This window comes from Saccopteryx bilineata, chromosome 1, assembly GCF_036850765.1.
Source record: "Saccopteryx bilineata isolate mSacBil1 chromosome 1, mSacBil1_pri_phased_curated, whole genome shotgun sequence".
NCBI lineage: Eukaryota > Metazoa > Chordata > Mammalia > Chiroptera > Emballonuridae > Saccopteryx > Saccopteryx bilineata.
The window spans coordinates 122,270,683-122,414,861 of record NC_089490.1 but is presented as its reverse complement, the minus strand read 5'-3'; the positions used below and the strand labels follow the sequence as shown (position 1 = coordinate 122,414,861).

The 144,179-nt window shown below is 37.9% G+C and overlaps 1 protein-coding gene, 1 long non-coding RNA gene and 1 other non-coding gene across 3 annotated transcripts; 2 read left to right on the top strand and 1 right to left on the bottom strand.

Annotated features, from left to right (window-relative positions):
* Positions 1–81,355: 81,355 nt before the first annotated feature.
* On the bottom strand, positions 81,356–142,127 carry ETNK1 (ethanolamine kinase 1). The gene is made up of 8 exons (XM_066264748.1): positions 141,832–142,127; positions 122,154–122,413; positions 110,049–110,189; positions 108,290–108,432; positions 98,577–98,660; positions 97,713–97,873; positions 87,231–87,304; positions 81,356–86,913 (listed from the first exon to the last, which is right to left on the bottom strand). The coding sequence occupies exons 1-8, from the start codon at positions 141,985–141,987 to the stop codon at positions 86,841–86,843; spliced, it is 1,092 nt and encodes a 363-aa protein (XP_066120845.1). The 5' UTR covers positions 141,988–142,127; the 3' UTR covers positions 81,356–86,840.
* Positions 135,921–136,024, top strand: LOC136321653 (U6 spliceosomal RNA). Its single transcript, XR_010728797.1, has one exon. It is a non-coding gene; the product is annotated as a U6 spliceosomal RNA (small nuclear RNA).
* Positions 141,478–143,608, top strand: LOC136328681 (uncharacterized). Its single transcript, XR_010730088.1, has 2 exons — positions 141,478–141,656; positions 142,798–143,608. It is a non-coding gene; the product is annotated as an uncharacterized lncRNA (long non-coding RNA).
* Positions 143,609–144,179: the final 571 nt, after the last annotated feature.

Genomic DNA, 144,179 nt, shown 5'->3' with positions numbered 1-144,179 from the left:
GTCTGTTCATGTCTTCTTCCCATTTTTTTATTGGATTGCTTGTTTGTTTGTTGTTGAGTTTTATGAGTTCTTTGTAAATTTTGGATATTAGGCCCTTATCTGAGCTGTCGTTTGAAAATATCAGTTCCCATATAGTTGGCTGTCTGTTTATTTTGATATCAGTTTCTCTTGCTGAGCAAAAACTTTTAACTCTGATGTAGTCCCATTCATTTATCTTTGCCTTCACTTCTCTTGCCATTGGAGTCAAGTTCATAAAATGTTCTTTAAAACCCAGGTCCATGATTTTAGTACCTATGTCTTCTTCTACGTACTTTATTGTTTCAGGTCTTATATTTAGGTCTTTGATCCATTTTGAATTAATTTTAGTACACAGGGACAGGCTGTAGTCGAATTTCAATCTTTTGCATGTGGCTTTCCAGTTTTCCCAACACCATTTGTTGAAGAGGCTTTCTTTTCTCCATTGTGTGTTGTTGGCCTCTTTATCAAAGATTATTTGACCATATATATGTGGTTTTATTTCTGGGCTTTCTATTCTGTTCCATTGGTCTGAGTGTCTATTTTTCTGCCAATACCATGCTGTTTTGATTATCGTGGCCCTATAATATAGTTTAAAGTCAGGTATTGTAATGCCCCCAGCTTCATTCTTTTTCCTTAGGATTGTTTTGGCTATTCGGGGTTTTTTATAGTTCCATATAAATCTGATGATTTTTTGTTCCATTTCTTTAAAAAATCTCATAGGGATTTTGATGGGAATTGCATTAAATTTGTATATTGCTTTGGGTAATGTGGCCATTTTGATTATATTTATTCTTCCTATCCAAGAACAAGGAATATTTTTCCATCTCATTGTATCTTTTTCGATTTCCCTTAACAATGCTTTGTAATTTTCATTATATAGGTCCTTTACGTTCTTTGTTATGTTTATTCCTAGGTATTTTATTTTTTTTGTTGCAATCGTGAAGGGGATTATTTTTTTGAGTTCGTTTTCTAATATTTCATTGTTGGCATATAGAAAGGCTATGGACTTTTGTATGTTAATTTTGTATCCTGCGACCTTACTGTATTGGTTTATTGTTTCTAATAATCTTTTTGTGGAGTCCTTCGGGTTTTCGATGTATAGGATCATATCATCAGCAAAAAGTGATAGCTTTACTTCTTCTTTTCCGATATGGATGCCTTTTATTTCTTTGTCTTGTCTGATTGCTCTGGCCAGAACTTCTAGCACCACGTTGAATAAGAGTGGAGAGAGTGGACAACCCTGTCTTGTTCCTGATTTAAGGTAGAAAGTCCTCAGTTTTATGCCGTTTAATAGGATGTTGGCTGATGGTTTATCATATATGGCCTTTATCATGTTGAGATATTTTCCTTCTATACCCATTTTGTTGAGAGTCTTAAACATAAAATTGTGTTGTATTTTATCAAAAGCCTTTTCTGCATCTATTGATAAGATCATTTGGTTTTTGTTCTTTGTTTTGTTGATATGGTGTATTACGTTAACCGTTTTGCGTATGTTGAACCATCCTTGAGATTCTGGGATGAATCCCACTTGATCATGATGTATTATTTTTTTAATATGTTGTTGTATTTGGTTTGCCAGTATTTTGTTTAGTATTTTAGCATCTGTATTCATTAGAGATATTGGTCTGTAGTTTTCTTTCTTTGTGCCATCCTTGCCAGGTTTTGGTATGAGGGTTATGTTGGCCTCATAAAATGTGTTTGGAAGTATTGCTTCTTCTTCAATTTTTTGGAAGACTTTGAGTAGAATAGGAACCAAGTCTTCTTTGAATGTTTGATAGAATTCACTAGTATAACCGTCTGGGCCTGGACTTTTATTTTTGGGGAGATTTTTAATAGTTTTTTCTATTTCCTCCCTGCTGATTGGTCTGTTTAGGCTTTCTGCTTATTCATGACTCAGTCTAGGAAGGTTGTATTGTTCTAGGAATTTATCCATTTCTTCTAGATTGTTGTATTTGGTGGCATATAATTTTTCATAGTATTCTACAATAATTCTTTGTATTTCTATGATGTCTGTGGTGATCTCTCCTCTTTCATTTTGGATTTTATTTATTTGAGTCCTGTGTCTTTTTTCCTTGGTGAGTCTTGCCAAGGGTTTGTCAATTTTGTTGATCTTTTCAAAGAACCAGCTCCTTGTTTTATTGATTTTTTCTATAGTTTTTCTGTTCTCTATTTCATTTATTTCTGCTCTGATTTTTATTATCTCCTTTCTTCGGCTGGTTTTGGGTTGTCTTTGTTCTTCTTTTTCTAGTTCCTTAAGGTGTGAAGTTAAGTGGTTTACTTCGGCTCTCTCTTGTTTGTTCATATAGGCCTGAAGTGATATGAACTTTCCTCTTATTACTGCTTTTGCTGCATCCCAGAGATTCTGATATGTCATATTTTCATTTTCATTTGTCTGTATATATCTTTTGATTTCTGCGCTTATTTCTTCTTTGACCCATTCATTTTTTAGAAGTATGTTGTTTAGTTTCCACATTTTTGTGGGTTTTTCCCCCTCTTTTTTGCAGTTGAATTCTAGTTTCAAGGCTTTATGATCAGAAAATATGCTTGGTACAATTTCAATTTTTCTAAATTTGCTGATATTGTCTTTGTGGCCCAACATATGGTCAATTCTTGAGAATGTTCCATGTACACTAGAGAAAAATGTATACTCTGTCGCTTTGGGATGAAGTGTCCTGTAGATGTCTATCATATCCAGGTGTTCTAGTATTTCGTTTAAGGCCACTATATCTTTATTGATTCTCTGTTTGGATGACCGATCTAGAGCCGTCAGCAGTGTATTGAGGTCTCCAAGTATGATTGTATTTTTGTTAGTTTTTGTTTTAAGGTCAATAAGTAGCTGTCTTATATATTTTGGTGCTCCTTGGTTTGGTGCATATATATTAAGGATTGTTATGTCTTCTTGATTCAACTTCCCCTTAATCATTATGAAATGACCATTTTTGTCTCTGAGTACTTTTTCTGTCTTGTAGTCAGCATTATTAGATATGAGTATTGCTACGCCTGCTTTTTTTTGGGTGTTGTTTGCTTGGAGTATTGTTTTCCAGCCTTTCACTTTGAATTTGTTTTTATCCTTGTTGCTTAGATGTGTTTCTTGTAGGCAGCATATAGTTGGATTTTCTTTTTTAATCCATTCTGCTACTCTGTGTCTTTTTATTGGTAAGTTTAATCCATTTACATTTAGTGTAATTATTGACACTTGTGGGTTCCCTACTGCCATTTTATAAATTGCTTTCTGTTAGTTTTGTATCTAGTTTGATTCTTCTCTTTTGTTTTTCTATCATTTGTTTTTGTTTGTTTGTGTTCCATACTTCTTTCCTCTGTTGCTACCTTTTTTAAGTCAAGTGTTTTTGTGGTGGTTTTTTTAAGGGTGGTTACCATTAAGTAATGAAAAGGGTACCTACCATATTCATTGTAGTACCCTATCTTATAAGTATTTCTGCACTTCATCATCCTTTGCTACTGTTAATCTCCATCCTCTCCCCCCTTTTTTTCCTTTGTTGTCACAGTTTAAGTTTGGTTTTATTGTGTTCTTGGTGGAGCTGTTACTTGTGGTGTTGTTTTCTTTTGTTCTTTGAATCTGGTTGGAAAACCCCCCTTAGTATTTCCTGGAGTGGGGGCTTTCTGTTGATAAATTCTCTCATCTTTTCTGTATTTGTGAATGTTTTTGTATCTCCTTCATACTTGAAGGATAGATTTGATGGGTATAGTATTCTTGGCTGAAAGTTCCTCTCTTTCAGGGCTTTAAATATTGGGGTCCACTCTCTTCTAGCTTGTAGAGTTTCTGCTGAGAAATCTGATGATAATCTAATAGGCCTTCCTTTATATGTTGTACTCTTCTTTTCCCTGGCTGCCTTGAGAATTTTTTCTTTGTCATTGGTTTGTGTCATCTTTATTATGATGTGCCTTGGAGTGGGTTTGTTGGGGTTAAGAAAACTTGGTGTTCTGTTTGCTTCTTGAATTTGAGGCTTTAGTTCCTTCCACAGGCTTGGGAAGTTCTCGTCTATTATTTGTTTGAGTATATTCTCCATTCCATTTTCTTTCTCTTCTCCCTCTGATATACCTATTATTCTTATGTTATTCTTTCTGATGGAGTCAGACACTTCCTGTAGGGCTTTCTCATTTTTTATTATTTTTGAATCTCTTTCTTCTTCTCTCTGTTGTGCCTCAAGTTGTTTGTCTTCTATTTCACTAATCCTCTCTTCAATCTGGGCTGTTCTGTTAGCTAAGCTTGTTACCTCGTTTTTCAGCTCGTGAATTGAGTTTTTCATTTCTGTTTGATTTGTTTTTATAGTTTCAATTTCCTTGGTAATATATTCTTTGTGTTCATTGAGTTGTTTTCTGATCTCCCTATATTGCCTTTCTGTGTTTTCTTGTATATCTCTGAGTATTTTTAAGATTTCTATTTTAAATTCTCTGTCATTTAGCTCCAAGGCTTCCAATATGTTAAGTCTTTTCTCCATAGATTTTTCCACATCTATTTGTGTTACCTCTCTTTCTTTTGTATCCATAATATTCTATTTCCTCTTTCTTATCAGCATCTGAGGGTGGTCTTATTGATAGCACTAATTAGAATTAATAAAGAGTAAAAAGAAAAAAAAAAGGGTAAAACACTCCACAAAAAAAAACAGTAATAATTTATTATTTCCCCCTTTTTTTCTCTCTTCTCTTTCCCTCCTCTCCCCTCCTCAGGGAAATATCGTGCCTATAATGGAGGGCCTGATTTGGGGTGAAGAGTTCAAGGGGAAAAGAAAGGGAGTAGGGACCTACTAAATGCAAAAAAAAAAAAAAAGGAAGAAAATCTTAGACAAGCATAAGATGATTTGCTTGTAAGTGATGGTCAACTAAGAGATATAATGAGAGGGATAAGAGGGAATCAGAAAAAAGGACCAAAAAAGAATAATAAAGAAGAAAAAATAAAAATAATAAGTAAAAATCTGTTGTATTAAGTGGAGCGAAGACTAAATACAATGGAGACCTTGGGTTGGGAGGACCCAAAATGCCACAAAAATAAACAAACAAGAGAAAAAAAAATAAAAACAAAAGCAAAAAAGAGAAATAAAGCCAAAAAAAAGCCTTGAGTCCCAAATTAACTAATTTGTTCGTGATTGAGGATTATATGGGAGGAAAGTAAAATGAGAAAAGAAAAAATGAATAGAAAGGAAAAAATAAGAAAAAGAAAAAAACGAAGGAAGAAATAAAATAGGAGGAGAAAAAAACAAAATAAAGCAAGACAAAAAAAAAAAAAGAGGAGAGAGTGAGAGTTAAGTGTTTTGGAGTATAACCTTAAAGGAGGGTGAGGATGAAGAAGAAAAATAAAATGCAACACTCATGGGTAGTGTAGTTCAAGAAAGGGGAAGCATAAGATGGGCAGAGAATAGAAGGACCGAGGTGGAGGAAATAAAGGCAAAAAGATAGAAGAAACAAACAACAACAACAAAAAAAAAAAAATTAGTGGATCAAGTTGTAAAGTCTGTGGGTTTTTCTTGATTTTGAGAGGTTAACTTGTTCCTTTTTCTTTTCTCTCCCTCTTCCTAGTCGGTGACTCTGTACCCCAGGCTCTGCCCCTGTGTCACTCTTAGGTAGGGATTTGCAGTTGATGGGATTCTATGGCAATGTCATATAATTGGCTTTAGTCTTGCTGGAAGTAAAGGCTTGTTGGCGTTTGCAGGGTCCAACGATGAGAGAGTTTGCTTTCCTGGATTCTCTCTCCTAGTCCCCCCTTTCTGAATTAGCAGCCTGGTGATCCAGCTATAAGGCTGCAACTGCTTCTGCCTGGGGAGTAAGAGGCTCAAAGAGCTGGGAAATCCCCACTCTATCCCCACTCAGTGCAAGGCTTTGGGAAAGGCTCTGACAGTCAGGGCCTCCAGTGTAATCAGGCGGGGGTGGGAGTCAATTGTTGTCAAGGTGACTGTTCAGCGCCTATCATTTAGTTGGACCTCTCAACCCAGGCTTTCCACACTTTGTAGCCTGTTTTTGCAGGGAAGAAGAGGCACTAGTCTCTGCTTACAACTAGTGTAGTATAGACCTTATTATCTGCCAAGTCCTTCTTGTTAGCATTTATCCCTGAATATGGAGGCTCTATCAATCAGAAGTTGCCCCCGCCCCTTTAGCGAGAGGCACTAAAAAATATCACGCCTCTTGTCTTGGATCGCTGAACTGAGAGAGATCTTATCAATTAGAACCGAGGGTGCGCAGATTTTATGGGTTAAGCTAATTTCAGTGATTGGGTCGCAGCTGTGTTTCCGAAGGTATTTTAGGCTGCCTGCGTGCGCCCCTCCCCCAACGCTTGATTGTTAGCTTGAATGGCTGGGTGAGGTGCCCCGCCCATGGAGAGAATCTCCCAATCCTCTCCCGCTCGCCCTGCCGCCGGCGGCTGGACCGCACCAGGCGCAGGATAATGGAGCCCCCTGGGTGTGCGGGCCAGTAGGGCGCCCTGGGCGTGTGGAATGCCCAAGGCACGTGCACGAATGGGGCGCTCCGGGCACCGGTGGCCGGCGACCCCCACTCGCAGTGTGAGGGCCGCTGGGAACGTCAGCGGTGCTCAACCGGACCGGGCGCGCGCGCGCGGCGGCTCGTGGCGGCCACTCACGGTGGCGGTTCGCGGCGGCCGCTCGTGGCGGCGGCTCGCGGGGGCTCGCGGTGGCTCGTGGTGGCGGCTCGCGTCAGCCGCTCGCGGTGGCTCGCGGTTCCCAAGTATATGGGCTGACTCACCGCAGGCGCACTCCCTCGCGGCTTGAATGAGCGTCGCTGCTGAGGTAGCTTCCTCCACACCCTCGTCTCTCAGATTCAAGTGATAACAGTCCTTTTGCTTTCAGTTTGTGTGGAACTCCGGAATGCTCGGAGGATAAATTTTTCTGTTTCTAGTTGATAAATTTGTTGTGATTTAGGGGAGAGCTGTTGGACGCGCTTCTCACGGCGCCATTTCCGTGACGTCTGTATCATATGTTTTTTATTTTGTTATTCCCCTTCCTCTGGCCGGTGAGTTATAGGACAGTGTACTAGGGCAGTTCTTCTTCAAGGGCAGACCCCTGACCAACAGCATTGGCATCTCCTGGGGACTTGTTAAGAAAACAAAATCTTGGTCCTCACCCCAAAACTATTGAATCAGAAAGCCTGGAGTTAGAGGCCAGCACTCCAGGTCTTAAAAAGCCCTCCTGGTGTTTCTGATGCATGCTAACAGTTGAAGACAGCTGCCCTTGGGACCACAAAGCCTCACTTAGGAAATGGTTAGCTGATATCCTAATTGAGCAGAGTTACTCACTCTTCCGGACTGCCAGCCTATCTCCACCCTCTTATAAAATGGAGAAATAAACTTCTTTTGCTTGACACTTTTGTAATTTTTATCTCTTTGTTATGCCAGCTTAACCTATCCTTAATTATACCTTCTGCCTGCTTCTATGTGATATTATCTTGTCCTTGTGTCAGGAAAGATAGTCTTTTAGGATGCACTGTTCGTTTCTTAACAATAGTATCAAAGCTTCACTTTATGTGAAGAACTATATCTGCAATGATTGTACCCTGACAGGTACATCCTAACAATAGGTAGTATTTTTCCTATATAAAGTTTTGACATTTTAAAAGTTGGATAGGATGGAAATGGGGAAGCAGTCAAGCAGACTCCCGCATGCACCTGACTGGGATCCACCTGGCATGCCTACCAGGGGGAATGCTCTGCCCATCTGGGGTGTTGCTCTGTTACAACCAGAGACATTCTGGCGACTGGGGTAGAGGCCATGGGGCCATCCTTAGTACCCGGGGTGGCTTTGATCCAGTGGAGCCTTGGCTGCAGGAGGGGAGGTTAGAGGCGGAGAGGAGGGAGAGGGGGAGGGGTGGAGAGGTAGATGGGCGCTTCTCCTGTGTGCTCTGGCCAGGAATCAAACCCGGGAAACCTGCACACCAGGCCAATGACTCCTACGGGTCTACCATATCATGCTTTTTACTTAAAAAAAAAATTACATTTCTTTTGAAGGCTGATGAACAGGAGACACCAAATCTTTTTCGCCTGCACTGCAAACTACTACCTTCTTTAGTAGATCCAGCTAATAACACTGGGTGTTTTTTTGGGGGGAGGGGGGTTGTTTTGTTTTGTTTTGTTTTTTTGTGGGGTATTTTTGTGAATGGATTTTTGTTTGAATGGGGTGACATCAATAGATTGGGGTACATATATTCAAAGAAAAAATAATAACATTGTTTTGTCTTTTTCCAAATAGCTCCAGATATATGGAAAAGATTTATATAGGCGGATGGGGATCCTCAAACCCCTCAGCGAGATCTTTTGAACATGGCTTTTAAGATACCTAGAGGCAGAAAAAGCCCAATAGAGATGAGGGGAACTACCAGCTTTTAGGATACACCCTTAAAGGCTCCAACGCCCCAAAGGGGTCTCATAGGATGCCATCTGGGTCCGGCTTCAACAGTGGAAAGGAAGGTCATTGAGCTAAAGCCTGCCAGGCTTACATGCCTCTGCTGTGAGGAAACAGGGACACTGGAAGGTAGGCTTCCCCCTCACTCCTCTAAGGGAGAGTTCAGTCTATTCCAGCCCTGCTCCAGCTACCTATGACCTAACCTTGCCAGAAAGCTGGGGTTTGCCACTGAAGGCTGAAGGTGCCCAGGGCCGTCGGCCCCATCTATGACACTGTGGACGAGCCTAGGGTATTTCTTCCAAGAAGCAGGTTGACTGATCTCATTTGCACAAGGGCCACTTAACTATGTTTTGCCTGAATAGTCAGGTTTTTTATTCTCCCCTCAAAGATCTCTGTTGTGGGTGTTGATAGTCCTATTTCCTGCTGCTTTGCTTAATATATAGTGTTTCCTTTATCCCTCCTACCTCAATGTCCCACTCATATTTCAGGCTGGGACCTACTCCTAATTTAGAGCTCTCTTTCCCCCTTTTGCCAACTTGTATTATGAATTTACCTCTGCCATCCAACTTAGTGTATCCCAAGGTTCTCTTTACCATGCCACAGTGGCAGAGCTCCAGGGAAAAGCAACCTGGTTTCAACTCTCCAGGCAGAGAACAGAAGCTCCATATCCACGCATGCTGCAAATGGCTTTTCCAGTCTACCTGAATCATTACCAGCTAGAAGCAGCGATCATTGGGACTTGGACATGAGCTGCAAAGTATAGAATGGTGACAACAACTCCAGTGCCAGGTGGACTTTTCCTTTGTGGACTTTTCCTGGACTCCTGCCCCCTATGACAGCTCCTAACAGACTGAACTGTGGTTGGGTTGCATTTTTCAGGGATTTGGCATGGTGATGGGGCCAACTTGGACTTGGTGAACATGTTAAGGACCCTACTCTTTTATGGATTCTTGCTGTATTGGCCAAAAGTTTGCTTAAAGGCTTTAAATCACTAAAAAAAATAGGGGACTGGATAAAGAAGATGGGGCACATATACACCATGGTATACTATTCAGCTAGAAGAAATGATGACATCGGATCACTTACAGCAGAATGGTGGAATCTTGATAACATTATGTGGAGTGAAATAGGCGAATCAGAAAAAGACAAGAACTGCGGGATTCCATACATCAGTGGGACATGGAAGCGAGACTAAGAGACATGGACAGGAGTGTGGTGGTTACGGGGGGTGGGGGAGGGAAGGAGGGAGAGGAGGAAGGGGAGGGGAAGGGGTACAGAGAAAACTGGATAGAGGGTGACGGAGGGTGATCTCTCTTTAGGAGATGGGTATGCAACAGAACTAAAGGACAAGATAACCTGGAGATGTTTTCTTTGAGTGTGTGTACCCTGATTTGTTGATGTCACCCCATTGGAATAGAGATTTATTTATTTTTTAAAAAGGAAAGAAAAAAAAACAAATAAACAACCATCATTCATCAAAAAAAAAGAGAGAAAAAGAAAAACAATAAATAAAAACAAAATCAAAAAAAAAAAAAGAAAGTTGGATAAGTAATAAAGTTACATAATGCCATATTAAAAGAGATAACTTTGAGAGTGACATCAGGGAAATAGCACTGTGAGGAGTGCTCCCAATACCTCTCCCTGAAACTTCAACAAATTCAACAACTAGAGACAGAAAAACAATCTCAGGAGCATCCGAAATACAATACATCAAACAAAGGTACGATTGGGCATAAAGGTGGCTGAATATATAACCCACTCTGAAGGAAATAAGACGGAGAATGGAGTATTCTGCTTTCCTCACTGACCTGAGCAAGGGCTGCCTTCACTTGGAACTGAGAGAAAGCGAGGGCTGGGGGCACGGAAAAAGCTGGGCTAGGGCTGAGACATTCAAGCCGAGAAGAGAGTGTGCCCGTGGCTCAGCCCATGCAGAGCTAACGCGAGCAGCAGACCCTGACAGAGGTGGGTGAGCAGTTGCCTTGTTTACTCCCAGTATCCCGGTTGGCAAGCGTAGGCAGTGTGCGAGTGGAACCACCTGGCACTTCCAGCATAGGTGCCCATGTTCCTGGACGGAGGGGCTGGGTCAGAGACTGTCACTAGTGGCCCTCTGTGTGGGCTGTGACCAGAGTTTCTGAATAATCCTGGCTTCCCAAACAACAGCGTGAGGGAAGTGCACGAAGTCCTGGACCTGTCTAGGCGCAGCACCTCCACTAGCCATACAAGCTAACAAAGCACACTCCTGGGAAAGAGAACTGTGGAAGTGATTGGGAAAAGAGCATGCAGGCAGCTTTCAGACAGCCTCTGAAGAGCAGACCTGTGGAGTGCTGGGCATACTAGGCATGCCTGGAGACCCACAAAAAGACACCACAAAGACAATCGGCTCCCAGCGCTGCCTGGTTACACTGGCGGCTGTGGTTGGCAAAGCTTTATCCAGAACCCTGCATTGACTGGGGATAGAAGGGGGATTTGGCAGCTCTTAGAGCCTCTTGCTCTCCAGGCAGTGGCTGGGGCAACTTCACAGCTGGGTCTGAGGCTGCTGGTTCAGGAATGAGAGATTTGGGGAGAGGATCCAGGAAAACAGACTCTCCCATTGTTGGAGCCTGCAAACGCTAACAAGCCACATCTACTACTGGGACTGAGGTCTAGTTTATGTCATCACCATAGCGACATAACAGCAAATCTTTGCCTAAAAGTGCCACAGGGTCAGAACTTGGGGTATAGCACCACCAGCAAAAAAGAGAGAGAAGAAAGAAAAAGGAAGAAGATAACTTCTCAACCAGGAAAAATCCACAGTCTTTATAACTTTTGCCATTTGTTTTCTTGGGTTTTTTTTTTTATCTTTTTCTTTTCTATCCACCTTGGTCATTTTATCCTCTTTCCATTTTATTCTTTTCCTTTCATTTTGAACATTACTCATAGGCATTACATTTTTTATTCTTTTCTTTTTCCATGAGCGTTACATTCCAAAAAACTTAACTCAATTTTTTGTCTCTCTCTCTTTTTGTTTCTTCTTTCCTCTTTCACTTTTTCTCTCATTCAAATCTCACCCACAAACAAATTATTTTATTCTGGATTCAGGTTTTTTTCTTTGTGGCATTTTGTGTGCTTTTTACTTCACTTTTATCTCTAGCATTTCCCCCAACTGCAGCTCTCCATTCTATAGTTTTTGTGCCACTTAATACAATAGAACAGAGGTAGTCAACCTTTTTATACCTACCGCCCACTTTTGTATCTCTGTTAGTAGTAAAATGTAACTGCCCACCAGTTCCACAGTAATGGTGATTTATAAAGTAGGGAAGTAACTTTACTTTATAAAATTTATAAAGCAGAGTTACAGCAAGTTAAAGCATATAACAATAATTACTTACCAAGTACTTTATGTCGGATATTTGCTAAGTTTGGCAGAATAGATCTTTATAAAACAACTTACTATAGTTAAATCTATCTTTTTATTTATACTTTGGATGCTCTGCTACCACCCACCATAAAAACTGGAATACTCACTAGTGGGCAGTAGGGACCAGTTTGACTACCACACAATAGAATTTTTTATTTTTGACTGTATTTCTTTTCTTTTTTTCTTTTATTTCTTTTCTCTTACATGATGTCTCTCATTTGACCATCATTTAGAAACAAATTATTTTATTCTTGATCCAAATTTTCTATCCTTGTGGCATGTTGTGGGTTCTTGCCTCATTTCGTTTTTTGCCTCTTTGTCACTCCCCCTCAACCCAGGCCCTTTGTTCTATGAATTTTTGTTCCACTGAACACAACAGAATTTTCAGTTTTTCACTGCATTTTCTCAAAAAAAATTTTTATCAACTCTTATTAGTGTTATTAACAATATCACTCTCAAATGCCATTGAAGAAAAAAAAGTCAAATATCATGGATACAAAAGACAGTGATTAAGCTCAGATAGATGAGAAAAAAATTACCAAAAAAATTTCAATAGCTACGAAACTTTGGAGTTAAATGACAGAGAATTTAAAATTGAAGTCCTGAAAATATTCAGGGATATACAAGATAGCACAGAAAGGCAATTTAAAGAGCTCAAAAAACAATTCAATGAACTGAAAGAATACCTCACCAAGGAAATTGAAACTATAAAAACGAATCAAACAGAGATGAAAAACTCAATTCATGAACTGAAAAAGGAGGTAACAAGTTTAGCAAATAAAACAGGCCAGAAAGAGGAGAGAATTAGTGACATAGAAGACAGGCAACTAGAGGTACTACAGAGAAAGAGGAGAGAGACTCACTAATTTTAAAAAATGAAATATCCCCACAGGAATTGTCTGACTCCATCAGAAAGAGCAACATAGCCCTGGCCAGTTGGCTCAGCGGTAGAGCGTCGGCCTAGCGTGCGGAGGACCCGGGTTCGATTCCCAGCCAGGGCACATAGGAGAAGCGCCCATTTGCTTCTCCACCCCTCCGCCGCGCCTTCCTCTCTGTCTCTCTCTTCCCCTCCTGCAGCCAAGGCTCCATTGGAGCAAAGATGGCCCGGGCGCTGGGGATGGCTCTGTGGCCTCTGCCCCAGGCGCTAGAGTGGCTCTGGTCGCAACATGGCGACAACCAGGAGGGTCGCAACATGGCGACGCCCAGGATGGGCAGAGCATCGCCCCCTGGTGGGCAGAGCGTCGCCCCCTGGTGGGCGTGCCGGGTGGATCCCGGTCGGGCGCATGCGGGAGTCTGTCTGACTGTCTCTCCCTGTTTCCAGCTTCAGAAAAATGCAAAAAAAAAAAAAAAAAAAGAAAGAGCAACATAAGATATATCAGAAGAAGAGAGAGAAAATGGAATGGAGAATATATTCAAACAAATAATAGACAAGGACATCCCAAGCCTGTGGAAAGAACTAAAGCCTCAAATTCAAGAAGCAAACAGAACAACAAGTTATCTCAACCCAAACAAACCTACTCCAAGGCACATCATAATAAAATTGGCACAAACCAATGACAAAGAAAAAATTCTCAAAGCAGCCAGGGGAAAAAAGAATACAACATATAAAGGAAGGCCCATTACATTATCAACAGATTTCTCAGCAGAAACTCTAAAAGCTAGAAGAAAGTAGACCTCAATATTTAAAGTTCTAAAAGAGAGGAACTTCCAGCCAAGAATACTATACCCATCAAAGCTATCCTTCAAATATGAAGAAGAAATAAAAACATTCACAGATACAAAAAAGATGAGGAAATATATCACCAGAAAACACCCACTTCAGGAAATACTAAAGGGGATTTTCTGACCAGACACAAAAAACTAAACAAAACAAAACTACAAGTAAAAGCTCCATCAAGATTGCAATAAAAACAAGATTAATCTGTGACAAAGAAACAAAAAAGGGGAGAGGACAAAGATTAACAGTAGCAAAGGAGGATGAAATGCAGAAGCACTCATGAGATAATGTACTACAATAAACATAATATGTATGCTTTCCATTACTTAATGGTAACCACCCTTGAAAAAAACAACAGAGAAGTACATGGCTTGAAAAAAGAAGTAACAGAGAAAAGAATTATGGATTACAACCAAGCAAAAACAAATGATAGAAAAATAAAAGAGGAACCAAAAAAGATACAAAACTATCAGAAAGCAATATATAAAATGGCAATAGAAAACTCTCAAATGTCAATAATTACACTAAACGTAAATGAATTGAACTCACCAATAAAAAGACACAGAGTAGCAGAATGGATTAAAAAAGAAAATCCAACTGTATGCTGCCGACAAGAAACAAATCTAAGTAACAAGGATAAAAACAAATTCAAAGTAAAAGGTTGGAAAACAATACTCCAAGCAAATAACATCCAAAAGAAAGCAGGTGTAACCATACTCATATCTAACAATGCTGACTATAAGACAGCAAAGGTAATCAGAGACAAAAATGGTCATTTCATAATGACAAAGGGGACATAGAATCAAGAAGACATAACATTTTTTAATATATATGCACCAAACCAAGGAGCACCAAAATATATAAGACAGATATTGACTGATTTAAAAACAAAAACTGACAAAAATACAATCATACTTGAAGAGCTCAATACACTGCTGACGGGTCTAGAACATTCATCTGAACAGAAAATCAATAAAGAAATATTGGCTTTAAATGAAACACTAGAACAATTGGATATGATAGACATCTACAGGACATTTCATTCCAAAGTGCCAGAGTATGCATTTTTCTCTAGTGTACATGGAACATTCTCAAGACTTGACCATATGTTGGGCTACAAAAATAACATCAACAAATTCAGAAAGACTGAAATTATACCAAGCATATATTCTGATCATAAAGCCTTGAACCTAGAATTCAACTGCAAAAAAAAGGGGAAAAAAACACAAAAATATGGAAACTAAAAAACATACTTTTAAAAAATGAGTGGGTCAAAGAAGAAATAAGTGCAGAGATCAAAAGATATATACAGGCAAACGAAAATAACAATACAACATATCAGAATTTTTGGGATGCAGCAAAAGCAGTAATAAAAGGAAAGTTCATATCACTACAGGCCTATATGAACAAACAAGAGAGAGCCAAAGTAAACCACGTAACTTCACATCTTAAGAAACAAGAAAAAGAAGAACAAAGACAACCCAAAACCAGCAAAAGAAGGAAAATAATAAAAATCAGAGCAGAAATAAACAAAATAGAGAACAGAAAAACTATAGAAAAAATTAATAAAACAAGGAGCTGGTTCTTTGAAAAGATCAACAAAATTGACAAACCCTTGGCAAGACTCACCAAGAAAAAAAGAGAAAGGACTCATATAAACAAAATCCAAAATGAAAGAGGAAAAATTACCACAGATATTATAGATATACAAAAAATTATTGTAGGTAGAATACCATGAAAAACGATATGCCACCAAATTTAACAATATAGAAAAATGGGTAAATTCCTAGAACATACAACCTTCCTAGACTGAGTCATGAAGAAGCAGAAAGCCTAAACAGACCCATAAGCAGGGAGGAAATAGAAGCAACTATTTAAAACCTCCCCAAAATTAAAGTCTAGGGCCAGATGGCTATACTGGTGAATTTTACTAAACATTCAAATAAGACTTGGTTCCTATTTTACTCAAAGTCTTCCAAAAAATTGAAGAAGAAGCAATGCTTCCAAACACATTTTATGAGGCCAACATAACCTTCATACCAAAATCTGGTAAGGACAACACAAAAAAAGAAAACTACAGACCAATATCTCTAATGAATACAGATGCTAAAATACTAAACAAAATACTAGCAAATCAAATACAACAATACATCAAAAAAATAATTCACCATTATCAAGTGGGATTCATCCCAGAATCACAAGGATGGTTCAACATACATAAAATGGTTAACGTAATACACCATATCAACAAAACAAAGAACAAAAACCAAATGATCTAGTCAATAGATGCAGAAATGGCATTCGATAAAATACATCATTTTATGTTTAAAATACTTAACAAAATGGGTATAGAAGAAAAATATCTGAACATAATAGAGGCCATCTATGATAAACCATCAGCTAACATCATATTAAATAGCATAAAACTGAGAACTTTTCCCCTAAAATCAGGAACAAGACAAGGTTGTCCACTCTCTCCACTCTTAATCAATGTAGTGCTGGAAGTTCTAGCCAGAGCAATCAGACAAGAGAAAGAAATAAAAGGCATTCATATTGGGAAAGAAGAAGTAAAGGTTTCACTTTTTGCAGATGATATGATACTGTATATCAAAAACCCCAAAGATTCCACAAAAAGACTACGAGAAACAATAAACCAGTATAGTAAGGTCACAGGATACAAAATTAATATACAAAAGTCCATTGCCTTCCTATATGCCAACAATAAAACATCAGAAAATGAGCTCAAAAAACAATCTGTACTTTTCTGTGCTGTTGTTTGAAAATATCATCTCCCATTTAGTTGGCTGTCTGTACACAATTTCTTTTTCTTTCTCTAACTTTCAAGAAGAACCTATAAGGTTTTCTTCCTCCCTCCAAAGTAGTAACTTTTTCCAATCCACTTCCATCATATAGGTACTTTCATGGTTAAAAGCAGCAGGAATTACCTGGAAGACTGTTTAAAAGAACTGAGAAGGTATGAACAGTTCTAGTTGTGGAAAGAGAAGTAATACTTAAATAATATTTACATTTGATTCTCTTAATCAAATCTTCAAGCAGAAAAAAAAAAGAAAAAATTATGACCTGGAAAAAATGATTATTTTAATCAGATAGACAGATAAATAGAAGCTTTGAATACAATATATGGGGTGTGTGTGTGTCTGTGTGTGTGTGTGTGTGTCCCAAAATATAGTAACAGTACAGTCCAGTAACTCTTGGTGGACATTTTCCAATTTGTCATCATAAAACACTTCTTACGATACTTGAATGAGCCCATCAAACAACGTGAATACTTCCTAGCAACAGGAGATTCAAGTGCTCACAGCTCATTCAATATGCTACTTATTTGTTAAGCACCTACTCTGTATCAGGCAGCCTCTTCAGTTTTTGAACAGCTATAATTGTTTAAAAGTTCTGATTCATATTGAGAAGAAATCCTCTTATAAGTAGCTTCAACACAGTTCCATTGCAGAAACATACTATGCTAGGGTCTGGGGTTGTAGACACTTCAGGGAGCTCACAGTATAATGTGGGTAGGGACAAGGGATATAAAAGTGGAATTAATAAATGCCAATACACAAATGTACAAAGTGTTTTGAGAAGCTGGAGGAAGCAGCCACTAACTCTGCTAAGGGGCTGATCAGAGAAGACTTCAGAGAGAATATGCTATAAGAGAGAGTCCTAAAGGAGTAAATAAAAATCCAAAAAGAAAGAACATTATGGGAACAAGCATGGAAGGATAAAATTGCATGTCATAATTAGGAAACTTTGAGTAGTTTATTACATCCAGAATAAAATGTTGTGGTGTAGAAGAGGATAAGACTGTCAAAAATCTGCAAGACAAATTAGAAATAGACTTGCATAGCATGATAAAAAGTTTGGAATTTATTCCTCAGACAATGGGAAATCAGTAAAGAATGTTAAGTAAGGGAGTATTTCTAATTTGAACAATTACTCTGAAATAAAAAGAATGAATCAGGAGAAAGGAGAAAACATAAGAAAGAATAGAGCTGACCAGGTGGTGGTGCAGTGGATAGTGTCTACCTGGGACACTGAGGACCCAAGTTAGAAAGCCTGAGGTTGGAATCATGGGATCAGACATGACCCCATGGTTGCTGGCTTGAGCCCCAAGGTAGTTGGCTTGAATCTCAAGGTCACTGGCTTGAATCCCAAGGCTGCTAGCTTGAGCCCAAGGTCATTAACTTAAGCAAGGGGTCACTGGCTTGAATCCCAAGGCTGCTAGCTTGAGCCCAAGGTCATTAACTTAAGCAAGGGGTCACTGGCTCAGCTGGAGCCCCTCGGCCAAGACACATATAGAAAGCAATCAATGAACAACTAAGGTGCTGCAACTATGTGCTGATGCTTCTCATCTCTCTCCCTTCCTGTCTGTCCCTGTCTGCCCTTGTCTCTCTCTCACCACATCTCTCTTTCTATTGAAAGAAGAACAAAAGAAAGAAAGAAAAAGAAAGAAAGAAAGAAAGAAAGAAAGAAAGAAAGAAAGAAAGAAAGAAAGAAAATAGAGAGGAGGCCTAGAAGTAGTTTATAAGTTCTTTCCCCTTTCTTCTCCTATTCTCTCCCTCTTTCTTCCCTCTAAAACAAGAAATATGTCTAAACCAAGGTAGTAGAGGTGAGGACACAGGTAAATCAACAAATTTGGAAGATAAGGAGATAAGATCATCATCAAACTTAATAACCAATTCAATATGGGGATTGAGAGAGAGGCTCAAGAGAATCACACAATAAGCCCCTAGTGCAGAAGTTGGGAACCTTTTTGGCTGAGAGAGCCATGAATGCCACATATTTTAAAATGTAATTCCGTGAAAGCCATACAACGACCCATGTCGCATTATCCAATAAAAATTTGTTGTTGTCCCAGAGGACAGGTGCAATTGGCTCCAGCCACCCACAACAATGAACATGAGTGGTAGGAAATGAATGGATTGTAATATATGAGAATGTTTTATATTTTCAATGTTATTATTTTTTTTATTAAAGATTTGTCTGCGAGCCAGATGCAGCCATTAAAAGAGTCACATCTGGCTCATGAGCCATAGGTTCCCAACCCCTGCCCTACTGCACTATAAGATTCTTTCCTAGGATAACTTCAATCATTTGAGTATCATTACCACATTCTTTCCGTCACCACTCAAATAAACCAATCATCATCTCATCACCATAAGAATAACAAAATGTCATTCCCCAGTCCCACTGTCCTCCAGTGTTTAATTAGGTAAAATTATCTAAAAAATTTTTCACCTCAACAATATTCAAATTTCAATAAGTAGATAAATGCATTTCTCTTCAGTCTATAGGTATTTAAACCAACCAAAACATTTCCCTCACTGTTTAGTTGTCAAGAAAATATATTAATGCATCTAAATCAAGAACAAAAATAAAGTCACTCAGAAATAAAGTTTAACATTTCATGTTGCTGGCACTTAAAATAGCCTTCTATTTGCGCTATCCTAACATGAGCATCTGACATGCAAAGCAAAATAGCCATAAATCAGGCTACTGTAACACCCCTCCTCGTAGACATTTGTCAGGAAAAATAATTATATACTGGCTAAGAGAACACTAATAAAGCAGTGCAGTGCATTTTATTTGGTCCTTATTCAACACTGGCAAAGAGTGCCAAAACAAAAGACAAAGAAAATTAGAATTATCATTATCCTATACCCAGGCACACTAATGAAGCATATTTCTTGATGCTGGCAAAACTCCTAGATCTAATCTTTATTTTTTAACCTATTAATCCCTTTCCATCAGCAACAGACTTGTTCTGCCACAAGAGATGAGTTTCCAAATTGGCCTGAGGGAGGCATGTGGGTTAGAAACAATATTGTCATTGGCCTAGTTTTGGCAGGATTGGTGGAAAATCAGACAACTGTTATGTTTTGGAGCTGTGGGTTAATAGTGCTCTCTGTTTTCCATTTTTTGTTTCTATCAACATAATTACCAGATGGCCAAAAAGCCACTGGAATGGAAGTAATGTTCCAATATAATGGAAAAAGACCAATCCAGTAAACATTCTAACTTCTATCTGGTGGCTTAAAATAGCAATCTAAATGTTTAAAGATGAAGAAACAAAAAGAATACAAAGCAGAAACTCTCAAAGCCTCACTCCTATCACTAGAATACCTGATCTTTCTATATAAGAGCAGTACATTTATTGCAGAAGCCAGCATCCTTAAACTATCTCATGCATCTTCACAAATGCCAAATTGTACAGCCTGCTGGACTACATATAGATGTATATGACTCTTTTACACCTCCCAGAGAGCTGAGTCAGTGTGTCCACAATAGAGCATATGAATCTGTAATTTTAAAAAAAATTTCCAGCCTGACCTGGGGAGGAGCAGTGGGTAAAATGTCTACCTGAAACGCTGAGATCACCAATTCAAAACCATGTGCTTGCCTGGTCAAGGCACATACAGGAGGTAACTACAAATTGATGCTTCCTGCCACCGCGCGCGCGCACACACACACACACACACACTTTCTACCTTTATTTCTCTCCTCTCTTTAAAATGAATAAATAAAATCTTTTAAAAAATATAAAAATTAAAAATAAATTCCAGATTATTCTAATAGTTAAACTGTGAAACCATTTAGAGGAGTCTGAGGCCTACCTGTGGGAGAAATGTTTTAAAAAGGGTGCTACATAGGACACTCATCAATTGGGTAGCTTTTCAGTTTATACTCATCCTCTGACTCACCCCAGTCTTCTCCCATGACTCCTAGTAGGTAGAGGATATAGTACCCAGGATGAGTATGATCCCCACATGGAGAACCAACCCTCTATAAAATGAAAAATCAGGAAATTGCTTCAAGAAGATAAAAAATTCACTACATAATGATAAAGGGAGCAATCCAACAGGAAGATATAACCGTTATAAATATCTACCTACCTAATATAGGAGCACCTAAATATATAAAGCAGACTTTCATGGATTTAAAGGGTGAGATCAACAGCAATACTATAATAGTAAGGGATTTCAAAATCCCACTAACATCACTAGATAGATCCTCAAGAAAGAAAATTAACAAAGAAACAGTAGACTTAAAGGACATACTAAATCAACTCAATTTAATAGATATCTTCAGAACTTTTCACCCTAAAGCAGCAGAATATACATTCTTTTCAAGTGCTCATGGTACATTCTATAAGATAAACCACATGTTAGGGCACAAAAGTGGTCTCAACAAATTTAAAAAGATTGAAATTATATCAAGCACTTTCTCTGATCAAAATAGCATGAAAGGAGAAATCAACCACAACAGAAAAACTGAAAAATACTCAAACATTTGGAAACTAAATAGCATGTTATTAAATAACAAATGGGTGAACAATGAGATCAAAGAAGAAATTTTAAAAATCCTAGAAACGAATGATAATGAGCATACATCAACTCAAAATTTATGGGATACAGCAAAAGCAGTCCTGAGAAGAAAGTTCTAGCATTACAAGCATACCTTAAGAAGCTAGAAAAAGATCAAATAAACAACTTGACCCTGCATCTAAAAGAACTAGAAAAAGAACAGCAAGTAAAGCCCAGGAGTAGTAGAAGAAAGGAAATAATAAAGATCAAAGCAGAAATAAATGACATAGAAGCTAAAGAAACAATACAGAGGATCAATGAAACCAGGAACTGGTTCTTTGAGAAGGTAAACAAGATCAATGAACCTTTAACCAGACTCACCAAGAAAAAAAGAGAGAGGACTCAAATAAATAAAATTAGAAATGAGAGTGGAGAAATAACAACTGACACAACAGAAATACAAAATATTATAAGAAAATACTATGAAGAACTGTACACCAAAAAACTAGACAACCTAGATGAAATGGACAAATTCCTTACCATATTATCTTTCAAAAATTAATCTGGAAGAATAAGAAAACATAAACAGACCAATTACAACAAATGAGATTGAAACAGTTATCAAAAAACTCCCAACAAAGAAAAGTCCTGGGCCTGATGGCTTCACAAGTGAATTCTACCAAATATTTAAAGAAGAACTAACTCCCATCCTTCTCAAACTATTTCAAAAAATTCAAGAGAAAAGCAGATTTCCAAGCTCCTTTTATGAGGCAAGCATAATTCTGATTTCAAAACCTACAAAGACAACACAAAAAAAGAAAATTATAGGCCAATATCTCTGATAAATATAGATGCTAAAATCCTCAACAAAATATTAGCAAACTGGATCCAGCAATATATGAAAAAAACAATACACCATGATCAAGTGGGATTTATTCTTGGGAGGCAAGGCTGGTACAATATTCGCAAATCAATGTGACAGATCACATAAACAAAAGAAAAGAGAAAAAACATATGATAATTTTAATAGATGCAGAAAAACTATTTGATAAAATCCAACACCCATTCATGGTCAAAACTCTCAGCAAAGTGGAAGTACAGGAAACATACCTCAACATGATAAGGCCATCTATGACAAACCCACAGCCAACATCATAATCAATGGGCAGAAATTAAAAGCAATCCCCTTAAGATCAGGAACAAGGCATGGGTGCCCCCTTTCACCACTCTTATTCAACATAGTTCTAGAAGTCCTAGCCACAGGAATCAGACAAGAAAAAGAAATAAAAGGCATCCAAATTGGAAAAGAAGAAGTAAAACTATCATTATTTGCAGATGATATGATATTGTATATAGAAAACCCTAACATCTCAGTCAAAAAACTACTGGACCTGATAAATGAATTCAGCAAAGTGGCAGGATATAAAATTAATACTCAGAAATCAGAGGCATTTTTATACACTAACAATGAACTGTCAGAAAGAGAAATTAAGGAAGCAATCCCCTTCACCACTGCAACCAAAAAAATAAAGGGCCTAGGAATAAATTTAACCAGGAAGATTAAAGACTTGTACTAGGAAAATTATAAAACATTGATAAAAAGAAATCAGGGAAGATACAAACAAGTGGAAGCATATACCGTGCTCATGGTTAGGAAGAATAAACATCATTAAAATGTCTATATTACCCAAAACAATTTATAAATTCAATGCAATACCAATTAAAATACCAATGACTTACTTCAAAGATATAGAACACAAATTCCACAAATTTATATGGAACCAAAAGAAAACACAAATAGCCTCAGCAATCTTGAAAAGAAAGAATAAAGTGGGAGGTATTACACTTCCGGATATCAAGTTATACTACAAGGCCATTGTACTCAAAACAGCCTGGTACTGACATAAAAACAGGCATATAGATTAATGGAACAGAACTGAGAAACCAGAAATAAACCCACACTTTTATGGACAACTGATATTTAACAAAGGAGGTAAGAGCATACATTGGAGTAAAGACAGCCTCTTCAACAAATGGTGTTGGGAAAATTGGACAGCTACCTGCAAAAAAATGAAACTAGACCACCAGCTTACATCATTCAAAAAAAATAAACTCAAAATAAATAAAAGACTTAAATGTAAGCCGTAAAACCATAAGCATTTTAGAAGAAAACATAGGCAATAAGCTCTCTGACATCTCTCGCAGCAATATATTTGCCGATTTATCTCCAAGTGAAATAAAAGACAGGATAAACAAATGGTACTATATCAAACTAAAAAGCTTCTGCACAGCTAAAGACAATAAGGACAGAATAAAAAGACAAACTACACAATGGGAGAATATATTTGACAATACGTCTGATAAGGAGTTAATAACCAAAATTTATAAAGAACTTGTAAATCTCAACACCAGGAAGACAACCCAATGAAAAAAATGGGTGAAAGAAATGAATAGACACTTCTCCAAAGAGGACATACAGATGTCCAATAGGCAGATGAAAAAATGCTCAACATCACTAATCATTAGAGAAATGTAAATTAAAACCACAATGAGATATCATCTCACACCAGGCAGAATGGCGTTCATCAACAAAACAACACAGAATAAGTGCTGGTGAGGATGTGGAGAAAAGGGAACCCTCCTGCACTGCTGGTGGGAATGCACACTGGTGCAGCCACTGTGGAAAACAGTACGGAGATTTCTCAAAAAATTAAAAATCGAACTGCCTTTTGACCCAGCTATACCACTTTTAGGAATATATCCCAAGAACACCATAGCACTGTTTGAGAAGAAGAAATGCACCCCCATATTTATGGCAGCATTGTTCACAATAGCAAAGATCTGCAAACAGCCCAAGTGTCCATCAGTGGACGAGTGGATTAAAAAGCAGTGGTACATATATACTTTGGAATACTACTCAGCCATAAGAAATGATGACATCGGATCATTTACAACAACATGAATGGACCTTAATAACATTATACTGAGCAAAATAAGTAAATCAGAAAAAACTAAGAATTATATGATTCCATACATAGGTGGGACATAAAAATGAGACTCAGAGACATGGACAAGATTGTGGGGGTTATGACTAGGGTGTAGGAGAGGGAGGCGGTTGGGGGAGGGGAGGGGCACAAAGAAAACCTGTTAGAAGGTGACAGAAGACAATTGGACTTTGAGTTATGGAATGCAGCATAGTCAAATGTCAAAATAACCTAGAAGTGTATTCTCTGAACATATGTACCCTGATTTATCAATGTCACCCCATTAAAATTAATTTTAAAAAATAAGAAATCAGAGAGAAAGGTCTTGCCTGAGCCAAAATTGATGCAGTCTAACACTAGTTCCCTCTGACTGGCTGAAGTATAAAGCGGACCCTCATTCATTAAAAGTTCTTTGAAAAGTTTCTGCCCTCATTGAAACCTCTCACCTGTCAAAATAGGAGATTCATTTGCTTTGGCTCATGGCTCACGATTGCTGTCAGCCCCTGTCTTCTGCCTTACCTTTGCAGCCTTTCTCTGAAGGGCTCTCCTTGCCCTTCCTGCCCCAGGTACTCACACAGAATCCAAGGTAGGTCAAGGCCAGCTTCCTTTCTCACATGTGGCCCATGTTTGATCCATGAAAAAGACTCATGTGTCATTCCCTGTCCCCCCAACAAAGTGGAAAGATTTAGCCAGAGCATCTTGCTTTGAGGTGCATCAAGCCTATCTCACACACCAGTCAACTGTGTCCTCCAAAAATCAGAGAACCATATCACACTCGCCATATCACCATGAACCCCATGTTGCTTGACTTGAGGTCAAGAAGAAGCCTCTCATCTCTTCCATTCCTAAAAGGGAAGAGAATGAGAAGCACACTAAAAACTCTTTTTAAAAAGTCCTCTCGTTTCTCCTCTCCACTCCTCTAGATCTCTCCAATGTCTTTCATAGATTGAAGGTCAATGGTCTTCAAATCAGTTTATAGCTACCATGTTCTCAAAATATGTTTTAGATAATCTTGCACTTTCCCTAGCGTGCTTCTATTGTCTTTAGGCCTTAGATTAAACAGGGATTTCAGAGTCCCATTTTGCAACTGGATGGCTAAAATCCTAGTCCCTTAAATTGCCAAACTGAGAAGGGCAATGGATTTTCATTAGAGGATCTAAACATGCCCCACATTCAGTTGGCTCTTTGATATTTGAAGTCTGGGCAGATTGGCAGGTCCCATTTGCCAAGGAGCAATTACTTCTGTAGTAATTAGGTCTGAAATCATGTTGCCTCTTTGAATCAAAAGCAGTTATCTGCACAAGATAACATTCAGCCAGTGCAGACACAGAAGAATAAATAAACAACCAATGTTTCTTCAACCAAGCAAAACACTAAATTTCATAACAAATAAAGATTCTGAGATTATTAAACATTACAAGACTATAATCATAAGGATATCAAAAAAATTTACTCATTAAAGCCAAAATCTAGAACCATAAACTGAAGTTATTATTTATATTATTATAAATAAGAAACAGAGAGACAAGGGGCAAAAACATTAAATGGTAAACTAGAAAATAAAATCATAAAAATGTAGATATATCAAGAATTCTAAAAATCAATGAGTTTAGTCTCTGTTTTACATAAAAAAATAACAATAGCAATAGAAAACACTATTGATCATTTACTATGTTTTAAGCACTTTATATATGTTATGTCATTTAATCATCACATATGATTACTCTCCCTTTGCTGTGTAACCTTACACTGCACTCTAGTGGGCAGAGTCTATTTCTCCACCCCACTGATGTTGAATTTGGCCATGTGACTTGCTTTGATCATTGAGTTGTTAGCATATGTAACACAAGCAAGGGAACTAAGTGTGTTTGTGTCATCTGACTTGTCATCTTGCATTCTTGAGAATGTTGCTGGTCCAAATAAAATGAAAAACAAATATGGAAGAGACTTAAACTTAACCTCAAGTCTAGAGCCAAGGTCAACCAAGAAATACCCTGAAGCAGGTATATGCCAACAAACTTGCAGACCACAGGCTGGGAAAATCAATGTTGTGGTAAACCACTGAGGCAAGTTTGGAACATAGCATTATTTTGGCAACAGCAGATTAATTTGGAAAAGCATATAAATTCTTGACATTAATTGATGAGTATTTATTAAGTGCTTATCTAATATTAGCCTGAGAGCAAAGATGGCAGTTGGGAGCAGGTGATTGGGTTGTTGCTAAAAATAAAAGTATGAGAAAAAGAGATATGCCCTTTGAAAATTTTATTACAATTAAAAAGAAATTTTAGAAGTCAGAATTTATTACTTCACACCATAAAACATTCCAAACTGCAAGAAAAGTTATAATTTTCTTTGAAAATAAATTTAAAAATTGCTAATAAACCAAAGCATCTTCCCCCACCATATAAGATCTATAGGAATGACCAGACAGTGGTGCATTGGATAAAGTGTTGGACTGGACTGGAGAGTCTAGGTTTGAAACCCCGGGGTTGCCAGCTTGAGTGTGGGCTCATGTGGCTTGAGGGCAGGCTCACTAGCTTGAGCCCAAAGGTCGCTGGCTTGAAGCCTAAGGTCACTGGCTTGAGCAAGGGGTCACTGGCTCAACTGGAGCCCCTCAGTCAAGGAACATAAGAGATAGCAATCAATGAACCTCTAGCAGTGTTTTTCAACCTCCAGTCAACCAGAAATTTCATGCTGGTCTGCAAAAGAGGTAACCACCCTGATGGTGTAGGGAGTTTTTAGACCCAAAGATCTTAGTTGAATTCACTTATGTTCAGAGTGGTTTCTGCCTTATTGGTCCCCAAAATAATTTTCCTATGTTCACTGGTCCAGAAGTATAAAAAGGTTGAAAACCACTGCTAGAGTCTAAGGTGCCACAACAAAGAACTGATGCTTCTCATCTCTCTCCTTCCTATCTGTCCGTCCCTGTCTATCCCTCTTTCTGTCCTTCTGTCTCTGTCTCTCTCACAAAAAAAGAACCTATTGCAAACACCAACACACAATGGTAGAAAATTTAAATCATTAACTTTAAAATAAAAAATAAGACAAAAACAGCATATATAACAACTTTCATTCATATTATACAAGATATGTGAAACAAGAAAAATGAAATCAAAACATGAGAACTGGAAAGGAAAAATCAGCAACCATCATTATTTACAGAATATATGACTGTATATTTAGAAAACTCAAAAGATTATATAGGCAAAGTATTAATACTCTCTGAAGATTTTAACAAGGTAGCTGGATATAAGGTTATTAGTTTCAAAATCAATATTAAAAAGTCAATTGAGCTATTATATCCAGGAGCAGACATTTAGAATATATAACTTTAAAAAATACCACCTAAAAGCAATAATAAGAAAGCTTTGCAAGATCTCAAAAAAGAAAAATATAACATTTTACTGAAAGCATAAAAGATGACAAATAAATAACAGATATAAGGTATTTATGGGTTAGGCCCTGGCCGGTTGGCTCAGTGGTATAGAGTTGGCCTGGCGTGCAGGAGTCCCGGGTTTGATTCCCAGCCAGGGCACACAAAAGAAGTGCCCATCTGCTTCTCCACCCCTCCCCCTCTCCTTCCTCTCTGTCTCTCTCTTCCCCTCCTGCAGCCAAGGCTCCATTGGAGCAAATTTGGACCGGATGCTGAGGATGGCTCCATGGCCTCTGCCTCAGGCACTAAAATGGCTCTGGTTTTAGCAGAGAATCGCCCCCTGGTGGGCATGCCGGGTGGATCCCGGTTGGGCACATGCAGGAGTCTGTCTGACTGCCTCACTGTTTCCAACTTCAGAAAAATACAAAAAAAAAAGATATTTATGGGTTATATGAACATGTTTGTATTGTAACTATGTCAGTTATTACTAATATATTCTATATATTTAATGTAGTTCAAATCACAATCCAATAAGGTCTTAGAACACATTATAAGTTAATTTTTAGCGTGAGAAGATGGCAACAGAGTAGGCCAATGTTCCAACTCCTACCTCTCAGAACCAAAGTGGATTACAACTTAAGAACAATCATCTTAAAAAACCAACTTTGGACTAAACTAAGAGGAATCTATAATCAAGGATCACTAAAGAAACCGCACTGAGACTGGTAGGAAAGGCAGAGATGCGGAAAGGGCTGCCCAGCTCCCAAGAGCAAGCGGCAGCCTGGAGGGACTCTCACAGTGGAGTGGGTTTCCCAGAGAGTTGTGGGTCCTCAGCCCCAAAAACAGAGCTGCAGCCTAGAGCCCCAGAGACTAGAAGAGGCGTACGGACAGTATTTAGCTGAGAAAAGAGCCAGGTTACTGTTTGCAAGAAAGAGACAAAACTCTCAGACCCAGACTCCATCTTAAAGGGACCACACAGAAAACCTTGTTCACAGTCACTTACCAGGGTTTCTGGGGGAAGGGAGAACTGAGAGAACTAGAATTCCAAGAGGAGAGTGTACTACCAGAGGTACAAGAAGAGAAACTGCAGGGAACAGCAACCCTAACCCCTATACTGAGTCACTCCCCAAATCTAAAGTGGCCATTTTTCCTGGGAGAAGCAACACCAGCAAAGGGAACTGCCTAACAAAGGCTTTTTCACTACAGTCAGAGCAAAAATTTGCTCAGAAGCAGGGGCCATGTCAGGGACACATGTTATGAGTGCTGAAGTCTGAGCTACATTGCTCTCCCACACTGCTGAGTACTTGCCAAAGGGTGAGCAGGCCTGGCAGCGGTGGTGTCAGTGGCAGTCCAGCACCAGTGATACCCGTGCCCGAGCACCCAAGTAGACAGTGACAGCAGCGGGTCATCAGGCAAATCACACCTCAGGAACAGAGAGGCCACACCCACTGGCTAAGAGTAGATAAAAGCCAACCTAGGAGTGCAGCTGATATTTACAATACCATCTGAGCTCAGTAAAGGCAGCCACAAATTATGGATTGCCTGTAGCTCCAAGAAGGTTGCTAAGGGCCAGTCATAGGCAGTAACCCCACTGATCTGTGCCATGTTCTGGACAGGGAGGTCCAGGACTGGCATATTCAGTGGCCAGATATGGAGAGCATCAGTCCAGGACCTAACAACCCTTATTAGAGTGGTATCTTAAGGAAGGGGTCCTCACACCTGATCCAGTTAAGGCATAGAAAACGTTGACACTGATAGCAAAAAAAAACAGTAGCAGCAGACAAGTAGCACACAGTGGATTACAAACAACAGTTGATGGAAACCCAAGAAGATCTAGAAATAACACAACTGGAAGCTGGAAGCAGACAACACCAACCCTATACTCAGCTAGCTACTCAAACAGCACACCCAAAGAAGGAGTCTATACACATACAAAATGGGAAGACAGAGAAATGCAATCCAAATAAATCAACAAGAGAAATCCCCAGAAAAAGAAATGAATGATATGGAAATAGCCAAGATACCAGATACAGAGTTTAAAATAATGATTGTTAGGATGCTCAAAGATCTTAGAGCAACAATAGATGAACACAATGAGAACCTAAATAAAGAGATAGCAAGCATCAAAAGGACATTGAAATTATAAAAAAAGAATCAGTCAGAAACAACAGATACAATATCAGAAATGAAAACTATACTAGAAGGAATTAACAGCAGGCTAGATAAAGTAGAGTATCAAATAAGTGATTTAGAGGACAAGATAAATGAAAGCACAGAAGCAGAACAGCAAAAAAAAGGCTCAAAAAGTCTGAGGAAACTCTAAGAGAACTCTGTGACAACAGGAAGAGAAACAACATCTGCAATAGAAGGTTTCTTGAAGGAGAAGAGAAAGAACAAGGGATAGAGAACCTAATTAAGAAAATCATAGCTGAAAACTTACCTAAATTTATGAAGGAAAAAGTCACACAAGTTCAAGAAGCACAGAGAGTCCCATTAAAGAGAAATCCAAAGAGGCCTCCACCAAGACACATCATAATTAAAATACCAAAGCTAACAGATAAAAAAAGAATACTAAAAGCTGCAAGAGAAAAGCAGTCAATCATCTACAAAGGAGGTCCCATTAGGCTGACATCTGACTTTTCAACAGAAACACTTGAGGCCAGAAGGGAATGGCAAGAAATATCCAAAGTATGCAAAACAAGCCTACAACAAAGACTTCTTTACCCAGCAAGGCTATTGCTTAAAATTGAAGGAGAAATAAAAAGCTTCCCAGACAAAAAAAAAATCAAGGAATTCATTAAAACCAAACTAATGCTGCAAGAAATCTTAAGAAGCTTGTTGTAAACAGAACAAAGAGGGGAAAAAATTAGAAAAAGAGGAATGTAGATTGAAAGAATAAAATGGTAATAAACAAGTACATATCAATAATAGCCCTAAATGTAAATGGATTAAATGCTCCAATCAAAAGACATAGGGTAGCTTCATGAAAACAGGACTCATATATATGCTGCCTACAAGAGACACACGTCAAAACAAAAGATACACATAGACTGAAAGTAAAGAGATGAAAAAAATATTTTATGCAAATGGAAATGAAAAAAAAGCTGGGGTAGCAATACTTATATCTGACAAAATAGACTTTAAAACAAAGGAATAAAGAAGGTCACTACATAATGATAAAGGGAGCAATCCAACAGAAAGATATAACCATTATAAATATCTATGCACCTAAATATATAAAGCATATTTTGATGGACATAAAGAGCATGATCAACAGCAATACTATAATAGTAGGCAATTTTAATACCCCACTAATATCAATGTATTTATCCTCAAGAAAAAAATTAATAAACAGCGGCCTTAAAAGACACACTAGATCAACTGGATTTAATAGATATCTTCAGAACCTTTTACCCTAAAACAGTAGAATATACATTCTTTTTAAGTTCTCATGGTACATTTTCTAAGATAGGCTGTATGTTAGAACACAAAATAACTCTCAATAAATTTAAAAAGATTGAAATCATATCATCTTCTCTGATTACAATAGCATAAAACTAGAAATCAACTACAATAGAAAACCTGAAACCCATTCAAATACTTGGAGACTAAATAGCATGTTATTAAATAACAAATGGGTTAACAATGAGATCAAGAAAGAAATCAAAAATCTTCTTGAAACAAATGAATATGAACATACAAAAACTCAAAATTTATGGGACACGGCAAAAACAGTCATAGCATTACAGGCATACCTTAAAAAGCAAGAAAAAGCTCACATAAACAACTTAACCCTGCATCTAAAAGAACTAGAAAAAGAAAAAGAACACCGGCCCTGGCCAGTTGGCTCAGCGGTAGAGCATCGGCCTGGCATGCGGGGGACCCGGGTTCGATTCCCGGCCAGGGCACATAGGAGAAGTGCCCATTTGCTTTTCCACCCCCACCCCCTCCTTCCTCTCTGTCTCTCTCTTCCCCTCCCGCAGCCAAGGCTCCATTGGAGCAAAGATGGCCCGGGCGCTTGGGATGGCTCCTTGGCCTCTGCCCCAGGCGCTAGAGTGGCTCTGGTCTTGGAAGAGCGATGCCCCGGAGGGGCAGAGCATCGCCCCCTGGTGGGCAGAGTGTCGCCCCTGGTGGGCATGCCGGGTGGATCCCGGTCGGGCGCATGCGGGAGTCTGTCTGACTGTCTCTCCCCGTTTCCAGCTTCAGAAAAATACAAAAAAAAAAAAAAAAAAGAAAAAGAACACCAAGTAAAGCTCAGAGGAAGTAAAAGGAAGAAAATAATAAAGATCAGAGTGAAAATAAATGATACAGAGGCTAAAAATCAATACAGAAGAGTAATGAAACCAAGAGCTGATTCTTTGAAAAGGTAAACAAGATTGGTGAACCTTTAACCAGACTCACCAAGAAAAAAAGAGAGAGAGCTGAAATAAATAAAATTAGAAATGAGAGTGGAGAAGTAACAACTAACACTGTGGAAATACAAAGGATTGTAAGATAATACTATGAAAAAATGTATGCCAATAATTTAGACAACCTAGGTGAAATGGACAAATTTTTTGAAAGATATGTTTCAAAAATCAATCTGGAAGTATCAGAAAACCTAAACAGACTGATTGCAACAAAAGAGAATGATACAGTTATGAAAAAACTCTCAACAAACAAAAGTCCTGGGCCAAATGGCTTCACAGGTGAATTCTACCAAATTTTCAAAGAACTAACTCCTACCCTTCTCAAGCTATTTCAAAATATTGAGGGAAGACTTCTAAGCTCCTTTTATGAGGTGAGCATAATCCTCATTCCAAAACCAGGCAAAGACACTACAAAGAAAGAAAATTATAGGCCAATATCACTGATGAACATAGATAATAAAATTCTCAACAAAATATTAGCAAACTAGATCCAGCAATACATAAAAAACAAATCATACATCATAATCAAGTGGAATTTTTTCTGGGTTGGCAAGGCTGATACAATATTCACAAATCAATCAATGTGATTCATCACATAAACAAAAGGAAGAAGAAAAATCATAAATGATAATATCAATGATATATATAATATAAATGATAAGAAAATAGGACCCGTACATTTTATAATATAAAATGATAATATCAATAGATGCAGAAAAAGCATTTGATAAAAGGCAGCACCTATTTATGATCAAAACTCTCAACAAAGTGGGAATACAGAAAACATAACTCAACTTGATAAAGGCCATCTATGACAAACCCATGACCAATATCATACTCAAGGGACAAAAATTAAAAGCAATCCCCTTAAGATCAGGAACAAGGGGGGGATGTCCCTTTTCACCATTCTTGTTTATCATAGTTCTGGAAGGTCTAGCCACAGCAATCAAGAAAAAGAAATAAAAGACATCCAAATTGGAAAAGAAGTAAACCTATCATTATTTGCTGATGACTTGATACTGTACATAAAAAACCCTAAAGTCTCAGTTAGAAAACTACTGAACTTGATAAATGAACTCAGCAAGGTGGCAGAATATAAAATTAATATTCAGAAATCAGTGGCATTGTTATACACCAACAATAAACTGTCTGAAAGAGAAATTAAGGAAACAATCCCCTTCACTACTGCAACAAAATAATAAAGTACATAGGAATAAATTTAACCAAGGAGGTTAAAGACTTGTACTTAGAAAATTATAAAACATTGATAAAAGAAACCAAGAAAGATACAAACAAGTGAAAGTATACACCATGTTCATGGATAGAAAGAGTAAACATAATTAAAATGTTTATATTACCCAAAACAATCTATAAATTCAAGCAATTCTTATTAAAATACCAATGGCGTATTTCAAAGATATAGAACAAATATTCCAAAAATTTACATGGAATCAAAAAAGAACACAAACACCTTTATTAATCTTGAAAAAAAAGAATAAAGTAGGTGGTATCACACTTCATTATATCAAGTTATACTACAAGGTGATTGTACTCAAAACAGCTTGGTACTTGCATAAGAACAGGCATACAGATCAATGAAACAGAACAGAGAACCCAGAAATAAAACCACACCTATATGGATAATTGATATTTGACAAAGGAGATAAGAGTATACAATGGAGTAGAGACAGTCTCTTTAACAAATGGTGTTGGGAAAAATGAACAGGTACTTGCAATAAAATGAAATTAGACCACAAACTTATACCATTCACAAAAATAAACTCAAAATGGAAAAAAACAGGTAGTAAGCTCTCCGACATCTCTTGCAGCAATATATTTGCTGATTTATCTCCACGGTCAAGTGAAATAAATGAGACTATATCAAACTAAATAGCTTTTGCACAGCTAAAGACAATATGAACAAAATAAAAAGACAAACCACACAATGGGAGAATATATTCGACAATACATCTGATAAGGAGTTAATAACCAAAATTTATAAAGAACATGTAAAACTCAACACCAGGAAGATAAACAATCTAATCAAAAAATAGGCACAAGAAATGAATAGACACTTCTCCAAAGAGGACATACAGATGTCCAATAGGCAGATGAAAAAATGCTCAACATCACTAATCATTAGAGAAATGCAAATTAAAACCACAATGATATACCACCTTGCACCTGTCAGAATGGCACTCATTAACAAAACAACACAGAATAAGTGCTGGTGAGGATGTGGAGAAAAGGGAACCCTCCTGCACTGCTGGTGGGAATGCACACTGGTGCAGTCTCTGTGGAAAACAGTATGGAGATTCCTCAAAAAAATTAAAAATGAAACTGCCTTTTGACCCAGCCATCCTACTTTTAGGAATATATCCTAAGAATACCAAATCACTGATTCAAAAGAAGAAATGTACCCTCTTGTTTATTGCAGCATTGTTTACAATAGCCAAGATCTGGAAACAGCCCAAGTGTCCATTAGTGGACAAGTGGATTAAAAGCAGTGGTAGTCAGAGAAATGGTGCTGTAAGGAGCGATACCGATAAATCTCCCCAAAAATTCAACAAGATCTTCAACCAGAGACAAAAAATCTATCCTTAGAGCTTCCGGCAGTAACACACTAAATGCAAAGGTATGATTGAGTGAAAAATTGACTAAATATATAACCAACCCCAAAGGAAATTAAGACGGAGGAAGAAACACTCCACCTTCCTAACTAACCTAAATCAGGGCTGCTTTCACTGGGAACTGAGAGTAGAGGAACTAAGGCAGGCATAGGGTGTGAATAGTACCAGGCTGCAGCACAAACGTTCGAACCAGGTTGTGGCATGGACATCCAAGCCAAGGAAAAACTGTGCTTGTGGCAACCCAGTCAACACAAGCTAATGCTCGCACCAAATCCAGACAAAGAAAAACAAGTGGGGCAGCCATCCGCCTTGATATCCTGGTCAGCATGCGCAGATAGTGTGCAAAAGATTCCTCCTAGAGTCCTGGGAGTGGGCGCCTGTGTTACCGGACAGAGGGGCAGAGTCAGAGGCCTTTGTGTGGGCTGAAACCAGAGCCTTGGGGTTGCCCCTGTACCCTGGAAAGCAGCACATGGGGAGTGAGCGGGAGCAAAATTCTCTACACTCAAACTTTTTCATGCAGGCCGGACACCTCACCCAGAGTGAGAGGCAGCCAGCCTGATATCCTGGTCAGCGAGTGTGGATAGTGGGCGAGAAATTCCCCCGGGAGTGGTCACCCCTGTTACCGGACAGAGGGGCAGAGTCAGAGACCTTTGCGTGGGCTGTGACCGAAGTGTCAGTGTCACTGACACAGCACCCTGAAGAGCGGGGCACTAAAGTGAGATTCCCTACTCTTGAACTATCCAGACGGGTGGAGTGCCTCACCCAGCCATACAAGCTAACAGACCCATGAAGAATTAGCTTAACCCACAGTCTGCTCACCTCCCAAATGACTCATGCGACCCTAAATGACAAGATCTCTCTCAGGTCAGCAATCTAAGACAAGAGGGGAGATATTTTTTAGTACCTCTTGTTATGCTATGCACATAGGGGAGGGGGTAACCTCTGATTGGCAGAGCTTGCATACTCAGGGCTATAAGTTAAAAGGAGAGATTTGACAGCTTGTAAGTCTCCTGCTTTGCTAACAGTGACTAGGGCATCTTCTACCCAGCCAAAACAGGTTACAAAGTGCCAAAAGCCTGGGGAAAGGGGTCCCACAGAGTGCTGGGGCATTTGGGACATGCCTAGAGGAGCATAGAAAGGCACCATGAAAACAATTGGCTCCCAGCCCCACCTGATTATGCTAGTGGCTCTGACTGATTGAGCCTCACCCAGAGCCCTGTGCTGAGTGGAAATAGAGTGGGGATTTGCAAGCTCTTTGAGCCTCTTACTCTCCAGGCAGAGGCAGCAGCAACCCCATAGCTGGATCATCAGGCTGCTAATTCAGAAAGGAAAGACGAGGAGAGAGGCTCCGGGAAAAAGGACTCTCTCATTGTAGGAGCCTGCAAATGCTAATGAGCCTCGACTGCCAATGAGACTGAAGCCCAATGTATGACATCGCCATAGAGTCTTATCAACTGCAAACCTCTACCTAAATGTGCCACAGGAGCAGAACCCAGGGTACAGAGTCACTGACAAGGAAGAAGGAGAGAGAAGAAAAAGCAAGAAGATAACCTCTCAAAATCAAGAATAATCCACAGACTTTATAACCTATCCCATTTTATTATATTTGTTTGTTTGTTTCTCTTATCTTCTTGTCTTGATTATTTTCTTCCTTTTCCAATTTGGTCGTTTAATTCTCTGCCAGTCTTACTCTCTCCTCTCCTTGAACTACACTACCCATAAGTGTTACATCTCTCATTATCTTTCCTTTCCTCTTCCTTTCTCTCTATGAGGGTTACACTCCAAAACCCTTAACTCTCTCTCACTCCTTTTGTTCTTTTTTCCTTTTTCTTCCTTTTTTGTTTTTCTTTTTCTTTTTATCTCCCTCTATATTAATTTCTTCTTTTCTCCTTTACTTTTCCTCTCATTCAATCCTCAATCACGAACAAATTATTTTATTTGGGACTCAATTTTTCTTTCTGGTACTTTGAGGGTTTTTTACTTTGCTTTTTTAACTCACTAGCAGTGCTCCCAACACTGGCTCTCCATTTTATCTAGTTTTTACTCCACTAAACACAATAGTAATTTTTAATTTTTTTTTCCATTTTTCCTGTTTCCCTCTTATTCTTATTGTTATATCTCTTAGTTAACCATCACCTAAAATTAAATCATTTTATTCTTGACACAAAATTTTTCCTTTTTTGCATTTTGTAGGTCCATACCCCCTTTTTTCCCCCTTTATCACTTCTCTCCAATGCAGGCCCTGCATTATACGTAGTTTTTGTTCTATTTAGCACAATATAATTCACAGTTCACCACAAGAAAAGATTTTCTCAAGAAGGAGGGGAGAGGAGAAGAGAGAAAAAAAAGGGAAATAATAATTTTTTTATTTTTTTAACTTTTTATTCTTTATTAATTCTCATTAGTACTATCAACAAAACTACCCTCAGATGCCATTAAGGAAAAGGAAATGGAATATCAGGGATACAAAAGAGAGAGAAGTAGCACAGATAGATGAGGAAAAATCTATGAAGAAAAAATTTAATATATTGAAAACCGTGGAGCTAAATGACAGAGAAATTAAAATAGAAATCCTAAAAATACTTAGAGATATACAAGAAAACACAGAAAGGCAATTTAGGGAGCTCAGAAAACAACTCCATGAACACAAAGAATATATTAGCAAAGATATTGAAACTATAAAAACAAATCAAACAGAGATGAAAAACTCAATTCACAAGCTGAAAAACGAGGTAACAAGCTTAGCTAATAGAACAGGCCAGATATAAGGTAGGATTAGTGAAATAAAAGATAAGCAACTTGAGGCACAACAGAGAAAAGAAGAAAGAGACTCAAAAATTTTAAAAAATGAGAAAGCCCTACAGGAATTGTCTGACTCCATCAAAAAGAATAACGTAAGAAAAATAGGTATATCAGAGGGAGAAGAGAGAGAAAATAGAATGGAGAACATATTCAAACAAATATTAGATTAGAACTTCCCAAGCCTGTGGAAAAAACTAAAGCCTCAAATTCAAGAAGCAAACAGAACTCCGAGTTTTCTTAACCCCAACAAACATACTCCAAGGTACATCATAATGAAATTGGCACAAACCAACGACAAAGAAAAAATTCTCAAGGCAGCCAGGGAAAAGAAGAATACAACATATAAAGGAAGGCCCATAAGATTATCATCAGATTTCTCAACAGAAACTCTACAAGTTAGAAGAGAGTGGACCCCAATATTTAAAGTCCTGAAAGAGAGGAACTTTCAGCCAAGAATAATATACCCATCAAAGCTATCCTTCAAATATGAAGGAGAAATAAAAACATTCACAGATACAGAAAAGATGAGGGAATTTATCATCAGAAAACCCCCACTCCAGAAATTACTAAAGGGGGTTTTCCAACCAGATACAAAGAACAAGACAAAACCACAAGTAAAAGCTTCACCAAGAAAACAATAAAGCCAAATTTAAACTGTGACAACAACAAAAAGAGGGGAGGGAGAGGATAGAAATTAACAGTAGCAAATGGATGTACAGAAGTACTCACAAGATAGTGCATTACAAGGAACAGGGTAGGAACCCCTTTCATTACTTAATGGTAACCACCATCGAAAAAACCACCACAGAAGCACATGATTTAAAAAAGATAGCAACAGAGGAAAGAAGTATGGAATACAACAAAACAAAAACAAAGGATAGAAAGACAAAAAAGAAAAATCAAACAAGACACAAAACTGACAGAAAGCAATGTATAAAATGGCAATAGGGAACCCACAAGTATCAATAATTACACTAAATGTAAACAGATTAAACTCACCAATAAAAAGGGACAGAGTAGCAGAATAGATTAAAAAAGAAATTTTAACTGTATGCTGCCTACAAGAAACTCATCTAAGCAACAAGGATAAAAGCAAATTTAAAGTGAAAAGCTGGAAAACAATACTCCAAGCAAATCACATCCAAAAAAAGCCGGTGTAGCAATATTCATATCTGATAATGCTGACTACAAGACAGCAAAAGTACTCAGAGACAAAAATGGTCACTTCATATGTAAAGTAGTACAACCATTATGGAAGAAAATATGGTGGTTCTTCAAAAAACTGAAAATAGCCTGACCTGTGGTGGCGCAGTGGATAAAGCGTCGACCTGGAAATGCTGAGGTCGCTGGTTTGAAACCCTGGGCTTGCCTGGTCAAGGCACATATGGGAGTTGATACTTTCCAGCTCCTCCCCACCTTCTCTCTCTGTCTCTCCTCTCTCTCTCTCTCTCTCTCTCTCTCTCTCCCTCTCCTCTCTCTAAAAAAAAAAAAAATGAAAATAGAACTACCTTATGACCCAGCAATCGCTCTACTGGGTATATACCCGAAAAACTCAGAAACGTTGATACATAAAGACACATGCAGCCCCATGTTTATTGCAGCATTGTTCACAGTGGCCAGGACATGGAAACAACCAAAAAGCCCATCAATAGATGACTAGATAAAGAAGATATGGCAAATATACACTATGGAATACTACTCAGCCGTAAGAAATGATGACATCGGATCATTTACAGCAAAAGAGTGGGACCTTGATAACACTATACGAAGTGAAATAAGTAAATCAGAAAAAAAAACAGGAACTGCATTATTCCATACGTAGGTGGGACATAAAAGTGAGACTAAGAGACATTGATAAGAGTGTAGTGGTTACGGGGGGGAGGGAGGAGAGGGAGAGGGGAAGGGGGATGGGGAGGGGCACAAAGAAAACCAGATAGAAGGTGACAGAGAACAATCTGACTTTGGGTGATGGGTATAATTAACATAATTAAATGACAAGATTACCTGGACATGTTATCTTTGAATATATGTATCCAGATTTATTGATGTCGCCCCATTAAAAAAATAAAATTATTAAAAAAAATGATCACTTCATAATGATTAAGGGGATGCTGAATCAAGAAGACATAACAATTCTTAATATATATGCACCAAACCAAGGAGCATGAAAATATATAAGACAGCTACTTATTGACCTTAAAACAAAAACTGACAAAAATATAATCATACTTGAAGACCTCAATATACCGCTGAGAGCTCTAGATCGATCATCCAAACAGAGAATCAATAAAGATATATTAGCCTTAAACAAAACACTAGAGCACCTGGATATGATAGGTATCTACAGGACATTTCATCCCAAAGTGACAGAGTATACATTTTTCTTTAGTGTACATGGATCATTCTCAAGAATTGACCATATGTTGGGCCACAAAAATAACATTAGCAAATTCAGAAAAATTGAAGTTGTACCAAGTATATTTTCTGATCATAAAGCCTTGAAACTGTAATTCAACTGCAAAAAAGAGAAAAAAATCCCACAAAAATGTGGAAACTAAACAACATACTTTTAAAAAATGAATGGATCAAAGAAGAAATAAGTGCAGAGATTAAAAGATATATACAGACAAATGAAAATGACAATACGACATATCAGAATCTATAGGATGCAGCAAAAGCAGTGATAAGAGGGAAGTTCATATCATAAGGTGTGATATAAACAAACAAGAGAGAGCCCAAGTAAACCACTTAACTTCACACCTTAAGGAAATGGAAAAAGAAGAACAAAGACAACCCAAAACCAGCCAAAGAAAGGAGATAATAAAAATCAGAGCAGAAATAAATAAAATAGAGAACAGAAAAACTATAGAAAAAAATTAATAGAACAAGGAGCTGGTTATTTGAAAAGATCAACAAAATTGACAAACCTTTGGCAAGACTTACCAAGGAAAAAAGAGAAAGGACTCATATAAACAATATTCAAAATGAAAGAAAAGAAATCACCACGGATATCATAGATATACAAAGAATTATTGTAGAATACTATGAAAAACTTTACGCCACTAAATTCAACAATCTAGAAGAAATGGATAAATTCCTAAAACAATACAACCTTCTTTGACTGAGTCATGAAGAAGCAGAAAGCCTAAACAGACCAATTAGTAGGAAAGAAATAGAAAAATACTATTAAATAACTCTCCAAAAATAAAAGTCCAGGCCAAGACGATTATACTAGTGAATTCTATCAACCATTCAAAGAAGACTTGGTTCCTAGTCTACTCAAAGTCTTCCAAAAAATTGAAGAAGAAGCTATACTTCCAAACACATTTTATGAGGCCAACATAACCCTCATACCAAAACGGGGCAAGGACAGCACAAAAAAAGAAAACTACAGTTCAATATCTCTAATGAATGCAGATGCTAAAATACTAAACAAAATACTAGCAAATCGAATACAACAACATATTAAAAAAATAATACATGATGATCAAATGGGATTTATCCCAGAATCTCAAAGATGGTTCAACATACATAAAACAGTTAACGTAATACACCATATCAACAAAACAAAGAACAAAAACCACATGATCTTATCAATAGATGCAGAAAAGGAATTTGATAAAATACAACACAATTTTATGTTTAAGACTCTCCAAAAAATGGGTATAGAAGGAAAATATCTCAACATGATAAAGGCCATATATGATAAACTATCAGCTAACATCATATTAAATGGCACAAAACTGAAGGCTTTCCCCCTTAAATCAGGAACAAGACAGGGTTGTCCACTCTTACCACTCTTATTTAATGTGGTGTTAGAGGTTCTAGACAGAGCAATCAGACAAGGCAAAGAAATAGAAGGCATCCATATTGGAAAAGAAAAAGTAAAGGTATCACTTTTTGCAGATGACATGATCCTATACATCAAAAACCCCAAAGAATCTACAAAAAGACTACTAGAAACAATAAGCCAATACAGTAAGGTCGCAGGATACAAAATTAACATACAAAAGTCCATAGCCTTTCTATATGCCAAAAATGAAACATTTGAGAACAAACTCAAAAATAATAATCTCCTTCACAATTGCAACAAAAAAAATAAAATACCGGCCCTGGCCGGTTGGCTCAGCGGTAGAGCGTCGGTCTAGCGTGCGGAGGACCCGGGTTCGATTCCCGGCCAGGGCACACAGGAGAAGCGCCCATTTGCTTCTCCACCCCTCCGCCGCGCTTTCCTCTCTGTCTCTCTATTCCCCTCCCGCAGCCAAGGCTCCATTGGAGCAAAGATGGCCCGGGCGCTGGGGTGGCTCCTTGGCCTCTGCCCCAGGTGCTAGAGTGGCTCTGGTCGCAACATGGCGACGCCCAGGATGGGCAGAGCATCGCCCCCTGGTGGGCAGAGCGTCACCCCATGGTGGGCGTGCCGGGTGGATTCCGGTCGGCGCATGCGGGAGTCTGTCTGTCTCTCCCTGTTTCCAGCTTCAGAAAAAAATGAAAAAAAAAAAAAAAAAACCTAGGAATAAACATAACAAAGAATGTAAAGGACCTATATAATGAAAACTATAAAGAATTGTTAAGGGAAATCAAAAAAGATATAATGAGATGAAGAATATTTCTTGTTCTTGGATAAGAAGAATAAATATAATCAAGATGGCCATATTACCCAAAGCAATATGCAAATTTAATGCAATTCCCATCAAAATTCCAATTTCATTTTTTTAAAAAGTGGAACAAAAAATTATCAGATTTATATGGAACTATAAAAAACCCCAAATAGCCAAAGCAATCCTAACAAAAAAGAATGAAGCTGGGGCGTTACAATACCTGACTTTGAAATATATTATAGAGCCACAACAATCAAAACAGCATGGTAGTGGCAGGAAAATAGACACTCAGACCAACGGAACAGAATAGAAAGTCCAGAAATAAAACCACATATATATGGTCAAATAATTTTTGATAAAGGGGCCAACAACACACAATGGAGAAAAGAAAGCCTTTTCAACAAATGGTGCTGGGAAAACTGGAAAGCTACATGCAAAAGAATGAATCTTGACTACAGTTTGTTCCCTTGTACTAAAATTAATTTAAAATGGATCAAAGACCTAAATATAAGACCTGAAACAATAAATTACATAGAAGAAGATATAACATAGGTTCTAAACTCATGGACCTTGGTTTTAAAGAGCATTTTATGAATTTGACTCCAAAAGCAAAGGACGTGAAAGCAAAAATAAATGAATGGGACTACATCAGACTAAGAAGTTTTTGTCTTAGCAAGAGAAACTGACAACAAAATAAACAGACAGCAAACTAAATGGGAAATGATATTTTCAAACAACAGCTCAGATAAGGGCCTAATATCCAAAATATACAAAGAATTCATAAAACTCAACAACAAACAAACAATCCAATAAAAAAATGGGAAGAGGACATGAACAGATACTTCTTCCAGGAAGAAATACAAATGGCCAACAGATATATGAAAAGATGCTCATCTTCATTAGTTATTAGGGATGCAAATCAAAACTGCAATGAGATACCACCTCACACCTGTTAGATTAGCTATTATCAACAAGACAGGTAATAGCAAATGTTGGAGAAGCTGTGGAGAAAAAGAAACCCTCATTCACTGTTGGTGGGAATGTAAAGTAGTACAACCATTATGGAAGAAAGTATGGTGATTCCTCTCAGAAACATTGATATGTAAAGACACATGTAGCCCCATGTTCATTGCAGCACTGTTCACAGTGGCCAAGACATGGAAACAACCAAAAAGCCCTTCAATAGAAGACTGGATAAAGAAGATGTGGCACCTATACACTATGGAATACTACTCAGCCATAAGAAATGATGACATCAGATCATTTACAGCAAAATGGTGGGATCTTGATAACATTATACGGAGTGAAATAAGTAAATCAGAAAAAAACAAGAACTACATGATTCCATACATTGGTGGAACATAAAAACGAGACTAAGAGACATGGACAAGAGTGTGGTGGTTACCAGGGGTGGGGGGAGGGAGGACATGGGAGGGAGGGAGCGAGAGAATTAGGGGGAGGGGGAGGGGCACAGAGAACTAGATAGAGGGTGGCGGAGGACAATCTGACTTTGGGCGAGGGGTATGCAACATAATTTAATGACAAAATAACCTAGACATGTTTTCTTTGAATATATGTACCCTGATTTATTAATGTCATCCCATTACCATTAATAAAAATTTATTAAAAAAAAAACAACTGAAAGTAGAACTACCTTATGACCCAGAAATCCCTCTACTGGGTATATACCCCCAAAACTCACAAACATTGATACGTAAAGACACATGCAGCCCCATGTTCATTGCAGCATTTTTCACAGTGGCCAAGACATGGAAACAACCAAAAAGCTCTTCAATAGAAGACTGGATAAAGAAGATGTGGCACATATACACTATGGAATACTACTCAGCCATAAGAAATGGTGACATAGGATCATTTACAACAAAATGGTGGGATCTTGATAACATTATACGGAGTGAAATAAGTAAATCAGAAAAAAACAAGAACTGCATTATTCCATATGTAGGTGGGACATAAAAATGAGACTAAGAGACATTGACAAGAGTGTGGTGGTTATGGGGGGGGAGGGAAAGAGGGAGGGGGAAGGGCATAAAGAAAACTAGATAGAAGGTGACGGAGGACAATCTGACTTTGGGTATGGGTATGCAACATAATTGATTGACAAGATAACCTGGACATGTTTTCTTTGAACATATGTACCCTGATTTACTGATGTCACCCTAGTAAAACTAATAAAAAAAAATAATAAATAAATAAATAAATAAATAAAAGCAGTGGTACATAAACACAATGGAATACTACGTGGCAGTGAAAAAGAAGGAAATCTTACTTTTGCGACCCCTTTGGATTGACCTGGAGACTATTATGCTAAGGAAAATAAGCCAGGAAGAGAAAGAAAAATATCATATGACCTCACTCATTTGAAGAATCTAATGAACGATGTGAACTGAGCAACAGAATAGAGGTAGAGGTGGGATCAAAAGGACCAGATGAAAAGATGACAGAGGGAAAAGAAATGAGAGGATGGGATCAGAGAAGGGAAAGAGATTAGTGAAATTATATATATATTGATACATAACACAGTGTTATAGAGAGCAGGACAGCAAATCCTGGAGGGAAGGGGTGATGGCATTGCGGGGATGGGGTTAGGGGGGTGTTGAGGGGAAACACAGAGGGGGAGTTATATTCGGTGGGACACTTGAATCTTTGTAAACACAATAAATTTAAATCAATAAAAATTTTAAAATAAAATTTTAAAAAGTTAATTTTAAACATCCTATGTAGGTTAATAGAGGATAGTTAAAGAGATGGATAATTATGTGACAAAGTATGTAATAAAATATTAGTTGTAAAATCTAGGTAGTGGGTTCATGGGTGTTTGCTATGAAATTCTCTCAACTTCTTTTCATTTTGAAACTTTTCATAATAAAATGTCGAGAGGAAATCATATGGAAAGGTCAAGGGCAAAGAATAGGCCAGACACTCTGGAAAGAAAGAACACAGGAAAAGACTAAATAGAAGTTATAATACTTAAAAGAGTGTGGTATTGGTGTGAGACCAAAAAATGTAATATGTCATAACAGAAATAGGCATTTATGAACCTGATTTGGTGTCACATCTGATATCATAGATCCTGGCTGAAGGATAGACCACTAAATAAATAGTGCTAAGAAAATTGGTTACACTTATGGAAAATGCAAATATTAAGAACAAAACTTTTAGGACAAAAGAGAAAGAATATCTTCTAAATATTTTTACAAAGGGGAAGTTTTTTAACAATAAAAATGCATAGTCAATAATGAGAAAGACTAATTAATTTTATTACATTAAAATTAAAAACTGCTGGTCCATAAAAGAAGGCTTTAAGAGAGTAAAAGATCTTTCTATAATCTAGAATCATTTATTTTTAATTTATATAACTGAGAAAAGATTAATATACATATTTTATAAAGAACTTTTATAAATCTTTGAGAAAAAGACAATCTGTAATGGACAAAAAAACACAAAATGGACAAAAGACACAGACATCTCATAGAAGATGAAGCACAAGTAGACCACACATATAGTAAAACATGTTCAAATCATTAGTTACAGAGGAAGTATTAATTAAAACTACGATAAAGTTGTTGTATTGGATGATATGTAAGTAAATATTCATTATATTAATATTTTAACTGGATACACATATAGTATTTTATATATAACTCATTATATATATTTTTAAATATCTGTTAAAAATATATCTGTCTTGCCTAACCTGTGGTGGCACACTGGATAAAGCATCAACCTGGAACGTTGAGGTCACCAGTTCGAAACTCCAGGCTTGCCTCATCAAGGCACAGGAGAGAAGAAAACTACTACAAGTTGATGCTTCCTGCTCTTCCCACCCCCTTTTTGCTCTTTTTCTACTTTTTAAAATCAATAATTAAAAATATATATATACATATATATGTCTGCCTTGATTAAACAAAAAAATTAAGTCAAGTACAGAAGGATGCTAAAAAGTCTAATAAGAAAATAAAAATCTAAAAAGCTCATCAAGGTGGCAAGAGATGAGCAAACTCCTTTAGATTCTTAACACTTTAGTGCCCCTCTAAAAGCAATAAGCCAAAACAGCCTGACACGTGGTGGTGCAGTGGATAAATCCTCGACCTGGAGTGCTGTGGTCACTGGTTTGAAACCCTGGGCTTGCTTGGTCAAAGCACATATGGGAGTTGATGCTTCCTGCTCCTCCCTACCTTCTCTCCTCTCTTACTCTCTCTTCTCTCTCTCTCTCTCTCTCTCTCTCTCTCTCTGTCTCTCCTCTCTGAAATAAATAAATAATAATAATAAAAGTAATTAAAAGAAATAAGCCAAAACAAAGGTGACACTGGCTTACAATGTAATTGAGTAAACTTGCTACATTTTCATAAAATTTAATCTAGAAGATATAAACCACACAGGACTTGAGGAAGACTTATTACTCTCCTCAAAATTTATGAATTGAGATGAAGTTTATCTTTTTGTCTTAGGAAAGAGAACTAGAGAGTGGAAAGTATGGCCAAATATTCTTTCTTTTTTTCTTCCTTCCTTCCTTCCTTCCTTCTTTCCTTCCTTCCTTCCTTCCTTCCTTCCTTCCTTCCTTCCTTCCTTCCTTCCTTCCTTCCTTTTTTTCTTTTTTTCTTCCTCTCTCATTCTTCCCTTTACTTCCTTCCTCTTTTTACCCTCCCTGTCTTTCTTCCTTTTTTCTTCCCTCCTCTCTTCTTTCCATCTTTTCTCTCTCCTTTTATATCAGTTTTCTATTATTGCACAGTTACAAAATAATTAGCAGCTTAATAGAACAAATTTATTAGTTTACAGTTTTTATGGGTCAAGAGTCCTCCGCTCAGAGTCTCTCCAGGATGAAAGCAAGGTATGAGGACCAGGGCTTGCAATTCATCTGTCATTCAGGGTTTTCTTCCAACTGAATTCAGGTTGTTGACCAAATTCAGTTTCTTGTGGTTGTAGTTTTCTTGCTAGGCGTTGGCTGGAGTCACTCTCAGCTCCTACAGGCTGCCCTGAGGCCCAGGGTACATGTCACTCTTACAACCCACTCTGAAGTTCTTCCAAGCTGCCAGGACGATCTCTCTCATGCTTCAGATTTCTCTAACCTATTTTATGCCTTCACCTGATGAAGTCATGCTCTCCTAAAGTAATCACTCCTCTGATTAACACAAATTCAGCTGACTAGGGGCCTTTATTACAGCTGGAAACCAGAAATTACTTAAGGTGTCTGAAACATAAGAGTGACAGGAGGCACTGAGTGGGAGAAAGTGGAAGAAATAAAGGCCGAGTTGCATAAAACATTGTAAGCCATATATAGAATGTAGCTATTGTCCTAACAAGTTAGAACACATTGAAGGAGTGAAAATTTGTAAGAACAAAAAACTGTTAGAATGAAACAATCAGATCAGCATTTTAGAAGGATGGCTCTAGGAGGCAGTAAGAGAGATAAAGAAGACTTCACTTGAGAAAGCATTTGTGAGATGAAAGTGGCAAAGACAGTTCTAGAAACTAGCCCCAAAATGCTATAGCATACTCTTAAAATTCTTTAATTAGAAAAAAAATTACTAAGCATCTATTATCTGCCCAGGAACAAAGCTTATAACCAGAAAGAGTCATACTTCCTCCTTCCTCTAGCCTACCAAAAATACACATTCATGCCCTTTCATAAAATGGTTGGATTAACTACTTGCTAAATTCATTTATCAAATTAAAACTAGGTGTTCAGAATGCTGCCCTCCAAGTCCCAAGAAACCATGAAAGATTAACCTTTTGCGGGACCTTCCGGGCTGAACGCCAGTGGATGACATCAATACAAGTGATTAATAGGCACTATCTGAGGTCAGCGAGCGGTGTTGACAGACATATCCCCATGTGATAGCACCAGTCATCTCATCAACTTAAGAAAGTACACACACCCTGGTACTCTGCATACTAATGGCATATTTTCAATTAATACTTAGAAGATGCATAGGAATTCTCTTTTTGCACTAGTAGCAGAGGTTTTAACAAGAGTATCAGACATCCTCAATGTTGTAAAACAGAATTTATCGATTCAAACTTTGTAAACCATTCTAGAAGCATTGGTAATGACAGCAGAACAGAATGTGCAAATCCAGATGATTAGCATTTCTGTGATGCTGTTTTGAAAAAAGGACATGAGCTAACATTATCTCTGAATTCTGCATCATATGCAGCCTATATCCTCTCCATTGAGAAGCTGCTTCTCTTCTATCTTCTTTCTCCCTTGTCTATTTGCTGCCTGTGGTGTTATCTTGAGGCCTTAGAGGCATTTCATCCAAATATCCACATTCACATGAAATGTCCCAACACTTTCCCAGTACAATCCTTGACATTTTCTCCTCCTCCCTAAGAGGCACATTCTATGGACCTGCTCCTTCTTGTGTGGGAAATAGCAGCTTGATTCATTAATGGTCCCCGCAGATCTTGTACCTCCTTTATTCCTCAAATAAACTTGTTGCCTCAGTTGGTAAGAGGTCTGATGACTCGCTAAATTAAACGCCACTGAGACCATGCTTCCCACTAACGGGTACAGGTTAGATCCAGACAGAGGTATAAAATGGCATGTGCTTCATCACATTATTCTCTGATTCCCTTAATTACACTTTATCGAATCGTTCCCTTTGAATCTTCTAAAGCAGTAGTGAGTGACCTTTTTCCCATAGGGGCTATTAGCTTACAATACAATCACTTAACTGGGGATCATACAGGTTATGCTAATTTCATTTATTTTATAAGCTTCAGGTAAAGCTAGCACTACTCAGCATGTATGGCTACCGTGCACTATGTGAAGCAATTGATAAATATTATTTCCACTAATCTTTATAGCAACTCTGTGAGATGTGTTCAACTACTGATATCCATTTAGATGTGAGGAGATTGAGGCACAGAGAGTACATGTAACCTGTCTGAAGTCACACAGCTGGTGAGGTGGCCAGACAAGAGTCTGGGCCCTTGTCTGTCTGGGCCCAGAGCCTGCGCCCCGCTCACTACTGCCTGCCTTCTCCTTCACCCTGGGTAAAGCTGTACAGGAGGTCCTAGAATCAATTGGGTGGATGAGTCACATGGATGCAGAAGACTATCTTTCTGCCCTAAGAAAAACGTGTTAAAGCTATTACCAAGCTAAAAACAGTGGTGGTGCAGAATGATGAGTGAAAAAGCTAACAGCTTAGAGGACTGAGAAAAGCTTCTTCAGAGGAGTGACATTCAAGCCATAAACGTAATAAAGAAATTCTAGAGAGAAGAACAGGCAATGTACTAAAGTATAGTGTTAAAAAGTGCTCTTACCAGGAAAGGCAAGAAGCTGGACATGATGGCGATACAGATAGGGAGAGTGGACAGAGGTGGGAGACTAGAAAGGTTAAGTTGGGCCTTCATTGCAACGCTAAAAAGTCTCAATATTATTTTTCAGGAAAGGGAAGCAATTGCTTTTAAGCAAAAGGAGTGCAGTATTAACATTGATACTTAGTTTCTCTTTGTTCACTTGTTTTTTTGCTTGCTTACTTGTTTATGGAATATTAGCCATGTGGAAATATGGATAATGGAGTGCATATAGAGAAGGACCAGAAGGAGGCCAAAACAACAGTGACAGCACAAGTGGAAAGGGCAGAACGAGATATATTTAAAATATTTTCACCCTGGCCAGTTGGCTCATTGGATAGAGTGTCAGCCCAGTGTGCAGTAGTCCTGTGTTCAATCCCTAGTCAGGGCACATGTGAGAGGGACCATCTGCTTCTCTTGCCCTTCCTCTCCCTTTCTCTCTCTTCCCCTCCAGCAGCCAGTGGCTCGATTGGCTTGAGCATCAGCCCTGGGAGCTGATGACAGCTCAGTTTGTCAGAATGTCAGCCTCAGATGCTGAGGATAGCTTGGTTGATTCAAGCATCGGCCTTAGATGACATTGCCAGGTGGATCCCAGTCACGGCGCATGTGAGAGTCTGTTTCTCTATCTCCCCTTCTCTCAAAAAAGATTTTTTTTTTCTATACAATTTACCACAATCTTTTATACCATATATTCACCTAATGATTTATCATCTCTCTTCCACTAGATTGTACCTTCTATGAGAGCAGGGCTTTTTTCCTGGGTCTCTAATGTTTAGCACAATGCCCGCACAATGTCCTTAAAAATATTTAAAATAAAAGAAGTAAAACTCAAAGAAATTTGGAAATTAGATTGAATAGATTAGAGCAGTGGTTCTCAAACTGTTTGAAGTCGGGGCACATTTAAAATCCTACAAATAATTGTAGGTGCACTATATACAAATTTCTGAGAAATATGTTATAATAATTAAGTCAAATATTAAAGAAAAATATAAAGTCCAAGCACGATTTTATGGTAATTAAATGAAATAAATATGACAAAATCAAATTTATTCTGACATTAAAAAAACATTTTTTTGCCCTGGCCGGTTGGCTCAGTGGTAGAGCGTCAGCCTGGCATGCAGAAGTCCCGGGTTCGATTCCCGGCCAGGGCACACAGGAGAGGCGCCCATCTGCTTCTCCATGCCTCCCCCTCTCCTTCCTCTCTGTCTCTCTCTTCCCCTCCCACAGCCGAAGCTCCATTGGAGCAAAAGATGGCCCAGGTGATGTGGATGGCTCCTTGGCCTCTGCCCCAGGCGATAGAGTGGCTCTGGTCATGATAGAGCGACGCCCCAGATGGGCAGAGCATCGCCCCCTGGTGGGCATGCCGGGTGGATCCCGGTCAGGAGCATGCGGGAGTCTCTCTGACTCCCTCCCCGTTTCCACCTTCAGAAAAGTACAAAAAAAACCAAACAACATTTTTTTTTATTTGTGTGTGTGTGTGTGTATGTGTTTAAGTGGTATTAAAGCTCATCACTGAATGATTTTCTATATCTTTTTTCTAATATTTAATTTCTTATTATTAAATTTAATGCAGTGACATTGATAAATCAGGGTACATATGTTGAGAGAAAACATCTCCAGATTATTTTTGACATTTAATTGTGCTGTATACCCCTCCCCCAAAGTCAAATTGTCTTCTGTCATCTTCTATCTGGTTTTCTTTGTGCCCCTCCCCTCCCCCCTCTCTCCTTCCTCGCCCCATCCCCCCTCCCCCCACCCCCCACCCTCCACCCCCATTGCCATCACATTCTTGTTCATGTCTCTGAGTCTCATTTTTATGTCCCATCTATGTGTGGATTCATATAGTTCTTAGTTTTTTCTGATTTACTTATTTCACTCCATATAATGTTATCAAGGTCCATCCATGTTATTGTAAATGATCCAATGTCATCATTTCTTATGGCTGAGTAGTATTCCATAGTATATATGTACCAAAGCTTTTTAATCCACTCGTCCTCTGCTGGACACTTGGGCAGTTTCCAGATCTTCGCTACTGTGAACAGTGCTGCCACAAACATGGGGGAGCATTTCTCCTTTTAGAACCATTCTATGGTATTCTTGGGGTATATTCCTAAAAGTGAGAGAGCTGGGTCAAAAGGCAGTTCGATTTTCAGTTTTTTGAGGAATCTCCATACTGTTTTCCACAGTGGCTGCACCACTGTGCATTCCCACCAGCAGTGCAAGAGGATTCCCTTTTCTCCACATCCTCGCCAGCACTTATTCTGTGTTGTTTTGTTGACAAGCGCCATTCTGACTGGTGTGAGGTGATAACTTACTGTGGTTTTAATTTGCATTTCTCTAATGATTAGTGATGTTGAGCATTTTTTCATATGCCTATTGGCCATCTGTATGTCCTCTTTGGAGAAGTGTCTATTCATCTCTTTTGCCCATTTTTGGATTGGATTGTTTGTCTTCCTGGTGTTGAGATTTACAAGTTCTTTATAAATTTTGGTTATTAACCCCTTATCAGACGTATTGTCAAATATATTCTCCCATTGTGTAGTTTATCTTTTTATTCTGTTCTTGTTGTCTTTAGCTGTGCAAAAGCTTTTTAGTTTGATATAGTCCCGTTTGTTTATCCTGTCTTTTATTTCACTTCCCCGTGGAGATAAATCAGCAAACATATTGCTCCGAAAGATGTCTGAGAGCTTACTGCCTATGTTTTCTTCTAAGATGCTTATGGTTTCATGGCCTACATTTAAGTCTTTTATCCATTTTTAGTTTATTTTTGTGAGTGGTGTAAGCTGGTGATCTAGTTTCATTTTTTTGCAGGTAGCTGTCCAATTTTCCCAACACCATTTGTTAAAGAGGCTGTCTTTACTCCATTGTATTTCCTTACCTCCTTTGTCAAATATCAGTTGTCCATAGAGCTGTGGGTTTATTTCTGGGTTCTCTGTTCTGTTCCATTGATCTATATGCCTGTTCTTTTGCCAGTTCCAGGCTCTTTTTTTTGTTTGTTTGTTTTTCTTTTTTTTTGTTTTGTTTTTTTCTGCATTTTTCTGAAGCTGGAAACAGGGAGAGACAGTCAGACAGACTCCCGCATGCACCCGACTGGGATCCACCCGGCACGCCCACCATGGGGCGACACTCTGCCCACCAGGGGGCGATGCTCTGCCCATCCTGGGCGTCACCATGTTGCGACCAGAGCCACTCTAGCACCTGGGGCAGAGGCCACAGAGCCATCCCCAGCGCCCGGGCCATCCCTGCTCCAATGGAGCCTCGGCTGTGGGAGGGGAAGAGAGAGACAAAGAGGAAGGCGCGGCGGAGGGGTGGAGAAGCAAATGGGCGCTTCTCCTGTGTGCCCTGGCCGGGAATCGAACCCGGGTCCTCCGCACGCTAGGCCGAAGCTCTACCTCTGAGCCAACCGGCCAGGGCTCAGGCTCTTTTGAGTACAATGACCTTGTGGTATAACTTGATATCAGGAAGTGTATACCTCCCACTTTATTCTTCTTTTTTAAGGTTGCTGAGGCTATTCATGTTCTTTTCTGGTTCCATATAAATTTTTGGAATATGTGATCTATATCTTTGAAGTATGTCATTGGTATTTTAATTGGTATTGCATTGAATTTATAGATTGCTTTGAGTAATATAGACATGTTAATGAAGTTTATTATTCCTAACCATGAGCACGGTATATGCTTCCACTTGTTTGTATCTTCCTTGATTTCTTTTATCAATGCTTTGTAATTTTCTGAGTACAAGTCTTTAGTCTCCTTGGTTAAGTTTACTCCTAGGAACTGTATTTTTTTGGTTGTAATAGTGAAGGGGATTGTTTCCTTAATTTCTCTTTCTGACTGTTCATTGTTGGCATATAAAAATGCCTCTGATTTCTGAGTATTGATTTTATATCCTGCCACTTTGCTGAATTAATTTACCAGGTCCAGTAGTTTTTTGACTGAGACTTTAGGGTTTTCTATATACAACATCATATCATCTGCAAATAATGATAGTTTTACTTCTTCTTTTCCAACTTGAATGCCTTTCATTTCTTCTTCTTGTCTGATTGCTGTGGCTAGCACTTCCAGGACTATGTTAAATAAGAGTGGTGAAAGGGGCCACCCATGCCTTGTTCCTGATCTTAAGGGGATTGCTTTTAATTTTTGCCCATTGAGCATGATGTTGGCTGTTGGTTTGTCATAGATGGCTTTTATCATATTGAGGTATGTTCCCTGTATTCCCACTTTGCTGAAAGTTTTGATCATGAATGGGTGCTGGATTTTATCAAATGGTTTTTCTGCATCTATTGAAATTATCATATGGTTTTTCTCCTTCTTTTTATGTGATGAATCACATTGATTGATTTACAAATATTGGACCAGCCTTGCCTCCCAAGAATAAATCCCACTTGATCATGGTGTATAATTTTCTCCATATATTGTTGGATCCGGTTTGCTAATATTTTGTTGAGGATTTTAGCATCTATATTCATCAGAGATATTGGCCTATAATTTTCTTTCTTTGTGTTGCCTTTGCCTGGTTTTGGAATCAGAATTATGCTTGTCTCATAAAAGGAGCTTGGAAGTCTTCCTTCCTCTTGAATTTTTTGAAATAGTTTGAGAAGGATAAGAGTTAGTTCTTCTTTGAATATTTAGTAGAATTCACTTGTGAAGCCATCAGGCCCCAGACTTTTCTTTGTTGGGAGTTTTTTGATAACTGTTTCTATCTCATTTGGTGTAATTGGTCTGTTTAGGTTTTCTGATTCTTCCAGATTGATTTTTGGAAGATTGTATGTTTCAAGAAATTTGTCCATTTTATCTAGATTATCTAGTTTTTTGGCATACAGTTCTTCATAGTATTTTCTTACAATATTTTTATTTCTGTTGTGTCAGTTGTTATTTCTCCACTCTCATTTCTAATTTTATTTATTTGAGTCCTCTCTCTCTTTTTCTTGGTGAGTCTAGTTAAAGGTTCATCGATCTTGTTTACCTTTTCAAAGAACCAGCTCCTAGTTTCATTGATCCTCTGTATTGTTTTTTTAGCCTCTATGTTATTTATTTCTGCTCTGATGTTTATTATTTCCTTCCTTCTACTATCTCTGGGCTTTACTTGCTGTTCTTTTTCTAGTTCTTTTAGATGCAGGGTTAAGTTGTTTATTTGAGCTTTCTCTAGCTTCTTAAAGTGTGCCTGTCATGCTATGAAGCTGCCTCTCAGTACTGCTTTTGCTGTGTCCCACAAATTTTGAGTTGTACGCTCATTGTCATTCGTTTCTAGGAATTTTTAAATTTCTTCTTTGAGCTCATTCTTAATCCATTCATTATTTAACAACCTGCTATTTAGTTTCCATGTGTTTGAGAATTTTTGAGCTTTTCTGTTGTGGTTCATTTTTAGTTTCATGCTGTTGTGATCAGAGAAAGTGCTTGATATGATTTCAATCTTCTTAAATTTGTTGAGACCACTTTTGTGCCCTAGCACGTGGTCTATCCTAGAGAATGTACCATGAGCACTTGAAAAGAATGTATATTCTGCTGCTTTAGGATGAAAGGTTCTGAAGATATCTATTAAATCGAGTTGATCTAGTGTGTCCAATAAGTCTGCTGTTTCTTTGTTAATTTTGTTTCTTGAGGATCTATCTAGTGATGTTAGTGGGGTATTGAAATCCCCTACTATTATAGTATTGCTGTTGATCTCGCCCTTTAAATTCATAAAAGTCTGCTTTATATATTTAGGTGCTCCTATATTAGGTGCATAGATATTTATAATAGTTATATCTTCCTGTTGGATTACTCCCTTTATCATTATGTAGAGGCCTTCTTTATCTCTTATTATATCCTTTGTTTTAAAGTCCAATTTGTCTGATATAAGTATTGCTATCCCAGCTTTTTTTTTCATTTCTATTTGCATGAAATGTTTTTTTTCCATCCTTTTACCTTCAATTTATGTGCATCTTTTGTTCTAAGGTGTCTCTTGTAGACAGCATATATACGGGTCCTGTTTCCTTATCCACGCAGCTACCCTATATCTTTTGATTGGATCATTTAATCCATTTACATTTAATGTTATTATTGATATGTAGTTGTTTATTGCCATTTTATTCTTTAAAGCTGTATTCCTTATTTGCTATATTCTTTTCCCACTTTGATCTGTTTACAACAGGCCCCTTAACATTTCCTGCAGCATTGGTTTGGTTGTAATGAATTCCTTGAGTTGTTTTTTGTCTGGGAAGCTTTTTATTTCTCCTTCGATTTTAAATGATAGCCTTGCTGGATAAAGTAGTCTTGGTTGTAGGTTCTTGTTCTGCATTACTTTGAATATGTCTTGCCATTCCCTTCTGGCCTCAAGTGTTTCTGTTGAGAAGTCGGATGTCATCCTTATGGGGGCTCCTTTGTAAGTGATAGCTTTTTTTTCTCTTGCAGCTTTTAATATTTTCTCTTTATCGCTTAGCTTTGGTATTTTAATTATGATGTGTCTTGGTGTAGGCTTCTTTGGGTTTCTCATTAATGGAGTCCTCTCTGCTTCTTGAACTTGTGAGAGTTTCTCCTGCATTAATTTAGGGAAGTTTTCAGCTATGATATGATTGAACAAAGTCTCTATCCCTTGTTCTTTTTCTTCTTCTTCAGGAACCCCTATGATGCAGATGTTATTTCTCTTCATGTTGTCACAGAGCTCTCTAAGAGTTTCCTCAGACTTTTTCAGTCTCTTTTCTTTTTTCTTCTCTGCTTTCATGCCTTCATTCCAGTTGTCCTCTAACTCGCTGATTCAATCCTCAGCTCTATCTATCCTGTTTTTAATTCCTTCCATGTGGTCTTTATTTCTGATATTGTATTTGTCATCTCTGACTGATTCTTTTTTATACTTGCTATTTCTTTATTGAGATGTTCATAATGACCATCCATTGTTGCTCTAAGATCCCTAAGCATCCTTACAATCATTATTCTGAACTCTGCATCTGGAAGTTTGATTATTTCCATATCACTCAGTTCATCTCCTGAAGGTTTCTCTTGTGGTTTCATTTGGATCACACTTCTTTGTCTTCTCATTATCTGTGTTTGGGTGTTTTGTTTATAGAGTTGGTTGAGTCTAGGTTTGGTGTTGTCTGCCTCCAGTTTTCAATTGTGTTATTTCTAGGTCTTCTTGGTATCAGCTATTATTTGTAATCCACTTTCGGATTTGGTTTGCTTTGACATCTTGATTTGTTTGTTTTCTTAACAGGTGATAGTCTTGTTTACTGATCTCAGCAGGGGGCTTCCTTGAAACTGTATCCAGGAATGCAATGGGTGTAACCTGAGACTCTGAATGCCTCTTCCACCAACTAATCTTTCTGGGGGCAGGGTGTTTTCTCAGCTTCAGTAGGCGGAGGTGTATCTCAGATCTCCATGGAGACCTGAGTTACTGCCCCTCTTCCCCACTTCTTGTTTTTAGCTGTGTCTTGTTGCACTGATTGGAGCTGGAGAGATGTCTGGAAATCTCTGATCTGGAAGCAATTCAGTACTGTTTTGTGGGGAAGGATCAGTCCCTCCCCCAGCTATGGCCGCCTCCAGCACAAATGAGTCAACTTTTTTTAGGTTGTCTCCTGCATTCCTTAGCCCCTCACAGTCTGTCCCTCTCTCTTTCCTTTCCACTTGGGAGATAAGCTGGTTTTTTCAACACACCTCACTTCCTGGTCACCAGGCAAGTGGCTGTGAGCAGTATTTTCTGCTCTTTTTCCTGGATGAGGTCCCCTCTGGGATCTTAGCCTCACTTCCCCTCCCTCCGTTCCTGTAAGTAGGGGAGATTCAGGCGCTCCCTACCAGGTTTGTTGTGACTTCTTTGCTCCTTGGTTTTTGAGAGCTGTTCTTGTAGTCCAGAGTTGGTTTTTAATGCTGATTTTTCCTAAATTGATTTGTATTCCAGTTTAGTGGTGAAAGCTAGGCGTCTGGGCGTCCGCCTACTCTGCTGCCATCTTCAGGTCTCTCCAAAAAACATTTTTATGTTACATATTTTGAGTTATGCTTTTTAGAATTCATAAAAAAGAGGGGTTAAAACATTTTAAAAATAACAAAAAAGTTATCATTTTATATATATAGATACATTCTTAGTAAGATTTAGTAAATTCAGCAGGTTCCAGTGCAAATGTGTTGTTTTTTTATTCTTGTGTTTATGAGAAACATAAGCCTGTGTCCTAGTGATTTCTTCAATGTTTGGGCATATATTTGAAAGGCAAATTCTCATTTCCTCATTAATACATTGAAGAATTCCTCTCTTTTTACTCTTAATTGTGTTGAGGGTAGAAAATTCTAATTCACATAAATAGAATGTTGAAAATTATAGTAAAGTGTTCTAAGCTTTTTTAGATATTGCCACATATTCTTCTTTTATAAAAATCCAAAAGGCTTCAAGAGACAATTCCTTATGTTTAATCATCAATCCATGATCAGCGGATATAGCTGCCAGTTCTTCTTGTTAATGTTAAACCAAAATCACTTGAAGCTTCCATAAATGGGTTTCTAATCCAGTTGTATTGTTCAGTGTTAAGTGATGGAAAATGTTATAAATTAAATTCTGCCCATCAGCCATCAAGTCTTATTTTATTTACACTTAACTTTTGCTCACTTCCAAAATGAGATACTTTAATATTATGCTTCTTTTTGAGAAATCTATTCATTTTATTTGGATCTATTTATCTAAAAATAATATAATGATGTGTTAGTAATAAATATAATAATTATGTATTAATAAAAAGAGCAGTATTTCCATAATGAAATGGTATAATAGAGTAACCACATTTATTTTTATATCTGGGCACATGCTGCAAACCAGTGCAGCTAGTAATTTTAGGTTCCGAGTGGGAATGGTGTGGAATTAAGAAAACATGGGGGCCCTGGCCGGTTGGCTCAGTGGTAGAGCGTTGGCCTAGCGTGTGGAGGACCCGGGTTCGATTCCCGGCCAGGGCACACAGGAGAAGCGCCCATTTGCTTCTCCACCCCTCCGCTGCGCTTTCCTCTCTGTCTCTCTCTTCCCCTCCCACAGCCAAGGCTCCATTGGAGCAAGGATGGCCCGGGCGCTGGGGATGGCTCTGTGGCCTCTGCCTCAGGCACTGGAGTGACTCTGGTCATGACATGGTGATGCCCAGGATGGGCAGAGCGTCACCCCCTGGTGGGCAGAGCGTGCCCCTGGTGGGTGTGCCGGGTGGATCCCGGTCGGGCGCATGCGGGAGTCTGTCAGACTGTCTCTCCCTGTTTCCAGCTTCAGAAAAATGAAAAAAAAAGAAAACATGGGGTGAGGAGGGCCCTGTAATTGCTGCTGGCAAGAACAAAGTGCACCCAAAAACCGCATCTTGCTTTATTTATAAGGCAAAGTGAGGCCATTAACAAATCTTTTTTTTTTATTTTATTTATTCATTTTTAGAGAGGAGAGAGAGAGAGAGACAGAGAGACAGAGAGAGAGAGAGAGAGGAGGGGGGAGGAGCTGGAAGCATCAACTCCCATATGTTCCTTGACCAGGCAAGCCCAGCGTTTCGAACCGATGACTTAGCATTTCCAGATTGATGCTTTATCCACTGCGCCACCACAGGTCAGGCCAACAAATCTTAATTTTACGCCAAAGGATAGAAGAAACTTGCCTCCAGTCTTTTGGGGGAACATGGGAGATAGTGTAAACAATTCAGCACTACAGCTTAAAAGTCTTTTGCAACCTAATTAGGCAAGTGAGGTAGGGGGTTGGGCAGACTGTCAGCTTATATCCAATTCCCCACACCTCTGTCTCCCAAACATCTAAACTCCAAAAACCCTGTTGGTTTTTTGGTCCCCAACAGGCACATATTTCTCTGAAATACCATAGGGTACACCTGGAAATCTTCTAGGGCATACCAGTACTCCTTGGCACACACTTTGAGAACCATAGATTAGAATGTTAGATGACTAAAATTTTTAGCTAGGGAAACTGAATGGACGGTAAAGGAGATCAAGGATTTACATGACAGAACAGTTTTAAGTGTCTACAGGATCCCAAACATATGTTGAAAGCTGTTTCAAGTTTAGGAGTGGAGTGCAAGAGAAAAGCTGGGACTGGTTTTAGAGATTTGTAATCAGTGAAGAGTTAAGAAACAGTGCTGAAGCCATGGCACTAGATAAAACCAGGCAGAGCAAGGAGGGAGAGACAGGACAGGATCAGGGAACCCAAGAGCAACTACAAAATTTAAGAGATTAGAAAAGCCAGCAAAAGAAAAAAGGACAAACTTTAAGAAAGTTAAGAGAATGGAGAGAGAATGGTGCCCCTGAAAACATCATGGGGGGAGTCTTGAAAAGCAGAGCCTGGCACAGCTCAGGGTGATCAGTTGTGTTGTCAGCTATGTCCAGGTAAACAGAAGAAAGAAGATAGGTCATTTGTAATCGGAAACTAGATAATCATTAGAATACTTAGAGGGAACACCTTGGGGCAGGGAGGTAAATACTGAATGCAAACTGTTGAAATTGACTAGGGAGGTAGGAAGAGGCTACTGCTAGTTCACAGCCTAGAGGATAAAGCTAACAGCCTATTCTGCAAATTAGAGAAAGGCACTTCTTGAGTAGTGGCAACCTCGCACCACAGCACAAGGACTGGCAGGCAGAGTGCCCCCTCCCCTGGAGCGAAATATCCTTGTGCAAGGCCAAACCTGCCCAACACCATGAGGTTGCCCTTTGTGGACAAGTCCTGCTGGGGGTGAGGATGACAGAGACGCAAAGACCTGACTCTGGGGAACAGGTTCAGTGATGCAGATCTACTTTACTCAAGAAGTAAGCTAGCTTATATACATGGGTTCAGCCAATAGGATGTAACAGCACGTCCTTCATAGCCAATGGCTGAAAAGATCAGGGGGCTGCATGGTTGGCACTAAGTCACTTCCTTATAGCAGGTGAGCTCTCTTCCTGGGTATGCCCAGGAGGATTCTGGGAGCTGGAGTGTTCTCACAGCATTGCATCAGCCACAGCTGCTAGGAATGCGCTCTGCGCTCCACCCACAGCCCTTGCTTGGAATTGGGCAAGGAATCATTTTAGGACAGTGAGACCAAGACACAAAAACAAATGGAGTAGTAAGGTTTGAAACAGAGAGAAAAAAAGATATATTAGAGGCAAAAAAAGTAATGATCTGATCTGTACAGATAGTCCACCTGAGTTTGAATACTGGGGTCAAAAATTGTAAGATGTGTAATTATTTTTCCAGAAGTGGTCAGAAGCTCACCAACAAAAACAAAGTAAGCAATTACCTTTTCTGTAATATTTTCTTGTTTGGGAAATTAAAAAATGTTTCACTATCCATTTTAAAAATTGACAGCAATTACAAATATCTAGACTGTTAGAAACTACAGAAAAAATAACTTAGTTCACTCAACACATAAATTGCAAGTTGAAAAAGAGAAAGAGAAAGCAGGAATCTGTATACTAAAGAAATATAAAAATTCAAGTAATTATGGATGTGTAGGTTTTATTTGAATTCTGATTCCAACAGACAAATTAAAAAATAATTTTAACTATTATTAAGGAGAAATTGGACACTGGAACATCAAGCAGATTTTGTAATATTAAGGATTTTTTTTAACATTTTAAGAGCAATATTGGCATCATGGTTATGTTTAAGAGACCTTGTAATGAGAGATATACACAGACATATCTATACATAAACTGGAACTCACTTCAAAATAAAATGGGTGGTGAGGTACAATACTGTGTATAGAGGGTGTTATATTGAGGGGGACACTTAAAACCATATCAATGCAATAAAATAAAATAAAATTGGAAGCAGGGAAGTAGGTGGAGATATATAGTTAAAATAAAATTGGTTATAAATTGATAAATTTGCAGTGAGGTGATAGGTGAAATGTAGAAAAGAAAAGTTCCTAGCATAAGTAACTTTTAACAGAACTTACTTTCTCTAAAACAAAGAGACTTTCAGCAGAACTTACATTTTTTTCTAAAAGACTCCCTATCCCTGGCCTTACGGCTGGTTTCCCAGGCTGTGGCCTTGGGATAGTTCTGCAAGATTGCAGATGTTCCCAGAATGTTTCTCCTTGGATTAATCTTATAAATAAATATTGGTAAAAAGCTTGTTTCACTGTTGTTGTTGTTTTTTGTTTGTTTGTTTGTTTGTTTGTTTGTTTTACTGTTAGGCTTCCCCATTCCCCAGTGTATAATTTTGTCTTTAAAAGCTAACCTCAAACTGTGTTCGGGGCTGCATGATTTGAATGACTGACTTAGGTTTCCATGAGGTCATATGTTTTGAATAAAAAACTCCTTTAACTTTGAACTTTGGTGTGGAGAATGTCTGTATACTGTCACTGGTTTTGCTACAATAGGTACATAGAAATTCATTATACCATTTGTATACTTTCATATTGATTTCAATTTTTCTATAATAAATTCTGTTTAGCAACAAAACAAAATTCTATTCAGTGAATAATGGCGGGAAGTGCATTAGTTCTAATGGTGGCCAGTTAAGGAGATAAGATGAGAAATGAAAGAGAGAAAAAAAATTTGAAGGGAAGATACAGAAGTCAGAAAAGGCAGAAAAATTAAAAGGATTGAAATGCAGAGAAATTAAGGCATAAACACAAAAAGGAAAAGAGGAAGCAGCCCATGTGAAAGACGGACTTGTGAAATGACATTACCACCTTGTGGTCTTTCAGGACATTGCCCCAAAACACTCAAACCAGGATGTTTTTCCACAGCTGTCGGCATCTGTAGGGCTGTCACGCCTATACTTGTACAGGTGTATGGCCATCCCCAAACTGCAGTCTGGAAGTATCTTATTTGTGACTTAAACTTTGACTCTCCTAATATTTTCAGAGTCTACCTCCACTTGTCACAAAATATACTTATTAAACTTTATGGTCATAAATTTCCCATTTTATATATTTATGGTTAGCTCCTAATTTGATATTTCAGCACTTTATGAGCAAATTCTTGTCCATGTTATCCAAACTCTTACTGGTTTGTTTTTGTAAAACACCTTTATTGAGGTATAAGGGATACACTAAACTCTGAGTGTATTTAATGTATAAAATTTGCTGAGTATGGAGATATGTACACACCCACAAAACCATCACCACAATCAAGGTAATAAACATATTCATCAACTCCATTTATTGTATTCTTTTTTTCACCATTATTATCTTCGGCCTAATTGTAATTTCTAACTCCTCCGACTTCTTGAGCACTCTGTTCACTTTTCTCTTATCTTTTCCAACTCCATGGAAGTTATTTTTCTTCCCCTGTATGACAAAACCACATAATGCATTCATACAGTATGGGAGTGGCACCCTAAGACAAAGGAGAGGATTGGGAATGCTGAACCAAAGAGATTCTGTAACTAAAATGGCCCCACTGTTCAGCCAGATGGCCTAAGCCAGAACATTCCATCTCTCTCATAATGGACACCGCAAATAGCCCAAATCCGACTACTATCACGAACATGATCATAGAAATTCCCCCTCCTCTTCACCCACGCTCCTCCCATGAGTGAGTGAACTGGCAGACTAACGCACTAGACTTCTAGGTAGTCTCCCATCATCTAGTTGGTATCCCCTCCAACTAACCCTCCACATAGCATCCAGCTACTTCACCAAAACACAGATCTAATCAGGTGACTCTGCTAAACACCTTCCTGTACTTCTCCCCACCCACAAGAAAAGGACCCTAAATGCTGGCAGCCACCTTCTCCATAAGACAGACTGGGCAGCTGTCTGCTCACACGCACTGGCGCTCCCCCACCTTTGCACCCGGCCCTGGCAAGTCCAGGCTTCTTGCTGTTCCAACAAGGCCACTGAATGCTTCAGACATTTTTGTCTTGACACAGATTATTACTCCTGTCTGGAAACTCAGTTTTATGCCTGGTTAACTCATAATTCTGCTTGGTTTGTCTTAACTCAGATACTGAGTTAACACTCAGACCTAACTGTTGTGGACCGTTAATGGCAAAAGGCCATTATAGATTCAAGGCTTAGCAAAAGGCTAAGTTCTCCCCCCTCCATCTCCATATTTGGCTTTGATGCTGAGTATTTGCACCCACTCCACTTGCTTCCTTGGGTTGCAGGAAGCAATATACATGCCCTTCCTCTGACTCTTTGTTTGTTTCAGATGTTTGTAAATCTCACTAAGGTATCCTGTTTTTGCCTTGGGAGAGTTCCTGTCTTAGCCTTTGATATGCAACTTTGTATCAGGGTCCTTGATTTGCATATGTATATATAATAAAGCAAACTGGAGCTATGAGGCACTCGGATACTGCCAGGCAGTTTGAGGAGTCCTCCCGGTCCCATCGGTTTTGTTTTGACAAAGTGTGTTTCCTTAATTCCGCACCGTTATTAGGAGCCATGCTGGTCCACAGCAAGTGGCACCCGAACAGACGACTTGAGTATGAGTACAAAGAAACTAAAACTGAAGGAAGTTGACGGAACTCCCCAAAGTGAAGTGCACACAGTGAGTAAAGAAAGTTTTTGGGGAAAGTGTAGTTGGGAGTAAAAGAATATGGGACAGATAGGGTCAAAAGTAAGGGACCTTTATGTAGAAATGTTTTTGTATGAAGACAAATCGTTGTCTGAAGAGTATCAGGGTGAGCTGGAAAAAGAGGGATGTGAATACAAGGATAACTTGGAGTCTGAGGATGACAGGGGGGATGAAAAATCCGTGACTATGGCTGCCTTAGCCGCGGGGCCTCCGCTGCCCTCAGCTTCTTCCTACATTCAACTCTCTGCTCCTCCGTTCCCTTATCGGGCTGATTGCGGAGTCTATAGCTCAAATTCTGGAAAATCCCCTCTCCAACAATCTACAGACCAGGCTCGAAATGTAGGGGAAACAATAGATGATGGCTTTACCCATTTTCCTGTTGTAGAAAGACAAGATGATACAGGGAGACTAGTGCAAGAATATAAACCTGTACCTTTTAGAACTCTGAAAGAGCTTAAACTTGCTTGTGTTCAGTATGGGCCTACTGCCCACTTTTCACTTGGTTTATCAGATATTATTAGTACAAAGGCTCTTCCCCCAAATGACTGGAAGGTGATTGCTTGTGCTTGTATCTCCGATAGTGATTATTTGCTGTGGAATTTGGACTTTCATGAAGGGGCTGTTGAAGTAGGAGAAAAATCTCAGCATAGTCAACCTGAGCCACCAGTTACAGCAACTATAGAATTTGAGAATGGATAGGAGATTCAGTTATTAGGAAAGTTACAGCTTTTCCTGTCATGATCTGATTTTCTTTAATGTTTTAACTATGATCTTCTGAACTATAATTTTGTTTCTTTCTTGTTCTTTGCCTGGAGGTTGAGGCAGGGGACCTGTGTTGGATCTGACTATGGAAAATATCCCAGCAGCTGCCGAGAGCAAATTTTCTTGGGGAGATTTTGTTTAGTCACATCCTTCAGTCCCTCTGTCAGAAAATGCCTGACTAATATCAGGCAGGCATCTTTCTAATCTGGATGTGCTCTGAAATCCCGGGTTTCTCCCTGGTTTGTCTGGTTCATCTAATTCTTGTTTCTGTTTAGTCTTTGTTTAATGTTGTCAAAATGTGTCTGTTTTTAAGGCCTGAATTAAGGGTTTTTTTGCATGCAAAAATTGAAAATGCTGGAAAAAATAAAATGTTTTTAGAACTTGTAAGGAGCACTCACTTAAATTTAAATAGAATAGAATGTAGATCTTTAAGACTTACTGATTTGGTTAGTACATTGTGAGGTGTGTTCAGAGTTAGGAGCCAAATAGCAACCTAAGTATTAGGAAACTCCTGCAAATCTTTGTCATGCTCTTTTTACTTTAAATTTTTTGAATACTGATGGTACAGGGTCATTCAACAGCAGAGAGACTCTGGAACCCTGTAAGGAAAGCCTTCCCTGAAGTGCAATGGAGGGACCCACGCACAGGAATCTGTCAAGGGCCAGACCCTGTTCTCTTATGGGGCCAAGGATATGTGTGTGTTTTTCCTAGGTCTGCTGAAGCTCCTTGGTGGATCCCTGAATGACTGGTGAGACACCATGATTCTAGATGAGAGACTCACTTCACAAGAGCAATTTCATAAGACTTACTATGCTCTCTTCCCTTTCTCAATTATTATTATCTAATTTTTTTAATGTTTTAGATCATTTTATTTCTTTCCTGCTCCATTGCTTGAAAAGAGAGTGAAAGGGGGGTATGATTTGGGTGTTGCTGAACAGAAATCTCATACGGCCGTCTTGAGATTTTTCGAGAGAGATCTCTGTTTAGTATATATCTTTATTACATTCCTATTAAGGTAGCCCTACTTAAGATCAAACAGGCCATAGTTTAATCTCTAAAACCCCGGGTTTCACTCTTGATTTGTGTGATTGTATGTGAAGTCTTTGTTTAATGTCTGTTTTTGTTTATAAGGCCTGAATTAAGTCCTTACATGAAAAGTAATAATAATAATAATAATTTTGGAAATGCCAGCTCTAGTATTGAAAATAAAATGGGGATAATTTCATTTCCCTATATAAATATAATTTTGTTAGGAATAAGTAAAGCACGCTCATTTTGGATCCAAAAGACTTGCTGGTTTGGCCAGGCTGTTCCAGGCCACAAGTGAAAGGCTTAAAGCAGCATAGATTTACATAATAAAAGTGTAAAGATTTTTTTTTACTATAAGAGAATAATGAAGATCACACTGGGATTTTTCAGTTTTGATATGTACTCTTTAAGGTGCCTATTAATTAATATTAAGGGGGGTGTTTTGATAAGTGTGGGAATGTTGCTTGAAGGTGCATTTACTCTATTTTTGTTAAAAGTTAACAAAGTCAAGAATTTCTTGCAGTCTTTGAAGTCAAAGTATTGTAAAGTGTGCTTAACATTTGCTTGAAGATCAATTGTAAATAATATAAAAAGAAAGGGGGGGAAGTCATGTCCTGGAGCTCCTGCAGGTCTACCCTATCATGCTTTTTACTTCAAACAATTTCTTTTGAATGCTGATGTACAAGAGATGCCAAATTTTTTTGTCCTGCAAACTTCTACCCTCTTCTATTTGATTCCAGCTAATAACACTGTTTTGTCCTTTTCCGAATAGCTCCAGATATATAGGAAGATAGGGACCCTCAAGCCCCTCAGCGAGATCTTCTGAGCATGGCTTTTAAGGTACCAAGAGGCAGAAAAAGCCCAAAGGAGATCAGGTTAAATACTAGCTCTTGGCATATGCCCTCAAAGGCTCCAATGCTCCAACTGGAATTTCATCAGGGCCCTGCTTCAGTAGTGGGAAGAATGGTCATTTGAGCCAAAGCCTGCCAGGCTTACATGCCTTTGCTGTGAGGAAGAAGAGACACACTGGAAGGTAGGCTTCCCTCTCACTCCTCTAAGGGAGGGTTCAGTCTCTTCCAGCCCTGCTCCAGCCACCTGTGACCTAACCTTGCCCAAAATACTGGGATTTGCCACTGAAGGCTAAAAGGTGCCCAGGGTTGTCGGCCCCATCTATGACACTGTGGATGAGCCTGGGGTATTTCTTCCAAGTAGCTGGTAGACTGGTCTCATTTACACAAGGGCCATTTAACTATGTCTTGCCTGAATATTCAGGTTTTTTATTCTTCCCTCGAAGATCTCTGTTGTGGGTATTGATAGTCCTGTTTTCTGCTGCTTTGTTTAATATATAGTCTTTCTTTTATTCCTCCTGACTCAATGCCCCACTCATATTTTAGGCTAGGATCTACTCCTAATTCAGAGCTCCTTTTTTCCTTTTTTGCCAACTTACAAATTTACCTCTGCCACCCAGCTTAGTGTATCCCAAGGTTCTCCTCACCACCCCATGGCTGTAAAGCTCCAGTATAGGACCCCTGGGTTCATCTTTCCAGTTTAAAGAAAACAGAAGCTCCATCTTCATGCGTGCTGCAGATGGCTTTTCCAGTCTACCTGGGTCATTGCCAGCTGAGAGCAGCGGTCATTGGAACTTTGACGCTAACTGCAGAGTGTGGAAGTGTGACGGCAATTCCAGTGCCATGTGGACTTTTCCTGAATGTGGATTTTTCCTGGACTCCTGCTCCTGTGACAGTTTTTGATGGACTGAACTGGGGTTGAGTTGCATTTGCAGAGATTTGGAATGGTGTTGGTGCCAACTTGGACTTGGTGAACACTTTAAGGACATTATTCTTTTATAGATTCTTGTTGTATTAGCTTAAAGAGTTTGCTTAAAGGCTTTAATCACTTTGATGTATTAGTATACTTGTTTTTGGGTATCTGTTAGCATTGGCTATACTAATTTTGTGTTTGTTCTGTATTTTTTCCATCTGCCTCCAAATTAGAAAATCAGATGAGTGCAAATCTCAGCACACAAATTAAAAAGAAAAGGGGGATATGTTGTGGACCATTAATGGCAAAAAGCCATTATAGATTCAAGGCTTAGCAAAAGGCTAAGTTCTCCCCCCTCCATCTCCATATTTGGCTTTGATGCTGAGTATTTGCACCCACTCCACTTGCTTCCTTGGGTTGCAGGAAGCAATATACATGCCCTTCCTCTGACTCTTTGTTTGTTTCAGATGTTTGTAAATTTCACTAATGTATCCTGTTTTTGCCTTGGGAGAGTTCCTGTCTTATCCTTTGATGTGCAACTTTGTATCAGGGTCCTTGATTTGCATATGTCTATATAATAAAGCAAACTGGAGCTATGAGGCACTCGGATACTGCCAGGCAGTTTGAGGAGTCCTCCCGGTCCCATCGGTTTTGTTTTGACAAAGTGTGTTTCCTTAATTCCGCACCGTTATTAGGAGCCACGCTGGTCTGTGGCACCTAACAGTCACGTCTGACTTCACTTCCCAACTGAGTGTTCCCGTAGCACTTTCACATCATCACCCTTAATGCATTCCCCTCCCTCCAGTTCCCTTCAAAACAAATAAAAGGGAACTGCAACTGTGCTGTATTTATTTAAGCATCCCCAGAACTTAGCACAATACCCAGCATGGCATGGATATGCCATAAAGATAGGCTGCTTTCTGTTCTGCCGCTATTTGTGGTAGGTACTCTGGTCTCCAGAAGACAGTAAATGGCCAGAGCTTTAATAAAGAAAGGGAGATACCATTTGGGGCTTATCAGATCACGTATCTTTTAATGATAGAGAGTGGTAGCAAGGATTTCCTCTTAAACTTCAGGTAGGAGTAAAACTTTTTTCAAGCCTTCTGGAAGTAAATATAATATATAACAAAAATATACATACTGGCCCTGGCTGGTTGGCTCAGTGGTAGAGCATCGGCCTGGCATGCAGGAGTTTCGGGTTCGATTCCCAGCCAGGGCATACAGGAGAAGCACCCATCTGCTTCTCCACCCCTCCCCCTCTCCTTTCTCTCTGTCTCTCTCTTCCCCTCCCGCAGCCAAGGCTCCATTGGAGCAAAGTTGGCCCCGGGTGCTGAGGATGGCTCCATTGCCTCTGCCTCAGGCGCTAGAATGGCTCTGGTTGCAACAGAGCAACGCCCCAGATGGGCAGAGCATCGCCCCTTGGTGGGCATGCCGGGTGGATCCCGGTCAGGTGCATGTGGGAGTCTGTCTGACTGCCTTCCCGTTTCCAACTTCAGAAAAATACAAATATATATATTTATACTATCAGACCCAGAATTTCACTTGCAGGAACTGAAAATGAAGATACGCACAAAGTTTTGGGTATAAGAATATTTGTCACAGCAGTATTAATATAGTTCAAAAAATCTAGGAACCGCTCCCCTCCCCCCAAAAAACTAAGAACCCAAAATGTCCAGACTAGAAGCAGAAGAAATTGTGGTACAGTAGTTTCCTCTTATCCATGGTTTTGCTTTCACAGTTTCAGTTACCCATGGTCAACCACAGTCTAAAAATATTAAATATAATAGAAAATTCCAGAAATAAACAATTCATGTTTTAAAATGCAAGCCACTCTTAGTGTGATGAAATCTCATGCCCTCCTACTCTCCATCCCCACACTGTATATGCTCCCCATCTGTCAATCACTGCAGCCATCTCCTTTATCAGACCAACTATCCCTACGGAGTGCTTGTTGTTTACTCGGCTCAACAGAGGCCCAGAGCTCAAGAGTAGTGATGCTAGCAATTCGGATGTGCCAAAGAGAAGCTGAGGAGGGCTTCTTTAGGTGAAAAGATGAAAGTTCCTGACTTAGTAAGAAAAAGTCATATGCTGAGCTACTAAAATTGATGGTAAGAAAGACATTGGTCTTGACATTGTGAAGGAAAAAGAAATTTATGCTAGTTTGCTGAAATAGATTATATTCACATAAATTTTATTACAGTATATTGTTATAATGCTTCTATTTTGTTGTTAATCTCTTAATGTGCCTAGTTTATAAATTAAACTTTACTATAGGTATGAATGGGTAAATAGGAAAAAACATACTATACATAGAGTTTGATATCCGTGACTTCAGGTATCCACAGGGCGTCCTGGAATGTGAGCCCTCTAGATAAGGGAGGACTACCATATAATGGTATTCTAGGCCACCATTAAAAATGATACATGAAATCAAAAATAATAATAATAATTTGAAAAGTAAAGAACAGATACTGGTTATAAAACAACTGTGGTCAATTTTATAGTGTGTGTGTTCATTCTATCATGGACTCCAATAGACTTACATATATATATTCACTTATACACAAGCATACGATACTCATGCATAATGAAAGTTTAGAAAATATATATATCAAAATGAAAATAGGTTTATAAATTATTTAATTATTGGTGTCTCTATATGTTCTGATTTTTCTCCAGTAAACAGATACTGCCTTTATAATAATGCGGGGAAGGATAAATGTTATTTTTTTTTTTTAGGAGAAAAGGAAAAAAGAAAATGAGGCTGAGTCCCTGAGGCCATTAAGAGGAGCACATAGGTAGCTGGCCTAAATTTAAAAGAGCATCTGAATCTTAATAACAGAAAGACCTATGGAATTTTACAGAAGGTTAAGCCAATTGGTCATATGTGCCCTGGTGTCAAGTACTCAGATCAATATGTACTTGAGGCCAATGTCAGTGAATGAAAATGATTTGGAGAGGAGGGAGCTCAGAGGAAGAGGTGATATCTGTCAATATTATGGATCAGAGTATGAACATAACCCTTTCCTTTGTTGTCCCACCACCAGACCTTCATTACTTCCATCTTTATTACAGAAACTTGGAGAATACTAGAAACTTCCTCCATTTATGAGAGCAAGAAAGATGTCTGTTAAAGTAGTACACAAAGAATACCCAGGTCTTATGCTTGCCCAGGTACTGGGTCTGCTTCATCAAACCTGGCCTTTCCTCCACTAACCAGAGCTCACTGGACAGAGAGATCCTTTCCAAGTCCTTGAAATTCATTTAAGTTTAGGCTGCATAAGAAAGTACACTGATTTACAAAGGAAACCAATAAAACAAATAATAATCTCTGCTCTCATTAGAATGGGTATAAAATATTTACTTCAAAAACTTTTTTCTTCTAACAAAAAACACTAGAACCATAATAGATGAAAGAAATGATTGAAGGCTGTGGTGGTGAACCATCTCTGCCAGGGCCAAACCTTAGGTGAGTAGGGCTCTGAGCAAATGTCTCAGGGCATCTGGTTGATTCATGCAGGCTACAGGGCCCAAGAGCTCTCAAAGGAGAGAAATAGGAACTGGAGCCCAGAGGGTCCTGGTCTAGTCTTGGTGTATCCTCTTGCCTGGATGGCAGTCCCAGTCCAACTAGTCGTAGGCACCAGAAGACTTGAAAATATTACCAGGAAGGTCTCTAAAGCTTGTGGCCCACAGTAGGGCCTCTGCTTGCTCATGCCTGATGGTGCTGAGGATCTCCATAATTCTGAACTGGTCAAACTCCCTTAGCTGCTATCCCATGTTTGGTGGCTACTTTAATAATGATGACCCCACTTTCTGGCAGTGAAGCGCCACCATTTGGCCTCTATACTTCAGCGTGCTATCATCATACTTGCCATCACTGTGACAAGTTCTGTGATAGCTTCTCCCACTATCAACCCTGGCTTCCAGAGGAGAGCCATCACTGAACTACTTGAGGCTGGTGACCCTCCACCTGCTCATTCCTGATGCTCATGGTAAATGTGTCCTTCAAGCCTACTTTTGAAACATAATCTTCTGATAAGTCTTCTGGACTCAAATATCCAATTTCAGTATGTCCATTTTCCTTACCCTTTTGTGCTTTTTTCTTTCTTTTTTCTTTTTTTTTTTTTTTTGTATTTTTCTGAAGCTGGAAACGGGGAGAGACAGTCAGACAGACTCCCGCATGCACCCGACCGGGATCCACCCGGCACGCCCACCAGGGGGCGACGCTCTGCCCACCAGGGGGCAATGCTCTGCCCCTCCGGGAGGTCGCTCTGCCGCAACCAGAGCCACTCTAGTGCCTGGGGCAGAGGCCAAGGAGCCATCCCCAGCGCCCGGGCCATCTTTGCTCCAATGGAGCCTCGCTGCGGGAGGGGAAGAGAGAGACAGAGAGGAAGGAGAGGGGGAGGGGTGGAGAGGCAGATGGGCGCCTCTCCTGTGTGCCCTGGCCAGGAATCAAACCCGGGACCTCTGCACGCCAGGCCGACGCTCTACCACTGAGCCAACCGGCCAGGGCCTTTTTTCTTTCTTTTTTAAAATTTTTATTTATGAATGTTAGCGAGAGGATGGGAAAGAGGCAGGAACATCAATCTATTCTTGTATGTGCCCTGACCAGGGATCAAACTGGCAACCTCTGCATTGCAGGATGAAGCTCTAAATTGAGCTATTTGGCCAGGGATGTACCTTTCCCCTAATGCCTGTCATGGCAATATAGACATATCAGCCTCACCATGTGGGCCACTACTTTTGCCAGCTTCTAGAAACCACCCTAGTGGCAAGTTTGCATCCTCTTCTGGAGCCCCTATCATGATGTTAAATTGCATATCCCAAGATATTGCCCTCAAGCCAACAACACACTCACATGCAACCAAAGAGACTAGCTCTATTAGTTTGCAGTCACTTGTTAATTTACTTTCAGTGCCAATACAATTTACTAACAACAATCCAATTCTGTATCTCTGTATTTATCATTCCTTCTGATATTTTAAACTCCTGAATAATCACACTGACCAATGCATTCCATCCATCAGTCAGCACACCATCCCAGTTCACCAGCAACGAAAGTATTATCAATCAGTCAGCCATGTCGTACCAGGATCTGTCTGCGCACCACCGACTGGAGTGGTGAGAGAACCAGCGGCAAATCTGATGTTCTTATCTTACGGCTGCTTTCTTGGACTACTCCTGTTATCAATTGTTGCACAATGGGTTTTTCCAGGAAACAGAGAGTTTGAAATGTAAAAGGCTGTGAAAGAAAAGGGGAAGAAGCAGTATTTGTCAGGGGGAAATTCTAGACCATGAAGCAAGCCTGACAAAGTCTCTACCAGATCAAAGCAGAGCCCCAAGGCAAGGACCTCCTACTAGGGGAGTCCAAAGAGGGCACAAATGGCTGAGGTCTCTGTACAACTGGATGGAGAGCTACCCTGAAAAGAGGAGCATGTCAGTCTGAATGATGAGGCAGAGCCTTAAGAAGCTAACAGCTGTGTCAGCTAATCACACTCCACACAAAGCAAGTTCTTTCTTATAGAGATTTGAAGAGCACATTCCCCAATCTGTCACAGATATTGATACACAATATTGTTAAGTTTGAGTTAAGATAAATAAATATGAGCATGGTTTGTAAATTAAAGTTAACAAAAATAATAAAAATAGTACATACAAATTTTAACCCAGCAATGATGGATTTTATATCGACGATAGAAAATTGGGAGTAACAGGTAAGAGTCCAATGCAATGAAACAGTGAGATCAAACTGGTTTTAATATAATTGCATTAAATGTTTTAATTCACCAACTAAAGGACAGAGACTCAGATTGAATTAAAAAATATAAAATGTTGTCTTCAATAGCCACTGAGCACAAAAAGACACAAAGGTGAGCATAAACAATGGACAAAAAGATATGCCAGGCAAATATGAACCAAAGTGAAGTTAGGAAACCTGTAGCAGTAGATATAACATCTGACTCAATATAGAGTCAGAGATAGATAATAGATATAAACCTTACCCACTGATACAAGGTACATTAGAACAATACAGAGTAATCTGGCACAATTTGGTTAAAATAAATGAATGACCCAGCAACTTTTCCCCTTGAATATAGCCCAGTGAGATTATTCTCACATCCATTAGTAGATATATGAGGAAATTCATTATTGTATTATTGTTGGTGGTAGCAGAGTTGGAGGCAAACTGGGTGTTTATCAGTAGGGGAAAGGATGAAAAGTGTTGGATGCACATTAGGAATATTAAGGAGCTGATAGAAACAGTCCCTTAGAGGTTCATATTCATATGGCTACACAAATCAATCTTAAAATGTAGTCCTTGGAGAAAAAAGTGAGAACAAGAATGAATCCATAACATAAAATCAGTTGTGTGAATTAAAAATAAATGGTCACAATAATATATTCACATTGTAAAATTACATTCAAATAAAGTATACAATAAAAGTGGCTGCTTATGAGTAGGAGGAGTGGAGGATAGAGATAAAAAGGAAATTAACAAATTAATGAGCAAACTAATAGAACTTTAACAGATGAGTATGATTAACTCAGCCCTCTGCTCTAGAAGTCAACTGCTCTTGAAGGCCCAGGCTACACTGGAGACTGTGGAACTGTGGGAGCACTGACTAGCAAAATTGTATCACTCAGCAGGGCCAGTCCGTTAGGAGTGAATGAGGCACATGGTTGGACTCATTCAAGCTTAAGGATTGGCTGGACAGTGGTAGGAGAAAAATGGAGAAGACCAGTAGTTGAGGATGCTGGTGGGAAGTTCTAAGGTCACACACTGGGGTCTAGGCAAGGTAACAATGATAGGCCAGAAGAGGGATGTATGGACAAAAAGAGATTCAAGTTCTGGAGGTTTAAATGAGGTGAAAGGTAAGGTGGAAGAAAATTTTAAAAACTGGATGAGCAAGAATGTGTAGCCAAAGATGGTATAATAAAGTTTTTATTATACATTTCTATGGTTCATTTTCAGATGTTGAATTAGGCACAGACTATGACCATGCAAATAAGATGTTGATATGACATGAAACACTGAAAATTTGAAGAGGCCAAAGAACTCTCATCCTGAGTTGCTGGAACGGACATTCTCATGTACAGCTAAATAATCTGGGCGGGGGTGAGAGCGAATACTATGACTCAGACACAGGTGCCTTTCAGGAGTAAGGAGGCATAACCAAATAGGAAATGACCACAAGGACAAGTTGGGGGTGGCATAGCCAAGTTTCATGAACTACACATTGGGCAAGTGTTTGTTGGAGAGAAATAGCAAAGAGAGACTAAGACAATACCCACAATGTTCTGAGGCCTAGACATGTGGATTAATGAAAGAATGAGCAAGCAGCCTTTACTTTGGGACCATGACTTGGTGGTATTCTTGCGAGGAAGGTTATTTCATTAGTTTAGGTTAAAAAACTAAAAGTGCCTTGTAAAATTTGTTACTCTTGTTGCTTAACCCCCACTCCTGATATGCTTAACTAGAAAAGTCCTAACAATCCTACCAGCTGCATTAGTCAGCTCAGGCTGTCATATCAAAATACCACAGACTTGGCTACTTAAACAGAAACTTATTTTCTCACAGTTCTAAAGGCTAGAAGTCCATGGTCAAGGTGTCAATTTGGTTTTTGATGAGAGTCTCCTTCCTACATTGTAAATGCTGTGTTCACATGGCCTTTACTCAGTGAGTGTTCACAGAGCTCTCTAGCATGTCTTTTCAATTTTTTTTTTTATTTATTCATTTTAGAGAGGAGAGGGGGAGACAGAGAGAGAGAGAGAGAGAGAGAGGAGAGACAGAGAGAGAGAAGGAGGGGAGGAGCTGGAAGCATCAACTCCCATATGTGCCTTGACCAGGCAAGCCCAGGGTTTCGAACCGGCAACCTCAGCATTTCCAGGTCGACGCTTTATCCACTGCGCCACCACAGGTCAGGCCTCTAGCATGTCTTTTTATAAGGCCACTAATCCTATAGAATCAGGACCCCACCCTTATGAATTCACTTAAACTTATTTCTTTAGAGGCCTCATCTGCAATATTGCCACACTTAGTCCATAACACCATCCAAAACCTAGGTGAAAATGGCCCTCATTCGGGGAAAAGCCACATAACATTTCTGAGGTAAAAGACAGGAAGAAGTAAAACTCAAAGCCTGAGACCTCCAAAGACAAGGCAGTAGTGTTTAGATGTGATACGATCAGCTCGATCAGCTCACGTACCTTCTGAGTGAATTGGAATCTTAAGGATCACAAACCAAGAAAAAGTGGCATGCCAAAGTGAAAGAATAGTACCAAAGAGTCCCTATTTTTATATGGTATTTTTCCAAAAGTATTTTGGATACTAGAGGGAACTCTAGAGCAGGAGTAGTCAACCTTTTTATACCTACCGCCCACTTTTGTATCTCTGTTAGTAAAATTTTCTAACCGCCCACTGGTTCCACAGTAATGGTGATTTATAAAGTAGGGAAGTAACTTTACTTTATAAAATTTATAAAGCAGAATTACAGCAAGTTAAAGCATATAATAATAATTACTTACCAAGTACTTTATGTCAGATTTTTGCTAAGTTTGGCAGAATAAATCTTTATAAAACAACTTACTATAGTTAAATCTATCTTTTTATTTATACTTTGGTTGCTCTGCTACCGCCCACCATGAAAGCTGGGACGTCCACTAGTGGGCGGTAGGGCCCAGGTTGACTACCACTGCCCTAGAGGTAATCTTTTTTAACTTAATCATTTTATAAATAAGAAAATGAAGCCCACAAAACCCATGACCATCACTGAAACTTCCTGCCATACGCAGTACTTTACTTCTAGTTTATGGGTATCTCAAAGAGACGTTCTGAGATGACCAAGATAAAGAGCAGAAACTAAACTCTATTCAACCGTTAAAAAGACTGGTGCTATTAGCAACCCCTCCCCCCCTTAGTTTTCACTTTATTGCAAAAGATAAATAAGCTAATATTGTTAATACAGTTTCAGGTAACATAAGACATCGCTGCTCCTCTCACCAATGAAAAAAACTCACTGAAAAATGTGGTCAAGTGGATACATTTCTTTGTTGATTTTTCTTTAGACCATTTCAAAGCTGGAGCTCAGAAATCATTTTTAGCAGGATTGCTTTAGGTTCTTATAGGGATGTCATCAAAACAGCCTTTTACAAGGCACCTACACAGCCTTCTGCTTACATGTGAAAAAAAAACTGCAAGAAGCACAATAAAATTTTAAACTTTTTCGGAGTGTTACAAAACTGGGGGAAAAAAGTTTCTTAAAATGTTGTAAAGGCCTGACCAGGTGGTGGTGCAGTGGATCGAGTGTCAGACTGGGACACAGAGGGCCCAGGTTTAAAACCCTGAGGTCGCTGGCTTGAGCCAAAGGGCACACTGGCTTAAGCAAGAGGTCACTCGCTCTGCTGTAGTCCCCCAGTCAAGACAGATGTGAGAAAACAATGAACAACTAAGGAGCCACAACGAAGAACTGATGCTTCTCATCTCTCCCCCTTCCTGCCTGTCCCTATCTGTTCCTCTGTCAAGGAAAAAAAAAGTTAGATTTAAAAAATGGCAATCTTTTATCAACTAATTTCTATATACTGTCTTTATTAACAGAGACTAAATAAGCTTCAACTATTAAGATTCACAATATATTTGAGAAAACCAACTAGAGAAAATAGGAGTAGATACTACTGTTTGACCCACAATCTCATGTTGAATTAAATAATACAGTAAAAACACCTGCTATGTCAGAGTAGTTTTTGACTGATTCTTCTTTTGTGATATTTGGTTGGGTTAAGAGACCAGGTGGTGGTGCAGTGGATAGTGTCAAACTAGGTACAGAGGACCCAGGTTCGAAACCCCAAAGTCACCAGCTTGAGTGCAGGCTGACCGCTTGAGTGCAGGATGGCTGGCTTGAGCATGACCCCATGTTCGTTGGCTTGAGCCCAAAGGTTGATGACTTGAGCAATGGGTCACTAACTCTGCTGTAACCCCCCCGCCCCGGTCAAGGCACATATGAGAAAGCAATCACTGAACAACTAAGGAGCCGTGATGAAGAATTGATGCTTCTCGTCTCTCCCTTCCTGTCTGTCTGTCCCTATCTGTCCCTCTCTCTTTCTCTGGTTCTGTTATCAAAAAGCAAAACTCAAAAAACAAACAAAAAAATAAACTGTAAAGGTTAGACTATGTTATTTGTCAAAGACAGTACAATTTTCAGAACCTTTAACATGTGTAATAAAATTCTTTTAGCCTGACCAGGCGGTGGTGCAGCGGATAGAGCATTGGAATGGGATGTGAAGGACCCAGGTTTGAGACCCCAAGGTTGCCAGCTTGAGCGCGGGCTCATCTGGTTTGAGCAAAAAGCTCACCAGCTTGGAGATAAGGTCAATGGCTCAAGCAAGGGGTTACTCAGTCTGCTGTAGCCCGCGGTCAAGGCACATATGAGAAAGCAATCAATGAACAACTAAGGTGTCGCAATGAAAAACTAATGATTGATGCTTCTCATCTCTCTGTTCCTGTCTGTCTGTCCCTACTATCCCTCTTTCTGACTCTTTCTGTGTCTCTGTAAAAAAATAAAAAATTCTTTTACATTGATGGAGTAAGAGCTTCTATTTGATGTGTCCCCATAAAGAAACTTGAAATATAGCACTAGAGAGCAACCAATAACAAAGGACAAGTAGAGCATAACTTACACTTAGAAAAAGAGAATAGCACTAACTTGTCATTTTCTTAACATTAAAGCCACAAGTCAGATTTGTGGAACAGCCAAAACTAAAAAAACGTGCAGCCTTACTTGAAGAACCAAAGGACAAAATTCAAAGCAAATTCAAAAGCTGGAAAGTATGAAAAGAAATTCCCAGGACCCTAAGAGAAATGACACTAAAATCTGCATATATATTCTGTCCAAATCTCTGGCTAACCTCTGTACATGTATGACACATATTCCAAGTAGCTACAGCTAAAAATAATTTAAAAAATAAAAAATTTTGCCCTGGCCAGTTGGCTCAGTGGTAGAGTACCAGCCCGGCTTATGGATGTCCCAGGTTTGGTCCCTGGTCAGGGAACCCAGGAAAAGCGCCCACCTGCTTATCCATCCCTCCCTCTCTCACTTCTCTTGCTCTTTCTCTCTCTTCCCCTCCTGTAGCCATGGCTCAATTGGAGCAAGTTAGACCTGGGCACTGAGGATGGCTCCATGGCCTCCACCTCAGGTGCAAAGAAGAGCTCAGTTGCTGAGCAACAGAGCAATGCTTCAGATGGGCAGAGCATCAAACCCTAGTAGGCTTACTGGGTGGATCCCAGTTGGGGCACGTGCGGGAGTCTTGTCTCTGTCTCCCCTTCTCTCACTGAATAATAAAATTGAGTTAAAAATTTTTAGCTGTTCTCCAACAGAGAAGCCACAGCATTTGAGGTCTGAATGTAGCCAAGTTAAATGCCTGCTAAAACGAACAAAAACAGGTTTCCAGAGAATCATACCAAATCAAGCATCTCTACAACTTATCATATTGTCCAGGACATACATCAAAACTACCATATGTATAAAGAAACAGAAAAATACAAAGTATACTTAAAAGGAATCAACAGATGACCCAGTTGTTGAATATAGTGGACAAAGATTTTAAAGCAACTATTACAACTATGCTCAAAGATAAAAAGACTATGCTCATAATTAGAAATCTCAAAAAAAAAGGCCCTGGCCGGTTGGCTCAGCGGTAGAGCGTCGGCCTAGCGTGCGGAGGACCCGGGTTCGATTCCCGGCCAAGGCACATAGGAGAAGCGCCCATTTGCTTCTCCACCCCCCCCCCCCCCCGCCGCGCTTTCCTCTCTGTCTCTCTCTTCCCCTCCCTCCAATGGAGCAAAGATGGCCCGGGCGCTGGGCATGGCTCTGTGGCCTCTGCCTCAGGCGCTAGAGTGGCTCTGGTCGCAATATGGCGACGCCCAGGATGGGCAGAGCATCGCCCCCTGGGGGGCAGAGCACCGCCCCTGGTGGGCGTGCCGGGTGGATCCCGGTCGGGCGCATGCGGGAGTCTGTCTGACTGTCTCTCCCTGTTTCCAGCTTCAGAAAAATGAAAAAAAAAAAAAAAAAAAAAATAGAATCGCTAAAAATAGTCAAATAAAAATTCTAGGACTGAAATAGCCATAGTCAAAATGAACCAAGTCACTGTATAGGCATAAAAGCAGTTTGGAAAGAGGGAAGGGGGTGGAGGGTGTTAGAGAAATATGAAGAGAGATCTGAAGAACAAAGAAAATTGATACTGGGAAAATAATGAAAAGAACATTAGTGACCTACTGAACAGTGTCAAACAGTCTATATGTAATTAGAAACTCAGCAAATGGGTCTTGTGTATATCCTTGAAGAAATTATGGCTGCAACTTTCCCAGTTTGGTAAAAGTCATAAATATACAGAATCAAAAAGATCAAAATCAAAATCCCAGCAGGATCATAAAAACAAAGGAAATCACACATGAATACATCATAATCAAGTTGCTCAAGACCAATTTAAGAAGTGTATATTGAAAGCAGTCAGGAAAATAATAAAACACTACACAGAGAAATATTCATTTGAATAATATCAACTAATCAGAAACAATGGAGGTCAGAAGAAAGTGTACTTAGCAAATACAAATATGGGGGGGTAAAGATTTTTGTGCCCAATTGTTTTCAAATAATTCACACAAGCTAAAGAGAAAATGATAAAGCAATGGAAATAAAGTATTAACTAGGAGACAGGAAAAGGATCTAGTTAAGTGTGCTTAACTATTCTAGGTACAAAAACAGATGGATCAAAAAATATAGATGTTATGTATATTAAAAACTGTATTACATATTTAATTTCCTAATTTTGTTAACTGACAGAATTTAGTAGTAACACACCAGGGATAATGAATACACCTGGCACCGGACCATAGCTTCTAAATATTCTCCAAAAATTAATAAAAACATTATACTGAGAGAAATAAGTAAATAAGAAAAAAAATTAAGATCTGATTCCATACATATGTGGGACATAAAAATGAGACTCAGGGTCATGGACAAGAGTGCGGTGGTTGGGGGGGGGGGGCACAAAGAAAACCAGTTAGAAGGTGATGGAAGACTATATGACTTTGGGTGATGGGTATGCAACATAATCAAATGTCAAAATAACCTGGAGATGTTTTCTCTAAACCTATGTACCCTGATTGATCAGTCATCCCATTAAAATTAATAAAAAATAAATTTAAAAAAAGAAAAAAGAAAAACAGATACAAAATAGGAAAGGGAAAACTGAAGTTGAAATAAAAATTGAAGGTGTTAGAATGAACTTAATTTCTAAAGTCTGTATTTCTAAAATCTTCTATGTATTTAAGAAGTAGATGAGTGTGTTTCCTGCTTTGACAGCCTAAGGGGTCTAGGATCAGTGGCCTACTGAGAGAAATAAGCTATGTAACTGCCCTGGCTGGATAGCTCAGTTGGTTAGAGTGTCATCCCAATATGCCAAGGTTGCAGATTCGGTCCTTGGTCAGGACACATGCAATAATCCACCAATAAATGTATTTTTAAGTGGAACAACAAATAGATATTTTTCTCCCTTTCTCTCTAAAATCAATAAATAAAACATTTTTAATTTTTAGGAAGCATACATAGCTGCTAGATCTAAGTTTTAAGTACCATTCCCAGTAAAAGGAGCCAGACTCTTGGAAGAAATGGCTAATTCCAGGGCTCAGGAAGGGAAAGGTACAAAATTAAACTGCAACATCTTGTTTTACTAGAAAGTGACAAAGTGATCAAAAAATGTTAGTGCATTATCAAAATGACACAGGAATTAGATTTGATGGGGCTCCCGAAAGCCAAAATTTAGACAATTTTAACATCAATAGAAGTAAGTACAATAACATTATAATCCACTAAGAACTGTGTGTGCAAATTGCTCTCACATAATACTGAGGATGTGACAGCACTGAAAAGTTACTATTTTGCAGTCATCATAATAAACACGTACACACATTCTTGTACTCATTGCTGACATTTTTTGTTATGGAGAACTGATCTCATGATAAACACTATCTGAAGGTAGAGAACATCTTTGCATATCCATCTATTAAATTACCTGATAATTAGAAAGAACTTAATAAATGCTAGTAGAATAGATGCTCCCTGCCTATACTGTAGAGCCTAAATCATTATCTTATATACATCTGTTTCTAGCCCCAAGAACAGTGAAGACACAAAGTACAATGGTTAGAATTATGACTTTTTAAACTAGGTAAATAGCATTTGTTCATAAGTTACATCATCTTCTACAATCTTGTCTCAAATTTTCTAAAGTAAAGCTTTTTTCAAAACCTTTTAACACTGTATTATAAAACCAGAGAATTAGAAATTAAATGATCATTTAAAATACACAATTATACACTAACTTCAAAAAGTCTTTTTTCCACAAAAAGAAAACCACAAAAATTAATTGAAATGACAAGATTTATGGAGACACTGCAACTAAAACCCAACTTTATTGTTACAACCAATTTTTTTATTTACAGAATATAAATCTCTTCAAAAAGATACATTCCTTCATTTAATCAATGGTAAAAGGCCTTATTAAACAAAAATAAAGCCTAAACATCACTTATATTTAAACAGAAATACAAACAGCTTCATTAAAAGTTTATGAACATAGAACAAAAACGTTTTTACAGAAGCAGTTACATGAATGAGGCTGTTTTTAGTTTTCTTCACTGGCAACCCCATTTTATCCACAGAACAAATTTTATTTAAATTAACAGTAGTAAAAATGTAAAAATTAAAATTCAAACATGAAAATATGAAACAAAAAACAGGAAGTATCTTCATTACCAAACACATTAACAAGTTCTCAGACTCTCAGATACTTTCTGAGGCATATTAAAACACCTACATCAAAAGTTGCATTCATTTGAGAGGTATCAATACATTTTCAGTGCTGAGACTATTTGTAGCACTTACAGTTATATACAAAGCAGCATTATACTACCATGGTTCACACTGGATAAACACAAATTTAAGCCTTTTGCCAATTCCCCAATTTAACATACAACTAACACAATGACAATCATTCAATTTTTCTTCTGAAACCAAATAAGAAAATGATCGTTTAAGAACATGGAAAAATGCCATGTCTTCTTTCTTATAATAGTGTATTTTAAAATTTAAATATTTCAAATCATGGAAACTTTACTCAGCTGTACAAAGGCTCCTAAATACAGTACAGTTAGAAAGTTTCCTTTTTGAAAATTCCACCAATTTATAGTTACTTTGGTACAGGATCTTCTTCAGATTACTGGAAAATAAAAATTTTACTGTGTCAGTACCAAAATGAAAGTAGCAACACACAACTTTTTGGGCATCTTTCCAGGTCAGAAGAGCTAGTTCACACAATATCATTACATGTCAACCTAACTTTGAAAGTTCCTTTGTTAAGAGTTTTAAAATTTAAGTAATGTAACCATTTAAATCAGCCAGCTTTTTCTTACTCATCACTAACTAGTTTAACTACAGTATGTAATCTTTTCCATTTTCATAAATATCTTGTATATGTTTTGTTAAAATGATTAATGAGTATTTATACCATTAATGGATAAAATAGAAACAAAAATATGCCTACCTACATTAAGCGTATTTTACACAACAATCTTTTCTAACTGGAAAGGTTATATGATTCATAATTAACACATTTTATTTTAACCTGCTGTTTGATAATATTAGTAGCATAGTAAGTGCATAGGGAAGAATAGAAAGTAGAATTCAGGGAAAAACATACTAAAAACTTTAATTTTGGATGCCAACACAAATGGGTATTCTCTATAAGAACAACCATTATTTTTTCTATTGAAATAGTTGAAATCTTCTGTCCATTTCAAATTATGACCCAGAAATAAAATTTTTAGTAAAAAAATTATGTTCAGAAAAATCTAATTCATTATGTATATATCTTAGGAATTTCAGTTCTCAAGTATTCATGTAATGCAAACCAAAGCATTTTCTTTTATAGTAACACATTGTACAGATGGGGGAAAATTCACTTAAAATAATTGATACGCTTTTCTATCCAAAGACATCAAACCCAAAACATAACACTATAATCACACTGGTGGCATGTAAGAAGAAAATAAAGGCAGTTCAATATAACTAGTTTCTCTTTTAAAAGAAACAAAAACAGACTGTCTTATGTAACTAAGTTTCTAGTTAAAGGACATTCTAAAATCGACTGAACTAAAGAAAAATCAGAGCAAATCAATTTTGAAATAAAGGTAAAACTGCTTTATCACATACTTATAATTCCATTTTTTCACCCTGCATAAGAATTACTAACATTTGCTTTTTGTGTAAAGTAGTGCAAGTTGCTGCCAATAACAAGACTATCCTCCTAGTATAAAGCATTGCTAACTTTGTCTATCAACTGAAGTCTCTATCACTTTGGAATGCAATATAAAATACTTATTAAAGGCAATTAAAGCAGAAAAATCAAACAGTATTCTCATTTATATTACAAAGGAATTTAAAAATAGTACAGAAACCTTTGTGTATTGTCAAAAAGAAATACTCATATAATAAAGTGAAGGTTTCTAACTTGTAACAGAGTGTCTCTTTAACTCTGGAAGCTTCAGTAACAACTTTATGAAGTTAAAATAGATATTTTTAGTTCAGCAAAAATGGAAGTAGCAGTCATCAGAATACTACTTATGCCTTTTTATCTTTTACAATCCCATAGTAAACAATTTTACATTTGGAGAAGTCAACTGAGATACACTTAGGTTGAACTAAGAGCTATTTTATCACATCTCTTGTATACATGAAATTTTGATTCACACTGAGATACCAAAATTTTCCATGGGGTTTTTTTTTTGGGGGGGGGCACTTCAGTTTGCAATCATTAAATTATATTTTTAATTTGCTTTAGATTAGAATCATGACTCAAAGAATGAAGCTCTAACAGTGTATTACTAATTGACCACTTGCAGAAATCTGACCTCACAAAAAACTAATGAACTAAAGAACAAAGAAAAGTCATATTAGGCACTGAGAGTCTAAATAAATAAGTACTGACATAACAAAAACTGATAAACCTTATTTCCAGTTCCTCTTGTTATCCCACTTTGCAACCAGAACTGCTGGCTATTTCCAGTCCAGAAACAAAGAATTGGATCAGTTCCTTACATAAAAATTTCTACAAAAGGGAAGAGAATGCAAAACAATACACAATTCTCATATGCAAGATACAATTCACACTAATTTACAAATTTTTATTTACACTGTTTTATATACATTCCAGGCAGACCTAGTTGATGAGTTTTGTGCTCATATCGATCTCAAATGATCATGTGAACAGCATGATTTACTACCACGTTTCTTTGATTTCCAGAAAATGGTGGTAGCAGGGGTCAGGAGGGAGAAAAATCAAATATTACTGCTCAGGTAAGATCGTACAAGTAAGTAAGAAACAAAGAGGAAAAAATTGTGGAATTTTGCTTGTTAAAGCTTCCAGGCCACTATGGTCTATTGACTAATAATGAGTATACATGAATGCCACTTCTCTAACAACCATTTTCATATTTACAAAATGAGCTTACAAGTTGAGTTATTAGGTAAGGCATTCAAGTTCCTTAGTTGAACATAAAAAGGCAACAGACATCTCAAGAAGCCACAGGATAAATTTTAGAGGGATGTTTTTCCTTTAAAATATCTTAAATGGTCAACAAAAAACAAAGCAATTTCAAAACTCACTAATAGCCTGCGGCATGATCCCCAAAAAACCTGTATAGAAGTGGGAGCACCACATCAAAATCTAACCAAAGAATGGGAGAAATAGCTCAAATATCTGGTTAAGTTTCCAAGATCCACTGGATCCTCCTAGGCATCAAGTACGAGCCTTTATTCCACTTTACATTTACTTCTATACGAATCTTTCTGAAGCGCTTTGAACAGTGTCACAGCTAGCAGCTACAAAGCCTACTGGCAATGGCTCAGCGAGTCTCTACTCAGTCTGCAGAGTGTGGAGTAAGGGAGAAAACTGACCTGCCTCCTCCCACAGTAGACATATACTGCTGCACTTAAGAAGTCAGAAAGCAAAATAACCAAGAGTATTACATATTCTTCATTATTCTAAGAAAATATTACAACCACAGATAAAAATTCCACCAAAAACAATTTTTCAAGTACACTCTAACATTATATAAAAAGATATTGTCTAATTGGTTTCATTCATTTAGTCCACTAGGTAAAATTCTATTGATTCTACAATAATGTAGTTTTATAAAAACAGAAGTGAACATTTTTAATATTGGGGAGGTAGAAAACAAATCTTGGTCTAACACTGTTAGAGATACAGATTTTAAGATTCTACTTATGTAACTAGAATTTACCATTTAAAATGGCCTTTAAGTGTTTCTACTTCATTACCATTGAACATCTTGAGATAATCCAAGTATTTTAAAGCACTTATCTGAGAATATAAGTCATTTGAAATAATACATCAGACTCCCCAGAAGATTTCTCAGAGGATCAATTTATAGTTGCATATTCTGAATATGCAGACCATTAAGCCAACTTTATACATGGGCACTTATGTGACCAAAGTGAAAAGCTTGTCACACTAATTTCCTAAGTAAAGACAACCAGAACTACTCAACTCCACATAGCAGTCTTCAAAATTGGAAGCTTACTTATCCCAAAGATCTAACTTCCTTCCATGTAATAATTATCATCCTCTCATTCCCAAATAAAATATATACAAACAAAACCAGAGAAATCAAAACTAACAGAATCCTTCCTACCAGGAGTATTTCTGCTTAATTCACATTTTGTTATATCAGATTGTAAGTGTACAAGATCAATGCCTTAAATGTTCCTTATCTCTTTAATCATTTCAATTTATTTCTCTGAACCTACATATATCAAGCAATCCTTGCTATCATTCTAAAAACATAGAGCCAAACTAAAACATGAAACCAAAATGTAAGATATGAATCAACATGTGTACAAAAGATTTAATCTAAATGACATTTTCTTGTTCCCAAGTATAATATACACTCTACCTTTATTTCCAAAATTACCAATTGTTCTGCTAGCTACTACTCAACAAATACATAGAACATCTCAATAAGTAAAACAAAACTTTTGGATAGAAGCAATTTGACACACTAAAATCTTAAAAACAATCTAGTAACTTAAAATGACCACATTTAGTATATGAGAACATTATTGAAGATTTTTAGTAACATAAAATTGTATCTATTCCAGGATTATACAGTAAATATTAATATTTATACTACCAGACTATGTAAGGAGAGAATTTAACAGACTATGCAGGGAGAAAATTTAATTCTAAGGGTTATTCCTCAAAAAGAAAGTTTTCAATATTCAATTCAAAGAGATGTACCACTATCACACACAGATGGTGAATGCATTTCACCCTCCAAAACAGTATTTTTCAGTGAACATCCTAATATCTGTATCAGTGTCTGGCATTTCAAAGGTAAATAAGCCATTTTACTTACAGTACATCAAGATTTTTTTTAAAAGTTAAAATGAACATATGGAACATTTAACTAAAATTAATCTTATTGAAGTAAAAAAAAATTCCTCTGAAACATTTTCATTGCTTACACTTAACAGATGAGAAGTCACAGAATCATGTTACATTTAAAATAAATAATTCACATATAACGATTAAATTATGAAAAAGATTAAACTGACATCTTTATACTTTTTTGCAGATTTAACAAATTTCTATTCTACTGCATACTGACAGCAGTAGGTCTATTTTTTTACATCATTCCATCTATTTAAAATACAGATCGGTTGACAGAGGCATAATTTGTAAAGCAAAATAACCAAATTAAATAATAGAGTTTTAACAAATAATTGGCTTTTCAGAATTTCTTAAGTTTCACAATCATTGTTCAGCTATTTGAAAATAATTATATTTTTACTCAGGTATTTTTAATGCAGTAACTTCAGGCTTCATTTTAAAGTACTGGTTAAAACGAACAACTGCATACCTAGTAAGAAAAAAGAATGACAGAATTAGTTAAAGCTGAAAATGTAATCTCCCTTTACTTCTACTCACCATTCCAAACTAATTATTTTAAGTTTTAAAATTTTTCAAGGAACATATTTTTAGTTTATTGCACCACCTACTGGACACTAATACTAAGCGCATTTAACAGGTTACACCCGATTTCCTCAGACCAATTATTAAATGTATGTAAACTTTATAACATTTGCTTGGAAATAATAACTACAATATCCCTAATGAATTCTAAATATTAATTCAAAAGTAGAGACAAATATAAAGCATGCAGTAAAAGTAACTTACCCAAGAAAATCAAACTCAATAGTGGAATATTTAGCTTGAATCAAAGCCCACAATCCCCAAAAGAAATGAGAGGCCTAAAATGAAAGGCAGAAAAATCAAGAATTATGATAATGCATTTATTTATAAAACGAACATCACTGTTAATTTCTTCCTTTTTTATCAGTTGCACAAAAAATACTATCTTGACACTTTTTTATATATATCTAAAGCAAAGTAATATTTAAGTATACAGTTATCTAGGTGTATATAAATCACTTTTGTCTACACCAAAAGAGGGTTTAGTAAACTACTGTCATTAAAAAACCAGAACTAGATTTTTGTAACCTGCTTTTACAGGCAGAGTTCAGCATCAGCACTGATAGATGTTGGCTAAGTGGTTTATTTTTTCCCCCCCAAGTTTCTCTTTGGGCCAAGTGTTTTTAATGGTATTAATGGCTAACAGGCTCTCCTAAATACACGATTACAGGACTTGATTACTTGACATAAAAAATATAAAAATGAGGCCCTGGCCGGTTGGCTCAGCGGTGGAGCGTCGGCCTGGCGTGCGGGGGACCCCGGGTTCGATTCCTGGCCAGGGCATAAAGGAGAAGCGCCCATTTGCTTCTCCACCCCCACCCCCCTCCTTCCTCTCTGTCTCTCTCTTCCCCTCCCGCAGCCAAGGCTCCATTGGAGCAAAGATGGCCTGGGCGCTGAGGATGGCTCCTTGGCCTCTGCCCCAGGCGCTAGAGTGGCTCTGGTCGCGGCAGAGCGACCCCCCGGACGGGCAGAGCATCCCCCCTGGTGAGCAGAGCGTGGCCCCTGGTGGGCATGCCGGGTGGATCCCGGTTGGGCGCATGCGGGAGTCTGTCTGTCTCTCCCCGTTTCCAGCTTCGGAAAAATACAAAAAAAATAAAAAATAAAAAAATAAAAATAAAAATGAATAATCCAAATCTCCAAATAAAACAAAAAAATTATATATATATACAGTTTGTCCGTAAAGCCATGGTGCACTTTTGACCGGTCACAGGAAAGCAACAAAAGACGATAGAAATGTGAAATCTGCACCGAATAAAAAGAAAACTCTCCCAGTTTCATACCTATTCAGTGCAGTTCGATGTGGGCTCACGCACAAATTTTTTAGGGCTCGTTAGGTAACTATCCTGTATAGCCTCTACAGACTTGTCACTGACAGATGGCCTATCAGAACAGGGTTTCTCCACCAAACTGCTGGTTTCCTTCAACTGCTTATCCCACCGAGTAATGTTATTCCTATGTGGTGGCGCTTCGTTATAAACGCGCCGATATTCAGGTTGCACTTTGGTCACGGATTTGAATTTAGGGAGCCACAGAACACACTGAACTTTCCTCTGTACCATCCACATCTCGACTGGCATGGCCGTGGACTGCTCCTCTGTATACATGCTGTTATGTCATCATCTGCACATGCGCACATGCTGCCACATCATCCTACAGAAACTGGGAGGGTTTTCCTTTAATTTGGTACAGATTTCACATTTCTATAGTCTTTTGTTGCTTTCCTGTGACCGGCCAAAAGTGCATCATGACTTTACGGACACACTGTACATATATCATATATATATATACACAAATGGACACACACACACACACACACACACACAGATATCACTGATGTGAAGAATGTTCTATGGGTGAGAAACATCTAAAAACAATTTTTTGACCCCAAAATTCTGCATAACCAACCACAACATAAAGTAACACAACTTTACATCAGAGAAAAATGGGTTTTAGGACTTAACGGAGACAACAAATGACTGTGTAAATAGGAGCTATAAAGTAATTGTGTGTGTGTGTGTGTGTGTGTGTGCTCTACGATCATTTTCAGTTAAATATGATAATTATTTTAATATCCTGATAACGCTAGTAAGACTTACTTAAGAAATACTCTAACTAGAAATATAAAAAAGATCTCTATTTTAAACATATGTTGCCAGACCAGGTGGTGGCATGGAGCATCAGCCTGGGATGCCAAGGATCCAGGTTCAAAGCCCTTAGGTCACTGACTTGGTGCAGACTCATCTGGCTTGAGCACAGGCTCACCAGCTTGAGTGTGGGGTCACAGACATGACCCCATGGTCGCTGGCTTTAAAAGGGAATTCACTAGCTTGGCTGTAGCCCCCTGGTCAAGGCATATATGAGAAAGCAATTAGTGAACAACTAAGGTGCCACAAGGAAGAATTGATGCTTCTCATATCTCTCCCTTTCTGTCTGTCCATCTCTCTCTCTCTCTCTAAGAAAAGAAAAAAAAATTTAAGTATGTTGCTAAAAATTATTTGCCCATATACATATGAAACTCTCAATCTGTTTCACTAGTCTGTGTGTCTGTTTTTCTGTCAATACCATGCTGTTGTGATTATTATTGCTTTGTAATATACATTGAAGACAGGAAGTGTGATACATCCAACTTCATTCATTTTTCTCAGGACTGCTTTAGCTATTCAGGGTCTTTTGTGGTTCTAAACTGATCTATGACTTTTTATTCTATTTCTTTAAAAAATGTTTTGGGATTTTGATGGAGAGTGTATTAAATCTGTTTTGCTTTGGGTAATATGATGAACATTTTAACTATGTTGAATCTTCCAATCCATGAACACAGAATATCTTTTCATTTCATCATACCTTTTCAATCTTTTTTAATAACGCTTTGTCATTTTAAGGAGCCAAAAACATAAAACAGAGAAAATATCTCTTTGATAAATGGTGCTGGGAAAACTGAAAAGTCACATACAAAACAACAAAACTAGACTACAGTTTCTAAGATCTGAAACAATAAAGTACATAGAAGAAAACATAGGTATTAAATTTATGAATCTTAAGTCTTAGAGAAGAGTTTATGAATTTGACCCCAAAAACAAAGGTAGTAAAGGCAAAAATAAATAAGACTATATTGAACTAAAAAATCCGCATAGCAAAAGAAATAGCCAACAAAACAAAAAGGCAATTAACCAAATGGGAGAAGATATTTGCAAACAATAGTTCTCACAAGGGGTTAATATACAAACTATATTAAATACTCATAAATAAAACTCAACACCAAACAAACAATCCAATTAAAAAATGGTCAGAGGATCTAGACACTTCTTCCAAGAAGACATACAAATGGCCAAAAGATAAATGAAAAAATGCTCAACTTAACTGTTAGGGAAATGCAGATCAAAAGTACAATGAGATACCACCTTGTACATCTTAGAATAGCTATTATTAACAAAACAATAACAAGAGTTGGAGAGGTTGTGGAGAAAAAGAAATCCTAATTCACTGCTAGTAGGAACGTAAATGGTACAGCCACCATGAACAAACAGTATGGCGGTTCAGAATATAGAGTTACCATATGACCCATCAAAGCCTCTTCTGAGTTATACCTGAAAAATTTGAAAACATTTATTCGCAAAGATAAATGCACTCCTGTGTTCATTCCAGTATTATTTAGTGGCTAAGACATAGAAACAAGCAAAGTGTCCTTTGACAGATGAATGGGTAAAGAATATGTGGTAAATGTATACAATGGAATATTACCTGAGCCATAAGAAAAAATAAAATACTGCCATTTGTGACAACATGGATGAACCTTGAGAATATCATGCTAAATGAAATGTCAGAGAAAAAGTTAAGAACTGTATGATTTCACAAATAGATGGAATATAAAACCAAAAGCAACAGATAAATAAAAAATCAAACAAAAGCTCACAGACAATTGGTGATTAACAGAGGGGGTGAGGGGGCAGGGGTAAAATACATGGTGATGGAAGATGGTTTGACTCTGGGTGGCTGGCACCCAGTGCACCATCCAGATCAGGTATCATAGAAGTGTACACTTGAAACATATAAATTAACCAATCATTCCAATGAATTTAATTTTTAAAAATTATGTTGCTAATAAAATACTATTTAAAATATATTATTGCACTTTGTTATACTGTGTTGCTAACAGGATATAGAACTTCCAATCAAATACAGGTATAAAAAATGAATACATGATGTAGTAAAGTATAAAAAGCTGGTCACACACACAGGAAACAATGGTTTAAAAGAAATGGGCTGGGTTCTGAAGTCAAACTGCAAAAAGTACTAGCTGTGTGGCTTTGAGCAATTTAATTAACTCCTTTCTAACTATCTCCTCACATGTAAAATGCAAGTGTGATATTATATTTTATAATAAGAATTATATTCAATCTTTATCCAATCCTTGGAACTTCCTAAGCATAAGCCAAATGGGAGCATCTTTTGTGATATTTGGTCTTTTGTCAGTTTCTTGAGTATATCTGAAACCACAGAAGTGGAAGGAGTATCCTGTAATTCATAAAAAGCCCATTTCAAGCATACCTGACTTTATGTTAATGAGGTGATTTCTAGAAAACCCCTATTGATGAGGACTGGTTGCCAAGGGAACCTACAAAGTGAAGAGAGGATTGAAACTTTCAGTCCCACCACCTCCTAACCATCGGGGAAGGGAAATGGGCTAGAGATTGAATCAAACATTAGTGGCAATGACTTAATCAATGTTGCCTATGTGTAATGGAGCCTCGTAGAAATCCCAAAAAAAGAAGTTTGGAAAGCCTCCATGTTGGTAAACACAGACATGCTGGGGAATTGGTGTACCTTAAACTCCAGCAAAAAGAAGTTCAGCATTCAGGACCTTTCTGGACTCTGCCCCGTGTACCTCTTAATCTAGCCATTCTTTTGTATATTTTATATTATCCTTCATAATAAACTGGTAAGCATTTGCAAATGTTTGAGTTCTGTTAGCCACTTTAACAAATTAATCAAAACCAAGGAGTTGTGTAATTTAGATAGTAGGTAAGAAGCACAGGTAACAACTCAGACCTGCATGCAACTGGCATCTAAGGGGGAAGAGGTGAAGTGAGAGAAAGACAAACACACAGTCTTTTGGGACTAAATCTCTTCTTAACCTGTGGGATCTGACACTATCTCCAGGTAGATATGGTCAACACTGAGCTAAATTTGTAGGAACCAGCCCTGGCCAGTTGGCTCAGTAGTAGAGCATAGGCCTGGTATGTGGCTGTCCCAAGTTCGATTCCTGGTCAGAACATACAGGAGTAACAAACATCTGCTTCTTCACACCTCCCTCTCCTTCCCTGCCTCTCTTTCTCTTTCGCTCTCTTTCTCTCTCTCTCTCTCTCTTCCCCTCCTGCAGCCATGGCTCGACTGGTTTGAGTGCACTGGCCCCTGGCACTGACAATGGCTCCCTGGAGCATCTGCCTCAGGTGCTAAATTAGCTTGGTTGTGAGCACACCCCCAGACGGGCAGGGCACTGGCCTCAGAGGAGGGCTGCCAGGTGGATCGTGGTCGGAGCACATGTAGAAGTCTATCTCCCTTCCTCCTACTTGGAAAAGAAAAAAAAGATTTGTTGGAACCCAGCCAGTAACTGTCTGCTGGGAATTGGAAAATGGCTTGATGATGTGGAAAAACACACATCAGAAAAAGGAATAATAGCATCTATCTACACCCAGTATATAACAAAGACTCAATAAAATGTTAATTATTATTATTACAGAAAATGAGAATAAAAGAATATGCCTAAAAACTCCTCAAAACGTAAAAATCCCATATGTATATTCTAGCTTATTTGGCTTAATAATGCAAATACTATTTGTTTGCCATTACTTACAACTTATTATAGCAAACAATAAAAAGTGAAGTCTCTTAATTTTTTAAGTCTGATCTCTGAGCAATAACATTTACCAAGCATATATTTATATATATCTGTACCAGGCCTTATTCAAACCTCTTTTTCCCCCTGATCAAAACAGCTTTTAGAATGTATGAGAAGCTGTCTTCTTTGAGACAAGTGATCAAGAAAGGAGGAGTCCCAGAGGAGAAAATATTATTTACGACAAATCTATAAAAAAAAGAAAGATCCAGGTAAAAGGCATAACAGGTAGGAAGGAATAGCCTATACAAAAACATTCAGGCTTGAAATATCATGAAGCGCACAGAAAAGATAACTCTGTAGAGCAGAAGTGGAATGTGGGAAATGGGTAAAATGACAAATTTGTAGATGTTATCTGGATTTCATTCTGGAAGTCACAGGAGTCATAAAGTAGGAAAGTGACACATCAGATTCATTAGCTACATTCTAGTTATTACAAAGATCACTATTTTAAATATACAGGATGAATTACAGACAGAAAAAAAACCCTGCACACCATGAGATCAGCACAAGCTAATATATATGAAACATTAAGGCCTTAATCAAAGGCTTCATAAAACTCAGAGAAACCAAGAATAACAGAATTTGGAAACAAAAAATGTGGGAATGAAGAAGAGTACATGAAAAAAAATTTCTTTCTTTCCTGGTTTCAGGCAGCAACTAAATGGATGGTATTTTAATTAAATCAAGATAATAGAAAAAAAAATAATGAGATAGAGGACAGAAGGCATGAAATTAAATTCAAGTTTAGACATACTGTGGTCAAATACTGATGTGGCCGAGGATAGAGATATCTGGTACTGATCTGAACAGAGAGAAAAACTCAACTTGGAATCATTAACAAAAAGAACAACAATCACCCATTGGACTAATTACCCAATGATAATATAGTAAAGTAAAAGAAGGGGAAAGCCCATAATCAGAATACCAGGGAACATCAACATGTAAGATGGTTGGGAGAAGAGAGGAAAAAAGAACCAGGAAAGAAAATAACAGGAAACAACAATAAACGAAAACCCAAAAAGAATGACACCAAAAAAATTAATCAAAAACAATTTCTTTTTAAGTGAGAGGGGAGATAGTGAGACAGACTACCACCCCAACTGGGATCCACTCTGCAACCCAAGCCTGGGGCCGATGCTCAAATCAACTGAGCTATTTTTCTTCTTCTTTTCAAAGGACAACAGAGAGACAGAGACTGACTCCTGTATGTACCCCAACCAGGATCCAATGGGCAATCCGTCTGGGGCCAATGCTCTGCACATCTGGGGCTTGCAAGGAGCTATTTTTAGGGCCTGTGGCAGAGACAAAGCCATCCTCACCGGAGCCATCCTCACCGTCCAGACCAATGCGCTCAAACCAATAGAGCCATGGCTGCAGGGGGTGGGGGTGGGGGGGAGGGAGAGAGAGAGAGAGGAAGAGAGAGAGAGAGAGAGAGAGAAAGAGGATGGGTAAAGGGGAGGAGTGGAGAAGCAGATGGTAGCTTCTCCTGTGCGCTTTGATGGGGAATTGAACCCGGGACATCCACAATCTGGCCGATGTTCTACCACTGAGCCAACATCCAGGGCTCCAGCTATTTTTAGCACTTGAGGTGGACCTGCTGAGACCAACCAAGCTATCCTCAGCTCCCCAGGTGACACTTGAAGCAATCAAGCCACTGGCTGTGGTAGGGGAAGAGGAAAAGAAAGGGACGTAGTGGTGGTGGGGGGGGGGGCAGAGAAGCAGATGGTCACACTTCTCCTGTGTGCCCTGACTAAAATCGAACTCAGAATATCTATACGCCAGGCCAACGTCAAAATTCTAAAAATCAATGGTAAATATTGTCAAATACTATGAACAGATCAAGTAAGATAGAGACTAAAATGTTTAGCCCAGACTTAACAATTATGCATTATTGGTAACCCTACACCAAATTTTCTTATATACAATAGTAAGAAATGGACATTATAGTAGGCTGAGGAGCACATGAAAGATGGTAAAGGAGAAAGGTTAGGGTTTGCTTTTATTACGCCTTGCCTTTCCAATTAATTATCCATTCAAACACTTGAGATTGTGACAGTTATTTACTTAATGACTGATGGGATAAAATTAAGAGTTGGTAACAGAGGGAAGGAGGGAGGGCAGGAAGGAGGGAGGGAAAGAGGGAAGGAACTTAAACCTACCTCAGAAGAAAAACATCAAAAAGAGAAAGGGCAAGAAAAGCACATTACAGAGGATCAGTAGAATTTAGATAAGAGGAATTCAAACCCAAACTAGCTTAATAAATGGTAAAGTATTGAAGCTTTGTCTCTTTGTCAACTGTTCTTTAGTCTTTTCCTATATGGCCTTCCATTGAACATTTGACATTTCATGAATATGTTTGCTATGCATTTCATAAATATATTCCTTTTTTAAAGGATTAGGTTAAGTTTCCTTTCAATTTGAATTTGCTAAGAATTTTAAATAGAATGTGTATTAAATTTCATCCAAAAAGAGACATTTTATACATTTTTATCTGCCCTTCTACATGATAAGCACTCTGAAGAATTGCACTTTTACTCCTTTTTTAAGCCTCCATATATAAAACTTACAGTAACAATAAATATTGGATAGCTGATTAATGAAAATTTACAAATAACTTGGTACTCAAACCAGAAGTAACTTTTTTTAATAAGTGTGTGTGTGTGTGTGTGTGTGTGTGTGTGTGTGTATGCATAAAACCACAGTACCCAAAGAAAGATGTTAAATATCAAAAGTTTACAAAGGGAGTCTGACTGGTGGTGTTGCAGTGGATAGCGCATCAACCTGGGACACTGATGTCCCAAGTTTGAAGCCCCAAGGTCACCAACTTGAGTGCAGTATCATCAACATGAACCCAAGGTCACTGACTTGAAGCCCCACGTGCCACACACCGTATCTGGCTGGAGCAAGGGATCACTGGCTCAGCTGGAGCCCATTAGTCAATGCACATCAGAGGAGCAATCAATGAACAACTAAAATGACACAACTATGAATTAATGCTTCTTCCGCCGTTCCTGTCTCTGTCTGTCCCTCTCTCTCTTTCTGTCTCTCTTTCTAAAAATCAAAATAAATAAATTTAAAAAGTTTGCAACGGGCTCTGGCCACAACTGGCTAATGGTTCAGTTGGTTAGAGCAGTGTCCCGAAGTGCAGAGGTTGCCGGTTCAATTCCCAGTCAGGGCACACACAGGAACAGATAAATGTTCCTGTCCTCTCTCTCCCTCTCACCTTTCCTCTCTCTCTAAAATCAGTAAAATAAACATTTAAAAAAATTTACAAAGGAACACAGGTTAGCACGCTAGTACTAAACAATGAGATTGTTGACTAAGAATTTATAAGCTATGTGAACTTTCTGTGGCAATGAATAAACTCAATGCTTTAGAAATAATTTTTTTAAATAGGTACATAGAACAAATACAGACTATAACAATACTACTACTACTCAAGTTAATATAGAAGTTGGCTACATAAAAGTACTAGACTGATTCTGAAGTTCACTAAAGGATTTCATGAGAAAGAAACTCTATGTTCTCTACTTTAAAATCATGCCTAAAAAAAATAAGAAGAAACAGTAGGCATCCTAGGGCCAGCTAGAGAGCATACCATTAATTTAACAAATAGTTCTACTGAAACTAGATCTTATCAAAGTAGCATGTGAAGTTCCATTTCAGAACATCCTCTTACTTGAAATGTATTTTGAATTGTTCTGGGGAAATGCTGCTCTTAAGACTATGGAAACAATACATGTGTGAATCACCGAGAGTATCTATTTGTAGAGAATACATAGCAAAAATTCCCCTTGTCAACTGTACAGAATTATATTAAAACCAAAAAGAAGTAGCCAAAATAACTCTGACTTAGTTCAATGTAATTGTATTAACATCCTAGCTGAAAGCTAATTTTTAAGTATTATGCTGTTCTTAAAAGGTAATTTAAACAAACTAGTTTAAATGGGTCTTTAAAATAAAAAAGCATTAACATATCTAAGAAACAAAAATAACTACTTTTCAAAACAAGGTCAAGAAGAGAAAATACTGGGTAAGTTTTTCTTTTCCTTTTTAGCAAAAGAGACAGGGACAGAGAAAGAGATAGTGAGTGGAACAGACAGGGACAGACAGGCAGAAAGGGAGAGATGAGAAGCACCAATTCTTCCTTATGGCGCCTTAGTTGTTCAATGATTGCTTTCTCATATGTGCTATGACCAGGGGGCTACAGCAGAAAGAGTGACCCCTGGCTCAAGCCAGTGACCTTGGGCTCAAGCCAGACAAGCCAGAGCTCACACCGACGACGTAGGGGATTCGAACCTGGGTCATCTGTATCCAGTCCAATGCTCTATCCACTTTGTCACCACCTGGTCAGGCAATACTGGGTAAGTTTTAAAAATATCATTCTACTGATTCTTCCAATATATTTCTATCACGTTACTATTAAGATGTAATGATTAATGTATTGTGGAAAACCTCATTTCCCCCAAATCTGTCCTTAATTCTGTTTTCAATAATGCAAAGAAAGAGAATACATATTAATATAAAAAAAATGCTTCACAATCATTCTTAACTCTAACTGGAATCTATTTACTGAATATTTATCATGTGACCAGGCAGTTCCTAGGGGTTGGAAATGCAGTTGTGGGAATGGCACAAAATCTTTGTCCTCAAAAGTATTATAATAGAAGAAATATAAACATCATATTTTGTCAATTTGAACAAAATTTAAAATGGGAAATTGTTTCATAAAATAAAAATCTGAAATATTTTTAAATCATATGAAGAATCATGTTAACATTTAAACTTACCAATGCAAACTGATTGACTTGGATGAAGAGTATTTCTACCTCCTTTTCAGTAACTTCAGTGCCAAAGCCCTTATATTCTTTGTAGGCTTCAAGGTAAGAACGCAGCCACTGGCCCTGTAGTTCTCTACCTGGATAGAGACTATAGTCTACATCACTCACACCTAAAATGAAAAAGAAAAGTACAATGACGATTTTTAAAATACATCCTTTTATCTATACTTTAAGAATTCTTACCATATACATAATTTTCAAGAAAAAAAATTATACATTTGGTTGAAATAAGATTTAATTAGCATTTATTAAAATAATACACCAATCATAATGTATTATGATTTAAGTTCAAATGCACAATATAGTTGCCTACCATAATCAATTCTCGTTGCTTCAATAGTTCATAGTGTGAAGCTTAAACTACCTGCTTCAGAAGCACCAAATCTTCATTTTAGTAAGCATCCCAAAAGGTTGTGCACACTAATACTTAAAGCATTTCCTAGAACTATGCTATGTCTCTAAAACTTTCTTGACCATTACTCACAGGGTAAGAAATACATTTTACAATGAAACATTATCACACACCTGATATTAAAAATATGGTGAAGGAAAAAATAAGGTGAGATGAGACTTATAAAGCATTTTGCACTATGTCAGGTCTTAATAGAAACCGCAATAATTATTTTTATTTTCCTTAAGAAGTTAAAGACTAAGTCTTCTCTGTCTTTCAGTAAAAAACAAAGAACAAAGGTCAGGAAGAAGTTAAAAAATGTTGCTCCTGTTCCCAGTATATCTATTTTAAAGAAAAAAAATTCTGAAAGTATCATTTTAAAGTTATATATGCTACTCCATTAGTTAAGCCCTGAATTTTACCTGCAAATTCATTGAAATGATTTCCAATATCATATGCCAGGTAGTTGTATCCGGAATATTCATAATCAATGAACTGCACATCACCTATGTGAGACACAAATACAAAGACATAAGAAATCATATATAAGATCAAAAAATCCCTAAGCTATTTGTAATTAAATAGCTTCCAACATTTTGTCTCACTGTACGTGCTTGGTTACATGCACTTCCGAGACAATACAGAGAAAGGCTGTGAATTTTATGGCAATGAGCTTTACAAAATTCAAATTAGGTATCTTGGTCAACAGCTTCTTTATGAACATTAATGAGCAAAGTCAAAATACTGTATAGTCATTCTCTAGGTTCAAAAAAAAATCAAAATGTCTTTCACCACATGGGGGCATCAGTTACTTTAAAATACAAGTTTAATTAGAAATGAACACTATCTTTGGAAAGTGTTAATTATCTAGGTAATTTTAATCTGTGATACTCTAACATGAACTGGCAAGCTAATCTACATATAGAAATCAAATACAAACTTTGAAAGACCTGAATTTTGTGAATCCTGCAGTTATGCTATTAACACTTGCTGATCAACTTAACTATATCCCTAATTAAAAAATTTGGTTACACTCCAACTCTTACAATCTCTTGGCATGCCATATAACTAAGGTTTCCAATAGCATACCTAAGCAGAATTAAAGTGGTGTTTATCTTTTTTTTAAAAAGCAAAGGTACACAGAGTACTATAGAAATTTCTGGCTCAATAAAGATATATGTTTTGTTTTTTTAAGAGACAAGAAAAAGTTGAGAAACAGAAGGGGGGGATCAAAATGGGTCACTGTCTATACCAGGGATCACAAACTCAAAGGCTTACAAGGGTCAACAGTTAAAATGAATACATAAATAGAGATGACTTATGAATAGTGTCTAAGCTGCAATTATGAAAACGAATAGCATCTGTCTAGTTATACTGTCTTAAAGATAGATCGTACTAACAGTGGTAGTCAACATGGTCCCTACCGCCCACTAGTGGGCATTCCAGCTTTCATGGTGGGCGGTAGCGGAGCAACCAACGCATAAATAAAAAGATAGATTTAACTATAGTAAGTTGTTTTATAAAGATTTATTCTGCCAAACTTAGCGAAAATCCAACATAAAGTACTTGGTAAGTAATTATTACTATATGCTTTAACTTGCTGTAACTCTGCTTTATAAGTTTTATAAAGTAAAGTTACTTTACTACTTTATAAATCACCATTACTGTGGAATCAGTGGGCGGTTAGAAACTACTTTGCTATTAACAGAGATACAAAAGTGAGCGGTAGGTATAAAAAGGTTGACTACCCCTGATACTTAAGGTAACAAAACAAATTCCTGGTCTTAATACATACTGGTTTTTCCCAGAAAAAGCTCTTTATAACTATAATGTCTTAATATAGATATATGTTTAATTTGGGAATGTATTATATTATATTGATCATATTCAAACTCAGAAAAATAAAATTGATGACAAAAAATGTCAGAAAATGAAGTATATTACATAAAAGCAAATTTTAATGTAAATGCATGTAATACATAATTCTAAACTTTTATAGTCAAGTCTAGAATAAAATAAGTGAGAATCAAAGTATCAAAACCAGTTATCAAAATCTATATGAATATTGACAAAATTAACAGATTTTAAAATGCTGGTAACTATAATAAATCACTGTAATTCAACCATCACAAATATTATATTCCTGAATTCACAAAAAAACATTCCATGGAATGTCTTCAAGTTAACCAAATCACTTTAACTAAAGTGTAAAATGGGAAGACAGAATGTGTTTCAACAAATCATTTTACGAAATTGTAGAAAGGGAAGTTAGAACATATTTTTAAATTTTTTCTAGGTACCATTGGGAATGAGAGGGTGAAGACCACTATCATAATAAAACACTTTGCAACCATTAAAAAAAATTTCATTTTTAAAAATGATTTAATGAACAGGAGAATTACAAATATTATATGAAAAAGAGATGCAAAATAGTAAACTTAATCCAAATTATTAAAATACTTTGCCTAAAGAGAGAGAAAAAAACAAATGATACATAGCAGGAAAAAGATGAATAGAAATATACCAAAATAAATTATTTCAACTGGTTTCATTACCAGTGATAGACAAGTGACCCTTTCTTCCTTTTATTTTAAATTCTTTACAATAAACATTACTTTTAAAAGGAAAAAAAGTGATAGTTTAAAAAGATTAAGATGAATTCTCTAAATGAAACTATAAATAGGTAAGAGACTAACACAATGATACGGGAGCTACCTATCCACTCGGTCTTTAAGAAATCAGAATTCAAGGTTTACCAAGTTGTACAATTGAACTAACCAACAGTTTTAATATAAAAATGTTTCAATTACAGCTGTTGACTGTTTTAGCTCTTTAAACACAAATTCTTGTAGAGCTCATAACTGTTACATGCCAATAAAAATACACAGCCCAGTCCTGAAGTTTACTTTTGCCACATAAACAAAAGTTTAGATTACAATTTTCAAGATTATATTTAGAATTTGGCAAATACAGTTAAAATGGCAGGTAAAACAAGCCTGCTAGTAAATATAATTTAAATAAAGCATACATAATTTATTTTAACAAAAGTTAAAATCCATTTCAGTATGAATATTTTAGCAATGACTTTTTTGCAGAAACATAATTCATTAAAACTAGCCTTTATTTTTATATGCTATGTTGAGTTTATAAATAATGAATTTTAAAAAATAAGAAAATGAAGCTAACAAGATACAGATGAGGCTGTTACCAGGCTCCGTGCATGTGAACAAGTGATGCGATAAACCTCCAGTCAGTGCGTTTAAGAAGCACGGGTGCGCCGCCACATGGCAGCAACAATGGCATACCTAATCTGTAGCAGATGAAGAAAATTTGGCAAACTCACATTTTACAACACACAAAGCTTAAAAGGAAAAAATTTTTTTAAATCCGCATTAACTTTTCTTTTTCAAACTATTGCAAACAAAGTGGACTCAACCTTAAATTTAATCTTCAGCAACAAAATATAATTAAAGACACCTACTTTCCTTATTTTGGGTACCAGAAAAATCAAATTACTACAAAATGCTTTCTACTAACAGGAAGTATACTAAACTTATTTTCTTATACAAATTTAACTTCTGACTTGTAAAATTTCCAATTATTTAAAGGAATGCCCACATCACTATTAGCAATCAAGTTTATATGGATAATTATCTTGCTAATTTTTTTAAGACACAAATTTTTAATTAGGATTTCAACAGAGGAAAAAAATGAGAATACTCCTTAAAATTTCATATAATATTTTATATGTATGTCTATTTCTGAGGGGTTCTCAAGTGATCCTTACCCTCTAAAAGAAGTAGTGCTTTAAAGGCTAAGACTACATATTATTTATCTTTATATATTAGCACACTGACTAGCATATAATAGGTAAAGCATGATTACTGAATAAAATATACTGTGAATTTCAAAAGCTACATTTTTCTTTTTATTACTGTATTTCTTGCATATCTTCACAGTAATAAAATCTACACACCACTAAGTTAAATAAATTGTTCAAATCTCAATTTAGCAAAAACTGTCAATTTATAAAGTAGTTTAAAACAAAAAAATCATATTAAATAAGAGTATAATTCACATGACATTCTTTTGGATTCCTTTTTGTTGCTGTTAAGGAAAAAGGAATAAAGAGACAAAGTAAAACAGTCAATATAAAAACCTGAAAAATCTTTCCAACTTACTATACAGTTTCTCTTTAATTTTAGGTAAGACAGAAAGAGAACGTAAAGAGTAACAATAATTACAATAATGTTAGCAAAATGCTTTCTCTTACACAAAAAAAGGAAATATTCTGCTCTGGGAAACTATCCTTTCATCCCCCACTCTGGTGTCCAGTAGTAACCCTCACCATAGTACTCATCAGTCTGAATGTAAATATCTGTTTCATAATCTGAATCCACTACATGGCACATGGCTTCTTGGAAGGGCAGCAGGTCCCTTTCATCTTTCATCATGCAATCCACAGAGCAATATCTAGCACACAGGAAGTATTAAATTTCTAGTGAAACAAACAAAGGTTTTTCAGAAAATGCTGATACACAATGATAACACATTTCAATGGGGGGGGGATAGCATGAAATAACAAAGGATGGCATTTTTGACATTTGTATTCAAGTATGTTCATATTCAAGGACTAAATGTATATACAGAGAAAATAGTAAACTCATAACTATTCTAAGTAGTGTTTACAGTCCATTTAAGTTTTTTATTACCTGATTTATGGATATTTTATTTTATACCAACTATGATCTGAAATACAAGTTAAAACAAAGTTTAACTATATCCTTCATATAAATTCCACCCTGGAAAATATAGGTTACCAAATACAAAAATAAATCTGTTTATTTAAATTTTAAAATAAAACCAACCAAAAAAAAGTCTCCTAAGATATTAAATGTCAATAAAACAATCATAACCACAACAATGCCTTTTCATGAATAATAACAGAGTAGAGAGGACAAGATTTAAAGCCAACCAAGTGATGAAGAATGGTGACTCACTCATTTTCTATTTATATTGTGTAAAACTCTAAAGATAAACCTAGTTTACACTATAATTCCCACAAAACTTTTTCTTCCAGTCATTTGTATTTCCTTAAATAGCTGTAACTCGGCTTCTTGTATTTAGGAGACAAAGAAAATAATCAATGATTGCCATTACTGAAATTTAAAGTTACATATCAGATCTTCATAGGAGCTTTTATGAAGAAATGGGAAGAGGGAGAAAAATGAAACAGCCACCAAAAACATTATGATATAGTGTTAAGACATGAGACAACAACTCAAAAACTTCAGCAATTACTTCAAACATGTCAGCAGCTAAAGAATTAGTTAAAATTAAAATATTAGCTTGTTGCTTATCAGGCAATAAGCAGTATTATAATTTGTTGTTTGGTATAAATTCTTTATTAAATTATTTATTCATTTAAAAGATGACTGGTAAATCTTATAGTTCAGGAGCAAGAACTGCTTCTGGTTTTCTTATTATACATATGTAACAAATCCTATCATAACATCATACATATTATTTTCTTACCTTTAGAGATGTCATGTCACTGAAGGTGATAAATGGGCTGCTGTTTAAAAACCACCTAAATTCTGGGACTAACTTTTCAAAAATCTTGACAGCTACCATCAACTTCAGAAAGGAAGTTCACTCGCCTGACCAGGCGGTGGCGCAGTGGATAGAGTGTCAGACTGGAATGCAGAGGACCTAGGTTTGAGACCCCAAGGTCCCCAGCTTGAGCGCGGGCTCATCTGGTTTGAGCAAAAGCTCACCAGCTTGGACCCAAGGTCGCTGGCTTGAGCAAGGGCTAACTTGGTCTGCTGAAGGCCCACGGTCAAGGCACATATGAAAAAGCAATCAATGAACAACTAAGGTGTCGCAACGAAAAACTGATGATTGATGCTTCTCATCTCTCTCCATTCCTGTCTTTCTGTCCCTGTCTATCCCTCTTTCTGACTCTCTCTGTCCCTGTAAAAAAAAAAAAAGAAAGGAAGTTCACTCTTCTCCCATATTCCTGAAACCTGTCAACTGACATAGTGAGAAGAGGTAGTGGCAGTATTTCTTCCTCAGATGCCTACCATGCCTATTAACGTTCACAGGTGAAAATGCCTATAAATTGAAGGGTGTTTATACTCTACATCTGTGTATGTGTCTCTAAGAATATGTACTTATATATACATACATGTACACACACATATGCACATTTTTAAACTTTAATCAGGGTACAGTTAAGAGAGACTTGGTAAGTTGCACTTAAATACAAACTGAACTGTTAACTCATATACAAACTGAATTGTTACCTCGTACCTATGAGCCATAATTGCCCAGTTATAGGACATAGCTAACCTTCTGGCTTACAGTAACAACTTTCATTTCTTTTGGAATAAGATATATTTTGTAAAATGCATTCTAGAAATAAAATACAGGGGGTTAGAAAACTATGCATGCTGAGGACAAATCCAGACAGCCCACTGACTGTTACGTAAATAAAGTTCTACCGAATGAAACAAAGCAACACAGATTTATTAATTATCTATGGCTATTTTTGATAACATAACAGAGTTGCACAGTTGTAATAGAGACTATGATACACTAAGCCAAAAATATGTACTATCTAGCCACTTACAGAAAGTTTGCCAACCCCTATCATAGTACAAACAGCAGTAACTGAAAGCTGTTAAGTACTTAGTTCAGTGCTATACTGTATACTTTATATGCATGATGTCAGGAACCATCTGAGGTAGATATTGTATACCGTATTTCCCCATGTATAAGATGCTCCCATGTATAAGGTGCGCCTTAATTTGGGGGCCTGAAATTTGAAAAACAAATGTATTACATAAACTTACTGAACTCAAGTTTTATTCATAATAAAATTCATACAACTCATTACTGGTAAACTCCCATCCATTAGCTTGTCCTCATCTGTGTCTGATAATGAATCACTGTCTTCATATATTGCCTCATCCTCAGTTACATCTATGGCATTTGAAATGTCACAACCACTGTATAAGACACACCTGGTTTTAGACCCAAAGTTTTTTGGAAAAGGGTGTGCCTTATACATGGGGAAATACGGTAAGTAGAAAATTAAGCAAAACAAAACCACACTAACAACAATGTAACTATTGCCTGGAACTGGTAAATATGCAGGTGCCTAAGCCCATCTATAGAAATTTTGTTCAACTGGTTTTGGATTTTTTTCTAATAAACCAGGTAATTCAGGTGCATAATCAAATATAAACAGCTAAAACAACTTATATAATACCACTTATTTCCACATGTGATTGAGCAGAAACTTGAACCCAAGTGTGCTTGGTTCCAAAAATCTAAGTTCTTTCAGACTTCTCTTGATTATTATGTTTTAATACATCTGCTTTTAATAGTTAACAAAAATTTTTTTAATTTAGTTACAACATACAAAATCTAAGTTATTATGGTTGAAAATAGATGCAGAGATGTCAAGATGATCCAGGATAAATTCATTAAGTTTAACTAAAATTTGCACTTGTGAGATATTGAGGATCTAAAACATACTACAGATAGATACTGAGCTTGATGATGTCAAGTTTAGAACCTTGGCTTTCATTTTATTATTTTTATATATTTATTTCTCATAAGTGGGTAAGAAATAGTGAAGCCCTGAGCTCAATTTACATGAATAACTTAAAAATAAATCAAGCTTGTTTGTGACTATAAGATGCAGCTTAATCATTTATCGATGTAAAAATTATTTTAACTCCAAAAGACATGGCTCTTAGATGCTGTATGTACAAGGTAACCAGTTAAAAAGGTAAAAAGCTTTGTAATGCATATTCTCATTTTAGTTATCCCCCTTCTTTTGCAGCTTAAAACAATACTAAACTACAGCCTATTTTTTCACTATTCAATTTACTAAATTTACAGAATTTACATTTTTAAAGTCTGAGGCACAGTATCTACTCCTTACGAAGACAAGTATTCAATAGAATTACATTACTTCAAAACCATTAGCTCTTAATATAAAATCAAAGAAGATAATAATAAACAGAACAAGCTTCGCCACACTTTCATGAGTTTTAAATTTTTTCCTGAACAAGATTCCAAACACATTTTCTTAATGCTTATCAACTGTTCATATTACAATTGACTTTTTTAAGTAGATGCCATGGAGTCCAAGCTAGCCTTTCTAACAAATACTATAAAACCACTGGTAAATTAAAACATGAGAACATCTCCATAACTAACACACAAACAATCACAAAGACAAGAATAAACAAATGGTATATAACAGACTTCTATGAAGAGCAAACTCTAAAATAAATCAAAATAATTATATTTGTTGAATTTTAAAATTTATTCTTGTATATAAGAAAAATATTAGACACAAAAGTATGATTTAGGTAACCCTTGGTAATATAAACAAATGACAGCCCTAAATTCCTACAGCCAAACTGAAACATCAAGATTTGATTTCAAAACATGAGAACTTTTCATATCAATACTTTAGGTAGGAAACTGGTAGAATTAAAACACAAAAATGTACTTTTTAATAACTAAGAGAAAGCAATCTGATTTTTTTGGTCCCGTCTACTTTAGTTTTATAAACAAGTTTGTTACATGAAATGAATATGCAAAAGAAACGTAGAAGTATTTAAAATTATATTCCAAAGGAAATACTCTTTGATTAACTTGCAATTAAAAATAAAGCTGAGTGTCCACTTCAAACGTAAGATGAAGTCCCTCACGTGAAATTCCATGATATAAAATAATGTGTTACTTAGTCTTATGCTGATCTTATAAGCTAACACATTGCTTTAATGCATACCTAATACATTTATCTCACAAATGGCATTGAGATTTAGTTACTAGTATATAATGTAGTACATATATGACAATTATATATAATAAAAGAATAAAAAAATTAAAGTACACTATCAAATACTTAATGTTTTCGTTTACTACTGAAGTTAAAATAAAAAATCCACACAAAAACTTTCAGACATTCAACATAAAGATGTTAGAGCTTAGTATATTTTTAAATAAGAGAATCTCTAACCCACCTTAAACTATCAAATATAAAAGTCACTCAAATGTTTTTGAAATTAGGTACTTCAGGCTACCAGCCTTGATAGTGGTTCTTTACTTGGTTTCCTTCCAGTTAAAGCCAAGTTACAAATACTAACCTCCTTTGTATTAGAATAGTCTTGACTCACAATCTAGTAAGAATGGTCACAAATAGTAATGTAATATAATTACGACCATTTAATCAGAATTCTTTGGGTTTAGTATCTTCACAACAGCACACTTTTGATTCAAAAACAATCTTCTAACGATGATTATCCTCAAAAATGATATTCTATAAAATGCAATAGCTTCATAGTTTGACGGTTTGAATACTAATCCTTCAACCAAAATTTTATTTTTGAATTTCAATTTAGTGCTAAAAAGCATCTATTGTTTAGAACCAAACCTCAAACCACTTTATCCAGTAACATAATACAACTGTTTCTTAAATTTGAAAACATAATTTGAATACAGAAAAATATTTACATTCACAGAAAACATTTCATCAAAAAGTGTCAATGTCTATACCTCAAAAAATGTTAAAACAATTTACCAGATCTTCTTGATTATTACTTTGGTAGACAGAAATTTCAGCAACTACAAACATTCTAACAAACCTGCACAATAAACAGGTAACCGAAAACCTAGAGACTTTTGTTTCTACTACTATTGTCCTCCTAACACTGAGACAATGTCTGTATTTACAAAGCAGTGCATTGTCAATTGATTTTTTAATAACCCTCATTATAAGCAGGTGTATTTTCAAACCATGAATTATCAAAGTGGTTTTACAGTTAAATTTATTTAAAAAGTCATTTTTATCATTTTTCATTTAAAACTCACTTAACAGGAAACCAATGTGCTTCTATTATAGCAATTCTTAGAAACATTTTATGTAAGTATATAAATAATTTATATTCCTAATTTAGCAGTTACCATGACCTTATAACTTAAAAGAAAACATTTAAATACTTCATGCATATTTTCAATCCTTGCATTTGAATTAAATTTGATACAAAGATCAAAACACCATTAATAACATCAAAGAAGTCATCTCTACTTACTGCTAAGGTCAAATACCTACCTTGTTTCTCATTGTAGATTATATTCTTACACAGTAGGTCATTATGGCAAAGCACAACAGGTGAGCCCAGGTTAGAAAGAATTTCCTTCATCCAAGTCATCTCTTCCTGAAGAATTTGAGAGCTTGGAATATCACTTAGGAACCTTTTAGTTTTAAAAGAAGAGTAGTATCTTATTTAGATTAACATTTTTTCAAATTGGATTAATTAGATTAATACCTAATTTAAGAAGTTCTTTACACTCAATTGTAGACTCCTGAATTAAAACAAGCCAATTATTACAAAAGCTGGAATAAAAAATAAGTAAATAAACCTTTACAATGAACTTAAATATGAATAAAAATACAAGTAAATTAAAAATGCAGGGCATAGAAGTAAAACGTATCCTTACAAAACTGTGAGGGAAAGTAATATATAGTTATAAGCTAACACTAAGTAGTATTCTAAATTTTTTACATTTAATTCCATTTATAGATGGGAATACCAAGATACAAAGAGCTAATAAAAAGAGGTTTAAGTATACTACTTAAAGTTACAAAGACAGTCCATTAAAGAACTAAGACATCTGCCTGACCTGGCGGTGGCGCAGTGAATAGAGCGTTGGACTGGGATGCAGAGGACCCAGGTTCGAGACCCCGAGGTCGCCAGCTTGAGCGCAGTCTCATCTGGTTTGAGCAAAGCTCACCAGCTTGGACCCAAGGTCGCTGGCTCGAGCAAGGGGTTACTCGGTCTGCTGAAGGCCCACAGTCAAAGCACATATGAGAAAGCAATCAATGAACAACTAAGGTATCGCAACGAAAAACTGATGATTGATGCTTCTCATCTCTCTCCGTTCCTGTCTGTCTGTCCCTATCTATCCCTCTCTCTGACTCTTCCTCTGTCTCTACTTAAAAAAAAACAACTAAGACATCTATTTCAAGTTTGGAAGGGTAAATGCAGTATAAATCAGCTAGATTCACATTTCAAAGTCAACAGATATCCACTATTGATAAACTATTATTACATAATAATCATATAACTATTATATTATAACAATCATATCACAGAGTTCTCATATTATCTACCATAGAAATTGCCCCAGAGTAGCCAGACTGGGAAAGGTAGGAGGTAGTGTGGAAAGCTGGCCTAGAAATCACAGCTCTTTACCCACACTCTTCTGTCCTATTTACTATGCTATGTTTGTATTAATTTAGTAAAAATGAAACAAAAATATGGTACCAACACAAATTCCTCAATAGCACCATTAGGCTTACGAAATTGCTGTTAGTTTACTCTTTCTCTTCTTCCCTTTACATTTTAAGACAAGTTCTCGTCATTCTTTCTTTAGTCTCTCAAATTACCCCTTCCTTTAACATTTTACAATATAATTAGGGTTCTGTACACTGGATTTACTTTAAGAAATTTGTCTATCCAGGTGGCTTGGCTGCTACCATTATTTTTCCCACTACTGCATTCTTATCTACACAGTTTCCAAAAGTAATCCTTAAAAGGTGTATTTTTTAAACGGTGTAATTATTTAAGAATCTATTTTAAAAGTCCAGAGTTAAATGTAAATATAGGATTCAAATGATTATAAACATGATTAATTACAATTATGTACAAACAAACAGGTAATTGTTTTTAATGTTCTAGTTATTTATTCACCATTGGGACAGGATGCTCTCACCCCCTCACTGGGCAGCTTTTCCAAAGCATCACTAATATCAAGAATTTACAGCAAGGCAATGTAAAACATCATTTCAAATGTAAAAGTAATTTTACCTTTTATTAAGATCTTCATCTGCAAATCCTGTGGGAATGAGAGAGAAATATTTCCCCATCTTGAGCCACAGATTAGATTTGGGAATCCAGCCATTGTGTGCATGGATAGCATGAATCTTAGCAAGCTGACGTGCAATTAGCCTATTTAAAAACAAAACAGCAGTAAAAGAAAATGTTACGCATCATACAATTCATATCTAGCCACAAGTAAATTAATACAACTAGTGTGCATTTTTTATAACATATTTTTTCTTTTATCTTTTTTTTTTTTTAGCGAGTGAGAAGGAGAAACAGACAGGGAAGCAGATTGAGAAGCATCAACTCTGTAGTTGTAGCACTTCAGTTGTTCACTGATTACTGGTCACTGGACCAGCTGAGCCAGTGACCCCTTACTCAAGCCAGCAACCTTTGGGCTTAAGTCACTGACCATGGGGTCAATTCTATGATCCCACACTCAAGCCCGCAACTCCGCTTTCAACCTGGTGAGCCTGCAATCAAGCCATGAGTCTGCACTCAAGTTTCAAACCTGGGACCTCAGCATCCCCGGTTTGATGGTCTAGCCACTGTGCCACCACTGGTCAGTCAACATATTTTCACTTTTACCATAAATGTGTAACATTCAAAATAATTTGCCAAGTCAGCTCTCACAAGGAGAGACAAACACATTCACACAGTATCCGAAGGAAGAAGCATAACATGGCAATTAAAAAGTCCAAAAGGAGTTGAGTGTCTGAAAGTAGGTGGCCTGTTTTCATCACACATTGTTTGGGACTAGCAGAACAATATGCAATTACAAATTATTTCAAAGCATATATTAGACATTAATCAGAGATTCACTTATATTATACTGAGTCATTTTCATTTTGAGCCTTTTGAGGTTAAAAGGCAAAAAGAGGCTAAAGCAAAAAGGTAACCAGAAACATAAATGGGTTCTATGAATTAATTTCTATGCTAAAGACAAATTCTCTGAATCAATCTTCCTGATTCAACCTCAACCTAACTTGAAGTTCTGTATACTTGTGCCCATGCTATGTTGGTCTCTGCAGACCCTAGTACAGCACTTGCTGACAGAAAAATAAGCATAACAAACAGAAACAAGTTACCAAACAGCCTATAGACTAGTTGGTACAAAAATGACTTATCAGTAATCCACAAATTGAAGAACTTAAAACTAGCAAATTTTCAAGACTCTAACAATCTAATGTAATGCTCCTCAAATGAGTTTCAGGACCTACAACGCAGCATCATGTATGAAGAATACCTTCTGAGGTCAAATGAGTCAGATCTACTCAACCACAATCCCTAGTAATGGACCCCAGCACCCTACATTTTAAACTAGATCTCCTGGTGATTCCAAACCACTGTAAAATTTGAAGGGCACTCATATAATGCTCTGCAGTTTGGCTACATCCTGAAATCAAACTTTGGAACTTCAAAGAAAAAATACAGAGCCTTGGGTACTACCCCCGAGAAATATGAAATTGTAATTTAATTGGTCTGGGCATCAAAACATTTAAAATCTTCCCAGATAACTTTAATATGCAAAAAACATTTGAGAACCACTCAAACTAAGGCACACAGAATCTAACATTGTAGTAATCCCTCACCAACCTGTGACTACATACATTTTATACTATAATGAGTATTCTTACCTACCTAGTTTCTAGTAACAGAATCCTGGTTGTCCTTTGGAGAAACTTCCATCCCCTGCATTTTTATAGTTCATGTGACTCATAGTTTATCTAAATCCTGACTCCCTACTTATCTGCAACAAGTAACTTTAGGAGTGAAGATATGACACACCTGCCCAGAGCAATTTATCCCACAGGACACAATAACTAATTCAGGGCATATTACCCAAAGAAGGCCAGAACTTTTGTTGAAGCTTTGGCTTTGGTTGAAGCCATTAAAAAAAGAGGAATCTCCACCCTCACAACCTGAGGTAGCAATACTGATTAGATAAGCTTGCTGATCATTGTAATTGCCACTCTTTAGAACAGGGGTCCCCAAACTGCGGCCCCCTGAGGCCATTTATCCAGTCCCCGCCGCACTTCCAGAAGGAGCACTTCTTTCATTGGTGGTCAGTGAGAGGAGCATAGTTCCCATTGAAATACTGGTCAGTTTGTTGATTTAAATTTACTTGTTCTTTATTTTAAATATTGTATTTGTTCCCGTTTTGTTTTTTTACTTTAAAATAAGATACGTGCAGTGTGCATAGGGATTTGTTCATAGTTTTTTTTTATAGTCCGGCCCTCCAACAGTCTGAGGGACAGTGAACTGGCCCCCTGTGTAAAAAGTTTGGGGACCCCTGCTTTAGAAAGTCTACCATACCATAAACTAAAGCCCATACAGAATTCTTTGAAAAATGTGATATTCCTAATTACACTGTTCTGGAGACCATGGATCCATCCATGTGGGAACTCATTCTCAGTTATATGAACCAATTAAATTTCCTCTTCTTTAAGTCAGTTTGAGTTCTCAACTTATCATCCTTAATCAAGAGTCCTAATGCAGGCCCTGAACAGACAGGTCAGTTGGTTAGAGCAGTGGTCCCCAACCTTTTTTGGGCCACGGACCGGTTTAACATCAGAAAATATTTTCACAGACCAGCCTTTAGGGTGGGACGGATAAATGTATCACGTGACCAAGACAAGCGTCAAGAGTCTTAGACAAATGTAACAAAGGGAATCTGGTCATTTTTTAAAAATAAAACATCGTTCAGACTTAAATATAAATATAAATAAAACGGAAATAATGTAAGTTATTTATTCTTTCTCTGCGGACCGGTACCAAATGGCCCACGGACCAGTACCAGTCCACGGCCCGGGGGTTGGGGACCACTGGGTTAGAGCATTATCCTGATATGCCAAGGTTGCAGGTTGGACCCCGGTTCAGGGCACATAACAAGAATAAACTAATGAATGCATAAATAAGTGAAACAACAAATCAAAGTTTCTATTTCTCTCTAAAATCTATAACTAAAAAGTTTTTTAAACAGTCTTTTTTTTTTTAATAGGGAAACAGAGAGGAGACAGAGAGGGACAAACAGAAGGGAAGGGAGAGAGATGATAAGCATCAACTCTTAGTTGTGGCACTTTAGTTGACTGCTTTCTCAGATGTGCCTTGACCAGGGGGTTCCAACAGAGCCAGTGATCACTTGCTCAAGCCAGCAACCCTGCACTCAAGCTGGGAGCCCGTGCTCAAGCTAGCAACCTTGAGGTTTCTCAAACCTGGGTCCTTAGAGTCACAGATTGATACTCTATCCACTGCGCTATCACCTGGTTAGGCACTAAAGAGTCTTAATGCATTACCAAAATATTAAAATCTGTAACCTTTTTTAAGAATAAGTGCTTTGGTTCATACCTCTCAAATTAGCAAACAATTCTTTACATAAATTAAGTAATTGCTGCTTGACTAACAAGAATGCAGTAAAAAAAAAAAAAAAATTTGACCAGGCAGTGGAAGAGTGAATAGAGGCATTGGATTGGGACACTGAGGATTCAGGTTTGAAATCCAGAGGATAATAAGGCCTAAGCATGGGCTCACCAGCTTGAACATGGAGTCACTGGCTTCAGTGTGGGATCACAGACATGACTCCATGGTAGCTGCTTGAGCCCAAAGGTTACTGGCTTGAAGCCCAATGTCACTGGCTTGAGCAAGGGGTCACTTGCTCTGCTGTAGCCTCCCAATCAAGGCACATATGAGAAAAAGCTATCAATGAACTACTAAGGTGCCACAACGAAGAACTGATGCTTCTTATCTCTCTCCTCCTGTCTGCCTGTCCCTATCTGTCCCTCTGTTTCTGTCACACACACACACAAATACAGTAAAAAAGAAATCTATTTTTATGTCAATCTTTCATATATGCATAGACCAAAATCAATGTATGATTGATTACTTTGGGGGGGCGGGGATATTTCTCCAAAGTTAGAAGCTAGGAGGCAGTCAGACTCCCACATGTGCCCAACCAGGACCCACCCAGCATGCCCACCAGGAGGCGATGCTCTGCCCATCTAGGGCGTTAATCGATTTCAGCCAGAGCCATTCTAGCACCTGAGGCAGAGGCTATGGAGCCATCCTCAGCGCCCAAGCCAACTTTGCTCCAGTGGGGCCTTGGCTGCGGGATAGGAAGGGAGCGAGAAGGAGAAGAGGAAGGGTGGAGAAGCAGATAGGCGCTTCTCCTGTGTGCCGTGTGCCCTGACCAGAAACCAAATCCGGGACTTCCACACGCCAGGCCAATGCCCTGAGCCAACCAGCCATAGTGATTACTTTCATTTTAATTTTTCCATTGATTTAAAAAAGAAGGAAAGAGAGAGAAGCATCACGTTGCTATTTGTTTCATTTGGTTGTTTCATTTAGTTGTGTACTCATTGATTGCTTCTTTTAGGTATCCAGGGGTCAATGCTTTAGTCACTTAACTACCCAGCCAGGGTTGGATGTATACTTTAAGCAGCAAGCAGAAAATTTAAGGAAAAAGCCAGGTGATGATAAAGCCAAAACAAATTAGAGGGTAGGCCGTGGCTAATAGCTCAGTGGATAGAGCATGGGCCCAACATATGGGCGTCCCGGTTTTTATTTCTGGTCAGGGCACACAGGAGAAGTGACCATCTGCTTTTCTCCCTCTACCCCTTCTCTCTCCCTCCCGTTTGAGAGCAGCCCTTGGCGCTGAGTATAGCTCAGCTGGTCCGAGCGCATCAACCTCAGGTGCAAAATATAGCTCAGAACTGGGATTGCCAGGTGCATCCAGGTCGGGGCACATGAGGGAGTCTACCTCACTATCTCCTCTCCCCTCACCCAGAAAATAAAAATAAAACAAATTTGAAAAAAAGAACAGGGCAAATACATATATATACACACACACACACTTTTATATACATATGTATACATGTGTGTCAGACATATAGATATTTTAAGCCAGTAAGAACAGATTTAAGACTTTAAGGATAGAATTTGAACAAGTCTGAAGAAACATACAATCCGTGTTACATAAAACCCATAAAGCAATCTATGTCAACAGAACATTATGTTCTAGAAGTGTTTAATGAACAAATGAGACTGGTGATTCAGGAGAAGAGTCACACATTGCAACAGGTATTTAACAGCAACAAATTTTATTTACTGTGTTTTAAAAAATAAATGATGATGTCAGTTTTTATAAGTTTTACCCCAGAATTTGTATAAAGCCCTGATTTGCAAATATAAAATAGAAGTCTCAGAAGCTGTCTGATTATAAGCTGGTTAGCTGGGAGTGACTGGAATGACAATTCTATGCTAAATACTTCAAAACTGAAAACTATATTTATGATCACAATTTCAAGGGGCTCTTATAGATTAATGGAAACTGTTAAATATGAATAGCTACAAGAAAAGAAAGTACGTACAAATTTTAAGTGCCTTGACTTTTCTGGCAGAAAGGTGTGTAATTGCGGCTGAGTCAGAGTTTGAACTGATTATGTGATACAAAAGACAAGCCTTTCCACTTCAGAACGCCCCATCCCCATAACACTGCACAGAATTAGTAGGGATTTTATTCTGATTTTGCCATTATAGTTTCAATCTGAACTTAAGCAAATTATTTAACTTCTGTAAGTTTCAGTATCCTTACAAAGAAAATAAAACTTTTATTTGATAATCTTTAAATTCTTCTTCAAATGTAAAATTATAGGTTCTAGAAAAAAATCACATAAAAATGTAATTGATGACATGAACTTCACATTCATACACAAAGATCTTGTACACTAATTTCCCATTTCATACCAATTTCCTAGTGGTAATAACAGAAATATTAAATGAACATAATAAGCAAAATTCTTCCATATATTTTTACCAAAAATTTATCAGATAAAATTTTCTCCTTTGAACATATTTAATATTAAGGTTAAAAATGACAATTATTTTTACATGAAACTATAAAAACATTTCTACATAAGGTAACATATACCTACTCAAATAGAAAACAAATTAAAATATTAATGATCATACTATAGTAAAATAGCTACAAAAATCTGTATCAAAACTTAAGAACTGTCTTCAAAAGTAAATGAGCCTGACCAGGTGGTGGCGCAGTGGATCGAGCGTCAGACTGGGATGCGGAAGGACCCAGGTTCAAGACCCCGAGGTCACCAGCTTGGACCCAAGGTCGCTGGCTCCAGCAGGGGGTTACTCGGTCTGCTGAAGGCCCGCGGTCAAGGCACATGTGAGAAAGCAATCAATGAACAACTAAGAAAGTCGCAACGCGCAAGGAGAAACTGATGATTGATGCTTCTCATCTCTCTCTGTTCCTGTCTGTCTGTCCCTGTCTATCTCTGCCTCTATAAACAAAAATAAATAAATAAATAAATAAATAAATAAATAAATAGTTTAAAAAAAAGTAAATGAGACACATTTACCCTATCTATAGATGCATTGTTAAAATTAGACTATATAAGAGGCAAAATTAATACTGATTGTACCGTACTTAATAGAAAACATACATTCGAGTGTTATTTAAAATGTTTTGTAGCGTTTTCCTATAAAATTCAAAAGAAAATAAAGTCAAATAATAACAGTAATAGTTGAGATTGCTTTGTCAACACTATTGACAAATACTTCCACTAAGTTACCCTACAAGTAAGAAAGACCATGCCTTATTCTTCCAGCTGTTCTAGCACTCAGCACTTAAGAGGAGGTATTTAATAGGTATTTAAAGAATTAGTCATTGTTTTAGAAATTTACCATAAGACCAAGAGTTTATTGTCAGATGCTCTATCTATCTTGGATTTTTTTAAATCTCATATGGTAAAAATTGTAACAAAATAAATGCCTTGCTTATACAAAAATGAAGTGACTGTTTGAAATACCACCTGTTCTTTTACAGAAAGGATATTCTTATATAAGCCACTTCTCAAAGTACAGAATTCAACTTCTACAGGTCTTACAACCTCCGTATTTCCCCATGTATAAGATGCACCCTTTTCCAAAAAATTTGGAGTCTAAATAAAAACTGGGTGAGTCTTACAGTTATTTTTACTTGCATTTCCCGCCTTTTCGCACTTGTTTTTGCGCTCATTGCTGAAGACAGTGATTCATCAGACACAGATGAGGACAAGCTAATGGATAGGAGTTTTAACAGTGATGAGGAGTTGTATGAATTTTATGATGAATAAAATTTGAGTTCAATAACTATGTAATACTTTTTTTTACTTCAAATTTCGGGCCCCAAATTTAAGGTGCATCTTATACATGGGGAAATACGGTACTTGGTATACCTTTTCTATAGAAAAATTAACAAGAAAAGGAAAAAACCTATTTAGAATACAAATCTCCTCATGGAAAGAATAAATATAGTTCAACTATAAACACAGAACCTTCCCCGCCCCAGTTGGCTCAGTCAGACAAGAACACTGTCCCACGACGACAAGGACGACAAGGTTGCAGGTTCGATCCCTTGAATGTATGACCATGTGGAACAGCAAATAAATGTTCCCCTTCCCCTTCCCCTCTGTCTCTGGGGGGAAAAAAAATTAAGCCCTGGCGGAAAGTTCAGTTGGTTGGAGCATGCTCCTGGAGTGCAGAGGTAGCCAGTTCAATCCCCCAGTCAGGACACATACAGCAGTAGCTCTAAATTTCTCTCTCTCTCTCCCTGGCTCCCCCTCTTGCAACCAAAAGAAGTACACACAGTACCTACATAACTCAAAAGAGGTTTCCTGAAGAGATTTTTTTGTTGTTGTTGTTTTTTTTTTTTTAGAGAGAGAGTCAGAGATAGAGACAGGGACAGACAGGAACGGAGAGATGAGAAGCATCAATCATTAGTTTTTCATTGCGCATTGCAACACCTTAGTTGTTCATTGATTGCTTTCTCATATGTGCCTTGACTGTGGGCCTTCAGCAGACCGAGTAACCCCTTGCTCGAGCCAGCAACCTTGGGTCCAAGCTGGTGAGCTTTTGCTCAAACCAGATGAGCCCGCGCTCAAGCTGGTGACCTCGGGGTCTCGAACTTGGGTCCTCTGCATCCCAGTTTGACGCTCTATCCACTGCACCACCGCCTGGTCAAGCTGAAGAGATTTTTAAATGTTCAGTAAGTCCTGCCCTGGCCAGATAGCTCAGTTGGTTAGAACACTGTCCTGATACGCAAAGGTTGCAGGTTCCAGCCCTAGTCAAGGCACATATAAAACATATCCATGTTTCTGTCTCTCTCCCTTCTTCTCTCTCTGAAATCAATTTTTTTAAAATTAAGTAAATCCTAATTACAAGTTCCACAATCAACTAAATTTCAATAAAGTGGGCTTGATCAAAACATGCAATTTGTAAAGAATGACTTTGTAAAAAAATTAATTTTTACTAATAAATGACTTCAATAAAATTGCAGAATACAAAATCAACACATAAAAGCAGATGCAGTTTTTCATTAACAGTGAACAATCCAAAAAAGAAAATTAAGAGAACAATTCCATTTGCACTAGCATCAAAAATAATAAAATATGCCTGACCTGTGGTGGTATAGTGGATAAGGGGTTGACCTGGAATGCTGAGGTCACCGGTTCAAGACCCTGGGCTTGCCCAATCAAGGCACCTATGAGAAGCACAACTACAAGTCGATGCTTCCTGCCCCTCCTTCCCCCCACCTTTCTCTCTCTTTCCTCTCTCTAAAATCAATAAATAAAATATTTTAAAATTAATAATAATAACCTGACCAGGCACTGGGGCACTGAATAGAGCATTGGACTAGGACATGGAAGACCCAGGTTCAAAACCTCAAGGCCGACTGCTTAAGCACAGGCTCACCAGCTTGAGTGCGGGGTCGCCAGCTTGAGCGTGGGATCATAGACATGACCCCGTGGAGGCTCACTTGAGCCCAAAGGTCGCTGGTTTGAAGCCCAAGGTCTCTGGCTTGAGCAAGGGGTCACTCGCTCTGCTGAGAACCCACCCAACCCCATCAAGGCACATATGAGAAAGCGATCGATGAACAATTGAGGTGTTGCAACGAAGAATTGATTGATGCTTATCGTCTCTCCCCTCCTGTCTGTCCCAATCCCTCTCTCTGATTCTGTCAAAATAATAATAAGTAAGAACAAACTTAACTAAGGGGGTGAAAGACTGAACACTGAAAACTACAAAATTTATTTCACATTCATGGTTAGAGCACTCAAACATTTAAAAATTGTAAGGCTTCAGAGAATTCTTCAAATAGCCATTAATTCTCACTAACTAATCGCCCTCTTGGAACATCTTACAGAATTAAGAGGAACAATAACAGAAATTTTTTGAAATTGAAAAATTATCCCTAATCCTACCATCCCAATATAGTTTTTTTCACTTTTACATATTCCCTTTGAGTTTTCACATAATTATTGCTATAGTTTAACTAATCGACCAGAATTTTTTTCCTCTGTGGCCTGTATAAGCTATTTCGCATGTTTTAGATAACATTCAAACTTATCATTTCAATAGTAGCATAATACTTATTAGTGCTGGTGCACCTTTAGTTATATCTAAAATGAGCAAGCTAAAAAAAATAATAATAAAGAAAATAAAATGAGCAAGCTGTCATCACAAAAATGTAACATAAAACTTTCTTTTATGTATTACTATTTATTGCCTTATTGATTTCCAAAAGAGAGTACTACCAATTTCACTTGCAACCCACAATTAACCGTTTGCACTAAAATATCTTCAGCACTGGAAATCAGTGTTTTTTAGTTACACAGTAACACTTCTTGAAAATGTGCAGAATTCATTTTAAACTGCATTTCTCCCATTATGTCTGTTACTAGGTGGTTTTTAATTAAAATTCAGCCAGGATTCCCAGCAAGAGGCAAGTTTTAGAGAAATACCGAATGAGAAAATTCCTAAAGCTCTTTGAATTTAAAACAATTTTCTAGGCCCTGGCGGTTGGCTCAGTGGTAGAGCGTCGGCCTGGCGTGCAGAAGTCCCGGGTTCGATTTCCGGCCAGGGCACACAGGAGAGGCGCCCATCTGCCTCTCCACCCCTCCCCCTCTCCTTCCTCTCTGTCTCTCTCTTCCCCTCCCGCAGCCTAGGCTCCATGGGAGCAAAGATGGCCCAGGCGCTGGGGATGGCTCCTTGGCCTCTGCCCCAGGCGCTAGAGTGGCTCTGATCGCAACAGAGCGACGCCCCGGAGGGGCAGAGCATCGCCCCCTGGTGGGCAGAGCGTCGCCCCCTGGTGGGTGTGCCGGGTGGATCCCGGTCAGGTGCATGCGAGAGTCTGTCTGACTGTCTCTCCCCGTTTCCAGCTTCAGAAAAATACAAAGAAAAAAAAAACAATTTTCTGGCTATGGCTAGGTAGCTCAGTTGGCTAGAGCATCATCCCAATATACAAAGGTTGTGGGTTAGATCCCAGTCAGGGCATATACAGAACAGATCACTGTTTTTGTTTTGCTCCCTTCCTCTCTCTTTCAAATCAATTTAAAAAAATGAATACAGGAGAAGTTTAAATGTGATCTCAGTGAGCCCTGGCCAGGTAGTTTAGTTGGTTAGAACATTACCCCAATATGCCAAGGTTGCATTTTCATTCCTGGTCAGGGCACATATAGGAATCACCAGTGAATGTATGGATAAGTGAAGTAACAAATAGCTCTCTCTAAAAAAATCAGTAAAGTAAATAAAAATAAAATTAATGTGATCTCAGTAAAACATGTCATAATTTCCCAAGTACACCACAGTAAACTATTACTTTCTTGAAAAGTTTTTTCTCTTCTCCTATGTATAACATTTCACTTTTTTTATCATCTGTCAGAGTATAAATCACTAGGGGTAGGGACTGCTTGAATTATTTTTTCCTCCCCTAAACTAGATCAAACATAAACATATCCCAATGCCTTTTATATTCAAAGTAAATACTCTTTTTAATAATCATAATACAGGCAAGTATATCTGAATGAGCCAAACCAGAGTACCATGGTCTATGATCTAAGGCTCAATCAACATTTACTGAAGCTATGCCAGTCCAGATTATTGGTCGTTGCATATTAGACAGAACTAAAAACAATGGTTTAAAATGTGACATCTAGCTAAACCCAAATTGATAATAAGAAATGTGAAATGCTTTGAGTCAAGGACGGCTTTAAAAATTGAAGGGGATGTCCTGTTCTTCTGCAGCTAATCCAAAACTTCCTGTAGTCCTTTCTTTTACAAAGAGTAAACACTTAGAACAGAAGAAAAAAAATGTTTCTTTAGCCAAAAGAAAGCACTTTCTGCTGACCAGTGGTAGCACAGTGAATTGAGCATCAGCCCAGGACACTGAGGGCCCCAATTGGAATCTCTCAGGTCACCGGCTAGAGCACAGGCTCAACAGCTTGAGCACTGGTCTTGCCAGCTTGAGTGCAGGGTCACCGGCATGAACACCAAAGGGGTCACCAGCTAGAGTGCTGGATCATCAACATGATCCCAAAGTCACTCACTAGAGCCCAAAAGTCTCTGGCTAGAAACTCAAAGGTCACCACCGCCTTGAGCCCAAGGCAGCTGACTCAGCTTGAGCCCCTTGGTCTAGGCACATATGAGAAGCAATCAATTAACAACTAAAGTGAAGCAACTACAATTCGATGCTTCTCATCTCTCTCCTCCCTGCCCTTCCTGTCATTCCCAAAAATGTTTCTAATTTAATCAAATAGTTGCTCAGAGAAAGAAAAGGCAGTTTTAAAATGTATTTTGTAGCCCTGGCCGGTTGGCTCAGCGGTAGAGCGTCGGCCTGGCATGCGGGGGACCGGGGTTCGATTCCCGGCCAGGGCACATAGGAGAAGCGCCCATTTGCTTCTCCACCCCGCCCCCTCCTTCCTCTTTGTCTCTCTCTTCCCCTCCCGCAGCCAAGGCTCCATTGGAGCAAAGATGGCCCGGGCGCTGGGGATGGCTCCTTGGCCTCTGCCCCAGGCGCTAGAGTGGCTCTGGTCACGGCAGAGCGACGCCCGGGAGGGGCAGAGAATCGCCCCCTGGTGGGCAGAGCATCGCCCCTGGTGGGCGTGCCGGGTGGATCCCGGTCGGGCGTATGTGGGAGTTTGTCTGACTGTCTCTCCCCATTTCCAGCTTCAGAAAAATACAAAAAAAAAAAAAATGTATTTTGTTAGTGTGCTTAATACTCATATTTCAAAGGAAAATTTAGAAATAGAAATGTACCTGAAAATGGCAGGGTTGCAGACATGCTTTGGGTCCAGTGCTTCTCCCTGTATAAATTCATAGCATAGTCCATTATTGAAGGTACAGTAGAGTTGTGGTGCACAGCCGTGAGCCTGTAACACTCGGAAACTCTTCACTTCCTCATCTCGATCGACTAACAACTCAGTCTTATTGCCATAAATTCGGACCAGGACTACATCCTCCATTGTATTACCCACGTAACAGCCAATAAGTTTATTTGTGATTCCATCTGTGAAGAGCTGTCCAAAAAAAAAAAAATAGGGGAGAAAAGCAATTATATACTTTCAAGGGAATGAATAAGATATAACATGAAAATAATTAAATACTAATAAAAAGAAATTATCTACTTTTTAACATAAAAGAACTTTTGAATACAATTTTCTTTACATGTCTATAATTATAATTCTAGATTTAAACAAACAACAATTCTACTGTTTAATCTTGCCCTTAATTTCTATAACATTGTCTTTCTTGATTCAAAAGTGTTATTCAATGACCAGTATTTCTACACAACTTTTTTTTTTTTAATTTATTTTTCTGAAGCTGGAAACGGGGGAAGAGACAGTCAGACTCCCGCATGCGCCCGACCGGGATCCACCCGGCACGCCCACCAGGGGGCGAAGCTCTGCCCCTTCGGGGCATCCCTCTGTTGCGACCAGAGCCACTCTAGCACCTGGGGCAGAGGCCAAGGAGCCATCCCCAGCGCCCGGGCCATCTTTGCTCCAATGGAGCCTCGCTGCGGGAGGGGAAGAGAGAGACAGAGAGGAAGGAGAGGGGGAGGGGTGGAGAAGCAGATGGGTGCTTCTCCTGTGTGCCCTGGCCGGGAATCGAACCCGGGACTTCTGCACGCCAGGCCGACGCTCTACCACTGAGCCAACCAGCCAGGGCCTACAACTTTTTGATAGCTATTATCTTGTACTATAATCATTGCAAATGAATGTCTATGTATGTATTCTATACACACACACACACTCTCTCTCTCTCTCCTATGTCTGAGTGGAAAGTCTCTGAAGACAGCGACACTGCCCTCTCCCTAGTGTGTATATGATGTAAAAAGTCTTTTATAATGTTCATGACTTCAAACACACAAATATTTACATTATGATCATCTCCAACTTATAAAAAGTTGAAAATGTTTATTTTAAAGGTTACTTAACATGCATTGGAATATGTTTAAGTATTCAGGTTATAATAATTTAAACTGAAATGCAACAGCAACAAAAAGAAGCACAACCATAACTAGAGAAAACAGCTGAGTAGAGATTTCTACAACATTTTCTAAAAGGGACTATTCAAAAGCAGTAAGTCAAGTATTTCCAAGTTCTTTTTTAGATCTGAGCATAAATGGAACAAAAACTGAATGGATGATTACCAATATTAGTCCTCTTTCATTTGACATGGAAAATTATTCTTCTATTTATCCTATTATAATTCAGAGCTTTTGGAGGGCCTCAGGTGGAATAAAAGCATAAGAAGTAAAAGTGAAGTAAAAGTTAAAGACATAGTTTTCTAAGACAACTGGAAAAAAACAGGATGTTTTAAATGTATATATGTAACTAACGTCTAAGAAAGAGGGTAAAAGTTCCTATTTTAGTAAGATCGTCGTAGCTTGACCAGGCGGTGGCGCAGTGGATAGAGCATCGAACTGGGATGCAGAGGACCCAGGCTCGAAACTCCAATGTTGCTGGCTTGAGCGTGGGTTCACGAGCCTGAGTGCAGGGTAACTAGCTTGAGTGTGGGATCACAGACATGACCCCATGGTTGCTGGCTTGAGCCCAAGGATGCTGGCTTGAGCAAGGGCTCACTCGCTCTGCTGTAGCCACCCCCCCAATCAAGGCACATATAAGAAAGCAATCAATGAACAACTAAGGTGCCGCAATGAAGAACTGATGCTTGTCATCTCTCTCCCAGTCAGTCTGTCCCTATCTGTCCCTATCTGTCTCTCTCTTTCTCACTTAAAAAAATTGTTGTAATAATAAACAGCTGAATAAACGAGATGTTCAAATGAAACTCTAAAGGTTTACTAAAGTTAATAAACATCTGAAAAGTTTTTATGTGGTTTTTAATATAAGGCTTGACTATTATTCTTATTCACCTAATGTAGGTCAACTGCATGAGCTAATATACAGACTTATTTTGAATCTATTTTTAGATATACATAGACATAAAATATTGCTCTCCACCTAGATCTCAAAAAGATTGTATGTAGGAAGACAATGACATGAAGCATAGGCACTAAAACTAAATGTTAATCATTTTATTAAAAGGTTGAAAGTATGTTGTTTCTTATAACAATGCTGTATTAATTCACATGTTATTCTTGAACTTCTTGAGTTGCCATGTAGAGATAAAATATACTGCTCACAAAAAATTAGAGAATCAGGGAACATGCAGATACTCCAAAACTTTAAGCCTTTAATATAGTGCATTTTCACCAATGAAATAAAAGTTGGTTTTGCGTCTCATTTGCATGATCAAACAACTTTCTTTGACTTGTAGTATGCTTTTCTGATGTTCTTGTTTAATAAAAAAAAAAAAGTGTTTTTTATCGCTTCATATTAATTTTGGAATATATCCTAATTTTTGTGAGCAGTATATTTCAATTACTGTAATAAAGACTGAGACACATTCTGAAATCCTTATAATAAATAACACTCTATACTCCTCAAATGCTCGGACTTGAATCTATGTTTTCAATATCCTCATATCAAATCGCAGGTAATTAATAAACACTAGAGCTCATATAGTTATCAATATTAATGTCTTCTTGATCTAATTTAAAATAAATGCATTATCTCACCCATGCCTATAATAATTAATTATACATTATATTGTATATTTACATATACATACAAAAACATACATATAAAGACATATGCACTTAAAAGGGCTTAGAGATAGTTAAGATTACTGAATACAGATTAACCTCTATTATAAACCTATGTAAGGATGGAATAAAATCACAACTCCAATGACACTAACTCTAACATTCTCTATTGTACAACCACATACTTGCAGTAAAATAATAGTTACAATAAATCCCTAGGGTAAAAAAAAAAAAGCCTAAAAGCTAGGAACCGACCTGGCAAACACAATGAGGCCTTGAGATTCTGATGAACATAAACAATTTCACAGAACACCAACATCAGATGAGGCCACTCTGTGATCACAATGGAAATCACTGACTTTAAAGGTGTATGGATAATATGCTTTGACCCTGGTTGGTTTGCACATCATATATAACCCTGCAAGTAATTCAAAGTGCTACAACTTCCCAAATGTACAATTAAAATATACTTACTACATCATACACTAGATAACTATACTATCCTAGAAATACAATATTCTACCTCAATGGAGACAAGACAAAACTAATACAAATTTCAAAGGATGAGCTAGAGAAAGGCTGCTTGAGCTGGAATTCTAGCTGTGTATCTATAAACTGAGTATCCTTAAGTAAGTCGCTTAGCCTCTATGTACTTCATTATCTTCATGTATACCAGCATATTAGAATCAACTTTATAGCACTGTTATGAAGATTAATGAACATACACAAAACACTTTGTGCCTGGCACACACTAAGCTCTTAACAAGTACGTAGATAACGACGTATTTAAATTTTAACACAAGGCAACAATATAATTCACAGTGAAATCACACAACAGTTAATTATGACACAAAATCTATCTATGCTCACCTAACAAATCTTAAAAGCAACATCCCCAATATTCAAACTATTCCCAAGTAACAAGGAAATCTATCCAGTGTCTAACAATGTAAAATTCACAATCTGACATCCAATTAAAGATTTTCAGGCATACAAGAGGCAGAAAAATACAATCCATAATGGGGGTGGGGGGAAGAATCAACTTAAAACCAACCAAAACTGCCTGACCAGGCGGTGGCGCAGTGGATAGAGCGTCGGACTGGGATGCAGAGAACCCAGGTTCGAGACCCCGAGGTCGCCAGCTTGAGCGTGGGCTCATCTGGTTTGAGCAAAAGTCTACCAGCTTGAACCCAAGGTCGCTGGGTCCAACAAGGGGTTACTTGGTCTGCTGAAGGCCCGCGGTCAAGGCACATATGAGAAAGCAATCAATGAACAACTAAGGTGTTGTAAGCGCAATGAAAAACTAATGATTGATGCTTCTCATCTCTCTCCGTTCCTGTCTGTCTGTCCCTGTCTATCCCTCGCTCTGACTCATTCTCTGTCTCTGTAATAAATAAATAAATAGAGACTTAAAAAAAAAAAAACAACCAAAACTGACTGACACAACTGTTAAAATTTAGCAGATGTTAAAACTATAGTCCAAAAAAAGTAAGCAGACATTTTAAAGATAGAAAAAACATCCAAAACTAAGTTTTCAAGACATCTGAGGTAAAAAATACACTAGATGGGATTTAACAGATCAGGTATTGCCCCCCCCCAAAGACACAGCAATAGAAACTATCCAAAATTAAACACACAGAAGAAGGAAAAAAACAATAGAGATGGAGAGAGATAGCAAGAGAGAAAAAGCGGAGTATCTGTGAGCTGAAAGACTAAAGTGCCTATAAAATTAGAATCCCCAAAGACAAGAAAAAACTTAAAAAAAATGATAGTCAATGCCTGACCAGTGGTGGCACAGTGGATAAAGTATAGACCTGGGACACTGAGGTCCCAGGGTCAATCCCCAAGGAAGAATCCACCTTGGCAAGCTCACCGGCTTCAGTGTGGAATCGAGTGCTGGCTTGAGCATGGGATCATAAACACGATTCCATTGTTGTTGGCTTGAGACCAAAAATCACTGGCTTGAAGCCCAATGTCACTGGCTTGAAAAAGGGGTCACTGGCTAGGCTGAAACATCCCCCTCAGTCAAGGCACATATGAGAAGTAATCGTGCCTTGTTTAGTGGATTGAACTGGTTCAGTGGATAGAGCATCAGCCTGGTTTATGGATGTCCCAGGTTCAATTCCAGTCAGGGCACACAAGAGAAGCGACCATCTGCTTCTCTCCCCCTCCTTTACCCCCTCTTCTCCATCTTTCCCTCCTACAGCCAGCCAGAGGCTCAAATGGTTTGAGCATTGGCTCCAGTGGCCTGGGCACCAAGGATGGCTTGGTTAGTCCAAGCATGTGGGCCTCACGCGCTTAAAAATAGCTGAATTGATTCCAGAGTTGGCCCCAGACGGGAGTTGCCAGGTGGATCCTGGTAGGGGAGCATGCAGAAGTCTATCTCTCCTCCTCTCACTTAAAGAAGAAAAGAGAGAGAAGCAATCAATGAACAAAAGTGCTGCAACTACAAGTTGATGTTTCTTTCTCCTCTCTCTCTCTCTGCCTATCTGTATCTTTTGCTAAAAAAAAAAGTCAAAAGTTTTCCAAATTTCATAAAAACTATCGCCTCAAGAAACTCCACAAAGTCTAAGCTCAAGAAATATGAAGAAAACTATACCAAGGCATAACCAAATGGGATTTTACTCCAGAATGCAAAACAAAGGTTTTTAACATTCAAATAAATGTCAATGTAATTCAGCTCAATAGAAAAATCATGCAATCATTAGAAGATGCAGAAAAAGTGGTTGATAAAATTTAACACTCATTCATCATTAAAATACTCAGCAAAGAAAAAAAACTGTTAATCTGAGAGCATATCCAAAGAAATCCTACAATGAACACCATGCCTAATAATTAATTATTAAAAATGTTCTGAGTTTAGGAGACAGAATACCCACTATCACCTTCTATTTCAATATTATGCTTGGTGTCTTAGCCAGTACAGTAAGACCAACAACAACCACAACAAAAGGAACTAGGAAAAATTAATTATTTGCAGATACAGCAAAAATGAAAAAGAAAAACAAAATTGAAATAAAAAACATTAGTGTGAATAATCAACATACAACAATCAGTTAAATTGCTGTATACTAACAAGCCATTTTTTTAAAGATTTTTCTTTATTGATTTTAGGCAGAGGAAAGAGAGAAAGTGAAAGAAAGGCAGTGTAGGAGAAACAGAAATGACCTTTCTCTTCTGTGCCTTGACGGGGCAAGCCCACAGTCTCGAACCAGGAACCTTAGTGCTCCAGGTTGAGGCTTTACCCACTGCATCACCAAAGGTCAAGCCAAGCCATTCTTTTCAATGATATCCTTTCACCAGAGCCAAGCCATATAATATCCTTACACTAATATCAAAAAGCATAAAATTCCAAAGGGGGGAAAAATCAGATGAAATGTGCAAAATCTCTATAATGAAAACTTCAAAAGTCTGAGAGATTAAAGACATAAATAAATGGGATGTACCACGTTTATGGATTATAAGACTCTATTGTTATTGAATTCACTTCTCCAAGATCTATAAATTCCACAAAATCAAAATCCCACCCAGTTCCTTTTGTGAAAATTTAAAAAGCTGAATTTACAATTCATATGGCAATTTAAAAAGCCAAGAGTATTCAAGTCAATCATAAAGAACAAAGCTAGATTCCAACACCAAGGGTATATAGTAACTGTATCAGATACTAAGGCCTGCAGAACTTAAGAGTAATCAAGAACAGTGTAGCAATGATGCAGTAATAGACAAGACAGACCAAGGTTAACATAATAAATTCATAATCAGAACACTGCAACCTCATTTCTTAAATGCTGAGACTTGAAAGTTAAAATTACTCCTTGATCCATGGGCTACAGAATGGGTGTTGTTAGCAGGCATGAAAACAACATTAATCTCACTATACATCTCTTGGGTGGCCAAGAGTATTATCAATAAGCAGTGATATTTTGAAAGAATCTTTTTTTATTTTTGGAGAAATTCTCAACAGTGGGCTTCAAAATTCAGGAAATTGTGTTGTAAATATACGTGCTGTCATCCAGACTTTGTTTTTCCATTTAGAGGACAGGCAGAGGCCATTTAGCATACCGTATTCTTCGCTCCATAAAATGCACCTGACCATAAGGCACACCTAGGGTTTTGAGGAAAATAAGAAAAAAAATATTCTGAACCAAATAGTGTGTTAAAATATTTAATAAAATACCATATCTTTCGCTCCATAAAATGCACGGGCATTTTCCCCTCCACTTTGGGGGGGGGGGTGAGCTTATGGAGTAAAAAACACAGTAATTCTTAAGGGATCTAAGATTTTCAGAATGGTAAATGAGCCCTGACTTCAACTAAAAGTTACCAGCTGCATTTGCCCCTAGTAAGAAAATCAGACTGCCTATTCAAGCTTTGAACCCAGGTACTGACTTCTACTTTTGTAGCTATAAAAGTCTTCGATGGCACCTTCTTCTAATAGAAAGCCATTTCATCTACTTTGAAAAGGTGCTGTTTAGGGCAGCCACCTTCATTAATTACTTCGCTAAATCCTCTTACATCAGCACTTACTTGCTACTTCACCATGCACTTTTATGTTATGGAGATGACTTCTTTCCTTAAACCTCATGGAACAAATTCTGCTAGCTTCAAACTTTTCTTCAGCTTCCTCAACTCTATCAGCCTTCTCAGAATTGCAGTTAGGGCCTTGCTCTGCATTAGGCTTTGATATAAGGGATTATTGTGGCTGGTTTGATCTTCAGACCACTAAAATTTTCTCCATCTCAGCATTAAGGCTGTTTCACTTTTCTTGCAATTTGGGGAGTAGCACTTTTTTTAACTTCCCTCAAGAACTTTTCCTTTGTGTTCACAACCCGGTTAACTAGCACAAGAGGCCTACCTTTTGGCCCATCTTCCTTTTCAACCCACCTTTCTCACTTAATTCAATCATTTCTAGCTTCCCATTTAAAGTGAGGCATGTAACTCTCACTTTAACACTTAGGTGCCGCTGTATTAACTGGCCTAATTCAATATGGTTGTGCCTCAGAGAAAAGTGACACCCAAGGAGAGGGAGTCAGGGAAAAGCTAGAAGGTGGAGCAATCTCAACATACACAACATTCATCAATTAAATTCACCATCCGATATGGGCATGGTTCATGACACGACAAAATAGTTACAATAGTAACATCAGACATCACTGGTCAGTCTGCCATAACAAAGCATAATAAACTGAAAAAGTCTGAAATATTGCAGGAATTACCAAAATCTGACACATACATAAGGTGAGCAAATGCTGTTAGAAAAATGGCATCAATTGATTGGCCTACAGTTCAATAAAACAAAGTATATCTGTATATAAAATAAAATTTCTTAGTCTATTACATGCATTCTCAACAGAAATGGTACCATCACCAAAAGGGCAAAAACTGGTTCTTAAGGGGCAAAAAAAAATCTTAAGATAGTTGTTTGTTGCTATCCAAAGTTCAACGCTGACAAAATCCTATTCTTTAGTATTTAATTACTCATATTACAAAGAAATAAATTTAATTTTAATTAACTTAGTTTTAACTTTGTAGAGAATAATTATAAAAAAAGTTTCAGAAACAGTAGCCTACAAGAGAGATAATTCAATAAATGCAGACTGATTGTCAAGTACCTTGGATGAGAAAACTTTGGCCTAGATAAGTTCCAATCTCTATCCTGTTACATCATGACAAAATAAGTTAAAAACCTGGCATTGTAACTGTTTCAGGGTTATCAAGACCACCCTCAATTTTATTGGTTCGGTATCATGACCCTAGACTCACTGTAATAATGCTAAAGCATTATTTGAGGACAAGAATAAAGAGGCAGAGGATGATAAACCCTTGATGCCTTAGTGTTTGCCAAATCAACCATAGTATGAAACAGCAGGCATGTTGCCTGCTACAGGAGGTAAAGGAAATGAATGACACCAAAAAACGAGAAAGCTAACACGAGTTGAGTCATTTCATAATAAAGCGCAAAATATTGAAAAAGGGGTTAAATGGACGATTAGTTAGTAGTTGTTAGCCACACTAATTAGAACAAAAAAAAAAGCCCTAGCCACATAGCTCAGTTGCTGAGAGCACTGTCCCAAAGCGTAAAGGTTATGGATTCGATCCCCAGTCAGGCCCATACAAGAACAGCTCAATGTTCCTGTCTCCCTCTCTCTCTCCTTTCCTCTCTCACTGCAATCAATAAATAAAAAATTTTTTAAATATAAAAAGTAAAAAAAGTGTTGGGATAGATCCTAATGTTGCACTGACCCAGATTCCAGATGATCCAATCCAACATCAGGCTGTTAACCTCAGAACCACCTTCATAAAAGAGAGGTAACTGAGCTGAATCTGTTTACCAAGTGATTCAGGTAGGTGGGTGACAAAAATCAGAAACTACTTAAATACCAGGGGATATAATATGAAACTACCTCACTTTTGGATCAATGTATCTGCCCCCCCCCAAAAAAAAAAAACCACCACTTTTACTAATATAGCTCATAAAAATTGAGCTGTGGTGGCACAGTGGATAGTGTCAACCTGTGATGCTAAGAACCCAGGTTCGAAACTTGAGTGCAGGCTCATTCAGCTTGAGCACGGGCTCACCAGCTTGAGTATGGGATCATAAACATGACCCCAAGGTCACTGGTTTGAGCAAGGGGGTCACTAGCTCAGCTAGAGCCCTCCCCCCATCAAGGCACAGATGAGAAAGCAATCAATGAACAACTAAACTGACACAAGTTGATGCTTCTCATATCTCTCCCTTCCTGTCTCTTCTCTCTCTCTCTCTCTCTCTCTCTCTCTCTCTCACACACACACACACACACACACACAAAGAACTGTTAAGCTATAAGCAGTGTCTGGTTTGAAGACCATGGCACGATTTGGGCTAACACAGGACCCACAGCTCACTCATTAGTGAAACAAACCCAAACACAGAACAACTTAATCCCAACAAGACTGCTAGCATGGTACAATAAGTAAAAGCTAGAAAGTCTATTTATTCTGAGGGGAACTGTCCTGCCCTTTCTTTACATATTAAGTGGAATATCCCAGATAAAGTGAAGTATCCAAATGCAGACCATACCAAACATGTATATATAGTGACCAGGATATTCAACCATTTAATATGCCCTGCTCCCAGATCGTAGTGAATACTGTAATAAAGGTGGCTCCTTCTACATGGGTTCCCATGTAATCTTACTGTACCAACACAAATACAGGACATGCTGTATTTAATTTGCTGTCTCAAGCTTCCTTTTATGGATCTTAGGGACTATACGTAGAAAATTAGAACTGTTCAAAAGAAAGCAGAAAAGAAGGGAAACAGCAAATCTATTTGTCCCAACAGAGTAGAAGTTTTCAGTGGCTGTTGAAAACTGAAGAAATAAAGCAGACATTGATAGGTTTGAAGTATCAATACAAGTTTTTAAATGGAACATTATCAGAGATTGCGTGCAATCATTACTGGTCTTGCAGCATCGAAGCGCCCCAAACAAACCCAAAGCAAGGAAGCAGCATTTTAATATGTGCTCTGGTAAATCCATAATTTACCTTTTTTATAGAACTTCAAAAGAAACTGTCCACAGAATTACCTGTGGGGTGAATGACTTGGAGTGAAAAAAGTAAGACTTCATTTATATCCTTGTATTTTAAATATTTTATTAAAGGCATGTGTCACTTACATTTTTTAAACAAAGTCAACAGATTTAGATAAAATTAGCTTATTTTTCTTCTTTATACTCTTCACAATTTTTTTAAAACTTCATTTAGCCAGACCTGTGGTGGCGCAGTGAATAAAGCATCCACCTGGAATGCTGAGGGGTCAATTTGAAACCTCAGGGTTGCCTGGTCAAGGCACAAATGGGAGTTAATGCTTTCTGCTCCTCCCCCCTTCTCTCTCTCTCTCTCTCTCTCTCTCTCCCTCTTTTTCTTCTCTCTCTAAAAATAAATACATAAAAAATATTTATACTTTTTTTAAAATTCCTTTATAACTAAATCACATGTTAACATGATCAAACACTATGTTTGCAGCTATCAAAAATTTATAGTTAATATCCTACAAGCATGGAAAAATGGCTATGAAAGGCCATATGGAAAAAGCAATATAAAACTGTACCTATGGTGTCATTACAACTATGTAAAATATATACAAAAGTGGAAAATAATAAAAAAAAAAGTAATTTCAAAGTAAAATATGGAAGGAAAATTTTTTTCTATTCAAAGTTTTAATATTGTAATACATCATTTTAAGTAAAACTAACTCATTTCACGTTCATGTAAACAGAAACTTCAACTCATATACAGGAAATTCATGTACTTAGTATATTATTTTCTGAATACTGACTTGCAAAAAAAAAAAAGTAAATCTAAACATTCCATTTTGCTAACATAAAAAATAAAGAAACTGCGCCTGACCAGGTGATGATGCAGTAAATAGAACATCGTCCTGAGATGCTGAGGACCTAAGTTCGAAACCCCAAGGTCGCCAGTTTGAGCACAGGCTCATCGGCTTGAGCATGGGATCATAGGCATGACCCCATGGTTGCTGGCTTGAGCCCCAGGTCACTAGCTTGAGCAAGATTGAGCCCCAAGTCACTAGCTTGAGCAAGAGGTCACTGGCTCAGCTGCATTCCCCAGTCAAGGCACATATAAGAAATCAGGCCCTGGGCGGTTGGCTCAGTGGTAGAGTGTAGTCTCAACGTGTGAAAGTCCCGTGTTCGATTCCCGGTCAGGGCACACAAAAGCGACCATCTGCTTCTCCACCCTTCCCCCACTCCATCCCCCCCACCACCACCTCACTCTCCCACAGCCAAGGCTCCATGGGAGCAAAGTTGGCCCTGGTGCTGTAGACGCCTCTATGGCCTCCACCTCAGAAGCTAGAATGGCTCCTGTGGAAATGGAACACCCCCCCAGATGGGCAGAGCATCACCCCCTAGTGGGCATGCCGGGTGGATCCCAGTTGGTCACATGCAGGAGTCTGTCTGATTGCCTCCCCACTTCTAACTTGAAAAAAAATAAATAATAATAATAATAATAATAATAAAGACATCAATGAACAACTAAAGAGTCTAAGGAGCTGAGAGGAAGAATTGACGCTTCTCATCTCTCTACCTTCCTGTCTGTCCTTCACTCATTAAAAAAAAAAAAGAAAAAAGAAACTGCTATTGTGATTACCACTAGAGGGAGGGAAAAGTTAGGACTAGGAAGGAAAATGAAAATATTCTGGGTTGCTGGTAATAATTTATTTCTTTCCCTGGGTTTGGGTTAAACAAGTATTTACCTTTCATGCATTTTTCTGAATGTTTGTCATCTCATGAATTTTAAAAGGGTGATAGAAATTTATCTATTTATAACCCACTTCTTATATCAGAGAGTAAAATACAGTAAGTCCTTGTAAGACAAAACCATGATTATATATATATATATATATATATATATCCTCTGATTCTTTAGGTATAAACCTTCTATTACTTCCCTTTGTCACTAAAAAAAAAAAAACCTTAAGCTTCCTTCTTCCCTCACCTTCCCTCCCACACATTTAATTTCTGAAATGTCAAATCTGTCCATTATTTCCATCTCCAAGGCCACTGTCTGGACTAACATAACAGTCTCCCCTAGATTAATTCTCTCTCAAATATTTTTTATTACAATATACAGAAAAATATATTTATCATCTAATTCAGTACATAGATGCTTTTATATAAAACTAAAACAAGCTTCACAAAACAATACTTACCTTATTACTTGCAAGGCTCTAGGATCTATCCTATCACATCTCATTTTAATTCATCTCTTTAAACTGCAATGGTTTCCACCCACTATATTGATTTAGCATCCCATAGTGTGTAACCACCAGTTTCTAAACCAATGTCCTATCAGGGGTCCCCAAATTTTTTACACAGGGAGCCAGTTCACTGTCCCTCAGACCGTTGGAGGGCCGCCACATACACTGCTCTTCTCACTGACCACCAAGGAAAGAGATGCCCTTTCCAGAAGTGTGGCGGTGGGGCAGATAAATGGCTAAGGGGGCCGCAGGGCCGGGCCGTAGTTTGGGGACGCCTGTCTAAGTGATCACTTATTCCCCAACTCAAAACATTTCCTTCAATCTGTGCTGCCTACACATTGTAGCCTGCCATAACTTTAAAAAGTATGATATAATGCATCTACTTAAAAATATTCAATGGCTTTCCATTATGCTCTAAAATACCTTCCCATCACTCCCTTTCTCAAAAATCAATTTAACTTCCTTTCTTGTTCACACTCCCTTCTGCCCAAAATAGCTTTATGAAAATATTATTCTTTGCTCAGAACTGCTTTCCCATTTCATCTGATCATAACCTTCAGGTACCTCTCTCTATGAAGCCTTTCCTCCTACATTTTCCCATGCCTACCTTCTGCTACAGTTAGTTGTACATAGCAATGCTGCTGAAAATTAGCAATATGCCTAATAAAAAAAATGTCAGAGTACTGAATTTTAAGAACTTACAATTCTTTCAGATCAAGTTTTCCACTTATTAACAGAGGGAGGAGGTTAGGATGGAAGAGTTAAGAGATGGAGGTATGTAATACTAAAATATGCTATGCATATTTTTACGTATTTAATTCTCAGGATACTATTAGTAGTAAAATAGAATTAATACTAAAATAGTATTAGCAGTTTAGTAGTAAAGTAGTAGTACAGCAGCAAAATTCTACAATCCTATTTTCCAAGGTACAGTAATCCCATTTCATAGATTTTTTTTCCATTTTATGGATTTTAAATCTTGCTAAATTACAAATGACTGCAATCAGCATTCAAAAACCATCCTCTTTCACATAATACTGAGGTCCTAAAGAGAGGCGAAGTGGTTTGCTTAGTCCAAGTCATATAGCTTAATGCCTGAAAATGAAGTAGCCAGTTAGGCTCCTGTTTTTTTATTTACATCTTAATAAAATACATGGCAGTGCTGGCTTCAGCAGCATATATACTAAAACTGGAACGATACAGAGATCAGCATGGCCCCTGTGCAAGCATGACATGTAAATTTATGAAGCATTCTTTATTTTTAAACAATAAATACATGGGAGCCTACTAAACATTATCTATCTTTGATTGAAGCCTATCAAACATACATGTCTCTAAGCCATAGTCAATAGTACCTTGTTATCATAAAACAGTGAAAAGCCTGACCAGGCAGTGGCGCAGTGGATAGAGCGTCAGACTGGGATGCGGAGGACCCAGGTTCGAGGCCTGAGGTCGCCAGCTTGAGCGCAGGCTCATTTGGCTTAAGCAAAAATCTCACCAGCTTGGACTCAAGGTTGCTGGCTCGAGCAAGAGGTTACTTGGTCTGCTGAAGGCCCGCAGTCAAGGCACATATGAGAAATCAATCAATGATCAACCAAGGGTTTGCAACGAAAAACTGATGATTGATACTTCTCATCTCTCTCCGTTCCTGTCTGTCTGTCCCTATCTATCCCTCTCTCTGACTCTCTCTCTGTCCCTGTAAAAAAAAAACCAGTGGGAAAAAAAAAGAGAACAGAAAACTAGACCTAACCAATGATATTAAAAGTTATATTGGGCCCTGGCCGGTTGGCTCAGAGGTAGAGCGTCGGACTAGCGTGCGGAGGACCCGGGTTCGATTCCCGGCCAGGGCACACAGGAGAAGCGCCCATTTGCTTCTCCACCCCTCCGCCGCGCTTTCCTCTCTGTCTCTCTCTTCCCCTCCCGCAGCCAAGGCTCCATTGGAGCAAGGATGGCCCGGGCGCTGGGGATGGCTCTGTGGCCTCTGCCTCAGGCGCTAGAGTGGCTCTGGTCGCAACATGGCGACGCCCAGGATGGGCAGAGCATCGCCCCTGGTGGGCGTGCCGGGTGGATCCCGGTCGGGCGCATGCGGGAGTCTGTCTGACTGTCTCTCCCTGTTTCCAGCTTCAGAAAAAAAAAAAAAAAAAAGTTATATTGAATAAAAATTATAACCCCTTATAGGTATCTACAAGACTCAATATCCCTAGAAATATTAAATCCTTCTGACACCCTTAATATATTAATTTACCTAAGACTGTTCAGAAACTTTTTTTTTAATTTTATTTATTTATTCTTTTTTTACAGAGACAGAGAGTGAGTCAGAGAGAGGGACAGACGGGGACAGACAGAAACAGAGAGAGATGAGAAGCATCAATCATCAGTTCTTCATTGCGCATTGCGACACCTTAGTTGTTCATTGATTGCTTTCTCATACATGCCTTGACCGCGGGCCTTCAGCAGACCGAATAACTCCTTGCTGGAGCCAGCAACCTTGGGTTCAAGCTGGTGGGCTTTTGCTCAAACCAGATGAGCCCACACTCAAGCTGGCGACCTCAGGGTCTCGAACCTGGGTCCTCTGCATCCCAGTCCGACGCTCTATCCACTGCACCACTGCCTGGTCAGGCAGACTGTTCAGAAACTTTTATCAGAGGAAAAAGTCATCTTTATAAAACTGGGAAGGAATATTAATTATTAAATTAGAACACTAAAGGAGACATAATAGAGCAACTATATACAACACTTGGATTTTGATTCCTCACTGAAATAAAAAGCAGTATCAAATATTAATATTAAAAGTTATAGATGCTTAATAAAATATTTCAGTAACTATATCAAACATAATTAAAAAGGAGTAAGGAGATATGGAAACTACTATGTAGCTACACAACCTAATACAAGTATTGGTTTCCAAGACAGTATATATTTACTTAAAAAATAAAGAGGTTTCAAAACTATGCATTCAAAAACTTGTACTTCAGTAGAACAGTATGCTTTTTAAGTATTTTTGTGTAATCTTTACATATGAACAAAATTTGAACATTAATTTTGAAAACACTATATAGTATTTTCTCCCATTTGTATTGCACATCAGACTGGAAATTTCAAACAGATGTATCGTTCTATTTTGTTTTTTATTTGGGCACCCAATATACAGTAGGTGCTCATATACAGTAGGTGCTCTGCAGCAATTAATTATGAGAGAGAGCGTTTATTTTGTTCTCACAACAACCCTTTCGGATAGAAGCATTTGCAGCCATTTTACAGCTAAGTATACTGAGATTTAGGCAAGTTAACTAAGAAACTAACCAAGATAACACATCTAATCAAATAAAAAACCTAGACTCAAAACCAGAACTATGTTCAAACCACATGTTCTTGATCACTTGTACTGTTTATTGAAAAACTAAGTTAATATGTATAAGGTACTGTACAGCAACTGATCTCACTGAAACCCTATACCAAGAATAAACATTAGGCTCTGGCCGGTTGGCTCAGCAGTAGAGCGTCCGCCTGGCATGTGGAAGTCCCAGGTTCAAAATTCCCAGTCAGGGTACACAGAAGCACCCATCTGCGTCTCCACTCCTCCCCCTCTCCTATCTCTGTCTCTCTCTTCCCCTCCTGCAGCCAAGGTTCCATTGGAGCAAAGTTGGCCCAGGTGCTGAGGATGGCTCTATGGCCTCCGCCTCAGGTGCTAGAATGGCTCCAGCAGCAACATAGCAACGCCCCAGATAAACAGAGCATCGCCCCCTGATGAGCAGCCGGGTGGATCCCAGTCCAACACATGCAGGAATCTGTTTCTCTGCCTGCCCACTTCTAACTTGGGAATAATGTTAGCTTTATAATGTCACATAATAATTAAGGTATTTCTACCTTATCAAGCCTTTCCCATCATCTACTATAGGTCCCAAGTTATAAAAAACAATTCACAAGTTTATGAAAAAAATACTGTTCAGAGACAACATATTAGAATATTCCAAACACTGATTCATCAACTTTAGAAGAAAAACAATTTTAAGAGTCTCCTGAGAATTATACCATTGGGCCTAAAAAATATCACTTGATTCTCCTTTTTCAAGGACTAATCAAAGAAATTAAGATAAATCAAAACTCTGTACCTTCATATAAGACAAGGAATTGTTATAACAAAAGGAAACCTAAAGTGAACACTTTCAAAAATAATGTCACATGTAAAAAGTAATGTAAATTTATGTTCAGAACTCAAAGCAAAATCTTTTATGGGGCAAAGCTTTTCTTTTTAAAAATATTGTTTACACAGAAAAAGCTTCCCTACCTTAATTATAATATCCGAACACAAATTTTTTTTGAGCAGAGAGCAATAATTTATAAGATGGACTCCTTTCCCAGATGTCATTTATAAATTGCAAGTTCAATTTCATTAACTATAAAATATATGTTAATAGTCTACACATTTGACTTACAAAATTGTTGGGAGAATGCATGTGAAAGTGCTTTATAAACAATAAAATATTATTAAATAGAAAGCACTGCAACTAGTACTGGTTTATACCTACACCACCTACTTCTCCAAAAACCTCACTGCCCCTTTTATACTTTATTATTTAATCTTGCAGAGAGAAAAACCAAATAATTACACTTGTTAAAACCCTATCTAAAATGAGATATACTGTTCCATATGTCCATAAGTTTTTAGCAAAGACCAGGCCCTCTACTATTTTGACTTCACGGAAGTCTTTTCCGCTTGCTTCTCGATTTTTCTATATGCTCTGAATAGTTCGGATGGCAGGAATAACTGCCAGGTAAAAAAAAAGTATTAGAGTAAGTTTCTAAGGTGTGTTTAAAGCATATTTTAAATCACATAAATACTTTAGAAAAAAATATTTGACAAATGGACTATGTATATTATCAATACTGTTTTAATCTGCTGAGTATAACGTATGTACTTCCAATTCTGAAACATGAGGTATGATTTTTATAAAACACACACACACATACATATATATATTCCCAGTAAGATTTCCCAATAAGGAAATCCTGAAGCATCATAAAAGCAGAGTTCGTAATGACCTAGAATGTGGAAGTCAAATCTAAAATGAGAAATGAATAACCATCAATTCAGCTTAGTTGTCCCAGCTTCTAGATCTAAAAGCTTTGCTTATATATGAAGGAATTGTGTTACTAACAATCATCTCTAGGGCAAAACAGGTGGTGGTATTTACCTTACTTACAAATAAGTATATTAGAGGTTTGGACTATGAGTCCAAAGGTCTTCAACTCAGAAGTTACTACATAGATAGAAGATGCAATTCAAATTCTTGCCAACAACCAAAAACAGTTTAATGTTACCAAATTTTTGTTCCTTTTTAACCTATATCCTGGCTTTATCTCACTGAGTTTCACCTAAAAAGAAAGACAGTACCAAAAAAAAAAAAAAAAAGACAGTACCTATACCAAAATAGTTGTATAGGGGATTAAATGATAAAAAGTATAAATCACCTAACCTAAACCTAGTACATAGTACACACTTCAGGGTGGCTATTACCACTGTTGTACAGACAGGAACTCCAGTCTTCAAAGCTTCAAACTAAAATCTCTACTTAAAAACTGGTTTGCCATTATCAAAGTTTACCGGGAAGCAGCTCACCTTTTATTAATGTTTGACTGACAGAATATAAATCATTTTAATAAATATAAAAATCTTCTATAAAAAACTACAAGTTAATGAACAATGAACCAAATAAGTCTGAGGTTTCAATTAATTTAATTTTCCTTAAGTAAAGGGAATACATCAATTTTTTAAAATTACACATGAAAATCATTTGGATTCACACCGTCCTACACAGTTAGATAATAAACACTCCCTAAAAAAAAAAAAAAATTAATTAAAAATTAAAAAAAATAAACACTCCCTTAAAATTTCCAAATTTTTGTCCAACAATTTTTTTTTCCAAAACACAGGAGTCCTTTTAATCTGCTCAGAACTCTTCTAGGCAATAAAAACTGAAACTAACACTCAAGAAAGGTTGAGTGTCAAGGAACTGTTCCCAGCCCTAGAGCACTGTTCATGTTTTATTCATTTTGTATAGGTGGCTACTCTAGCAAAGAGTCTGAGACACTGTTAAGTCAATAACATTGCTAAGTAAGTTAGTCAACAAAACCAGGTAGACAATTTGGCTACTTCAAGGGATGGTCTTAACCTTACTGCTCAGATTCCAAACAAAACCAAACACCCCAGCCTTTAAATTTTTGTGTTTGCAAAAGAAAAGGAGGTTCATTTTCGTATATAGTTTCCGGGAATCTAAAAGTTAAAAACAAATTAGTATTCAAAATAAATTTCATGTACACTAAATCATAATTTACATAAGTTAGGCAAAAACGCCTAGACTAAGAATCTGTCCCCCCAGTTGTCTGTCTGAAAACAGAGACTCAAGAAAAAGGAATATTCACAAGCCACTTGATCATTCTAACATCAGATATTGTTAATTTCACCACGACTGAAAAAAAAAAATCAATATCGATCCAAATAAAACAATGTGTGCAGGGCTGTGTAAGAACCCGATTTAGTCACGCGTGACTGTTGGTCGTTACTTTGGAACCGAGTACTGTTGCCAATCCGATTTGAGAAGGTGAAAGGCAGGGTGAGGCATCAATGGAGTCGAGCGCTGGGGGAGGGGAGGAAAAGATCAGAGAGGATTAATTGCTGCATTATTTGCAGAAGGAGGGAGAAGGTTGCTCGGCCCGACAGGCGAGGACGCTTCCCACGGGGTGGAAAAGGTTCACTATGCTTTTCAGGATGGACACGGAGCGGGAGGAGGGGCGGCTATCAACAGGAATCCGCCGGGTGTGGAACGGGCCCGGCACTACGTGGCCGCTTCCAGACAGAGAAAAGATGCCCTCAGCGTTACTTCAACACGCAATTGTGAGGAAGGGGGAGTGACCTTACTCCGCGCGACGGGGCAGCGCCGGGGCACTTTTCCAGGGGCTGCGGGAGAAACTGTTCCCGCCGGTGCCCCCGGGCGTCTGGGAGCAGAAGGGGCTGTAACCCCCCGGGCCGCGCGGGGCCCGGGCGCTGAGGGCGGAGGGGTGGGCGTTACCTGCAGGGTCACCTCCCGAGGGTCCCAGTGCGGCCGCAGGTGCTGCAGGAGGCTCAGGGCCCCTTCCCGGCAGCGCTGCTCCTCCTGGTCCTGCACAGTGACGTCCAGCTTGGGGACCTCCGGGGAGCCGGATGGGACGTGGATGTAATTGGCCATGGCCCAGGCGACGGCGGAGACGACCACAACGACGACCGCGACGGCGACCACGAGCACGGCGGGCGCCGACAGGCTGCTGGCTCCTTCCGTCCCGGGGCGCCCTCGCGGGAGGGCTGGGGGCGCTCAGACTGACGGGCGGGCGGTAGGAGGACGGTTGAAGGCGGCGCTCCCGCCGACCCGAGTCCAGACAGTAACTGAACTGAGCCAGACCACTCTCGGGAAAAATTCCTTTCGTCTGCGTTCGACCGCGGGCGGCTGCGGAGCATGCCGGGACTGGCCTGACGCTGGCGTCACGCGCGGGGCGGGGCTTCTGGTGCGTCAGGAGCGGAGGCCGACTCTCTAGCCCCTGCAGGGCACAATGGGCCCGCTGACGCGAGCTCGGTTCTGCATTTTTCAGACGCACTGCTTTACGTGCTGCTATCTGAAAGGGGCGGGGCTTCTTCCCCTTCTTCCCGGGGCTGGAAGGAGCTCCAGCCCTGTCTGGACCCCAGAGGCGTTGAAGCTTTAGTTCACCTGATCAGGAGGGTCTTAGGGTCTGGGTTGGGTAGGGAAAAGTTTTTCTGGGAAGCAGGGACAGGTCCTGAAATAACCCCTGGGTCAGCCTCTGAATTTGTCCTGAGTCTGGGCAAACCAGATTAACTGGATCTCACTGGATCTCGTTGATCTTGCAGCTGCTCTATTCTGGGGACCCCATAATTGGGTTGGCAACTAAATAACCATGAGATGTATACTGAGGTTGTGGTATATGGAACAAACAGTTAAGATACTCAGGTAAGACAGTGACAGCACTTAAAGATTTTTTTTTTTAAGGTCAGATGTTTGAAGACTGAGAATTTTCACAGCCAGGAAAAACAAGTTACAGTCTGGCATGAACAGGAAAGGAGAAGACAGTCTTGAGGTTCAGCGCTGGATTGGCTAGATGAGTGTTTCAGAGTATCCTGAGTGGACCTTAAACCAACTACCTGAAAACTTTTAGTCTCCAAGTCTTGTTACAGAAATTTCCCCCATTAGGGGAATACTGGAAACTGGACAATCCACAAGTAATTTATTGGGACCTCCTAATTTTCCTTATGATTGATGAAAATGAACTGAGATTTGACCTCTAAATCTATGTCTTCCCTGTAGCACTTAGGACATGGTAAATAAGTTTCATAATGGTAAATTGAATCACTAACTGGATTCAGGTTAATTAACATTTAGAATGTTTAACTCATTAGCATGAGTTTACATTCTGATTGTTTTGAAAATCCCTGTAAATCACAAAATAAATAGCTCACTGTCCATAATGATGCACAACAAGATATACTAGATTATGTGTTCTCCTCAATTTGGGGAGAAATAATCAATATACTAATACTTCCACATCTCAGGTAGTATCTCTTGTATTATTGACTTGACATTTTAAGGAGTTCAAATCTTTTGAATTGTAAAATGGTTTAATAGAAATTTATAAAAAAGTTATTTCAGGAACTGCACAAGTTTGTAATTTTAAAGAAAAATCAGTTAACAGTTATAAATAAAGCAATTATTAGGTCCTAAGAAAAAGCCTAACAAAAGAGGTGCAAGACCTCTGTAGAGGAAATTATATTAATGAAATAAACCATATTCATAAATAAGGCAAGATACTCAAAGATTTGTTTTCACTGAACTAATCAATAAGTATATGCAATTACAATTAAAATTTCAACAGAGTTTTTACAAAACTTGTTAAAAAGACTTTAAAATTCATGCCAGACTGACCTTTGATGGATGGCACAGTGGATAAAGCCTACACCTGGAATGCTGAGGTCTCCGGTTCAAAACCCTGGGCTACTGCTAGTTGATACTTTCTGCCCCTTCCCCTTCTCTTTCTCTCACGTCTCTCTTTCCTTTCTAAAATCAATAAACAAAATGTTTTTTTAAATTTCATACCAAAATATAAGGTCCAAAAAAAGCTGTTTTAATTTTTTGTGGGTGAGGGAACATTGGAGAATAAATTGGGAGAACCCATTCTAACAGAATTTTTTTTTTTTTTTTTTTTACAGAGACAGAAAGAGAGTCAGAGAGAAGGATAGGTAGGGACAGACAGGAACGGAGAGTGATGAGAAGCATCAACCATCAGTTTTTTGTTGTGGCACCTTAGTTGTTCACTGATTGCTTTCTCATATGTGCCTTGACCGTGGGGCTCCAGCAGACCGAGTGACCCCTTGCTC

Coding starts and splice junctions, on each gene's coding strand:
- ETNK1 (XM_066264748.1), bottom strand. CDS start 141,987: ATGGCCAATTACATCCACGTCCCATCCGGCTCCCCGGAGGTCCCCAAG. Junction 108,433..110,048: donor GATGAAGATCTTAATAAAAG/GTAAAATTACTT, acceptor TAAAACTAAAAG/GTTCCTAAGTGATATTCCAA. Junction 98,661..108,289: donor AATCTACAATGAGAAACAAG/GTAGGTATTTGA, acceptor TGTCTCACATAG/GTGATGTGCAGTTCATTGAT.